General features: G+C 34.4%; 7 protein-coding genes, 1 long non-coding RNA gene, 1 other non-coding gene and 1 pseudogene across 16 annotated transcripts; 6 read left to right on the top strand and 4 right to left on the bottom strand.

Annotated features, from left to right (window-relative positions):
- Nucleotides 1-13,320: 13,320 nt before the first annotated feature.
- On the bottom strand, nucleotides 13,321-20,859 carry LOC109184551 (DNA topoisomerase 1). Of its 6 annotated transcripts, none has more exons than XM_019334567.1 (15): nucleotides 20,644-20,859; nucleotides 19,840-19,909; nucleotides 19,611-19,703; nucleotides 18,909-19,076; nucleotides 18,058-18,567; nucleotides 17,515-17,978; nucleotides 15,627-17,357; nucleotides 15,135-15,249; nucleotides 14,954-15,043; nucleotides 14,695-14,760; nucleotides 14,516-14,611; nucleotides 14,242-14,355; nucleotides 14,003-14,068; nucleotides 13,829-13,924; nucleotides 13,321-13,688 (listed from the first exon to the last, which is right to left on the bottom strand). In XM_019334567.1, the coding sequence occupies exons 4-15, from the start codon at nucleotides 18,966-18,968 to the stop codon at nucleotides 13,548-13,550; spliced, it is 3,549 nt and encodes a 1,182-aa protein (XP_019190112.1). In that variant the 5' UTR covers nucleotides 18,969-19,076; nucleotides 19,611-19,703; nucleotides 19,840-19,909; nucleotides 20,644-20,859; the 3' UTR covers nucleotides 13,321-13,547. The 6 variants fall into 6 exon arrangements, with proteins under 6 accessions (XP_019190112.1, XP_019190114.1, XP_019190113.1 ...); XM_019334569.1 differs by having other exon boundaries at nucleotides 18,058-18,561; XM_019334570.1 differs by having other exon boundaries at nucleotides 13,657-13,738; nucleotides 13,772-13,924.
- Nucleotides 20,860-24,017: 3,158 nt separating this feature from the next.
- TRNAL-UAA lies at nucleotides 24,018-24,100 on the top strand. Its single transcript has one exon. It is a non-coding gene; the product is annotated as a tRNA-Leu (tRNA).
- Nucleotides 24,101-42,672: 18,572 nt separating this feature from the next.
- On the top strand, nucleotides 42,673-45,562 carry LOC109184542 (F-box/kelch-repeat protein At5g42350-like). Of its 2 annotated transcripts, none has more exons than XM_019334556.1 (2): nucleotides 42,673-42,930; nucleotides 43,512-45,562. In XM_019334556.1, exon 2 carries the CDS (start codon nucleotides 43,568-43,570, stop codon nucleotides 45,293-45,295), a length of 1,728 nt encoding a protein of 575 aa, XP_019190101.1. In that variant the 5' UTR covers nucleotides 42,673-42,930; nucleotides 43,512-43,567; the 3' UTR covers nucleotides 45,296-45,562. The 2 variants fall into 2 exon arrangements, with proteins under 2 accessions (XP_019190101.1, XP_019190102.1); XM_019334557.1 differs by having other exon boundaries at nucleotides 42,673-42,981; nucleotides 43,530-45,562.
- Nucleotides 45,563-46,211: 649 nt separating this feature from the next.
- LOC109184541 (U-box domain-containing protein 44-like) lies at nucleotides 46,212-50,417 on the bottom strand. The gene is made up of 5 exons (XM_019334555.1): nucleotides 50,197-50,417; nucleotides 49,963-50,071; nucleotides 48,698-49,264; nucleotides 48,306-48,615; nucleotides 46,212-48,033 (listed from the first exon to the last, which is right to left on the bottom strand). The coding sequence occupies exons 3-5, from the start codon at nucleotides 49,250-49,252 to the stop codon at nucleotides 46,451-46,453; spliced, it is 2,448 nt and encodes an 815-aa protein (XP_019190100.1). The 5' UTR covers nucleotides 49,253-49,264; nucleotides 49,963-50,071; nucleotides 50,197-50,417; the 3' UTR covers nucleotides 46,212-46,450.
- A 2,296-nt stretch (nucleotides 50,418-52,713) lies between these two features.
- LOC109184563 (HMG1/2-like protein) lies at nucleotides 52,714-54,308 on the bottom strand. The gene is made up of 8 exons (XM_019334585.1): nucleotides 54,183-54,308; nucleotides 53,976-54,030; nucleotides 53,804-53,881; nucleotides 53,646-53,703; nucleotides 53,500-53,544; nucleotides 53,329-53,409; nucleotides 53,153-53,227; nucleotides 52,714-53,051 (listed from the first exon to the last, which is right to left on the bottom strand). Exons 2-8 carry the CDS (start codon nucleotides 54,020-54,022, stop codon nucleotides 53,031-53,033), a joined length of 405 nt encoding a protein of 134 aa, XP_019190130.1. The 5' UTR covers nucleotides 54,023-54,030; nucleotides 54,183-54,308; the 3' UTR covers nucleotides 52,714-53,030.
- Nucleotides 54,309-68,260: 13,952 nt separating this feature from the next.
- On the bottom strand, nucleotides 68,261-80,791 carry LOC109184545. The gene is made up of 3 exons (XR_002054808.1): nucleotides 80,704-80,791; nucleotides 74,781-74,784; nucleotides 68,261-68,271 (listed from the first exon to the last, which is right to left on the bottom strand). It is a non-coding gene; the product is annotated as an uncharacterized LOC109184545 (long non-coding RNA).
- On the top strand, nucleotides 76,791-81,665 carry LOC109184544 (bromodomain-containing protein 9-like). The gene is made up of 9 exons (XM_019334560.1): nucleotides 76,791-77,286; nucleotides 78,065-78,101; nucleotides 78,264-78,342; nucleotides 78,441-78,486; nucleotides 78,567-78,665; nucleotides 79,775-79,843; nucleotides 79,921-80,263; nucleotides 80,345-80,496; nucleotides 80,761-81,665. Exons 1-9 carry the CDS (start codon nucleotides 76,876-76,878, stop codon nucleotides 81,295-81,297), a joined length of 1,773 nt encoding a protein of 590 aa, XP_019190105.1. The 5' UTR covers nucleotides 76,791-76,875; the 3' UTR covers nucleotides 81,298-81,665.
- Nucleotides 81,666-86,807: 5,142 nt separating this feature from the next.
- Nucleotides 86,808-88,843, top strand: LOC109184558 (glycosyltransferase family 92 protein Os08g0121900). The gene has a single exon (XM_019334579.1). The coding sequence runs from the start codon at nucleotides 86,920-86,922 to the stop codon at nucleotides 88,636-88,638; it is 1,719 nt and encodes a 572-aa protein (XP_019190124.1). The 5' UTR covers nucleotides 86,808-86,919; the 3' UTR covers nucleotides 88,639-88,843.
- Nucleotides 88,844-110,472: 21,629 nt separating this feature from the next.
- On the top strand, nucleotides 110,473-114,256 carry LOC109184410. 2 transcript variants are annotated; one of them, XM_019334409.1, is made up of 6 exons: nucleotides 110,473-110,636; nucleotides 110,710-110,815; nucleotides 112,744-113,003; nucleotides 113,092-113,205; nucleotides 113,497-113,601; nucleotides 113,902-114,256. In XM_019334409.1, exons 3-6 carry the CDS (start codon nucleotides 112,913-112,915, stop codon nucleotides 114,153-114,155), a joined length of 564 nt encoding a protein of 187 aa, XP_019189954.1. In that variant the 5' UTR covers nucleotides 110,473-110,636; nucleotides 110,710-110,815; nucleotides 112,744-112,912; the 3' UTR covers nucleotides 114,156-114,256. The 2 variants fall into 2 exon arrangements, with proteins under 2 accessions (XP_019189954.1, XP_019189953.1); XM_019334408.1 differs by having other exon boundaries at nucleotides 110,473-110,815.
- Nucleotides 114,257-117,401: 3,145 nt separating this feature from the next.
- On the top strand, nucleotides 117,402-118,840 carry LOC109184516 (annotated as a pseudogene).
- Nucleotides 118,841-125,084: the final 6,244 nt, after the last annotated feature.

Genomic DNA, 125,084 nt, shown 5'->3' with positions numbered 1-125,084 from the left:
TTTGTTGACTGTGATTTTTGAGGATATATATGTAATTTCATGGTCCACCGTCGGTTTTTTAAGGTTCTGGTTGCATTTCCAGACCGCACTGTTACATTTGAATCCACTGTCAAAAGCAATCTACCAAATTCGGTTGTCTTTCTTCATCCTCCCTTTGGATTCAATGTAGTTGAGTTCGTACCAGAGCGAAGAAGACGGCGTGTTTCCGAACCAGTGCAACATCATCCTGGAGGCCTCAACGTGCTCCGACGAGAGCTAAAGGTTCTTCTGGTGATCGTCGATCACGGTCAACAAACGGTCAAATAGATAGAGGACCAAATCATGTCAAAATTGCAAAGTTAAGAACTTAATTGGTTGAAATTGAAAGTCGAGAACCATTTTATAAATTTAACTATAGTCGAGGGACCATTTTAGGTATTTACTCTAGATATACTGATTGATTACTCTTTTGCCCATCCTATATTTTTGTCCTCACGAATTGAACCAAATCCTGAACAGAACAAAAAAAATAATAATAATAAAAAATTCAAATTGACCACTGAACGTAACATGAAAATGTAATTAGGTCATTGAATGAAAAAAAGTGTAATTAGGTCACTGAACACTCTAAAAATGTACAATTAGGCTACTGAACACTCCAAATATATGCAATTTCACCGGATATCAGGTTACCATTAATTTTAGCAGGTTACTTGCTTACGTGACAACTGAGTTGACATTTTTAATAATTTTTAATAATAAATTTTTAAAAAATAAAATAAAATAAAACGACGGGGCGGTCGCAGGCCACCTCGTCGTTTTTTTTTTTAAATTTATTAAAAATTATTTAAAAATTATTAAAAATGCTAACTCAGCTGCCACGTAAGCAGGTAATCTGCTAAAATTGATGGTAACTTGTTATCAAGTGAAATTGCATGCATTTGGAGTGTTCAGTGGCCTAGTTATACTTTTTTTTTTTTAGTGACCTAATTACATTTTTTATTTACGTTCAGTTGCCAATTTGAACCTTATTCCAAAAAAAAAAAATGCAATTTATATTTGTTTATAATTTTCTATAAAAGAGTACAACATAGCATCATTTTTTAAAATATAATGTATATAAATGTCGACTTTATACAATTAAAAGTTTAAACATTTCTAAAAAAAACATTAAGTTAAGATATTATAGTAACAAACGAAAACCTAAATTAAAATAATTGGATCGTTTTCAATGTTAGATAATGTAAGTGTACAAATGATACACAATAATAATAATAATAATAATAATAATAATAATAATTATTATTATTATTATTATTATTATTATTATTATTATTATTATTATTAATGTGGAGAGTAATTTTGTCGTTTGAATACTTATTATATTTTCATGGTAATAAAAGAGGATTTTGAAAGTATTATCAATACATAAGTCTACTATAAAATTTTAAAAGGTACAATTGAAAAAATCACAAGTCTACTTCATAGCAAACCTTAAGTAGGTTTATAAGTTTACTTCATAAAATTCTACAAGACTTGTAGTTCTATTACCCCCCCCCCCCCCCCCCCCCCCCCCAAAAAAAAAAAAAGAAAAAAAAAAGAGTATTTTGAGTGGTTAATAACATCATTTTTTTAATGTCATTTAAACATATTTGTTGACGGAGAATAAAAAAATAGTCATATCACAATAATGTTATGACCAACAAGGATGTTTTGAAAAAAACTAAATGACTAAAAATAAAATGACACATAAATCTAAAACCCAAAAAATGAAAAATGACTTAACACTTAGAATTGAATAGACCAAAAGGTCCTTGTATTTAATGTCATTTAAATAATTTTTTTTGACGAAATACCAAAAATGAACATGCCACAATAATACTAGGACTAAAATAAGACGTTTTGGAAAAAAATAACTAAAAATATACTGACACCTATAAATTTAGGACCAAAAATGAAAACCCTAACAATAAATATTCTATAAATTAATAACAACAATTTATACACCATACCCTTCCAACAAAATCCAGTTCAATTCTTTATCATAATCATTGTGTTTGATTGGTGAAATATATAAAATGCAAAAACACTACACTCTACATATTGCGTTGAGAATCTTAACATTTCTGGCTTAGATCCAGTTCAATTCTTTACCATAATCTTTGCCCCTTTTTTTCCTCAAAATTCTTAATTAATTCATGATCTCACTAATTAATGATTGCCGTTGAATACTTAACACGTGAAACACGTTGCTTTCTTATTAGTTTAATCCAATCCGCCCACTTTGTTGGGAAACTCGGTACCTGCTTACTCATCGGAGAATTTCTTCAGTTTTTTGAAAAATTTGAGAATAGAAAATAAAAAATTATAGAATTTTTAAAAATTATTTTCTAAATAAAAAACAGAACTAGACTATCACCTATTTGGTTATATAAATTACTATAACTACATTTTCACAATTATCTACTAACATATTTATTCATTAGTATATTGCATTCATTATTATCTTCGTTTACTTATTACCATTTTCTATATTTCTACTCGCATTTACTTATTTAAAATAACTTATTTACTTGCGCTTAACGTTAGATATTATTGACATTATCAAAATTAAAAGTTAAAACTTGAACTCTATACCAAGTTTTAGATTTTGATTGAATTCAATAGATTATTGATTCGGATATTTTTAGTTATATTAAATCGTAATAAAAGTTTGACCTGAATATCAAATATTACAATTTTACATACATAAGACTTAAAAGTAAAAATCACATTTATTTCATTTAAACCAAACATATCCAAAAAATATTTTAAGTATCACATATTTGTTTTTACACTTATAATAATAATAATAACAACCATTAAAGAAAATTGTGAGAGAATTTTAAATTTTCATAATCCCATCTTTATCATTATTATTATTATTACTCATCATCCCACCTATATTTGACCAAAATACCAACTAAATGACTAAATCAACTAATCAAGTAACAATATTACCTACTTAGTTAATGATATATATGATGCAACCTGGTCCAAATTGAATATGAAGACCAATTTTAATATTTCAAAAATAGTTGAAAGATCATCTATCTCTAGTATTAATTTTTTTTTTTTTTTTTAAACCTTCTTGCCCTCTTCAATCTTCCAAAACCAATAAAAAAAAAAACAATATTTCTTTTTTTTTTCTTTTTGTTCCTTATAAAAATAAAATTTACAAATTCCATTCGCTTCATTTTTGTCAGTTTATTTAGTTATTATTTAATAACATATCCATCTTGGAAATGGCAAAAGGTTGATAGCATATATGCTTAAAGCTTTAACAAAAACATGTACGTGTATCCGGGTCCCCCCTCCATTTTATTGTTTTAAAAAAGATAAGGGTTAAATAGACTCTCGATCCAATTATATACAAAAGTGTAATTAGACTTTAGACTCTTAAACTTGTTAAATTTATACAAATAACCTATTTGATCTATAATAGCATGTTACTCCTAAGTCACTTGCCACATAAAATGACACTTAGATTAATAATTTTTTAAAATTAAATTTTTATAAAATTAAAATATTCATTTAAAAAAAAAAAAAAACCATGACAGCCAAGTTGCCAGCAGTCCACTTCTTGTCCATGGCAGCTTATGAAGAACCTTGGCAGGCTTCTCCGTCCAATCTTTGGACGAAGAAGCTTGCCATGGCAGCCAAGCTGTTTGGCAGTCGTCCATGGCAGCTGCCATGGACGAAGAAGCTTGACAGAGGAGCTTATTGGGGAAGCGTTGCGTCGAAAAGTTTTTTTTTTTAATTAATTTTTAAAAAAATTAATTTTTAAATAAAATTCTATGTAAGATGCCATGTGAGCAAATTAAAGTTAAGAGGTTACCTTTTGATAACCTTTTAAATAGGTTAATTGTAATGAATTTAACAATTTTAAAGATCTAATTGAATGTTTTTTTTAGTTCGAAGGTCTAATTGACCTTTATCCCTTTAAATTTTTATTTAAAAAAAAAAACTTTAACAAAAACATCTACGAAATTCTAAGAATATATATATATATATATATATATATATATATATATATATATATATATATATATATACTAGTTTGTTTTTACGCATATTGCGCGATTAGGATAATGCCAAATGTTTATTATTATTATTATTATTATTATTATTATTATTATTATTATTATTATTATTATTATTATTATTATTATTATTATTATTAGGTCATGTGACATGCTAATCTAAACTGTTATTCTTTTCAAATATATTTTTACCAACGGTTGATATAATTTTCTGGTCAAATCCGCTAATATAGTCCGCTAACTGCTCATTGTCAAACAAGGACATTGCGAGGTAGTTTTCCATTTCAATTTGTTGTGTGATTTGAATACTCTCTTTGTCAACAAAGCTCTCAAGTAGTTAATATGATTGTCTTAATTATAGTTTTTAAATTTTTTCATGATATTAATAAAATACTTGGTAAATAAATATATAGCATTATTTTGTATTATAACTTTGATATTTAATAAAAAAAATACTGCACAAAAAAAAATACACAATGTAGTGAATATAATCAATTAATGAATTTGAATGTAAATAATATTTTTTTTACATTGGAGAAAAAATAAAGACAATATAACTAATGAAATTATTATTTTTAATTAATTTATTGATAATGAATAAATTTTTTTGAATAAAGATATTGTAAGGACAATGTAGTAAATATAATCAATTGATGAATTTGAATGTAAAGAATTTTTATATTGGAGAAAAATAAAGAAAATATAACTGATGAAATTATTTCTCTTATTTAATTTATTGATAATGAATAATTTTTTTGAATAAAAATATTGTAGACACATAATTCTAAATTAAAGAAATGCATATGTATTATTTTTTTGTTGTAGCTACTAAATTATTATTTAATTTAATAAAATTAAAATAGAGTACTAATTATGCCAACTTTGATTGACATGAGGTTCGAACCTAAGGCCTTTTTTTATTGAAATCAATGAGTAAGTTAACGGTTAACTAACAGAAATTAACAGAAAATATAATATTTAATGTAAAAGTTAACAGAAAATTATAAAATTAAGGATAAATTAGTAAATCTCAAAGAAAAATTAAAATCTAATCAATATGAGTCATTCATTTGATTAAAAAAAATCAATCTGAGCCATTCATTTGATTAACAAATTTGACCGCCATTTTTTCTACCCATTATAAGCCTAACTCTCTTGGGCTCTTATTAGTATATATATATATATATATATTATGGTTGCAAAAATCTCGCCTAGGCACCGAGTAATTGGCGCCTAGGCGCTAGGCGCCCCTAGACCGTGGCAATTTCCCCCCTAGGCTCCCGCAGTCCCGCCTAGGAGACTGGCCGCCTAGGCGTCCGCCTAGCGCCTAACTCGGCCGATTACGCCAAGTTAACTCGTCAATTTTTGTCGAGTTAGCCGAGTTAACCCGGCCGACTCGACCTTGCTAATTTTTTTCATTTATATGACACACACACACACACACACACACACACATATATATATATGTGTGTGTGTGTGTGTGTGTGTGTGTGTGATATGACATATATGCACGTGCATTGTTTTTCATTATTTCAGTTAGCCGTCTAGGCGACCGCCTAGGCCGCTTAGGCCCCGCCTAGACCGTCTAGGCGCTTGGCGCTACTCTACCGTCCGCCTAGCGCCTATTGCAACCATGGTATATATATATATATATATATATATATATATATATATATATATATATATATTCATACGTAGTTATCTTAATGCGTGCCGTAATAAAACAAGACATTGTATAGTACTAAGTATAACATAAAAAATAAAAAGTGGCTTGGAATAAGCATCTCAAGCACACAAAGATAATATGATAAAGACTAGGCATGAAACTATTCAATTCATGTTCATTGCTCCCAAAAAAAAATTCAACGATAATGGCCCATTTGAATTGGAATGGGCAATCAATATTATTAGTTTTTTTTTTTTTTTTAATGTCGATCTATCTAGACACAAATTTATTGAGACACCGAGTTTTTACATAAAATCAAAATAAAGAAAATTAATATATTAAAATTTGATTAAAAACTTCACTTTATATGTGTGTGTGTATACACACACAACCCTGATCTTGTAAGGTGTTCATAGAAAATGAGACATAGTTAATATGAATGTTGGAGAATGCTTATAAGACTTCTTTGAAGGATAGGGAGAGTGGGAGACTATGCGTTTAGAGTCGTAGCGGTAAAGCTGAAATGATGATAGTAAAAATAGTTCACTATACTGATCCAACTAAATTCTTACACTCCAGAAATCTAGACATTTAACTTCACATAACTTCAATTCTCTATTTTTCTTTTTCATGACCACAAAATGTGAAATTCCCTCATCCCCAGGACCCCTACCCCAGGCGAGATATGATAGTGAAATGGTAAATCACACTGACTCAGCAATCCATTAAATGAGTTATTTTCCTAGCTTTTTCCATTCTCTATGTCTATTTTTTATTTAAAAAAATATGTTTACTAACATCCATCTTTCAAATTCTTTATTTATTTTCTCTAATTTTCTATTACTTTGTTAAAAAAAAAAAAAAAAAAAAAAACTCCATTAGTAGAGGTGTTATTTGACAGGTGATAACACTCAATTGAGTGCAGGGGTAGTTATTATTATTATTATTGTTTGTTTGATTTAAGAGTATATAGTGGGTCGGTGTTAGAGCACCTAGGAACAAGCATGTATTTAAGTGTACTAAGATGTTTAATTTAAGTCTGGTATTCATATGTTATTTTAAAATACAATTAGTTAGTCGGAAAATTATATTAAATTAGTAAATTAGGAAAGAAATTTTGACTTCTCAACATTATACACCTACTTTGTAACTAACAACCCACCATCTTGCATTTCCACTGCTTTTCTAGGTAACTTTCTTATGTTAAGCCAATAGATTATTAAAGCATTATTTGCTTTAGTGGTTCGGACATGGAGATATTTTATCACTTTAGCACCATACCACTATTCGTGTTGGACTATGATCGATGTTGAATGATATTGATGTAATTATGTCTTGTCACACACAAAAAAAATAAATAAATAAATAAATAAATAAATAAAATATATATATATATATATATATATATATATATATATATATATATATATATATATATATATATATATATATATATATATATATATATATATATATATATATATATATAATGCACCAAAAAACACACCATTAGGTACGCATCATTAGGTATGTATAAATGCACCACACAGTGTTTGGAAACACACAATTATGTCTGGGGATGGTATGGTGCATTTTTTTGGGGTGTGGTGCATTACATTGGTGTGCGTTTTCTAACACTATTGGTGCGTTTTTACATACCTGAGGAAACTATCTGAGTGAAACTGGAAGATGACCGAGAAGCCTAAGCAAGTGTTTGACTTGAAAACGTTTTTGGTAAAATTATCTTTCAACCCCAAACTTTTCCTAAATAACATTTCTAGCCATGGTCCATGCATGATACATGGTGGACCACAAAGCATCCAAAATGTGTCTGATGCATTTTCCTTACCTTGCCCTATTTACACAATTGCCATCCACCAATCATAGGGTATCATCCTAAGGTTTTGAGCCTCTATATAATACTCACATATCAGAACTTTGCCTCTTGATTCCATTCTTAGCTTCTCATTCATCTGCAACAAGAGAAGAACTCAATAAGCTATTTTCCTTCCTTCATTAATCAGCTTCCTTCCTTTTCTTCCTTAGCTTTGTCTCTGATGAGGTCTTGTAGTAAATAGAGTTTGGTTTGTTTAAGTTGTTTAGGCGGTGAAGAAGGAGGTGTCTAGCTTGAGAAGAAGGTGGAATCCAAGCTAAAGGGAGAAAGCTTCAAAGGTATAACCCCATAGATTCACAGCTTGTTTTTGGCTCTGTGAAGCCTCTGTGATATAGTTAGAAATGAGTAGGAATGCTAGAATATTGTGCGTTTGAGCTATTGGACACCTTGTTGATGTTGGGTGATGTGTTTTTGATGTTTGGGAGGTGGTTTATTGTCTGGTTTGGCCTTGCAGATGAAGAAGGAGCCACTGGTGCACCTCTCAGTGTGCACCAGTGGGAGTCACAGGCCTAGCCAACGGCCCACGAGGGGAGCCGTGGCTAGATGGCCCTAGGGCACGGGTGTAGCCTAGGATTTGCCTTTAGGGCTTTGCTTATAGATTTCTTGATATTCCTGTGGTTCCGGATGCTCCTGAATCGTTATATGATTTATGTTGAGTCGTGGTTTGTTTAGGAATCGTGTTAGAATATATTTGGTATGATTCTTGATTTAATTTCGTTAATTGAATCCGTGGTGTTGTCGTTATGTGTTTGAATGTGTCTGGACATGGTTTTGGGTTCTACGAGTGATCCTGGGACCGAAAAGTTGCCTATGTACCAGTGGGGGGTAGGTGGGGGGATGACCGGCCACCACCTACCCGCTGCCCGGGAGCACTGTTCCAGCGGGCAGCCGGCGGGCGGTGGTCTGCCCGCCGGCCACCCGCTGGAATAGTAGGTGGCTGGCGGGTGGTCTTCCACCCGCCACCTACCCGCTGAAAAGTGACAATGGGTCGTGATGTTTTTCCCCGTTATGACTCGGTACCTTGGGGCCGTTATGACGCACGTTTGGGCTTGGAGTTCGTTGAATTTGGATTAAAAATGAGCATGTTATGATAGAAATTGTGATGGAATTGTTTACAATAATATGCAAATGTGATGTATCAGACTTACTGCTGTGATTAAGTGTTGTTAGAAAAACATGACTAAAGTGTGTATTATGTTTCATGGAAGTTGTAGTCTGGTTATAATGGTGGAAATGTACAGAGTATGTTGTTTAGCAATTCAAAGCATGATTGTGTGTTCTTTGAGAGTTCACAGTGATATATAGAATTGGAGCATGTGTTCAGTAAATTACATTCCAAGCATTTCATGTTTTAATAGTGCATATGGCCAACGTGAGCCTCGTATTATTTTCTAAAACTCATGAGCATGTGAAATGTCATTTCCTTGTTGCATTGAGAACGTGTTGAGAAGTGACTTGCATATAAGTACATAAGTAGAAGAATTGCATTATATATATATATATATATATATATATATATATATATATATATATATATATATATATATATATATATATTATAAGTGAGGTTTTGGAGGACCCATTGGGACTATGTTCTTTCGGATGATGATGACCGGACATTGAGATCCGATGTTTTGTAACGCGGTGTATTCCCACGAGGTTGGAAACTGTCCGCCAGGCTTGGAATCCTAGTCAGGGGGTATGCACGCTGAAAGTTCGATACCTGATTCCACAGAGTTGAGAATAGAATCAAGAGAGTGGTTCGGTGGATGAGATTGAGCATAAGTCGGCTAGAGGTCATACCCGGATAAGTTCGTTCACGCTATGGTGAAGTTCCTACCTCATCCATTTGTTAAGAAAGCGAGTCATTGCGACTCTAAGAAAGCGAGTCATTGCAACTCTAAGAAAGAAAGAGCAAGCGAGTCCTTGTGGCTCTAAGAAACCTCCACAGAAAAGTATTCTATTTACAGACGAGAGTATATGTATATGTATTCTATAGCTCCTTATTGCATTGGATAATGTTTGCACAAGTTTGCATATCGAGGAGGATTGCATTAGATTACATACTGATATTTGATTGCACAAGTTTGCACGATATGCTTACAATAGACTATATGTTGGATACTTGATTGCACTTCATTACATGTTGAGAATTTGATACCATGAGATGGTTTGTTAAGTTTATGTGTTGGCATTAGATTGTTATTGAGTTGTTATATAGAATTGAGATTGCTATGTTAAGTATTCAATAGTACGAGCATGATGATAGTTTTGATTTCGTTGAAGTATGCCTATTTGATCATTTAGGTTGTAAGCATATAGAAAGGTTTATGGTTTATATTAAAGTTTTGTCTAAGTGATTGAGATTGCTTAATTTGGGAATGTGAATCAAATGTTTTTCCAAAGTATATATTGTAGTACTTTCCAGGGTTGAGTATGGTTATACTTAGCTTCGTGCTAACAGATGTTTTCTACTTGTCTACTTGTTGTTTTGCAAAACCCCTTTTCAGGTGGGCCCAGCGTTTAAGAGTTGTTCGAGTTAGACTAGTGTAGTTGATCTAGTAGTCTAAACTCTGTTTATTCTATGATGTTTTGGATTATGGTTGTAGACTCTTTCCTTTTTGTTTGGTGATAGACACCGGGGTACTTTTCCCCCACGTTAACTTAATGTAGAAGTTTTCAAATTTGTTAGTTCCTTTAGCCTGTGCAGTCATCGTGCGTGTGACTGTGGCGGTGACATCCCTTTTGTCTAATGTTTAGTATTTAATGTGATGGATTAGTTATGATATTTGAGCTTTGTACTTAATTAAAAAGGATTAGAAAATTGGGGTGTATGCTCACTCGTGTGTTGAATGATGACAGCCCTCATTTTCGGCTTCATCGTTCCAGTCCTTCCTATTCCTTTTTGCGTGTTTTTGGGTGTCTTTGTTATCCTCTCTTGCGTCCTTATAATCGCAATAAGTTGTAGTTTCGGTCCACTCCCTGTGTATTTCTTGGTTATTCGTCCTCGTTTCGTGGCTATCGTTGTTTGGATCTGTCACTGCCACTGCCAACACGCACACTACAACACCCCATGAGCGTGTTCCGGCTGAGACCAGTGAATTACCGGATGTCGTGGTTGTCTCACAAGCTTCTAGTTCTCGCACAGTGTCTAACTCCGTTCCAGTTGATATGGCGGTGGTCGGGCAGCCTGCTCGCTCCTCGGCGTCGTGCGCCCAAACCGGTTCTTCCTCGGTCGCATGTGATCGCCACTCGCAGTATGGGGCCAACTGAGCATGTGGCATTGCTATTTGCTGCGGATGTGCCTGAACCGACGTGCTATTCTCAGGCGGTGCAATATCCTAAGCAGGGTTGTAAAAATCCCGCCTAGGCACCGAGTAATCGGCACCTAGGCGCTAGGCGCCCCTTGGCCGTGGCGATTTTCCCCCTAGGCGCCCGCCTAGGAAACCGGCCGCCTAGCGCCTAACTCGACCGATTACACCGAGTTAACTCGTCAATTTCTGTCGAGTTAGCCGAGTTAACCCAGCCGACTTGACCTTGCTAACTTTTTTCATTTATATATATATATATATATATATATATATATATATATATATATATATATATATATATATATATATATATAATATGACATATATGCACCTATACACGTGCACTGTTTCTCTTTTTTTTTTAGTTAGCCGCCTAGCCCGCTTAGGCCCCGCCTAGGCCGTCTAGGCGCTAGGCGCTACTCTACCGCCCGACTAGCGCCTAGCGCCTATTGCAACCATGATCCTAAGTGGCGTGAGGCCATGGATTTGGAGTTCAATGCCTTACTCTAGAATAACACTTGGCGTTTGGTTCCTTGCACTCCGGGTATGAATGTTGTAGGTTGCAAATGGGTCTTCAGGACAAAGCGCAAGGCGAATGGTTCGATAGAGAGGCATAAGGCTCAGTTGGTTCCTAAAGGGTTTAACCAGGTTGCTGGACAGGATTTTTTTGTGACTTTTAGTCCGGTGGTTAAACCGACTACGATTCGACTTCTTTTGTCCTTGGCTGTTTCTTGTGGTTGGACTATCCGGCAGTTTGATGTTCACAACGCTTTTCTAAATGGTAATCTTGCTGAGACGATTTACATGAAGCAGCCACCGAGTTATGAGGACAAGTTATTAAAATGGCGCACTTGTGGGGGAAGGCTTCCTGTGTGGTTATACGGTTGATGCACCTTAAGCATTAAAATGTCGCACCTTAAGTACACAAACCAGACACCTTAATCACATAAACAAAGCACCTTAAGAACACAAACCACTCATCTTAAGCACACAAACCACGCACCTTAAGTACACAACAAAGCACCTTAAGAACATAAATCACGCACCTAAGGTTTTAAAATGACACACTACCTTAAGTTTTGCACAACTGACGCACCTTTCAAGTTTCAACCAGGGTTGGATTTTGAGCTACACAGGGCCTCAAATTTTAGGGGGCTCAATATTTAATTTTTACCTATCTAGTTAAGACATTAAAACAAAGTGAAATAACAATTAATCTTAAAAGACTATGTAGAAATGGTAGAAATGCGTTTCTATGGTGTTTCATCTTGTTGGGTTCAAACCCTATCTGCTCAACTTTAGTGCACATCTTCCCTTTTTTATCCTTTTGCTTATTTATTTATTATATTCTTTGCATACAACATTATTATTATTATTATTATTATTACCATTATTTTTATTTTTTTATATTATTGTTGTTATAATTGTAATTTATTCTATAATATGTCTTTTGTCTTTCTCTTTCAGCAAAAAATTTTGATATTGGTTTTAAAGATTGCGCTTTTGGTACGGCTTCATTTATTTATAAGAACAGAGCCACAAAAATCTAAAAATCGGCCTTGGTTTCAACAATTACTCACATTAGCACACAACTCACGCACCTTAAGCACAAACCCCACGTACCTTAAACACAAAAGTAACGTACCTTAAACACAAAAGTACAAAATGCGCACCTTAAGCACAAAATTCACGTACCTTAAATTTGGCCTAGATGCAAAAATTATCAAATTGTCACCGTGTTTTTTTTTTAAAAAATTTTGGTAACCCTGGACGTTGAATTAAGCAAAATCAGTGACTCAAATTTAACCACAGAACTGCACCTGGGCGCACCAACCGTATTTGAACCTAATTCCACACACACACCACAAAACGCAACACAACACACACAACACACACACACACACACAAAACGCAACACACACCCAAAAAATGCACCATACATCCCCCACCTAATTATGCATGTCCGAACACTATGTGGTGCGTTTATGCATACCTAATGGAGTGTTTTTTGATACATTGTTGCATTTTTTTGTTGTGCATTTCCTAACACTATTGGTGCATGTTTGCATAACTAATGGTGCTTCTGCACTGACCGCACATTAAAGCCTAGCCGCACTAGAACTAGGTCCTATATATATACCTAATTACCTGAAGCATTCTATTTAATGGCATCCTTTCCTTACTGTTTTTGTGTTGTTTGTAAATACACAATTTTGGACTGTTTTAAGAAGATGTCAGTTAATTTTTAAGAGGTTAACTCTTCTTCTTTCTTTTTTTTTTTTTTTTTTTTTTTTTTTTTTTTTAAATATCATGTAATTTAAATTAGCAGAAAATTTACATGTCAGCATGTATGCATGGATTGAAATTCTAGGTGACAAGTAAAGAAACTTGGAGAATATGTATGCTGTATTGATTTCCTTGGAAAAATTATAGGTTTCTATAAAAAATGAGTAACCTGCTACTTACATTTATAATGGATTTTACCACTACAAACATCCTCTTCATGATCTGAAATAATCTCCTCTTTGCAACTATTGCTGTGAAAGAAAGGCAGCCCTAAAGAATGTCCTCTATGTTGCAGGAAATAGCATTGTACCTGAGATCGTGAGCCTAAATTACCTAACAGCTGCAACCTTTTCCTGTTGTTCTTCGCCCTTTATTTGGCGCTTGCGTTGCCTGGATCTTGCGTTCTTAGTTTCCTTGCTCGATAAAAGCTTCAACGCTATTTCCAGTGTTACGTCTTTTGGCTTCAAGTCCTGTACTTGACATTTTATACAATAATTCTAAATGTAATTCTAAATGCCAATGTAATTCTATGAAAAGCAAGAACCAATTTTTAAATGAACCATGAGGCACACATACAAGTAAACAGTGAAGAATGTGCATAAACGTGTACCTTTGGTGTGGGAGCAGTTGTGTTCCCGTGTCTTATCGTAAATCGATCCTTTTCAAGTTTTAGTACGACCTCGAGCCCATCAGCTGGATGGTTTCCCTATACATATCCGGTTTTCATGAATTCAAAGAACATTTAGATAGAAATTTAACAATTGAAAGGCTGTTGAATAATCACCAAAGTTACAGGGTACTGCAACGACTCTGAGGAATCTTCCAAGGTTACTGAGCTCACATCCTTTCCCTAAAAGAAATCGAATATTGCAAATTCAGTGATACTGAGGGTTCTACATAAACAATACGGAGTATCCTATATGCAATTATAACAGCGTGAGAAGGGCAGTTGGATTGAATGTCTCCTATGTAACTATGTTGGATAGAAATGACTCAGTTTCTACGACTGTGAACCTATTATACCTCATCAGCTTCGACAACCTTTCCTTTGGTCTTGGGTCGCCCACACTTCCTCACATTCTTACTTAACAAAAGCTTCAAAGCTTTTTCCAGAGTTACATCTTTGGGATTCAAGTTCTGATGCCACATTTACATTAAAGAATTAGTATGTATCCAAACTGACGTAGTATAGAAACCAAGGCTGAGAATATATAGCATTAATAAGCAAACAAAATGCATCAGTGAATAGCAAGGAACATCAACATATATGGTACACAGAATTTGACTTAGCATATACCTTCGGTACCGGAGCAATTGTGCGCCTATGTCTGATAGTAAACCCAAACTTTGCAATTTTTATTAGAACATCTTGGCCATCATCTGGATGTTTTCCCTATATATATATCCCATTTTAAAAAATCTAGTGAACATTCAGAAATTAATCAAGAAAAAAGTGAAAGGTTGTTGAACACACACCAAAGTCACAGGGTAGCGCAGCAACTCCAGGGCATCATCCAAGGTTACTGAGCTCACATCCTTTACCTGAGCCAAAGTGTATTGCAAAGTCAATGATACTACAAAAGAGTTATAATTGAACATTTCAGATATATGCATATGACTCATGTATCAACATATTATGATGCTAATAAATAATAGTGAATCAAGAATATTGCGGTATCCCATTGTAAGTGCCAATAGTTAGAGTTGTAAGTTGCTAATGCGTTAGCTCACATACTTGGGATAGTGATGCTCGCTTGGGGATGTGACCAGAACTATCTTCTCCGAGCTGAACATAGTATCCATATGGACCATTCTTAAGGAGAACCTATATGAGTGTGAATAAATATATAAGAAACAAGACTGAGCATAAAATGGAAGTAATAAGTAAATTAATCCATACTGCTGAGAAGAAAAACCTTTTCATTTGAAGATGGATGGACACCCAGCAAAGTTGGCTCATCCATATTATTCGTATTGTCTTCTGATGCAGTGTCTTCATCCTGCTCACCATACAATGTCTTTGCAATGTACCTGAAATAAGCTTACAGGTCATTCACCAACCAAAAACAATAACAGTTCAGTAGCAAATTGCTTACATTAAAAACTAGTACTCCGTAAAACTTTAGTGCAATCGCATTTGAGCAGAAAGAGAAGAATCCACAGTGGGATTTAATTCTTCTAGTTCTAGTTATTCTCATACAAGTGAAAGTAGCCTTTCCAACCCAAAAAGAGGCCAACAACAAGGGGCCAACATTAACATAGCATTCATTTAATGAAAGATAAAAGAGAATGGAAAATGCATGGAATTATGTATTACAACTTTACAAGTAAAAATGTGAGCCTAGGCAGACAAATAATATCTATAAGCACTGGCTGAAAAACATATGAAAACATTAGCTGATACTCACTTGCACTTTGGGTGTTGATCACATCCTATAAAATAGCCTGCACCAAATCTGCTGACTTTAAATATTAAAGTTCCTTCCTGACATCTAGGGCATGTCCTAGATCCGTGTGGAAGAGATGCAAACAAAAAGTCACCATATGTTTTCTCCAACATCTTCTCCACCTGATGGATGTGAACATTTTTTACATGTTCACAATATTTATTAAATCTTGACCAATAATCTTTTAACAGGCCTTTCCATTCAGTCAATCCAGCAGACACATTATCGAGTTCAGTCTCCATATCGGCTGTGAAACTATAATCTGCCACTTCAGAAAAATAATGTGAAAGAAATGCTGACACCATACGGCCTCGAAATTCAGGATGTAGTACCCTGCTTTTTACTGTCACGTAATTTCTATCCATTAACACTTTGATTGTGGATGCATAGGTAGAAGGTCTTCCAATACCAAGTTCCTCCATCTTCTTAACCAAGCTCCCCTCAGAGTAGCGTGGTGGAGGCTGAGTATGATGTTGCTTTAGCTCAGTTTTACCTAGAAACACTGGATCCTTTGAGTTCAAATTACTAAGAACCTCAAACATTTCAGTACGGTAATCCTCCCCATTCTCATCCTTCTGTATTGAATTAGTTTCTTGGTCCTCATAAACAGCCTCATAACCTTGAAACTCAACCTTTGAGCATGCAGAACGGAAAATAATAGATTGATCTGATTTCCCAATATCGAGTTGTATCTGATCTATGACAGCAGGTTCCATTTGGCATGCCAATGCACGTGACCATATGAGTGTGTATAACTTCAAGGAATCATCATCTATTACCCCAAGAAGCATCGAAGGAAGCCTACAAATATCAGTGGGTCTAATAGCTTCATGGGCCTCTTGAGCATTCTTCACCTTCCTAAAGTATGTACGAGGACTCATAGATGCAAAATTCTGTCCATATCGTTCCCTAACAAAGGATTGAATGCCTTTTGCAGCTTCATCTGAAATATGTAATCCATCAGTTCTTATATAAGTTATTAACCCTGTTGCCTTCCCATCAGACAACTGGACACCTTCATACAACTTCTGTGCTAGCCTCATTGTATAAGTTGATGTGAAACCCAGTCTGTTAGCAGCATCTTGCTGGAGTGTTGATGTTATATGTGGAGGAGGCGGGTTTTTCTGCCTTTTGGATCTCTTAGAACTAAGAACTTCAAACACGGATGAATTGATCTTCTGTTCAATGCCCTTTGCCTCTGTGTTGGAACGTATTGAAAGCTGATTTAGCTTTTGAGAATCAAAATGTGTCAAATGTGATGAGAAATAGACATTGTTAGCTGAACTTGAATTGTCCCTTTTACTGAATTCAACTTGAACTGTCCAGTATTCCTGGGGCACAAATTTGTCAATTTCCATTTCCCTATCACATATTAGAGCAATAGCAGCAGATTGCACCCGACCAGCTGATTGGCAGCCAGGAAGTTTCCTCCATAGCAATGGAGAGATGTTGAATCCAAGCAAGTAATCAAGGGCACGTCGTGCAAGATAAGCATTTACTAAATTCCCATCAATCTCTCTTGGAGCCTGGAGGGCATTTTTTATGGATGATTCAGTTATTTCATTGAAAACAACCCTAGCCACTGTAATATCATCATGTAAAGCATCCTGTTGCTGCAACATCTCTATAATGTGCCAAGCAATAGCTTCTCCCTCACGGTCAGGATCTGAAGCAAGAACAATATTCTTGGAGCTGAGAAAACAGGGGGGGAATATATGAGATAAAGAATAAAGCATTAGTTATAAACACAACTAAGATAAGGTCATTATATGATGCTGGAGAAATAAAAGTGTGATAAAGAGGAACTTTAGAAGCAGAATAAGTACTTAACGCTTAATACATATCATACCCACTTAATGCAACTTTGATAGCAGTAAGGTGGGTCCATGCAGCTGGAGGAACTTCCCACACCATACTGAAGTCATCATCGGGTCGCACAGACCCTGACCTGGCAGCCAAGTCCCTGATATGGCCATAACTAGGCAGGACTTCAAACATGTCCCCAAGATATCCTTGAATAATTTTTGCTTTAGTGACAGACTCAACCACTAAAACGGATTTATTGGTGGGTGGATATAATTTTGGCAATGTTTTTTGAACCTGAGGCTTGGTTTTGCTGCCCATGTTTAAACTTTGGTTTTGTTGCAAGTTACTAGATGAAAAATCCATTGCCTTGTCTGATCCTTCAAGAACATTGGCATCCTTATTTGACTTTCCCTTTCTGCGATTGTTTTTCTTGGACTGGATGGATTGTTGCTTTGCCAAGACATTACCATCAGACACTTCTGTAGATGAATTGACGGTAGAACTAATCTGGAAAACTGTAAAGTAAGTCATTGTATTTCATTAACACAATCAAGATTTGTATACTCCTTAATGAGATGTTACTAACCTCTGAAGTGGCAGGAGATTGTCTCTTTTTTGTAGTCCGCGTCCTCTGTTGTGGAACCTCCTCATTACCATCAGCAGATTCACCATTATTCTTTTTGCTTCTCAATTTTCGCTTCACTTTCCCTTTAGTTATGGATGATTCCTTATCACTAGCAGGCAAACTTGATATTTCTAGATTCACATCCTTATTGTTAACCTCATGAGGACTATGGCCATTAACCCTGTATGATACTGCCACTTTAGGGGAATGAGAAAAGGACCGGGAACCTAATCTACCCAATGAAACAGAATTGATGGAAGCTTCATTACTGGGTAAAACCATTCTAAGGTTTGGCAGGGCAGTGAAAAACAATTTTTGGTCAGACTTTATGGCAAAAGCTCTTCGCGGGATTGCCCTGGACACCAAACATATCCTTGCTTGCCGATGCAGTGTCTCCATTTTCCTGATACTTCCAAACGCTGGACATTGTAAATGAGCTGCGGAATAATTCTGAAATGCCTTGTTCTGCAACTTAAAGCAAAACAAATATTGACTGCAGTGTTGAAGCAAAATAAATACAAACACAGAACACATGGTTATCAACATTCCAATGGATCTAAACATTACAAACAAGTTACATATTCATATTTACAAGGTAAACGAAATAACGTATTTCCATTCTCAAGTTGAAACAATCATTTCTAATCCAAACTTATCAGTTCTAATGGATTACAAACAAGTTAAATATTCATATTTACAAACTAAACGAGATAACGTATCTCCATTCTCAAGTCAAAACAATCATTTCTAATCCAAACTTATCAGTTCTCCAATTCAGCTCATTCCATTTTCTCAAATTTGAATTCACTTACCATAATAATGGAGAGGCAGCTACTAGTGGCGTTGGTGAATAGTTGTTGAACTAGCGCCATTTGAGAGTTACAGCTTTTACTCTCAATACTTTTCAATGAAAAGAGTCCATCGCCGGACTCAACATAGTCCCATGTGAGCTCAGAGCTTCTCCGGCACTATAAATGAAGCTGTGAAAATCCGGAAACAAATTCAAATTAAAAATGAAAAACAAATGGTATTTCAGTTAGGGGTGAGCAAGGAGAAAGCAGTGTGGCTGTGAGTAGTACTGTCAAAGCGGGCCGGCCCACCAGGCCCGCGGGCTAGGGTTCATGCAAAGCATGAAGCACATATGCAATTATAAATGTATAGTACGTTACTGTATTTACTTCTGAGTTCTATGGACTTTGATGCTTCTTTTATTTGTGAACTGTATATGTTGAACATCTCACTGTGTTTTGTTTTATGGAAAGTAGTTCTCAGTCCAAAGTTAATATATGGAATGTAGTTCTCAGTCTAAAGTTAATAATGACTTAATATGGTTTTACACATTACTATATCATATAATGACTTAATATAGTCTATATGTACAACTATACAGGCAAAGATAATAGCTTATCAGCAAAAGAGCGAAGTAAACAAGTTAATAATCAATTAATTGTTTCAGTTATAGATTCTTTTAATTATTACCATTAACTTAAGAGGTGATAGTAGTTGGCTCTTACCTTGCAACTAGAGACCTTAAATCCATCATCAGCTAATGTAATGCCAATATGTTTGAAAAAGCAAACAATTGAGGCAATCAGCTCTGCTTCAGCCTATAATATAACACAAGAAAAATAGTTAAAGTTATACATTAAACAAAAATAACACATGTTGGCCTGCTGTATCAATTTCAGGTGTTATCACTTTTTTTTCGTAAAGATTATATGAAACAATTTAGCATCAAATTACCCTTTCTTTATTACGAGTTCTTCCAGTGAAGCAGTAAGTTCAGGTCTCAATGCAACTCTAACTGTTTCCTCTATAACCAACCGAAACAAATTCAAATTAAAAAAGGAAAACAAATGGTATTTCAGTTAGAGGTGAGCAAACAGTCACTCGGTTACATAACCAACCGAAAAACCGAAGGGAATTTTTAACACCTACCAAAGTAAATGCTATAACAGCCCGAAAACCAACCGTTGGTTTCGGCCGGTTATGTTGGTTACCGAAAGATTAACAAATTATTCTACAATTAATAACTAAAAATTCTAATGTGCAATTAGGGGTGAGCAAACGGTCAGTCGATTGACGGTTGGTTTCATTAGGTTATGTGGGTTACAGAAAAAAATAATAATAATAATAATAAATAATTCCAAAACAAATAATTAAAATTCTAATTTGCACTCCTACTGCGTAATTCCAAATCCAAAAGAAATAAGTAGACAAAATGTTTTAAACCCAGTGTCCAGTATAGATTAATATGTTTTGAATTGAATGATGATAGAACCATTGTCCAGTACCCAGGATTAGAAACAATGTAGAGCTGTCATGAATTTAAACTTACAGTGATGATAGTTTTAAGATTAATTATGTTTTAACAATGCTAAAAATACATGAAATGGAGTAAAATGAGTAGTAGCAAGCTAGGAGCAGTCAGCAGAAGCAGAAATAGTAGTAAAGTCAAAAAATGAAACTAAAGACAAATATAATTAAACTAAACATGAACGGAGAGAATCAGAGACTTCATTGCTAAAGACAAATAATTAAACTAACCAAATATGTTAAACATTTAACTTGATTCCTTGAAGACGAGTGGACTGGACGAAGAAACGGAGGAGTTGGCGAGTTGCGGTGGCTGAGTGGGTAGTGAGGTCTGAGGATGTGAGGAGAGAGGGCGTGAGGCGGTAGAGGCGAGGGAGAAAGCAGTGTAGCGTGAGTGAGAGGCGAGAGATGAGGACTGAGGAGTGGGCTATTGTCGGAGACGGAGAGACGGGACGGAGAAGCGGAGAAGGCTAGGGCTATTCTGTATTGAGTTTTATTGGGCTCAATTTTAATTTGTTATGGGCTATTCGCAGACTAGCAGCAGCACTATTATTTTGGGCTATATATATATATATATATATATATATATATATATATATATATATATATATATATATATATATATATATAGGATTTGGATCCAATGAAACTCAATCGTTATATCGTGCACCAGGATGCATAATGCATTGTGCGTCTCGTCCTCCTAAAACGACGTCGTTTTGTTAAGTTGTGTGGGGAGTTGACGCGACAAAGTTTATATGTATTCTGTTATACAATTTTGTATATTCTAGTATACAATTATGTATATTTTATTATATAACTATGTACATTTGAAACATGAGATTTTTTTAAGAGTTAAGAGTTTCTGTGTATTGTGTTAAGAGTTTATACGTATTATGTTAAGAGTTTATGTGTATGTTAGATGTTTGATTATGTGTATTATCCTTTCAAAAAAGTGTATGTGCATTTGAAACATGAGATTTTTTTAAGAGTTAAGAGTTTCTGTGTATTATGTTAAGAGTTTATACGTATTATGTTAAGAGTTTATGTGTATGTTAGATGTTTGATTATGTGTATTATCCTTTCAAAAAAGTGTATGTGTATTCTGTTATACAATTATGTACATTCTATTATACAATTATGTACATTCAAAACATGAGATTTTTTTTCTTTTTAAGAAGTTAACAGCGGACATTTGGCGTGTGCAAAAGTATGAATGTATTATTTTCTTGAATGTGGTACTCTTTTTGGAATGTGCGTCTGGTCTTGATGATTTGTGCAACTGTGTTTGGGTGTACTATGTCCGTAATGGGGATTGGGGGTTTTAAGTAATTGCAGTGAGCGCGCGGATGGTCAGGGTAGTCGAAAATATTTAACAAAATAATTCCATATGTGCCTCATTTTTTATCTTCTTTATTTTATTTTTTCCTATATATACAAATTCGTGTGCATTAGTGAATGAGTTCACAATTTAAGCACAAACAAAACTAACACGAGTACACACCTTTAAACTCATCACAATACATATGCACACACACAATAACACATGTATGCACAAACAAACTCAAAGACAATAACAAGAGACAACGACTTGACACAAATAACGACATGTACACTAACAAATCAATGTTGCACACAATGCCCGATTCAGTGCACACTACAACCAAGATACTTGGATTAAATGTGCATATTAAAATAGAAGCGTACACACAATCTAGAATGCACAAAGAACTACAATGTAGTAAACACATACTGCATCCCTAAACCCCCACTCAAAACTTACTAATTAAAAAATTACTATTAATAGAAACTTACCATAAATAGAATTTTTTATAATTAGCAAGTTTTAAGCGGTAAAAACGAGGTGTTACACTATACAAGAGTGCACACTGATGAAATATAAAGTGCACACGTATGAAATTGGAAGCATACAATCCTATTAAAAAAAATACAATCATACTAAAAAAAATACCTCTTAAAATTGTGCATAACATTCACAAATAATAATACCATAAAATGCACACAAAATTTACTAATTCACCATTATATATGTTAATAAATAGTACAACAAATCTTAAAAAATTAGGACCAACCATGGACCAAAGACCTATATTAATCTTTAATTTTCATGTGGGGAGGAATTCTTATGTGATCATTATATACACACACAACATACACTCTAGCCATTTAAATGATATTTTCTCTTTCTCGAGGAAAAAAAAAACTTTGAATGTAGTGAAGGTGCAATATGTATAATAAAATTAAGAATAATACTACAATATTCTTATTTTTTTACTCTATTTTTTACCCTATACTTAAGTGATACGCTTTGTTCATCTAAAAAGCACCGGTCACAATTTTTATTTTATTCATCTTTTTTATTGTTTCTGTCTACTATATTATATTAATAAAAGTCAATAAAGTTAGGTCTATAATATGAACTAAAAAAATGTCCATCAAATTATTTGATGAAATGACTAATTTAGATTATTTTGATTTTAGTTTTTTTAAAAAAATTCTACTTTACCCTCTATTATATTATTTTCTTCCCTTAAATACCCATGTGTTCTGCTAACTATTTATTATTTTTAATTTACTCATTGATTTCTATAAAAAATGTCTTAGGTCCGAATCCCATTCCAATCAGAGTTATCAAAATTGTTGAACATGTACTATGAATATGTTAGAGTGTATTAAAAATACAATATAAAACTTAAGATAAACTTTTGTCAAATAATTAGCCCAAATAGATACATACCATTCAAAGTTGAACATCAAAAATTACAAATAAGTAACCTTGAAACTTATTTTCTTGCATTTTTCTTATTAAAAAAAATTTAGTTAAGGTTTTTTTTTTTTGTTTAATTAATTTTCTTTTGATTATTTGAAAAAAGACACAATATTTCAATTATGTTTTTTCGTTATTGGGAATGATTTAGGTCATTATGGTATTATTTTTTTTGTTTATATTTTTATAATGGTACAATTGTACATTACTTTATAAACATTGTATTATTATTTTTTATTGGACAAAATTATTCTTATATCATTGTCAGACTTACACGATCTAACTACAAAGTTGTTGATTAGAAATATAACTGCACCTGGACTTTAAACGGTATGACCATTGTCCAAACAATTGACAAAGTTGACACCCACTGCTTCCAATTGAACAAGTTTACACATCATTTCCAGAATGTTATCAATGCATGGAAATATCTAAAGAAATTTGTAAGTTAATTTTTTTTACTATATCATTATAACAATATCTATTGTAACCATATATTTTGAATTATTTATCATCATCCTCTATTGCAAACAATTGTAGTAATTGTCATTGGCAAACTCCCAAAACAATTTGTCTCAACAACTAATGGAAATAAATAAATAAATAAATAAATAAATAAAACAATGACTTTATTGTTGTGGATGAAAAGTAAGTATCCACTCTATTACTCTTAATAAATTACTAGTTTTGCAGGTTAAGTTTATTTTAACGACTCTAAAAAAAATTGGTTAATGCAGCATTGAACTCTACGACCCATTTAGTTGGTAGAAACAATTTTTTAAGTATAGAAAATTGTAAACACAATTATAAAACAATTGCTGGTTTGCCCGAGAAGTTAAGGGGGAAGACTTAAGATCTTCTGCACATAAGTGCGCATGGGTTCAAACCCCATAGCCAGCAAGAGATTGATCATAATTGTCATTACATTAAAATATAAATAAATATTTGTAATAACGTTAGTTTAAATACATATTATTTTTTGTTTGAATTTCTCTAAGTCTTCTTAATTCTCTTTCGGGTAGCATTGTCATTGTCTTCATCTTCAGTACTCATTAAAATAAATGTTTGCAACTGTGTAATAATGTTAGTCTAAATAAATACTACTTTTGGTTTGAATTTCTCTAAGTATTCTTAATTCTCTTTTGGGTAACATTGTCAGTGTCTTCATCTTCAGTACTAGTACTCTTCTTTTTTTTATTGGTAGTGTGTCATGTGCAATTGGGTTACTGGTACTAGCATATAGGGCAACGTCATGCAATGAAATTATGGTGTAGGAAGTTTTAGATTTGTCTTGCTGTGTATGTGAGCATTGTCAATTCTTTGGACAATGGTCCTACCGTTTAGAGACCATGTGTAGTGTATTTCTGATCAACAACTTTGTAGTTAGGTCGCACAGGTCTGACAATGATATGATGTAAGAACAATTTTGTCTGTTAAAAAAAATAATAGTACAATATTTGTAAAGTAATGTACAATTATGCCATTATAGAAATACATACAAAAAAAATATATTAATACAATAATGACTTGAATCGTTCCAATAATGCAAAAGCATAATTGAAATATTAAGTCTTGTTCTAAATAATCAAAAGAATATTAATTAAAAAAAAACTTAACATAAATTTTTTATTTAAAAAATACAAGAAAATGATTTTCAATGTTCTGAATGATATGTACTTAGTCGGGCTAATTATTTGACCAAAATTTATGTTAAATTATATATTGTATTTTTAAAAAACAAAATACATTTTGACATATTCGTAGTACATGTTTAACAATTATGCCAACTCTGATTAGGATGAGGTTCGAACCTAAGCACGTTCTTATAAAAATTAATGAGTAAGTTAAGAATAATAAATAGTTAACGGAATATCCCATTACTAAAGTTTATAGTAACGGAATGCAATGTTATTTAATGAAAGAAAATAATATAATAGAGAGTAAAGAAGGAAAATAAGGCAAAAATAGTGAAATCAAAATAATATGAACCATTCATTTCAACAAACAATTACACCAAAATTTTTTTGTTTCTATTAAAGGCATAATTTTATTGGATGTTATTAGATTTGTAGATGTACAAATAAATTAGTAGTTACAACTAAAAATAATATATATATATATATATATATATATATATATATATATATATATATATATATATATATATATATATATGCATTTCTTTAATTTAGAATTAAATGTCTATAATTTCTTTATTCAAAATAAATAAATAAATAAATTATTCATTATCAAATATATATATATATATATATATATATATATATATATATATATATATATAATTTCATTAGTTATATTGTCTATAATGCAAAGATTCATTACCTTCAAATTAATTATTTAATTATATTCATTACATTGTCATTATCTTCTTTTTACACGTTCATGTAATTAAATATCAAAGTTATATTACAAAATAATGTAATGTCATATTAACTACTTAGGGAAGACTTGTGGACAATAAATATGGTATTCAAATAATCCAAGAAATTGAAGTGGAAAACTATCACGTAATATCTCTGGACTACAACACAATTATTCACTTTAAAGGTAAATCGTATTTTTTATTAAAATGATTTAAAATGTATAAAATTTTACTGCCTTATATAATCTTATTCTTTCAATAAACTATAAATTTTTTACCAAGGACCTTGTGGTCTAATGGTATTTGGTTGCTCCCTTAAGTGGAAAGTGATAGGTTTGAGCTTTAGTGGAGGTGATTAGTAGTTTCGGTATCCAACTTAAATGAATGTATGTTTTTATGCTCATAATAATATGTAAATGGCAATTAGATCATTATATCACGTAGCTACATTTAAAACTCATTATTAAAAATATCAATGTAGGACAATAAAACATTGTGGCACACTTGACGCATGAAAAAATGTCGAGACTACAACAATGGTACGATTGATCTTGCAAAACCAAAAAATGAAGAAAATTTGAAAATAGCCATCGTTGCAACATTCATTGATCATGTATGTAAAATAATTATTGTGTATCCTTTAAATATATTAGAACTAATATAAATTTACAATTCTTTTATTTTTTAGACTCAGCCTACTTGAATTAAAGATAAAATCAACATCAACCTTGACAACAAAATCACATGGTATATAAAATGTCGTAGTCACTGTTTAAAAAAAGTTTATGCAGAAAGTGACAAACTGTTTAATTGCATGCATTGTGGTGAAAAGACAGTAGTGGGTACTCCAAGATTAGTATCAATTCAATAAAACACACACACACACACACACACACACACACACACACACACAATTCAAGTACTAGACTCATTCATACTAATTCTAAAAACATGAACTTCAAAATGAACATGTGCAAAATGGATATGAAAATTGTTGATGAAACTGGACACACTGCGGCATCAGTATTCAGACTACTTGCATAGTCATTGTTGTTATTATCAAGTAAACAAGTTATGGAACTAGGGTGTGTTTGGAAACCTGGTTCCGGGTTTCCAGTGTTTGGATGTGCCTGGAAAATCAAGTCAACGGAAATCATTTTTCATTGACTTTGGAAAATATGCTTGTTTTGGAGGAAAATGACTTCTCGTTTTTTTTTTTTTTTTTTTTTTGGGAAGTCATTTTCTAACTTTTACACCAACATCACACCAAAATCACACCAGCACCACCCTCGCCACCGCCACCACACCACCACCACCACTACCACCATAAACACCATACCACCACCACCACCACCGTCATACCACCACCAGTTGTTGTTATTATTATTATTATTATTATTATTATTATTATTATTATTATTATTATTATTATTATTATTATATAACACCACTACCACTACACCACCACCACCACATTACCACCACCACCACCACCACCACTATACCACCACCACCATACCGCCACTACTATACCACTTATTATTATTATTGTTATTGTTTTGAATTACAAGACTTTGGTGAGTTATTTTGATATATTATTAGTTGTTTTTTATTATATTTAAAACTGTTATTATATTATTATTATATATTATTAAACATGTTGTAATATTCTAAAAAATAATTAAAATGTTTAATTATACAATTTTACTCATTTTTCATAAAATGAACCAAACACACTAATGACAGTTTTCCAGAATGCAACCAAACATTGGAAATGTACTACTAATGACCCATTTTCTAAAAAACATCTTTCAGAAGTCATTTTACTGCTTTCCAAACGGACACTCGAACAAGAGGTACTACTAATGAACCTTCTAGAATTATAATAAATATTAATATTTTATTCAATACTTTCACATGAGAATCTAAGACACACATCTCACAACACATGAAACATGTAGGGGGGAAAATTATCACTTACAAATATCAACAAGCGCTTATAAGATCAAGAGTTCATAGTATAACTAATATCTCAATCATATACATAACAAGGCAAATTCACAGTTTCCTACACCATAGTCTCATTGCATGTCGTTGTCCTCTATACTACAACCAGTAAAAAAGAAGAAGACAAGTACCGAAGATTAAGACAATGACAATGCTAACAAAAAAAAAAAAAAAAAAATTACGAAGTCTTAGAGAAATTCAAACCAAAAGTAGTATTTATTTAGACTATCGTTTTTAGACTAGCGTTTTTACAAAGTTGTGAACATTTATTTTAATGATAATTATAATTAATATCTTCTATATTATATCGCATTTATATACTTTGAATTACCAATTTAAATAAACAAATTCTAACATTCAATTACCTATATATGAACATCTCATATATAATCTTGCATTGATAAACTTTGAAGTATTTATTTAAAATATTGAATATTATGCCATTAGGGAAATACGCATGAAAAACTAATTTTTATAAATAAAATCACAACCATGATGAAAATTCTACCCTTAAATTTAGAGTTAATTCCAGCAATGGTCCTTCGACTATTGTGATTTTCTAAATTTGGTCATTGACTTTTAATTTGGACGAAATAAGCCATTGACTATCAGATTTATTTCACCATTGTTCCTTCCGTGAAATTGGGTTAAACAACGTTAAATTTAGGGGTAAAAGTGTACTTTCTGTGACTAGTCTCTTCTTCCCCTTCCTGTTTGACAGGTTCAGATTATGAGAGGAAAGAGCAGTAAACCAAAGGAGAATAATAGCATACTTGAAAGATGTCTGAGCTCCAATGCAAGATGTCCGTGGGACAGTCTTCATGGAAGGATATGGAGCAAATGCACATATCATGACAGAGGATGGATCGATTATTCCAGCTCATTATAGTCTTCTAGTCAGTTAGCTAAATTGAAATTCTCCATATCTTCCGTCATTATTTAACTAATTTTATACGTCGTCTTTATCATCGTGGCTTTCCTTGCGTGTACTACTAATTAGATCCACGATGAGTCTATACCGCACTCTTTTTGCCAATTGGGTTAGCTAATAGATTTTGCTTTTTACAACAGTCCTAACTTTTGGCATTTCTTCTTTATCATTTGTTCACAGAGTGTTGTTTCACCAGTATTGGGGAATGTACAATCAGAGCATCAATGACTATTTTGCAAGAGGATTCTCCATGTTCTTCTCCTCCCCGCCGGCAAATCAGAATCATAATCACTACTATTATAATGAAGAAGCTATGGATTATGATCAAACCATCTACTCTTCTTCTTCTTGGATTGTACCCTTTCTCTGGGAATGCCTTTCACTCGTCTCACTTCTGCTAATGAGAGGCTGCCCTCTAAATCACGCCGCTCTTTATCTTCTTCATCCCACAAGTCCGCATGTGCCGCCGCGGCCGACCCTCTCGTCACTCACCGCTGTGCTAACTGTGACACCACTTCAACCCCGCTCTTGATAAATGGCCTCAGAAGCCCTAAGGTACATTTACCTTTTCTTTTTTTCTTTTTTTTGTCGCAAAAGTACGAAATGAAAAAAAAAAATATAGAATCAAACTTAAAGATCCTAGGCATGCCATATGATGATGTCTTCATCTTCATTCGTTTCCTTTATTCCTCCAGGTACGCTAGAACTATTGATTTCAAATGAAACTTTTTTTTAGTGAGATAATTGTAAATATTAAAGTCAGAATGTGGAATGGGATGAAGTTTTTCCTAAGAGAATTTGGGATGAGGTTTCCTAAGGGAATTTGGGATGAGGTTTTCTAAGGGAACTTGGGATGAAGTTTGAATAAGACAAATGCATTAAATGCTTGGGGCATAGATTTGTAAAGGGGAAAAGGATGGGCATAGGTTTTATTCAAGGGAAAAGCCAGAGATGAGGTTTTGGGGCATAGGTTTTGCTTGGGGAAATTATCAGGAGAAGTTTTCTTGAATTGCAAGTTCCTAGGCATTTAATATAATATTAAATGTTTAATAATTCTCTAGACTTTTTGGTTGCTATAAATATGCAACATCCTTCATTCATTTGGATCATCCTATCCGAAAATTTCCAGTAGCAGAGCAAATTCAGTAGAGAGAAAATTGAGAGTTATATTTGTAATTCCTATTGTATTATCCTTTTGCCAATACAGAAAAAATTCTTCATCAATTTGCCTTGCTCTGTGTATGATTTATTTTAAATCTTACACTAGAATTTATTCTCAATATTTCCAGTTCAAGTTGCTATTGTAAATTTGGTGTTGTGAACCCGTTTCGATCCTAAGAAGTGGTATCAGAGCCTCAGGTTGGTTCATAGATATATCTTTTTGTATTGTTTATGTTAGAATAAATACTGGTAAATTCTCAAGGCCAGTATTATTCTATTATACAATACTATTTAGATATATTGTTAAGGATTTGAATCAAGAACACCACTTACAATGGCCGCCAAGTACGAGATTGAAAAGTTCAAAGGAAACAATTTCTCTTTGTGGAAAATGAGAATGAAAGCAGTTCTCAGGAAAGATAACTGCGTAGCAACAATTGAAGAAAGACCGGCCGATTTCACTGACGATGCGAAGTGGACAGAAATGGATAGCAACGCTATTGCCAATCTGCACTTAGCACTTGCTGATGAAGTTTTGCCAAGTGTGGCGGAAAAAGGTATGGCAAAAGAGGTATGGGATACTCTCGTAAATTTGTATGAGGCCAAATCACTGCACAACAAGATCATCTTGAAGAGGAAATTATACACTCTCAGGATGATGGAGACATCCTCAGTAACTGAGCACATCAACACTCTCAACACTCTATTTTCACAACTCTCGGCGTTGAGTTATAAAATAGAAGTGAATGAACGTGCTGAAATCTTACTCCAAAGTCTACCGGATTCATACGATCAACTCATCATCAATTTGGTCAACAACAAGGAGGTACTTGTCTTCGATGATATTGCAGCTGCGGTTCTTGAAGAAGAAAGTCGGCGCAAAAACAAAGAAGACAAAGTTGGAATTTCACAACAATATCAGGCGTTGACAGTGACGAGAGGAAGATCAACGGTGCCTGGCTCCAGTGGGAGTCACAACCAAGGTAGATCAAAGTCAAGGGGTAAGAAGAATGTCAAGTGTTTTCACTATGGCAAAAAAGGGCACTACAAGAATGAGTGTTGGCAACTCAAGAAGGATGAGACCAAAGGCAAAAATCACGAGACATCAAATGCTCAGGGATGTGTTGTGAATACATCGGATGAATGCGAAGTTTTATTTGGTGAAGCAGCAACGATTATTGAAGGCAGGAAAAGTCTAGCTGAAGTCTGGCTAATGGACTCGGGAGCAACATGACATATGACCTCACGGAAAAAATGGTTTCATGAATATGAACCTGTATCTAGAGGATCTGTGTTCATGGGAGATAACTATGCCTTAGAGATTGCTGGTATTGGTACTATTAAACTAAAAATGTTTGATGGTACGATTCGCACTATCCAAGAGGTACGACACGTGAAGGGCCTGAAGAAAAATCTATTGTCTCTAGGACAATTAGATAGCCGTGAATGTAAAATTCACATTCAGGATGGGATCATCAAAGTAATCGATGGCGCGCTTGTTGTGATGAAAGCTGAGAAGATAGCAGCCAATCTATACATGCTTAAAGGAGAAACACAACTACAAGGAGAAGCAGCCGTTGCAGCAGACAATCTTATAGAGGAATCAACGATGATGTGGCATCAGAAACTTGGCCACATGTCGGAACGAGGTCTAAAGATTCTTGCTGATCAACATCTTCTTTCGAGGCTAAAAAAGGTATCATTACCCGTTTGTGAGCATTGTGTTACAAGTAAGCAGCATAGATTGAAGTTCGAGAGCTCTAAAGCAAGGAGCAAGACTATCTTGGAGCTGATTCACTCCGATGTTTGGCAAGCACCAGTTATATCCCTGGGAGGTGCAAAATATTTTGTATCCTTCATCGACGACTACTCTAAGAGATGTTGGGTGTATCCAATCAAGCGGAATACGGATGTATTTGAAGTTTTGAGGACTGCAAATTTGGCAAATTCATTTTGGGCTGAAGTAGTCAAGACCACCTGTTATGTGATCAATCGGTCACCATCAACCGCAATTGATCTGAAAACGCCAATGGAAATGTGGACGGGTAAGCCATCTAGTTATTCTCACTTACATACTTTTGGGAGTCCGGCATATGTGATATACAACGCCCAAGAAACATCAAAACTTGATCCAAAATCAAGAAAATGTGTTTTCTTGGAGTATGCTGATGGAGTGAAAGGGTATCGCCTGTGGGATCCCACTGCCCACAAGGTTATCATCAGCAGGGATGTTCTATTTGTAGAAGGGAAGGTACAAGAAAGTGAAAGCACTGGGAAGGAGAAACCAGTGACAGCTACAGTACAAGTTGAGGGAAGGAAGGAAGAAGAAATTCCAGTTTCCCCTGAGGCAACAATAGAGCATGATGAACAAGAGCAAGCTGAGTCTTCAACTTTAGAAGTTCGACGATCAACTCGGGAGAGGAAGCAACCAGCTTGACACTCAGATTATTCTATGGAGGGAAATGTTGCATACTGCCTACTAATAGAAGATGGTGAGCCTTTAACTTACCAGGAGGCTATGAAAGGTACAGATGCATCTCTGTGGATGACAGCAATGCAAGAAGAAATCGAAGCTCTCCATAAGAATAAAACATGGGAACTTGTCTCGTTACCACGAGGAAGGAAGGCTATTGGAAACAAATGGGTCTATAAGATCAAACGAGATAGCAACAATCAAGTGGAACGATATCGTGCTCGATTAGTTGTGAAAGGATTTACTCAGAAAGAAGGAGTCGACTTCAACGAGATATTTTCTCCTGTTGTACGACTTACAACAATTCGGGCAGTCCTAGCGATGTGTGCTGTGTTTGACTTGTATCTTGAGCAGTTGGATGTGAAAATTGTGTTTCTACATGGAGAACTTGAAGAAGAAATTTTTATGCTCCAACCAGAAGGTTTTGAAGGAAAAGGAAAAGGGAACTTGGTTTGCAGGTTGACCAAATCTCTATACGGTCTCAAACAGGCGCCGAGATGTTGGTATAAGATATTTGATTCATTCATTCTGAGCCTTGGATACAACAGCTTTAATTCCGATCCTTGTGCATATTGCAAGAGATTTGATGATAATCAGTTTATCATCTTGCTATTGTATGTTGACGACATGTTGGTAGTAGGCCCCAACAATGATCGTATCACGGAGATGAAGGTTCAACTGGCTAGGGAATTTGAAATGAAGGACTTGGGACTAGCAAACAAGATTCTAGCGATGCAAATTCACCGAGACAGAAATAATAGGAAGATTTGGCTTTCTCAGCAGAATTATCTGAAGAAAATCTTGTGGCGCTTCAACATGCAAGATTGTAAGTCAATTTCTACCCCTCTTTCTATTAATTTCAAGTTATCCTCAAGTATGAGTCCTAGCAACGAAGCAGAGAGGATGGAGATGTCCCGAGTACCGTATGCATCAGCAGTGGGCAGTTTAATGTTTGCTATGATCTGCACTAGACCAGACATTGCACAGGCAGTGGGAGCGGTCAGTCGATACATGGCGAATCCTGGTAGAGAGCATTGGAGTGTTGTGAAGAGGATCCTTAGATATATCAAGGGTACCTCAGATATTGCATTGTGTTATGGAGGATCAGACTTTTTCATTAAAGGCTATGTTGATTCAGATTATGCAGGTAATCTTGATTGTAGTAAATCCACCACGGGTTATGTGTTTACTCTTGCTAGCGGAGTAGTAAGCTGGGTCTCAAAGTTGCAATCGGTTGTGGCAACTTCAACGACAGAAGCAGAATACATAGCGGCTACTCAAGCTAGTAAGGAGGCAATATGGTTGCAAATGCTATTGGAGGAGCTCCGGCACAAATTAGAGAAAATGACTCTATTTTGTGACAGTCAGAGCGCTTTGTACCTGACAAAGAATCTAGCATTTCATTCCAAGACGAAACACATACGAGTTCAATATCACTTTGTTCGTGAGAAGGTGGAAGAAGGAAGTGAGGATATGCAAAAAATCCATACTAAAGATAACCTGGCAGATATGTTAACAAAGCCTGTTACCAACGATAAATTCGTATGGTGTAGATCTTCAATTGGCTTAACAGGAATGCAAGCAGCAGGGAATTGGCAAAAATGATTAAGACCCACATTATGACTTTAAGTGGGAGATTTGTAAATATTAAAGTCAGAATGTGGAATGAGAAGAAGTTTTTCCTAAGGGAATTTGGGATGAGGTTTCCTAAGGGAACTTGTGATGAAGTTTGAATAAGACAAATGCATTAAATGCTTGGGGCATATGTTTGTAAATGGGAAAAGTATGGGCATAGGTTTTATTCAAGGGAAAAGCTAGAGATGAGGTTTTGGGGCATAGGTAGACCTGGCAATTCGTGTATATGGGTCCGTTAACGGGTCGACACGATAACGACACGAACACGATAAGGCTAAACACGAACACGACACGTTATGGTTAACGGGTTCAAAATTTTAACACGAACACGATTTGTTAACGGGTTAAACGGGTTGACACGATAGACACGTTTTGTTAACAGGTTTCAAGTCGTGTCGACACGATATGACACAAAACACGTTTAAACCCGCTATTTCTATTAATATATTTAAAAAACTAAAATTTAAAGTTAAGTTCTATAAAAAAGAAATAAGACCTACAGTTCTATTAAAGAAATTTTAAAATATTCAATTCATAACATTCATAAAATGATAAAATAACATCCAAAACTCATAATTAAAGGAGTCCATACTAGTTTTTAGAATAAAATTGAACACAATAAAAATTCAAATTTCAAATTGTTGAACATCAATAATTGGTGTGTAGGATCTTAGCCTAATGTAGTAAATCCATCATTAGTCATGTTCATAATATCTTTTGTAATCTCATTCATGACAATGGTTCTTAGTGGTTTATAAACAAGTTGGGTAAACGGGTTCGTGTTAACGGGTTAACACGATAATATTAACGGGTTCTTAATAGGTTTAACGGGTTGACCCGTTAAGACACGAAACATAACGGGTCCTTAACGTGTCAACCCGTTAACGACCTGTGACATGTTAAGGCTAAACACTAGCCCGTTATTTTCGTGTCCGGTTTCGTGTCGTGTTAACGGGTCGTGTCGATAATTGCCAGGTCTAAGCATAGGTTTTGCTTGGGGAAATTATCAGGAGAAGTTTTCTTGAATTGCAAGTTCCTAGGCATTTAATATAATATTAAATGTTTAAGAATTCTCTAGACTTTTTGGTTGCTATAAATATGCAACATCCTTCATTCATTTGGATCATCCCATCCGAAAATGTCCAGTAGCATAGCAAATTCAGTAGAGAGAAAATTGAGAGTTATATTTGTAATTCCTATTGTATTATCCTTTTGCCAATACAGAAAAAATTCTTCTTCAATTTGCCTTGCTCTGTGTATGATTTATTTTAAATCTTACACTAGAATTTATTCTCAATATTTCCAGTTCAAGTTGCTATTATAAATTTGGTATTGTGAACCCGTTTCGATCCTAACAATAATCATATATTGCTAGGAAATGGGCGCCTTAAATTCAATTACCTTGTGTTTCAGAGGAAAATTGAAGAGAAAAAGGTTTATTTTCTCTGGATGTAGAACCAGATTTCTTGGTGGATGTGTGCAGTGTAAGGGAATGTGGCAGCGTCTTGAACTTCATTCCCGGATGTGCAATGAATCCGATGTTTGCAGCGTTGGATCCCATGTTTAACATGAAATGACCCTTTTAGCCTTTCACTAATGTTTATCTAACTGCTGGTTAACGAAAGCACCAATGGTAAAATAAATCTTATAATCAATGACTTATTTCGTCCAAATTAAAAAATGAGAACTAAATTTGAAAAATCACAATAATCAGAGGACATTGCAAAAATTAATTCTAAAATTTATGTATTGTTTTCGTAAAATTAATGTGGCACCTACCAAACCAAACATAAAAATAAGACAATTAATGATTGCCACGACACTTCCCACCTTCACTGCCGCACATTATGGAGTATCATAAGTCCACTACGTGGACCGGATGGACCTCTCTAGCTACTCTCTACAACTACTACAAACATTATTCTTAATTATTAAAAAAAAAAAGGACTAGTTTCATTTGCCAAAAACTACTACACAATATATATTTGACTAATGTTTTAATTAAGCAGTTTTCTGATATCCCACAATGTACCTACTTGATAAGTTTGTATTACTTTTCATTTGTTTGACAATCATCAGTTAGTGATTAGTGTTAGTGGATTATATTAGCGAATTTGATCAGTAAATTTGATCAGCAAATTATATCAACAGTCGGTAAAAAGATATTTACAAAAATTAGTTGTTTAGATTAACATGTAAAATGACATAAGGGTATACATATATTTAATAATAACAATAACAACAACAACAACAACAACAACAACAACAACAACAATAATAATAATAATAATAATAATAATAATAATAATAATAATAATAATAATAATAATAATAATAATTGTTTTTAAAAAATAAAAAAATAAAATTAAGCCAATCATATTAACTACTTGGGGGATTTATTGACAAAAAGAGTATTCAAATCACACAACGAATTGAAGTGAGAAACTACATCGCAGTGTCCTTGTTTAGCAATCAGCAATTAGCTCTTCAATAGTATATATTTAATATTTTATGCCCTAATTTTTATTTGTTCTCCCTTATGTCCCGTATTTGATTTCAACCATACCTATACAATTATTTTATTGACAATTATAATCAAACTTGATTATATTATATTGCATTTGTAAACTTAGAATTACCTAGCTATTTAAATACGCAAATTCAATATTCAATTATCTATGCATGAACAATTCTAATATAATTTTGCCTTGATATACTTTAAAGTACTTATTTAAAAAAAAAAAAAACATTGAGCATTATTCCAATCGCGCAATGTGCGTAAAAAACTAGTTGTCATATATAAGATTTGTATACAAGACCACAACAATGGCTACACAATTGTGGTATGATTAATGTCATTATAGATCTACTCTATCAGGTTTAGCTTATTAATTCAGTAGATACTATTTAGGGTAAGAGATATCCTTCATTTAGATTAGATTGGTTTCCTCAAACATTTTCAAAGAGGGACAAATTACTATGTAAATTGGCTGACTACAAATAATGAAGAGTTTTATACAATGAAGTCTTCATTTTTCATTCTCCTTTTTGAGCATTTAGTAACTTCTAGTTACTAACATTGTTAGTATTATTAGATAGAACTAGATTCATATAAACCCTGTTTGGTAAAATAGTTAGCTTATAGGTTAATTTTAATTTATTTGACCACTATTAGTTGTTAGACTTGGTTTAAAAATCAATATAAGTGTTTAGTTCATTAGCTTTTTGTACTTTAAAATGTTAAAATTCAAAAAAACTACTTAAACCAACTTTTTCAATTAGCTTTTTGAGAACAGAAATTTTACCAAACAACTATCAGCTAACAACTAATTTACCAAACACTTTTCTACAATCAGCTAATGTTAACAACTAGTTATACCATCTAATTAACCCAATCAGCTAACAGCTAAATGTCATAATTAAATTAAGCTAAATTGATCACTAAAATAAGTAAATTAAACCATTAAATGATAATAATGACTAATTCCAAAATGACCCATCAAACAATGTTTTTAAAATTATAGAAATATTGATTTTATTAGATATTCAAACTTTACTGCTTAGTCACATTCTGAAATTTGGTACTCAACTAACACTCCATTTTAGTAGTACATATATCGTTGGACCCAAAAATAATAATAATAATAATAATAATAATAATAATAATAATAATAATAATAATAATAATAATAATAATAATAATAATAATAATAATAATAATTCTCCTAGGAAAATAGTGACACTACACCTTTTTTTTTTAAAAAAAAAAAAACATTTATTTATAACGTGTAATGTTAGGTAAGACACTAGATTTAGTTGTGGATTATAAGGTGGAAAATATGATTATATAATATGTCACTTCATAAACCTCCCCTATATATATATATATATATATATATATATATATATACATGTTGCTGACGATGTCTCATCCATCGTTGTCATACCTATAAAAGAAATTTGGGACAATTTAAAATGAAATCAATTTACCTGTTTTTGTTCTCGTTAGAAAATTAACTAAAAATGACATGTTAAAGTAATCATTTTGAGACAATATTTTGACTGGTGTGCATTTTCAATTTCAGTTAGGTCAAAGTGAATTTGAGTTCTCATAAGTAAGAGGTTTATTTTAATATGTTATACATTCAGAATGGATAATGATAGAATGAGAATTTGATTCTTAATATGTACCCATTGAGTTAGGGAAAATGGAGCTTTGAAAGGCTTTCAAGTAGCATTTGTTCCACGATAGAAAAATGTGTCGGTTTGCATGAATATAGATATGATTTAACTTTTTAAAAATTTTGAATTATGTAGCATAAAGACTATATCTCACGTGCAAGGAAAGAAAGTGTAAATCAAAATACAACAATTAGAGTTGCACTTGAGCATGCAGAATGTGTGTATTTTAAATATTTATTGAAAGATTCATACTCTCTTTTTAATTCACCACATGATAAAAGCTAAAATACTTATATGACCTTTTAATTTTGATTTTTGGTAGTACGCACCAGAGATAGCAAAGTCGTCAAAACAATTTCTTTTATCTTTTTCTCTCTATTTATAGATGTGTAATGATGCTACACTCTCGTCTTATATTTTGAGCATTATTTTAACTAGTTATAAATCATATTATTGCAATGTACCTAATAATTCGCGAGAAATAAGAATATACTTTTGAAAATAATATAAAATTACAACCCTAGCTCTTTAAATATCATTCCAAGAAGTCAATTGAAGTACACCAACAAAAGCATGCACCAAATCAGATTTGGTTTCTAAAAATTAATGTTTCGAAACTCTCATTTGTATGCTTTAAAGGAAAAATTTTGGTACACAAAATTCATAAAATTGTACTATATTAGGTTATTCTCAATCTTGAAACTTTAACCATTGACCCAATTGTGTATTGAGCCGACAAATATAAATTTTGTTTATAAAGCTTCGAGTTCCAAAAAATGTTTTACAATACTCACTTTATATCATATATCCGTATTTGTATCATAAGAATAGAATTAGGATTAAATGATGACAAATCTTCCTATAAAAAATTTGAATTGATCATATACGTTCCTTCGGGATGATATGATAATAACTAAATTTGAAAATTTAAAAAAAAAATAAAAATACAATAACATTTTTGTAAATATTATGAACTTTATTGTGGATTAAAATAAGTTTGAAAGTGCATCCGCGAATAAATAAGAGCGTACTCAAGTTTGTTTGTACCAGACCCCTATGAACCTTCCCGAACATAACCAGGCCCTAGTAACAAGACTAGACGTTGATTGGGGAACCACTTAATACACTACGAAATTTTATCTCATTCACATTCAATTCAAAGTTCGTAAACGAATCAAAATTTGTTAATGCTTTAAAAAAAAAAAAAAAACAATACAAATATCTATAAATCGATGATACGATAACTTCAAATATAAGCATGAAGCATCAATAAGTCTATAATGCACGCATTTAAAATTTCTATAATAAAATATTTCAATTAATCAAGTTTTAAAATTAAAACCTTTCGATTACTAATAACCAATTAATTAAACTTTTCAACTCGATGAATTAATTTAATATTATTCAACATTTACACTTTTTTTATTTGATAGTAACTTGAAGATTACAACTAAACTTTTCTACATAAAAATAACTTTTTTTTTCTCCGGTGAGATGAATAAAAGATGAAAAAGGGAACCCTACAAAGGCTCCCCTATAATGATGATTTCCCATTATCAAGAAAACAGAAAAAAAGTCCAAAAAAGTAAAAGAAAAAAGCTCACACACACACTCCAAAAACTACAACAACAAACGACAGGCACATAGAAACAATGTGTGGGTGTGTGCAAGGTTGAATTAATTATTTATTCTAGAGAATATGGTATGCTAAACTATTATAATAATTAAGTTTTCGTACTATTAAAAGTTATAATTATGTATTTTAACTTGTTAAATTGATACACTTTAATCCATTAATCAGTAATTTACTGATGTAAATCGGTCAAATATGATGTGAAGTCCTAATAAGTAATAAGCACTGATGTATACACTTTTTTTTTTTTTTAAATAAATCATGTAGTGTGTGTAGTAAAAAAAAACCAAGGGGCCGTTTACTAACTGAAAATTTCTGGGAATTTCCGAAAACTGGAAAACAGAAAATAGAAAACATGTTTACTAACACTGTTTTTATTTTCAAAACTGAAAATAATTTCTGAAAAACTGAAACACACTTAAAAACTGTTTTCAAAATAGAAAACAGAATCATCTATCATCTATTTAGTTATATGTCACTATAACCACATTACTATGATTACATTCATTATCATCTTATTTTACTTATCACTATTTTATATCTTTTCTACTTACTTTAGTTATTTAAACATAATTTATTTGCTTACACTTTAAAGTTAGACATTATTTACATTATCAGAATTAAGAATTAAACTCTATATAATGTTTTAGATTTTGATTGAACTCAATATATTATTAGTTCGAATATTTTTAATTATGTTACATCATAATACTAGTTCAGTCTAGATATCGGATATTGAAATTTCACATATATTAGAATTCAGAAAACAGAGAACAGTTTTATGTTAGTAAACAAGTTTTCTAAATTGAAAACAGAGAATGAAAACTGAAAAATTAGAAAATGAAAACAGAAAACAGTTTTCTGTTAGTAAACGGACCCCAAACTTTCTAATTTATATATTGGAGTCAAATGTTAAGACGAAAATAAAGATGAAGGGCCAATCCAATCTCAATCATTGTTCTGTAGATTATGATCCACACAAATTGTATAGATCATATTTTGTATACTGTAAAATAATGTACATTCAGTACAAAAATAATATACTTTTAATATATTAAAATTATACATTGTATTCAGGGGATACACATTATTTGTGTATTGAGTGTATATTATAGTATACAAATAATATACATTTAGTATATTAAAAATGTACTTTTTGTTATGATCCATATAGTTCAGAGAATAATTTACTATCCAATCTAGTACATGTCTAGATTCGAAGGAATCTCCTTCATCTCCAAACATGGACTAGAGAACAAAGAGGTGATGGCTACCTCCAACGATTTTTATTTTTATTTTTAATAAAAAAAATTGTATCCTCTAGTTTTGGAGATGAGGAAGACATCCATGGTTGCCTTATTTTTTAAAAATAATGATTCATCTCCAAATTTAGAAACAAGACAAAGAAAGAGGGAGAATAATGCAATTTTTATTTTTTGTATTTTATTTTTAAATAAGCACATGGCAATTGTAGACAGTTAGCAAACACAACGGTCGTAACGATCGTGACAAGACGAAAGAAATTATGGTCAATAACGTTAGATTTTACTTTAATATAACAATTAAAAAAGCCATGTAAATAAAAAAAATATTACGTAATTATAATTTTACTAACAACTTATTAGTTATCGGCAAATAGATAATTTTACTAAGTTTAAGTACTTGATTAAAAGTTTTTAAAGTTTGAGGACTGAAATGACTTTTTATCAATAGTTGGTGGACTTGTTAGATTATTTTTTTATTTTTTTTTAATCACCTCTTTATTGCATCTATTGCATGTTTATGTATTGGATAATATCCTTGCCTGCTGGAAAAGTTTGGAAACAATGATCCGGGACTTAGTCTTTACGTTCAACTGAGTTATCATGATTTACATCTTCCGAAATGCTGATTTGCATTCCCCAGATGCTTTGTCGGACCAGGGTGTAGGGGCCCTTGGATTAAGATTCAACCTTTTGAGAATAATGTATTGAATAATATTGTGATAAAGTACAAATAAGCCACTGAACTATTTGGGAAACAGCAATTAAGCATCGAACTCAAATAATCCCCAAATAAGCCATTGAACTCGGAAAAAAAAAGAGCAAATAAACCATTGAACTTAGAAAAAAAGAGCAATTAACATTTTTAACAGGTTAACTTTAGGTTTTTGTTGATTAGATTGACAAATGTTTATTTTATTTACGTTTCTTTTATTATAATCCACTTACATAGTAATATATTTTAAAATAATTATAATAAAAAAAATAGTTTTGCCTTGTCGAGATTTGATTTATTTATTTATTATTATTTTTACATTGAATCTTCTGCTTAAAAGATAATAATAAATAAATAAATTAGATGTAGACAAGACAAAACTATTTTGATTATAATTACTTTAAAATATATTACTATGTAGGTGGATTATAATTAAAAAAAACGTAAATAAAATAAATATTTGGCAATTCAGTCAACAAAAACCTGAAGTTAACCTGTTAAAAATGTTAATTGCTCTTTTTTTCCGAGTTCAATGACTTATTTGAGGGTTATTTGAGTTCGGTAGCTTAATTGCTATTTCTCAAATAGTTCAGTGACTTATTTGTACTTTATCCCAATAATATTTAGTACAATTATGTATGTTATATGTAATTATATTGTGTATTATTGGTATTAGTATTTACAATATAATATATAAAAAATAACATATATAATTATACTCGATACAATTGGTAGAATAAAAAATCTATACAATTATAGATATTTTTAATTTCGATATTGAACAAAAAGGCTTTTCTTTTTCGCATCTAACGGAGAGGGGACGCCTCAAATGGAATTATCATGCCAAATGAGGAACTTTGCATTGCCTTAAAACCGAAAAATAAAAATTAGAAATTTTTTTAACCCACAAAAAATGCAAGTTTTTTGTTTTAAAAAAATCTATAAAAAAAAAAAAATTACTGCATTATTTTTAATTTTAGAATAATTTATTAATGTTGTTAAATAAATTGTATCCAATAAATGAGATGGTCTACTTGTTGCTTTACTAAATTCAATCATTCACTTCCAATTTCCAACCAACATAAATCAATAGAGAAAAAAACAAATTCTTTTTACCTATATGCCGATAGTGATGCGTGAGTGGTGTCACATTCTTTTCTGCTTCACATTTGGATCTCTGGGTCGCCTCTCAGATGGTTACTCTCTTCATTGTTTCATAGCCCAGAGCTTAAAGCTGCTCAATTTTTCTGCAGATATGTATATGGGAATGAGATCTTGAAGGTTATTCTTCTCTACTTAGCACTGAATCTTGATTTGGGATCAAGTTTTTCTTGCTGGAGCAGTGGGTTTGTCCTCCTTCCTCCTCTTTCTCTAACACATTTGTGGAATTTCAATCTGGGTATGTGATATTTCTTGTCTTTTGCCTGTGAACTATCTTTCTTGTTCCCATTTTTTTGGGGTTTTCTTTAGCTAAAGCTTGCAGTTTTGTTGGGGGGGTCAGGTTATGTAAAGTTGGAAATCAACAGATATTTGAAGCTTTGGGTATGTGAGGTTTTGGTCAGTCTGTAGATTGTAAAAGGAGAGCAGTAAAATGACAAGAATATGCATAATTTTTTTTTTGTGAATTTGTAATTTTTGCTTGATCTTTTCCTAAAAATCTGTTCTTGGTTTAAGCCCTTTTCATATTTGATGGTTTCCAGCAAGAGGATGAGTTTGATAGTCTAATTTGATTTGGCAATGATGCAAAGAAGACAAAATCAAGTGCCCCAGATTCATATAATTGTCTGGAGTTATTATATAATGTGTTGTATCCATGTAAATAAGTTATGGACACTGTTCTAGTGAGAGTTGATGATGTTTGAGTAGAGATTAAGGGTCTACCAGTTTTGGGATTATCTGTGTTTAATCATAAACAGGATTGCTAATAATGGTTGTTGTTCAATGCAGGAAAATTGAATGTTTTGTTTGCTTTCTTTGATCTTTTGATGACTTTTTCCGTGATGTCTGAAAGACTAACTGGAGAAGAATCTCTTGAACGGGATTTTGGGTCGTTGAGTGTGTCGAAACGTCTGGTGAGAAGTGTTAGCCAGAAGTTGAAAAAGAAGAACCCTAGAGTTGAGGGAGAGGAGGGCAATGCTAGGGGCGTTTCCCTAAGTTGCCTTATAAGTCTTTATGGAAGAGGCGGGGGTTGTAAAGTGGGCGCTGACACGGGTGATGATCTCGGGAGTCAGCAAGGAAGAAGGCGTTCGAGTTCGAGCGATGAAGGCAAAGGGTATGTGCCGGTATGTGGAAACGAGGAAGCCTCGGTGGATTGTTTCTCGTATGGGATGCGGGAGAAGCTCTGGAGGAGGAGTAACCGAAAGGGTATACAGGTCGAAGAAGCGGTGCAAAATAGGAGCCCCGTGAATGTTTTTCTCCCCGACGACATTCTCGAAATGTGCTTGGTGAGGCTCCCGCTTGTCGGCCTGATGAACGCTCGGCTCGTGTGCAAGAAATGGAAAAACTTGGCATCAACGCCCCGGTTTTGGAAGATGAGACGAGAAGGTATGTTTCAGAGCCCGTGGTTGTTTCTGTTTGGTGTCGTGAAAAACGGCTATTGCTCTGCTGAAATACACGCACTGGATGTCTCGTTCAACAAATGGCACAAAATAGACTCCGAAATACTCAGAGGAAGGTTTCTATTCTCGGTTGCCAGTGTTCGAGACGATGTATACATCGTCGGGGGTTGTTCGAGCTTGACCAACTTTGGAAAGGTCGATAAGAGCTCTTACAAGACCCATAAAAGCGTTCTGGTGTTTAGCCCGTTAACTCGATCGTGGCGTAAAGCAGCCTCCTTGAAACATGCAAGATCCTCACCTGTGCTCGGGATCCTCGAGGTCACTTCCGATTGCCTAATTATCAAAAACCAACATCCTCGATCAGAAAGACGGTTCTCCAGGTCAAGGGTCGGTGGAATATCCGATGTCTATGAAGATCCTCACAGGCTTTCGGTTAGACGACAATTTGGACACTCTCTTGATGAGAAGCCATACAAGTTTATCAGACAAAAAAGTGAACGCTTTAATAAAGATCATAGATGGTTCATACTGATTGCTGTAGGTGGTCTCGGATGCTGGGACGAGCCTCTAGATTCGGGGGAAATTTATGATTCTTTGTCAAATAAATGGACAGAAATCCCGAGGCTTCCTGTTGAGTTCGGGGTTGCCTGTTCCGGTGTTGTCTGTAAAGGGCTGTTTTACGTTTACTCTGAAACCGATAAGCTTGCAGCATTCGACATCGAAAGAGGCTACTGGATTGGAATCAGGACCGCTCCATCCCCTCCCCGAGTTCACGAGTACCATCCGAAGCTCATTTCCTGCAATGGTCGGCTTTTCATGCTCTCGGTCTCGTGGTGCGAGGGAGATGGGCAAATAGGCCGGAGAAACAAAGCCGTTAGGAAGCTATGGGAGCTCGATCTCGTGTATCTTACCTGGACGGAAGTGTGCATTCATCCCGACGCCCCCATGGATTGGAATGCCACATTTGCCTCCGATAAAAATCTGATCTTTGGAGTCGAGATGTTCAAGATATTCGGGCAGGTCCTCGACTTCTCCACTGTGTGCCGCGTTTCTGACACGGACACGAACTGGAAACACGTCTCGAGGAATCAGGTGGCTCACGAGCTCGATCCAACTTCGTGCGCTACAAAATCTATGGCGGTTCTGCATTTGTGATGAAGGGGGGTTCATCATTTCACCAACAAACACACACACACACACATATATATATATGGTTTTCTCTTCAGAAATCTCGAACCAAGAACCCGCCATGGCTTCTGTAAGATCCTCTCCTGATTTAATTCTTCTTCTCTTCTTAGTTTGTACCCAGCCATGTTTGTGTTAACTTATTTGCATTTACATTCTTTGATGATGATGATGTATGATCCTCCTGTATTTGTTTGTCTCCATGGAAGGAATAATTTACACAGTTTTTTGGTTTCACATCCTCTTCTACATACCTATTTCTATTGAACTTGCCCACAAAAATCTCTCACCCTGAGACCCTGCCCCTTGGCTCGACAGGATTTATGGTGGTGGTAAATCACGGTGACTCAGCTACCGATTAAGTAGAAAGACCAATGCCTGGTGTCCACGAGGGGTCCACCACATCGGGTGTGACTCTAACACTACAACTACCAAAGCTCGATCCCGCGTCTTTGTCCATAATTTGCCCACCACATAGCTATTTTTATTAAACGTGCCCACAAAAGGCAAAATCTCTCGCCCTGACGCCCTTACACTTCGGTCTGATAGAATTTGTGGTGGTGATAAATTACGGTGATTAAATGGAAGGACCAATGCCTGACGCCCACAAGAAGGCGTCAGGCGCCAGTGCGCCACCACATTGAGTGTGACTCCCACACTGCAATTATCAATGTTTGATCCTGTGTCCTTGTCCACAATCTGCCCACCGCATAGCTATTTCTATTGAACTTGCAACAATTTTCAATATTCCATTATAGATCTTTGCTAATTCTTTTGTCTAATTAACATCTCTAAAGAGAATCTTGCATCAAATAAGAACTCTACTACAAACAAGAATCCATATTCTGGGGATGCTCATGCTACAAGCAAAATACTCTAAGAAATTAGCAATAATAAATCAAAATTTTTATTTTTTATTTTTTCAAACAAAAAAATTACAGTACATTCCAATTTCTATAGCTAGCTAGTACAATAATCCTGCTGAGTAAAATTGCTACCAAAATACCAAATGAATAAGACATTGCAGAGAAACTGCCACTAATCTACATAGAATAAAATGGGAAGCAATTTATATACAGAATCTTAACCAATTCATATGCATCTAAGAGCCATAGCAGTGGATATCTAATGTGGAATGCTTAGAAAAACACCAGAAAAGTTCGGGATTTTGTCGATGTGCTTCAGGGCGCGCTCAGCTATCTGTCGAGTCCTGTAATCACCGTGCTGGAAAGCGTCCACCAGCGCTGTGGAAGCATTAGGGTCGCCCGAAACTCGAAAGGCTAGCTCGTCCTTGCGCAGAAGCCTCTCGACTACCCAAACTGCTCTCCTCTTCAGATTCTCGGTACGCTTCTCGAGTAGCACGTCGAGTATTGGGTTCAACCCTTCTGCTTCGCATAATACCTCGACCCCCTTTTCGATGTCAACCTCGTCGTCTAACAGGGAGGACAGAGCTGCAAGCGCTGCCTCGACCACTTTCTCGTTGTTGTGGTCGAGGAGGGAGACTAGCTTCTCCACGGCCTGCCCTTCGACTAGGCAAAAGCTTTCTTTTAGCGAACATGTCCCGTGATGGACCCGGCAGAGTCCCGTTACCACGGGCGGGCGGGTTAAACACGGGAAGATGGAAGCGCAAATACCCGCCTTTGGCAACTCGGGTAGCTTCGATAACTTCTTGGATTCTTGGGATAGATTCTCCAAGGCCGAGGCGGATACCATTTGCACGTTGTCGAGCCCGTTCGTCTGTAGAAGATCGATGAAAAGTGCAGCAACGTTGTACTCCCGACAAAGTTCAAGAACGTCGGGTTCACTCGACAAAACGAAAGTGAACCTTGCAAGAACCTTCACTAGTCCTTCCAAATACGGGGTTACAAACCGGCTCCCTCTCGTATCTCCCTGTCGGATCCCAACTATTCTCAACGTGACTAATTGGAAGAGCTTCTCATCGAGCATCAGCTTCGTTATCCCCGTGTCTCTTTCCGGGAGATCGGCTAAAAACCCAACGGCTGCCGCCTGTTCCTCGGATATACCCCCGAGACTCTCCGATATGACCTTGATTAGGCTACTAAGCGGGGCGGATGAGCTGCGTAAGCAGCTCGCTAGTTCCTGACCGATGTACGGAGAAAGATTCCTAAGAAGTTTAATGGAAGCGAGCCTAAGATCGTTCTGTGGAGCCTCGACGAACTGAACCAAACTGACAGTAGCACCTGAGTTTTTAACCCCGGAAACGACACTGAACACTGTGGTCGGAGAGCTCGTGAGCCCGACGAGAACCTGAAGAAGCTTGCACGCTATTGTAGGCCCGGTGTTGCTAATAAGATGCAGGAAATTATGAATCACGTCTTCCGATACCAACGTCTGATGCTCGGGACCAACAGGCACGGAATCAAAATCCTTACCCGAGTTTACGATATTTGCCAAAATCGTTGCAGAGACTTCCTTTAACCGCATGGGAAGTGCATTCGAACCAACACTAAAGAGATCCTTGACGAGTGGGGGAAGTATGCCTGCCCCGATCAAGATCTTGGCACTAACCTCATAAGACGAGATTTGGTTCAGAGCTTTCAGACCCGCCTCCCTACCCTCCCGATTACCGTACTTTATGATATCAATCAGGGAAGAACCGGCATTCCTAGCTACTAAGACTTTCACATCGTTGTTAAGGACCAGCTCCCCGAGAAATGCAGCCATTGAAAGCTTGGTTTCAGACGAGCCTGAGATTAAAGAAAAAAAATTAAGCACGGATGAACGGTTAAACCAGAAGGCTAATGTTAAGAGTCTCACATTGATAAAATAAGAGAGAACATATAGGTTTATAAGGCCATGGGTTAGACTAGCTAATTGGTTGGAATGTTGGATTCAATCTTTTAGTGTGGATTGGCCTATGTGCATTATAGCCCAATTGAGTGATCCTAGCCAAACTCATCTTTGTTTATAAGAGCTAAGAAATACAAGAAATGAACTTGTGGAAGGGTATTTGAAGCACCTTCATGTAGTACAGTTAAAAGAGGCTGTAATCTACCGATTTCCGCCATTTGCCTTACGTTTCTTTCGCACTTTTCCAGATTCTCCAGCGTTTTCTCTGCATTCTCAACAGTTGCAAGATTTTCCGATTTGCTGCTTGCCAATCCAACGAGGATGAGAATTGCTCCATTAATCGAACCCATCTTTTCGCACAATGTCTGGGATTTGGATAGCTCAAAGAGTAAAGACACGGCTTCCTCTCTATCTTTGTATTGTTCGTGTGACAAGAATTTTACTATTGTCCGAACAGTATCACCCTCGGCCAATATTTCCTGAAAACTAAAAGAAAAAATGTAAATGGCACGAACAATAAGCATCTTAAACCACGAGTAATTAGCAAACAATAGACGAGACCTTATTATCATCATCATCCTCGACCATAACCCGAAGAGTTTCCAAAGCCTTGCACCGAACCCTCCGACTGCTGCTCCTTAACATGTCAATAACCATCGGTATCAGCTCAGCATTACGAACTACGTGTCTATTCGACCGGCTTTTCTGGCAATAATGCACGAGAAAATGCAATGCTCGAAGAATATCGGTCTCTGAGCTTCCCGGGGATAGCGACCTACGAGCCATATCGAGCTGAGCAGCTTCGTTCCGGGCATTCCATTCCTCGATGGTGTTCCTCAAAGCCATGCTCGGGTTAAGCTCTGCGCTTCTTAGCTCTCTTTGTGTCAAGGGACAAACGGGGTTTCTTCCGTTTTCTTTACATTCCTTGAACCATTTCTCAATCGCCTCTCTCTCGAAAGTCTGTCCATTTTCGAGGCTTACAGGATCACGCATTACTTGCTTTGTTAGCGGGCATATGAACGCATCATATATAGGCTCTATATGCAGTCTATCGAAATGGTAGCTCTCTTCTGATGTACTACCAATGTCGTGATTCTCATCCCAGCATTCGGCCATCTAAACCTCTGCCTGTCAAAACACACAAAGCCTTACCTTCAGCCATTGTCGATTTGTCGTCCACATTATATCAATTTCTTAGCAGGTAGAGATGCTAAAGTGGAATGCATTCAGTAAATGGTGTAACAACTAACAAACATTGCCAAATACCAAACAATTTTGGCTCAAAAATTGCATTTCTTGCCCACAAAAGGTAAAATCCCCTCACCCCCAAACCCCTACATCCTGGCTCGACAGGATAGTGGGAGAGAAAATCACAGTGACTCAGCGGCCCATTAGGTGGAAGGGCCGATGTCTGGTGGGCCCACACCGCATTGGGTGTAACCCCACATTGCGGTTGTCGGGGCTCGATCCTGTGTGCCCACAATCTACCCCGGGAACCAATTGAGCTGCCCGTGCGGGCTACAAACTTACATTTCTATGTAGCTCAAGAAAGTCCCAAGTTTTCCTTGTAAGATTATGATCTGGCTTAACTTCTATGAAGATACCAAACTCTGGGTTGTCACCACCTGATACTAATTACAAAAAGCTCTGACAAATATCAAGAACTACTGTCCAAACCTAAACTGACCTCTACAACACACCCCACATAAAAGACTCAACAATTCAAGAAGCAAAAAAGAACAAAAACTTCCATATTGAACTTAACAATATCTTTTTCATCCAATAATTGATCAAGAAATCAGAGCGAGAAAATAACTGGGAATTACCTAGTGGGCAATTCTTGAAACTCAGAGGCTAACTGGGTAGCTGAAAGCTTAAACCCTGCATCAAGATCCAGTTTTTGTGAACTGGGCAGCTTTCATTCTTCCATGACACCTTTAGAGAGGGGGACAAAACGGGAAGAAAGAAGAAGAAGGAATAAGGTCCAAGTTTGTTGATCAGTGAATAAAACAAGCGAAAAACAACAAACAAAAATTTTAAAAAATCCTATTTATGCTTACACATAATGAAGTTGATTAAGTGTAATTTACTCCCAAATCGCTGAAATTAATTAGTCCCAAATTTATTGTGAAAAAGATTGTTGGTTGACTGAAAGTCTGAAACCCCACACAACTGGCTGTCGCTCAGCTGTGTTGACGGGCGCGAGCGGAGGGAGAGAAACGGCGATGAATCAAGCTGTCATTTAACGTAAGCCACCTTTTACATTTTGACTGTTGAGTAATTACAAGCATTGAATTATTAGGAGTAATTATTTGGGTGAATTAAGGAAGAATGCGATGGGTGATCTTTCGTGGCGATTAAGGTCTGTACGTGTACTGATTATTGGTTTGGTCGGCACCGCATTCACGGGAATGGGCGAATTGCACTCTCCCTAAGACTCACTTCATCACCTTCCACCATTTGTTTCACCTTAAAAAATGTTATATATCATTAATTAATTTCTACCTTTTTTGCCCTTTCCCCGGCCCGGTAGGGTAGTGAGGTGAAGCCGGATAGTTATGTTGTGCATCCGCAATGGTGCATACGTATGAAAAAACGACGTCGTTTTATTAAAAACGTGCATCCCACTTAAAAAAAATATATATTTCAGGTTCGATTCCCCTCAACAGCATTATGTTGTTCATTCATTCTGGAATTTTAGTTCATTGATTCTGGAATTATAGTTCATCGATTCTGGAATTATAGTTCATCGATTCTGGAATTTTAGTTCATATGTTGTTGCTGGGAATCGAAACTGATTTTTTTTTTTTAAGTGAGACGCGCGTTTTTAATAAAACGACATCGTTTTTGCATCCGTATGCACCATGCATAGTGCATACAGATGCACAGCATAATTTTCTGGTGAAGCCCCGACATCTTGACTTGATAGGATGATGGAGGAATAAATTATGTTGCGGCTGACAAGTCTCGATCTTACGTTTTAACTCACAATTTACCACTTTATCAATTGAATTGTTAATTTATGTCTTTTCTCAATGGTCTGTTTAGAAAGTAGGAAAATGACTCGTGGAAAGTATTTTTCGGACATTTTTCGAAAAATATTTTCCTTTCCAGTGTTTGGTTGCATTCTGAAAAATATAGGAATGGATGGAAACTGAGGAATCGAAGGCAACGATGGCAGCGAAGGCAACCATGTATTGAGTGTTGGTGGAAAATGACTTGCGCCAAAATTTGGCGTAATTCATTTTCCGCAAAAATGCCTTGTGTTTTTCGTTGATCGGAAAACATTTTCCAGAAGTCATTTTCCTGGCCAAACAGACCCTAAAAGTAATATTATTTTAGTCATGGTAAAATAGTTAATCTATCAATTAATTTTGACTTATTTAACCACTATTAGCTGTTTGAATTGATTAAACAATCCATATGAGTATTTGATTAATTGGTTTTTTTTATAACAACTTAAATCAATTAAATTAACAATCAGCTCCCACATAGAATCAAAATTTTATTTAATTTCACTCTACCATAATCTATCTAATCATTTGCGTACACTCAATACTATAATCATTAACTATGGTCGTTATCAAACATCGTCTGTCCACTATAACCACCAACTACCCTTGCTCACATTCAATCTATTTATATGCATTAACCCATAAAGGGTTGGATGAGCACCATTCAAGCAATGAACCAATATGTATCTTTCCCCAAAAAAATAATAATAATAAATAAAAAAAATGAAGCAATATGTATATCGTCAGCTCAGGGTGTGGGATCCCTTGAAATTGGAGATATGTATATTGAGCATATTAAATTCAAAAATATGACTTAATTTTTTATATTTTATTTTATTTTATTTATAAACTTATTTTATAAGTGCTTCGATTATACTTGACCTGGCCTAATGAAACAAATCCCATTAAACTTGGCCTACTAAAAGTAATTCAATGAGTAGAAAAAAATGATAAAATCGTGGGAACCTCGAAACTGTAAGGTGAAGATTATTAATCTTGATAATTTGACTTATTAGTCTATTGAACTTTTAACTGGGAGTAATATAGACCTTGACACAACAAAGCTACATAGCAGCGAACATAAGTGGAGAAAGGTAGCGTAACAACTTGTCTTCTCATTTACATATTGTGTATGTAAAGCAAAGCAGGAAAAAAGGGTGATTTTCAACCATTTCATGTACAAAAGTGTATAATTTAATGAAGAAAAAACTTTAAAGAATGATGCTATACACCCTTTCTACCTTTCCACTCTTGAGCTATTTGATTGAACAATAGATTGAGAAAAAATTCAGAAAGGAAAAAAAAAAAAAGGATTTTCATTCATTAAATATCATTTCTCCATTTCCCAATGGTATTTTACACCAAGAAAACATATCAGACTTGAAAATGATTTCATGTTTTCTAAATTGAAAAAGAGCATGAGTTTCAATTTCCAATTGAAAAGAAAATTTTGGATAGTAAAAAAAGTTCAATGAGCACAGCCAAATATGAAACCATGCAAAATATGCATACAATTAGCTACACAGACACCTCGCACTTACAAATATTGAGAACACGAGCAAGTAGAGCTAAGAAGATGAGACGGGCAAATGTAACACATTCATAATACAAAATATAAACAATCCAACGATGGGAGGAACAAGCTTCCAACCCATCGTACCAAGTAGAAGATGAACAGCGTGCACTACAGAAGCTATAAGCTGTTACCAAGTTAAATCCGATTCTAATAAGGAGCTACATACAAGTCACTAAACGAACGGACAAAATAAAGGGCAACATATCCTTAAACAAACAACAATCCTAAATATAATACTAGCCAGGTCAACTGCTAAAACATCAAGAACAGCTCCATAAGCACACTATCATCCTACCAGAAGTGTTCACTCGTCATCATCCTCCTCCTGCAGTACAGGATTGAGTAATCATGAATCAATAATCACAAAATATTGATTGCATACAGTATATAGTGTACTTAAAAACTCGTAATGAAACGTTGACAAACCTCTCCACTGCCGTCTTCCTCATCATCATTCACCTCAGACTTGGACTTGTCAGACTCTTCCTCATCACCTCCCTCCTATTCGTCAATCACCAGAAAGATTCAAAACTTCAAACTTAAAACATACTAAAGAAACAAGATAACTATACTAATTGCATAACGTATGAAAACTTATTAACCATTTTCTTGTCGTAAGCTTCCATCTGTCTGTTGTAGTCCTCCTTGCGCTGCTCTGCCTTAGCTATGTAGGGCGCTTTCTCCTAAATTCCAAATATTTTCATTAAAAATGCTCCACGACACATTAAAATGATGAACCCAACTGCAAATATACCAAATAGCAAACAATCTACCTTTTCAGACATGGATTTCCACTTATCTCCAGCAGCTTTTCCAACCTATTTTTCAAACATTATTACTACTCCACTAGAAATTTGCATCACAATTATTTGTATGGCAAACAAAAAAACACAACAAACAAAACAGAGAAATCACTCACAGCAGCAACTGATTTGTTCTTAGGATGCTTTTCCTTGTAATCTTTCCTGAACTGTTCCCTGTACTCCAAAAAAAAAGGTGGCAACATACTAAAATTTTCATACAAAAGACATAATTTCGGCAACAACATAAGACAAGAGAATCTAAAAAATCTCAGACATGAAAACGAAGAAAGCACTGGCAGGTCTTTTAGGCTTATTGGGATCCTTCACATTCTTCCCCTTCTTCACTGCAAGCCTATTTCAAACCCAAAGACAAAAAACTTTTTCAATTAAAACAACAACGAAAACGGTGGATGAAAAAAAGTCAAATACTTAAGCGAAACCCATACTTGTTGTCCGTTTTTCTTGAGTCGGCCTTCGATTTTCCTCCTTTCATGATGAATTCTGAGAATCCCCAACAAAAAAATATAAAATAAAATCCCAAAAAAATCAGAAAATTGGATCTGAAATAACGGTGCAAATCGAAGAAAATAGCGGAAATTGATTCCAACTACGATGAAATAGCACAAAAATTAGGTTCAATCGAAGAAACTTACTGTTGCAGAGAGAAAGCTAGGGTTAGGGTTGAGAGGCAGGAAAGAGAGATGAGAAAGAGCGAGTGAAGATATTTTGGGAAGAATATACGGACTTAAGTCCTATCATACACTGTGGAAAGTATCACTGGATCATCCTTAGTCCTCACGTTCATTTGATTATATTAATTATGAAAAATGACAATTTTAATTTATTAGTTATATTTAAATTATAAACTTAATTCATGTATTATTACTTTATAAACTTTTTTTTCTTTAATTAGGTTAAAAGTAGCAGGTTCTTTCTATTGCTTATAAAATTTTATTAACATAATATTAATAATTTATTTTAAAATTTTAAATTATTAAATAACATATTAATTTTTTTGAAAATTATATGGTGCTTCATTAAAAGTAGGCTGAAATAATATCTGGTGGGAGAAGATCCCAATACATAGTTGCAGATTGCTGATAAGTCGTAGTTGCTAAAGCATGAGCTAGATGGTTCTCTAATTTAGGAATAAAATGAAACGAACAAGACTGAAACGAAGATGTAATAAGCCTGCAAGTGTCAATGGCATAGCCTAAATATGTGCGCAACACAACGGTTGGTGTAGTAAGATAGCGATGTAGTGTCAGGCAGTCCGTATATACCTCGACATTCTGTTCTCCCTGATCCTTCAACCATGATAGAGCTTCTTTACATGCGAGCGCCTCAGCCATAAGTGGCGAGGAGCATCCTTGTAGTGGTCCGCTGTATGCCGAGACATAGCCCCCGTTTGCGTTTAGTAAGACTGCCCCTAGAGCAGCTTGTCCCGTCTCTTGCATGTAACCCCCATCCACACGACACAATCTCCTTGGCGGTCCCGGCGGCGTTTCGGCAGTGAGCAGGTCCGCACCATGCAGTTCGGCATTTCCTTGTGGCAGGGTCGGCACAGCTGGCAGCGTGGTGGCTCAGGCCGTGGGCAGTGGGTGCGCCCGTGTCCACGCCAGCTTGGCAGCAGCGGCGGTCTTGAGCACCACCTCCGGGCGTGGTAATGTTGCCTCCCAAACCGCCCTGTTCCTTGCTCTCCAAACATTGTAAAGTATTGCTACTGCATATAATATCCCATCAGAGTCTAGAACATTTAGGAGTTCATCAAACCAAACATAAAAAATATTCGTGATTATATTGGGGATTGTGAGGTTAGATTTATCCCAAATGTTCCTTGCAAAATCACACAACACTAAGGCATGCATTGTGTCTTCTTGAGATATTCCACACATGGCACATCGTGGATCCACATCCACCCTCTTTATAAGCAAGTTTGTAGTAGTAGGCAATATATCAGTAATGGCTCTCCATAGAAACATTCTCCATTTTGGGGGGATTTTGAGCTTCCATAGGGGTAACCATTTTGTAAACGCTCCATTACTCTCTTGATAGTTTCCCATTATTTGTTTGTACCCACTTTTAACAGAATACTCTCCTCTTGGATCCCCATGCCAGTACCAGGTATCATCATAATCCGGGGAGATGGGTATTTTCATAATTTCCGTCACATCACTGGGTTGAAATAAGTCAGTTAAGATCGAGGGATCCCAAACACCAGTTTGCTGATCAATCAAACCTGCCACTTGGCTCCTTGCAATTGTATTGGCATTTCTGTTTGTATCATTGGGTCATGGTCATTCTGTAGCCCGGGGTGGGTCCATATAAATGTAGACTCCCCATTACCAATTCTACGCCTCACCCCACCACAAACAATACTCTTTGATGCCATGATGCTCCGCCAGCAGAAACTGGGATTATTCCCCACTTGTGCATCAAAGAAAGATCCTTTCGGAAAATACCGGGCCTTATACACACGTGCCACCAGAGAGTCAGGCTTAGTCAACATTCGTCACGCCTGCTTTCCTAGCATTGCTAGATTAAATGCACGCAAATCTTTAAATCCCAGCCCACCATATTTCTTTGGGATACATAATTTATCTTGATTCGGAGAAATCTGAGAAGCAAAAATGATAAGCAGAATGTTTCTTAGAATTGAAAATATTGAAATTTAAATTTAATATATTAGTTTATTATATTTTTTCTTTTATGGTATGTAAATTACAATTTTTGATATCTCATTGAGTTTATATTTTAATGGGTAATATATACTCCGTACAATTTAGTTATTACTATATTAAAATAACTATTTTTAAAAACTCATTATGTAAGTGAAAAATAATTTTTTAAAAGTATTTACCCCCAAAATTTAATAATAAATATTCAGTGTCGTTCCCCATCTCAAAATTTTGCTCCATCAATAACATACAAGCTTATTAGTAAAGAAATAATAATAATAATAATAATAATAATAATAATAATAATAATAATAAAAAAATACATTTCATAATAAAAATAAAAACAATTTAGAAGAACCTTTCTCTAATATAATTGCAGCTCGCAAAATAAATTTAAAATCCAAGCTGTAAAATTACGGTATATTCAATTCTAAATAATCACTTGTTATTATTATTATTTCTCATAATCCTCATCAATCGATAAGTATTTAGCAAAAATTTTGTAGTAAGAGTAACGTAAATATGAAGATTCATGAAAGAAATTTGGAATAATTTTACAAAACGACTAATATATCATTTAATAATTTGAAAATTCAAAATAAATTTTTAATATTAACAAAATTTATAAGTAATATATTGAAACTGCCACTCTCAAAATAATTAAATGGAAAGAATTGCATATGATAATAATTCATGAACTGAGTATACAATTTTTTTTTTTTTTTTTGAATGCTACTAGCTCTATTAGATTGTAGTATCTGTTCATATACTTTCTCAACCTACTAAAACACAAAGAGCCAATAACGCCACCACTGAGACTCGAACTCACAACCTTCCAAATGGAAGTCCAACCCGGATACCATTAGACCACATAGTCCTAGTAACTAAGTATACAATTTAAGCATAACTAATGCACTAAAATTGTCATTTTGCATAATAATTATACAAATAAAGATAAATGTATAAAATATAATGATTGTTCTTTTTTCTTTATAACCCAAATTTTTCAATTTAATTGATGAGCATATCTTGACCCTATGAACCAAGCTCATGCTCATGAGGAATCAAATCGAATCAATCTAAATTTAAGATGCAAACCAAACTGTACATTTCTATAAACAAGAAACCCAAGTCAAATTCAAAATCATAATGTTCGTGTCAAGAATTAAACATCCACCATGTTACTGAAAGTACATTTAAGTGAAGTTTCTCGTTCGTTTTTAATTATTTGTTCATTTAAATGTAATGCAAATTCAATTGAAATGAATTGCATAATTGTTTAAATTAAATTGAGAAATTCATTTAAATGTTAAATTAAAAAATAAAAAGAAAAATCATTTGAAAGACTGTTGCATTCGTAGGGTTTGACTCTTTAAAAGAAAAAAACTTTGGCTAAGATGATATGTAGTGACAGAGACGGGGCCAAAAGGGGCAGCTGCCCCCCTCACCCCACCCCTACCCCTACCCCTACCCTATATATAGCCTTTGTATATATATATGTGTGTGGGGGGGGGGGGGGGAGGGGGGTACATTATGAGTATAAGTATTACAAAACAGATTATATAATCAAAAGCTTTGGTAGATAAGGTGGTAGGAAACGCGTTTGAATTTAGAAATGGCTTGGGTTTAAGTCCTTGTATTAACACATTCATGATATTTTTTACATCTTTGCTTCAACACAATTAAATTTTGGCATCCATACATATATATAACTTTTTTTTAATATTAATAATGGGATATTTTTGTTTTTTATATTAATAATAATGAGATGTATATATCACTTTCTTTATATTAATATAATGGAATGTATATATAACTTTCTTTATATCAATAATGAGATGTGTAATTTATAATGTGTTTTATATTCGAATTGTTTTATCAAATTAATTATGTTTCATATTTTGTTATAAATATTTTTATAAAATTTTAATATGTTTTATTTTCGCTATATCCAACAATATTTAATGTTATACTTAAGTGTTTAATTTTTTTTAATTTTCTCTTTTCTTTTAATTTTTTGCCCCCAACGAAAAAAAAAAATTCCTGGATTCGCTACTGGATCCATCCCTACTTCTTTGCCCCCCCTCAACATAATTTCTGGCTTCGTCCCTGTGACACTGTGTAGTGATCTCTCTCATGTGGGAGGTCATGAGATCGAGCCTTAGTAAATGTGTTGTTTACTCTTTCTGCTTCATTAGGTTGCGAAAATATATTTAAACGTAATAGAGTCGATAACATTTAGAAAAAGAAAAAAACAGACTTTATTTAAGGGCATATTTGGTTCATTGAAAATGTTTCCCTTGAATTTGAAGAAAACTCATTTGTTTGGTTCATAAAGAACATTTTCCTCAAAATGAGGAAAACATTTTCCATGGGCCCCCTTCGTATTTTGTTTCCATAGAAGACAAGTAGAACAATTATATCCTTACTAACTTTTCTTAATTACCATCATTATTATTATTATTATTGTTGTTGTTGTTGTTGTTGTTATTATTATTATGTAGGGGTATAATTGTCTTTATACTCATTATTCTTTACAAATCCAAACTCAACCAAACAATGAAATCGATATTCTCAGTAATTTTATTTCCACCAACCAAACAATGTAATTAATCTTCCCATTAATTTCTTTTTCATAAAATTTCAATTACATTTCTCCTCAAATATTTGCGAACCAAACAAGACCTAAACCTTTTAAGATTGAGTACCCAGTTAACATAAAATATTAAAATCCCAACTAATATGGGTTGGGTTCGAGTAAGTTTTCTCCTCAAATATTTGCGAACCAAACAAGACCTAAACCTTTTAAGATTGAGTACCCAGTTAACATAAAATATTAAAATCCCAACTAATATGGGTTGGGTTCGAGTAAGTAGCCACATGATGGGAATATCACTCGTCCACTTTTACCTAATAAACCACAAGCAAAATCTACATTGATACGATATTGTTTGGCAAATTATATCGTACACCGCGGTGCATAATCAATTATGCACCGCACATCAAAATGACATCGTTTTATTTAATGAAAAGAAACAGAATCAGTTTTGCATCGTTCCGTACCGTTCTGCAAAAAATAAGTATGTTCTTCAGTTTCATTTTGTATACAATGCAGTTTCACTTCAAAACAATTCCAGTTTCATTTCGATATAACTACAGTTTCATTCAATATTTATACACTCAAATATGTGAAAATGTTATTTAATTTTATTTTATATACACTATAGTTTCATTAAAATACAACTACACGATCATTTCGATATAATTACAACTTTATTGTACAATATATACTAAATTATGTGAAATGTTATTTAGTTTCATTTTATATATACTGCAGTTTCATTTCACCACAACTACAGTATCATTTTGATATAACTGCAGTTTCATTTGATAATATAAAAATAATACATGAGATAGTGTCGGTTTAGATACACTGTAGTATCACTCCGTTAACAATAACAGCGCGCTGTTTCTTTACTTAAAGAAACGACGCTGTTTTGATGCGCAGTGCATAATCGATTATGCACCGCGGTCCACGATATAGCGACTGATATTGTTTGTTTTGGGTAACACTACTCTCACTTATACAAAACTAATATTTGTTAAACTTATAAATAATAATGTTCATTACTTAATTTTGTGAAATTATATGAAATAGATGTCATTCACCTTACAATGTGCAATGATATTATCCTCTTTGCGCCTCACCTGCATAAACATACCATTGAAGTATTGTCTATATATGTATCTGTGTGAGAGAGAGAGAGAGAGAAGTATTGTCTATACTGATAACTTAGTATATTTTTCTTTCATTTGCCATGCGGGATTTAGGAAACGTTATGCTGTGAGGATGTGTCCACCTTGCAAGTTGACATGGTTTTATACCATAATTTCTATATTGTAGATTCATAATTTTTATATTGTACATTCATAATTTTTATACTGTAGATTCATAAAATTTACACTTTAGATTCATAATTTCTAAATCGTAGATTCATAATTTAAGTACAGTAGATTCATAATTTCCGTACTGCAGATTCATAATATCTGTACTGTAGATTCATAATTTCTGTACTGTAAATTCATAATTTCTAAACTGTATAGTTATCAAATTATGAACATATAGTTCTCTGATTTGTGAAACCAGAGTTCAACAATTAGAATCTAAAGTATAAATTTTATGAATCTACAGTATAGAAATTATGAATCTACAGTATAAAAATTATGAATGTACAATATAAAAATTATGGATATGGAACCGTGCCCACAACATAATTTGCCGGATTTAGGTTTGCCATCCCTAAGAAGGGATATTAAGGCCCAAGGCAAAATTCATCTTGATGTTATTGTTAGGGTAAACATCCATCAATTTCGGTCGATTTTCGATTAATAATCGAAATAATTAGAACTTTAACCGAATTTTCATAACTGATCAAATTGACTGACTAATCTTCATAACCGATATAATCAAAATCGATGATTTTTGGTCGGTATCGATCGGTTAAATATAAATGATTTTTTTTTAGTAAAATAGTTAAATTTATTTTTATTTATTTGACTAATGTTAAAAGATTAAATTATTAAAAGAAAAAAAAACAATATCTTAGTATTTATAATAAATTAAAATAAATGTTCGGAAGTACAATAGTAGTTTAGTGAGATATAAATAAATTATATTTATACATTGTATGGTTAACAAATGTCGTGCAATTCAACGAGTGATAAAAATTAATGTGATAAATTATGACTTGCAAAATGTAAATGGGACGAAGTTAAATTATTATTATTATTATTATTATTATTATTATTATTATTATTATTATTATTAGTATTATTATTATTGTGTATGGGACCGTACACACAAATGGTTAGGCTTACCAACCCTTATTCCTTGTGTAATACTTTTTCAAATACTTAACCCAAATATACTCAAATGAGCATGCATGCATGTACATGTACAACATAATGACAATAGTCACTTTAGCTTACCTTAATTCGAGAAGGCTCATAATTTATTCCTTTCGAGTTTTCATATAATTAAAATAGGGAAAAGTGTCAAATTGGCCCCTTAAGTCAATTGGATAGTAAAATTGAGTCCCTAAAAATAAAAATTATTTTAAAAAATATATTTATCAAATTTTTGAAGAAATAATCTACTGAATAGGTCAATTTGGACTTAATTGAACAATTTTACAGGTTTAGGGGATCTAAATGTAATTTTTTTTTTTTTTTTTTTTTTTTTTTTTTTACTTTGGAGACTCAATTGCACTATTCACTTGACTTAGGGGGGTCAATTTGACACTTTTCCCATTAAAATATTGTCTCATTATACTATTTATTTTATCTATGTTATTGGTGTTGGTTGACCCGGATCAATTTATACCATCAAATGCAGTTATTGGTTTGAGGGAGTCAAAATGACAATATAATTCTAATATGACTCACATGTATTCATTTGAACTCGCAATTTGCATGAGTTGAGTTTTGGGGGTGATAGCTAGTGATGCATCAAGGTGAGTTTTCACAATTGAACCCATAGCGATGTTAGGTTGAGTTTTAGGAAAAGAGTGTCAAATACACTTTTTAAGTCGAATGAATCATGCAATTAAATTTTATAATTGAAAGAAACTCCATCAACCTCATTTAAATTGATCTTTAAAAAAAAAAAAAAAAAGTATACATGAATCCAAATATTATCTATTCAGTAGATTATTGTTGATTTGTCATTGACTATAATTACAAGTGAACTTTTTTTTTCAAAAGTGGTAGCGATTTAGTATAACATATTAGATGAATTATATATACAGATTAAAAAAAAAAATTAACGTGAAGACAAATGAGCATTGGTATAAAGGTGGTGATACTAATAGTACATTTTTTTCATAATTCGGTTAGAGTTAGAAGGAGAAGGAATCAAATTGCTAAGCTAAATGGTAAAAAATGATGAGGGGCAGTTTGTGGAGGGCGCGGATGAAATTGGAAATGTCACGCTTAATTATTTTGAGTCATTGTTTACGTCGCAGCAAGGTGAAATGCATTCTGTTATTGATTGTGTTAGATTTTGTATACTTTCTCAATCCACTGAGACACAAAGAACCAATAACGCCTCCACTGAGATTCGAACTCACAACCTTCCAAATGAAAGTCTAACCCGGATACTATTAGACCAAATAGTCTTGGTGGGCCTGATGGATTTTAGTATTATTTTGATTTTAGTATTTTTTTTATTGATTTTCCTTATTTACCCTCTATTATATTATTTTCTGAGTTAATTTCAACAATGGTCCTCTGACTATTGCGATTTTTCAAAACTGGTCCTCGACTTTTAATTTGGACAAAAAGACACTTGACTTTCAAATTTGTTCCAACAATGGTCCATCCGTCAAACATTAGTTAAAGTGACGGTAAGTAGAGGGGTAATGTAGTCATTTCCTTAATTTCTTTCTTCTTACTCTCTACACCGTACCCACTCCATACCTCTTCGTTTTCTGCCCTTTTGTGGTCATATAATGTATTCATTCACTAACTAAACTAAGCAGTACAAGCCGTTTGTAAGTTTCAAAAATTCTATGTCAATCAGGTAATAAATTTTAGGGAATGTGCTATGATGGTGCTTGAACTAGAGAGTAGAGAGTACTAATGTTAAAGCACTCCACCGAAGAGCTCAAGCATATATGCACATGGTTGATTTTTATCTGGCCGAGTTTGATATCAAGAAAGCTCTTGAAATTGATCCTGACAACAGGTATTGTATAATTGTTTCCCACTCTTACTACTCTGTTAGCCATGATATGAATTTGATTATTTTTCCCGTTTGGTAAAGGGAGGTGAAACTTGAATATAAGGTTCTCAAAGAAAAGGTAAAAGAATACAATAAGAAGGATGCCAAATTTTACGGAAACTGTTATAAATATTATTGATTATTGATTTATGGCCATTATCTCCCTCAAACCCATGATCTTCCCCATTTATGATATTATTATATTGTAACTGTTATCCTTGTGATATATATATGTTTGTTTCAATGCTTAATGAGAATGGGGGATTTGATTCTGGAGTTGATTCATTCTTGATCTTTCTGCTCTTTCCCTTTCATAGATACCATCAAACTATAACACGTTATCGGCACTTTGCTCTACATCCTCGGTGAACCAAAAGTTCTTCGGACGTGAATTCCAAAATAGTGGTTCTTTGCTTTGTCTTGGACCTTCGATGCCATTGTTGATAATGGTAATCCATCGATATTGACAGACCTGATGCGGTGGAGATCGCTAACCGGATATTGTCACTCGGATAGCGCATTAAGTTCCGCATCAGACGACTTTTTCCCGGCGGATAACGCATCAGCAAAAATCCTCGGATAGCGCATTAAGTTCCGCATCATCGCGATCTTCGTCGACAGGTCTGTCCGACTCCAGAATTCAACAATTCCCGGCGGCAAATCATCGCGATCTTCGTCGACAGCGCAGTCCACGGTGATCCAGCATCCGCCATCATAGTGAACGGAGCCGAATGATCCGTATGAGTCTCTGTTTTCACCGGAAAGGATCGAATCGGAGTACCAGGGCCTGTAGTGTTCTCGCAAGCGTCCAGAAAACGTAGGGCCTGTCGTGGTTTTTTGAGATCGCCAATGGAATTGTTCGAGAGGGTCTTGCAGAGATTCCATATGTTTGCTTGATCTGTTGCGCTGTGCGGGAGAAAACTTGAAAGAGGCATCTCGCTCACCTTCCTGCACGCGGAAAGTATCCATAGCTTCCGGCGAAGAGTAGTGGCGAGAGAGATAAAGGATGGAGCCCTACTTGCTTCTATTTCGTCCCCTATCAATCATCACTACAATAGCTGTAGAAGATTTTTAATGAGACACAGGAAGCCAAACGAGCCAGTTCAACCCTCTATAGGAGTTGCCGTCGGTTGTTTTCTTTGCGTTAATGGATGGCGTGTTCGCTGCCGACTTGTCTCTAGGACCAAAGCTATATCACATGGAGATTGCTCTAGGTCGAACTGGCCTGGAAAGATCTGCAATTTCTGGATGGATCGAACTGCATCAAGATCCATTTCTATGTCAAGTTTTCTTCTGTCGAGGAAGCCATAAAGACTCGATATGCTGCATGTGTACAATCTTCAATTCAGTGGCCTGTAAATGGAGGTCGCCTCTTGCTTGCAGATCTTAATTTGTTGATCCACAGGAAGTAATCTCACGTTTAGAGGGCTCTTCCAAGCCAACCACTCCTGTAGCGAGTGCCAGCCCAGCGAAATCAAGTCAAAGGTTGGAAATTCATGCTAGAGTTCCCGACCATACTCTAGCGAGGTTTGTCTTTGATCCTACTTGATTAAAACTGCTACATCATCTATGCCTACTTGCTTGATTATGCACTTCATGTTATTGCCTGGAATTATGTCAATAAACTATTATTATTAATAGGCAATACAATCATATTGCATAATGTTGTTATACCATGTCAAATTATAAACTGAAATATGGTAAATGGCATAGATTACTTGAATTTAGGTACGTGAATGATTATCCTTTTAGATAATTTTGATTATGCTTACTTTTTAAGATAATGTTATATGCATATCCATCCAGTTGATGCCTAGTTTTTTTGAGAGCTTAATTGAAATATATAATGTTGTGACACATTTTTTTGATGATGTGATCACCGCATACATTGTGCAGTGAATGCACTGATTATTACATGACAATAATTTTTGTGCCAGAATTTGCTCTCTTATGCAATATGACTATATGTATATCAGAAAAGAAAATGTGGCATAATAATTATTTGCTATAGGCCATATATATTAAGATTTATAAATCTTAATGGGAGCTTTGCCCATATGGAAAATTAAAGTCATTGATTTATATACTTATTATACGATAGTCCTTGTAGGATTGTCATGATCAACAAGTGGTTACAACATGAATTTTAAACATAGCATTGCCCAGAAGGCGAATTCATAGCGCTAGTTATATGATAATAGCACTATGACAAGTTATATGACTAATGTCAAATTGATTTAATTCTGATTTGGAAGTCGATGATTATTTGTCCAAATTCATGCATATTGATGGTACTAGTTTTTATCATAAAATTATATGGCATGAGTCTTGAATCTTAAATATCTCAAATTTGAGTATCTGAACAAAATAATAGTGCATTTTTTAAATATAATTTTACCCAGAAGGTAAATCAAGAGCACTAATTTTATCTGTCACCCGTTACCTTGCCCCAAGCCCTTGATTATAGAAATTTGATCTAAAAAGGATTTATAGACCCTAAGTCAATCCCGAAAGGATATTTGGTGTACGCGGGTCTCATTGTCATCTATGATGGTCGTATTGTACTCCAGTAGTAGTACATGACAAAATTATGCTAAGTGTTCGGTCATTGGGCTATTTTTTAATAAGGTCTGGAAGACCCTGAATGTGGATTGATCTTTAAAGTGACTAATGACTTATGAATGAAGTTTGCAACTTCTATTTCTAATGCTATATGCTACTCTCCGAAAGTCAAAATTGACTCGCATCATGTTGGTTTGCCTGAAGCAAACAACTTGTGAATATTTTTTTTACACACGGTAATCACTGCCTGAAAATTTGGACCGGCGCAGTTTGAAAATTAAATTCGTGAAAAATACTTCTTGAACTCCTTTTGGCATGAAATTTTTCTGGAGAACCTAGACTCGTGGTATTTGATGTCTGTAAAAAGATTTTGTTAAAAATATGCTTTGGTGATTCCAGAAAAAAAATTAAAGTTTTAGCACTGTGCTGTCAATTATTTTTCTGCCTAGAGCAATGTTGGGAAATTTTTTAGAAAAAATACTTCTAGACCTTGGATTGACATGAAAATTTTCGTGTATGTTTTAGACTTGTTGAACTACATCTCTGTAAAATTTTGTGTCAAAATGTGTTACCATTTTTCCCAGAAAATTCAGCAATCCAGGTCAAAATTCTAAAAATTTTCTGCCATTTTCAGCTTGTATATCTTGTTGTTTTGTGATATTTTCATACTTGTATGAAACTATGAGATAAAATGAGAGCTTGCTTGGAAAAGTACTGTTTTTGACTCCCCAAAATAGGAATGAATGGGCCTGGCAGCAAACATGTGCTCATCATTCTTCGGCGAACGGTACTTCTCTCATTTTTATAATTTATGAATTAATAAGAATATCTCTTGTCATGTCATGCCTTTTGTGTACCAAATATGATGTGCATGACTAAATTGAGTTTTTGGTGTTCAAGACATATGGGACAATTATATCACATATTGCATGTGCTTCTCTTTAATTGACAACATTTAGCATATAATCTCTTGATTATGTTCACATAAGAGATTTTGTTATTTCTCTTGTTGGCAATTTATGATTTGCTATATTCCATAGCTATTGAAATTCATCACACAACTTATAAGTGAGGCAATAGCATGAATTCTCAGTATTGTTAGGTTGCACCTGTCGTTGCTAAACCTTAGCCTGCATGTGATAACAATTAAAGGCTATGACATGTTTACAGTGCTAGTTTCTGCTATAGAAACTCTTTGACATGAGATTTGGGCATATGTATTTAAGTTTATAGACCTCATTTTTCTATATTTATTTGCCCAGAAGGTAGATTAAGGACTTTAACTCTCTAAGGATGAACCTTGACGATAAATTCTTGACCAAAAATGGTCCACCTATCCCATCAATCCCTGAAGAATTGCTATGACGTTACTATGAGTCAAGTTCTTTTTACCCAAGTCTAACTCAATGCATATCACAAATCAATCCCTCAAGGATTGCTATACCCCATTTTTCACCTAGTACGTGGTTTCAGAAGTAACATTTCCCTATCTGCGTTATTTTATTTCCGCAGTCTATTTTATATCACCACCACAACGTACCTCTAAAATGGCTATCAAACAAACCTCCGCCTATTGATTAAATACCGAAAGCCCATGATAGGGGATCAATACATATAATTGGGTACGTTGACTGCATTCCTAATGAAGATTGTTTCTCGGCATTAGGGGGAGATAATATACTACTCCGTAGCTTTTTGGAATGCCAAGAAATTTCATAAGAATAAAAACATCTTCATTATTTAAATCCATGTACTAGTTAGATTGAACTGGAAGTTCAAAAGATAATCTATTTGCGATTTTAGTAAATAATCTGCCAAATACATCTATTGATCATAATGATCATAAAAGAAGTGACTAGGTCCTATATCCTTGGACCAAACATATCTATCGATACTCCTTGACACTAGAAGTGTTGGAGATCTATCGGTGAAAGAGATATGGATCATAATACTAGATCTAGTAAAGAAATATTGTCACTCTTGAAATAGCTTGAATAATTATGTCCTGCAGACGTTCGTCCAGATGACGAAAAACCCTGGTAAGACTTATAGGTGCACCAAACAAACGTAATACTAGGGATGCAGAACGACCAGATCAAAATATCTTTGGGAAATGTTTAGAATCTGGTTGTTTTAGAAATTGTCATTACTTTTACAAATATGGGAGACATTTATATAAAGGTTATAGTTGTCGACAACACAATTGCCATTACAAATTGCTCGTTATATGATAATCTGGATCCAGAGTTAGACACCGGAAGTGTCATGACTATTTAACATATAAAGGAGCAATTAAGGCATAGCTCGACTCGCTAAAATGAATAAATTCTCTTTATAACAATACACCATTTGAGCGTTAGCCCTGAAGGTTACAAATGGGTGTGTGCATGAAAGAGAAATGAGAATAATGAGGTGATGAAGCGAGTTTGTAGCCTATGGGTTCACGCAGAGACCCTTAATTGATTTTCATCAAATATACTCTCCCACAGTAAATGGCATTAAGTTCCGCTACATAATACAATTGGCAGAATACTAAATTTAGATATGCAGTTAAATTTATCTTGAGAAATCCCTGATGGATTCATAATTCTCGAAATGAGGATTTATTTAAGTATTATTATGTGTCATTATTTACTCTTTAAAGGGTTGCGAATGGAGTTAATATCCTCATTGAAGGAATAATATGTACCATTGTGTGCTCGATAAAGGGTTGATAATGAACTTATTTATTATTTATTATCTCAGTCAAGATTGATGGTGTAAACATCAATGAAATATATAAAGAGTTTGATAATGTCAGTTCAATGTTTAAAGACTGAGACTTTTGAAATAAAAAGCTTGTGAAAGCTATAAGTATTATCTCGACTTGAAGATCGAGTTTTTCTTTGAAGATTTTTTTATATACACCAGTCAGCCTACATCTAAAATTGCTTTTTCACATGTCTATATGCATATAAGTGTCATGTTCTTATCAAACTAAAGGTTGCCTAATAATCTCTTGAAGCAGATAAGGAACCTTTTTGGACTTGAAGTCCCTTACTTCATTATCGTTGGAGCACCATTATAGAACCAGAAGTTCCATAATCGCAACATATTTGCGATGAAATTGCTAGCAAAATCTAGTGCTCCCCCTACAAATGAAGTACTTGAATAATGATTAACATATCCTCCGGTATCTTCGAGATACAAAGACATGACATTTATGTAACAAACCATGATACGGTTTTAATAGGCTACTTGGATACTGGCTGTTTTGTTTGATCCCCGCAATGCCAAGTCCAAAACTGGTTATACAATGAATTTTCCTAAATGTTCAAAATGAGGAAAATAACACTTGTGTTGCACAAATGTTATATGAGCTCTAGAAGAGCCATAAGATTATTGTACACTACTCCAGTGACAATCCAGAAGATTTGTCCAATTCATCTCTTCAAATTTTGAAATATATGTAGAACTTGAAGATTGTTATCTTCAGTGGGAGACGGGAAGTACATTTACTTGAATCAATCCGGACGATTGAACGAAAAATCCTGAAGATTAAGTCATAAAAGACTAACAGTTGTGCACTACTTTTTACACAACGAGAAGTACATTTACTTGAATCAATCCGGAAGATTGAACGTAAAATCCTGAAGATTAAGTCATAAAAGAATAACCGTTGCGCACTATTTGTAACACATAAATACATAAATATTATGTGTACTCTTTTCCTCACTAGTTTTCTCCCATTGGGTTTTCTAGTGTGGTTTTTAACGAGGCATGAGTATGATATAGTAATGACAATGGGGAAAAGTTACAAAATAATTGCTTAAATGGACAAACCCCAAAATCCTGAAGATTATGCGATTTGCGCCCTGAAGGCTTATGGTTGTACTCTTTTTCCCTCAACTAAGTTTTTCCCACAGGGTTTTCTTAAGTTAAGGTTTTTAATGAGGCGACCAAATACAATATATGTTTTTACATATATCATGTACTCTTTTCTTCAACTAGGTTTTTCCCACGTGGTTTTCCTAGCGAAGTTTTTAATGAGGCATGGATACATTTTTCTTGTCTAGGTTTTTCCCACAGGGTTTTCCTAGCAAGTTTGTATGAAAGCAAGATTGTAGACGAATAATGTCCAAGGGGGAGTGTTATAAATATTATTGATTATTGATTTATGGCCATTATCTCCCTCAAACCCATGATCTTCCCCATTTATGATATTATTATATTGTAACTGTTATCCTTGTGATATATATATGTTTGTTTCAATGCTTAATGAGAATGGGGGATTTGATTCTGGAGTTGATTCATTCTTGATCTTTCTGCTCTTTCCCTTTCATAGATACCATCAAACTATAACAGAAACATGTTTACCAAGTTGAACAAGCTGGAACCATTCAGTTCAAATGTAAGTATTATGTCCTTGGCTTATGTGGGTTTACCTCTGTTAAGTAAATTTGCTAAGATTCTTAGGTTGAATTGATGACCCAGAACTCCAGCATGAAGGAAGAGTGTGTATAATTTCCTTCTTGCTTTTTTTCCCAATCCTTCTTGCAGTTGTATGAGTCACATATTCATGCCTTTTAATTAGATCTGGTTGCGGAGAGACATAGAACTCCGCCGCCTCCGCCACCGCCGCCGCCTTCCTTTTCCGGCTGGGCAAAGCTTCTGGAATTTGGGTCTGAGCAAATTGGAATTTGGAACTCAGGTGGTTCACGTCCTCCTGCCGCACCGGCTTCAGGAAGAACTCCTCCACCCCTTCCTCCAAACACCGGTCGATCATGGCCGGAACATCCTCGGACGACATGGAACAAGAAGGGAAAGAGGAAACAAAGGAAGATGATGGGACATGGGTGAAAGTGCCCCTGGCAAGAGGAAGAAGAAAGCAATTAAGGAAATGACTACACTACCCCTCTACTTAACGTTACTTTAACTGATATTTGACGGAAGGACCATTATTGAAATAAATCTGAAAGTCAAGTGTCCTTTTTTTTGTCTAAATTAAAAGTCAAGGACTAATTTTGGAAAATCGCAATAGTCGGAAGACCATTACTGGAATTAACTCATTATTTTCTTCCCTTAAATAACTTAAATTCCGTTAGTATAAACTTTAGTAAGGCAATATTCCGTTAACTATTTATTATTTTTAACTTACTCATTAATTTCTATAAGAAAGGTCTTATGTTCGAACCTCATCCCAATTAAAGTTGACATAATTTTTAAATATATACTACGAATATATTAAAATGTATTAATATATATATATATATATATATATATATATATATATATATATATATATATATATATATATATATAAAATATAATATAAAATTTAACATAAACTTTGGTCAAATAATTAGTCCGACTAAATGCATAACATTCAAAGTTAAGAATCAAATATTATAAATCAAGAACTTTAAAAATCATTTGATTTTTATGCATTTAAAAAAAAAAACAAATTTTGGTTAAGTTTTATTTTTCGTTTAATTAATCTTCTTTTGATTATTTAAATCAGAACAAAACTTAATATTTCAATTATACTTTTGCATTATTAGTATGATTTAGGTCGTTATGGTATTAATATTTTTTGTATGTATTTTTATAATGGTACAATTGTACATTACTTTACAAATATTATACTATTATTTTTTTATCGAAAAAAAAATTGTCTTACATCATTGTCAGACCTGCGCGACCTAACTACAAAGTTGTTGATCATAAATACAATTACACCTGGACTCTAAAACGGTAGGACCATTTTCCAAAGAATTGACAATTTTGACATCCCACTGACTCCAATTGAACAAGTTTCCACATCAGAGATTTTATCAATGCATGAGAACTTCTAAAGAAATTGAACAAGTTTCCACATCAGAGATTTTATCAATGCATGAGAACTTCTAAAGAAATTTGTAATATATCATTATAACAATATTTATAATATTGCATTGATATACTTATTTAAAAATAAAGTAAAAGTTCAAAGGAAAACAACTATTGGGAATAGAACACACGACCACTAGCATAACAATACAACCCTATTTCCTAATCAACCAACTTGACAAGCTTCAACACTTATTTACCTCATGCAAATAATATATTATTATTACTATTTTTATTATTATTATTTAAAAAAATAAAACAAAACAAAAAAGCCAGCTGGCCTGCCGTTAACGTTTCAAACCATTTGACAAAACTTAGACCAAATTTGACCATGACCATGGAGGTGGAGTCTGAAGATCATGATGATCTAGAGAAGGTGAAGGATTGTCTGAAAGAATGCGTAAAAGAAACCAAGCGTGTTCGAGAAGTTTTCGAAGGTTACGTGGCAAAGGACAGGGAAACTGAGAAGGAGATTCTTGACACAGTGGAGGAATGCTTGAAAGAGACGGATCGCATGTCTCTGGCGTTAAATGAATTTCTTTGTAAGTTTTAGAATAACTTTAGTTTTATTGTCAACTCCATTAATTAATTGTGTGTGTTCTAATTGTAGATCGACGAGAAATCAGAGCGGTTGTGGAAAGAATCGTGGCAGAAATAAAAGCGGAAAGAGTCGCGACTGCTACGGAAAGTACTGAGACCGGTTTCGATGCTGAGGCCGGATCTGGAGCTACTGAGGAATCTGCTGAGGCAGCGGATGCTACTAAGCCTGGAGTTACTGAGGTATCTGCTGATGCCAATACCGGTGAAAACCCCCAATGGACCTGCGACAATTTCAAGGAGTTTTTGAAGAGATTTGTATTGAGCATATAACCATTAATGTGCAATCCAACTATCAGCTTAGGCTTTAAATTGAGATGGAGCACATGTTTCAATTTGGTATCAGAGCCAGACCAAAGGTTGTGGGTTCGAATCTTAGCGCCACCCATAAGTGACTACGGTCAACGTGTTGCTTGGAACCCACCGCACACGTGTGGGGGCGTGTTGAGCATATAGCCATTAATGTGCAATCCAATTATTAGCTTAAAATTTTAGTTGAGATGGAACACATACTTCAATTTGGTATCAGAGTCAGACCAAAGGTTATGGGTTCAAATCTCTACGTATCTCTACGTCACCCCATAAGCGACTACGGTCCACGTGTTGCGGGGGGGGGGGGGGGGGGGGGGGTGTGTTGAGCATATAACCATTAATGTGCAACCAACTACTAGCTTAAGCTTTTAGTTGAGATGGAGCACATGTTTTAATTTGGTATCAGAGCCAGACCAAAGGTCATGGGTTCGAATCTTAATCTGTTTCTTTATGCAATAAAAAGTATTTCTAGTTTGCATGGTCCAATCATTGATTCCAAAATTTATACAATAAAATAAATGGGTAGGTCGCTAGTATAGTTTCCTATCCACGATTCTGCTATTTACTGGAATAAAAAAATATAGGATGAAGCTATATATAATAAGTAAGATTTTCAATGCTTTGTTTATCTACAACTACAAAGTAATAAACATTCAAATTGGATTAGATTCATATCAGTGCAATAGATCCTTTAATCAGTCATTCATTGAATGATAGCGACTACGGTCCACGTGTTGAGCATATAACTATTAATGTGCAATCCAACTATCGGTTTTTAGTTGAGATGGAACACATGTTTCAATTATTTGTTTGATTTATTTTTTTTAAATGTTGTCTTGTTTGGATTGTGTTTTTGTTTTTTTTCTGAATTGTTGAATTGTTGAATTGTCTTTGGAATTGTTATCTGCATTGAATGAAATTTTGTTGAAATATTTAGTTGTAGCCATGACTTCCCATGCAGTAGCAGTTGGTCTATTGCAGGTGGAGGTTGGCCTCTGATTAATCTGATTTTGGATTTGTGGACTCTGTGTCTTAGTTGGATAAAATGAAGAAAGAATTGATGGGAATATGCTGAAATGTCTGAGAGTAGAGTTTTGCTGCTGTCTTGGGGTAAAATGAAACTTCTGAAGTAGAGTTTTGCTACTGTCATGGGGTAGATCCTACCATGGGAGATGAAACTTCATGTTAATTGCTCCTGAAATGGAATATTGCTTGAACCAACTAGATGATGAAACAACTTCTGAGATCTTGATGGTGCTGGAATCAGGGAATTAAAGGCTGCAGCTCTGTGGAGCTGAACTGCAGGTGGAAACAGAGATGAGAAGGCCTTTGGTCTGCAGCAGAATGTGATGTTCAGTTCTACAGATGTGTAGAAGAAAAAGAGAGCTGAAATGGAATGCATGTTGGTTGGTTGGTTACTTGCAGCGGCATTTGCTACAATTTTGAAAGGCTGCTGATAATCTGTGAATGCTTGGAGAAGTTGAATGAGATCTGCAGGGTTGAAACTGGTTGTTCTGGAAATAAAATGCAAATGAAATATTTAATGATGGTAATAAAATGCAAATGAAATTGGTTGTCCCGTGCGTTATTTAATCATCTCTCTTTATAATTGGTCAAATTATTTAATTTTGGTAAATTAGGGAATAATTAATGATGGTAATAGAAATCCTAGAAGAATATAGAATTAAAGAATATTTAATTATTGTTATATTATTATTGTGACTCACGAAATACAATACAAGAATATTTAATTATGGTTATATTGTTATTGTTTGCCTCACGGCCATTATATACTAACAAAACTTGAAAAGAGCTAATAATAATAATAATAATAATAATAATAATAATAATAATAATAATAATAATAATAATAATATAAGTGGTAAAAATAATATCTTAAAATAATTAAGTGTTAATAATAATAGTAAGAATATTAACGTAAGAATTATAACATAGAATAAATCGTAATAATTAATAACTATAGTTTAGGATTAAATTTGGAATTTTCAGGAAAGATATGCGACCTCTGGTCAAATTAACTCTTAAATAATTATATATCGATTTAAATATTCTTAACATATTACAACAATTTCATTCTGTGCATCGCACGGGTGAAAATACTAGTTGATTTTAATACCAATTTAAATGTCATCCATTAAAGGCTGTTAACCCGTCAACCCTATATAAAGAGAGGTAGGGCATGAGTCTTTTTAGAAGAACAAGAAATCAAAGGAATTCAACTACGTTTTAGCTCCCAAAAACTCTGCTCAACTTCTGAGCTACAGCAAAACTCTACTTCAGAATTCAACTTTGAATGCTATGTATTTAATCGGTATTTGACAAAAGTTTATATTAAATTTTATATTATATTTTTTTAGTACATTTTAACATATTCATAATATATGATTAACAATTATGCTAACTCTAATTGAGATGAGGTTCGAACCTAAGACATTTCTTATATAAATTAATGAGTATGTTAAGAATAATAAATAGTTAACGAAATATTTCGTTACTAAAGTTTATACTAACGGGATTTAGGGTTATTTAGGGAAAGAAATAATATAATAGAGGGTAAATAAAGAAAAGGAATAAGGTTCAAATTGGCCACCGAACGTAACCTGAAAATGCAATTAGGCCACTGAACGAAAAAAAAAGTGCAATTAGGCCATTGAACACTAAAAAAATGTGCAATTAGGCCACTGAACTCTCCAAACGTATGCAATTTTACCGGATAGCAGGTTACCATCAATTTTAGCAGGTTACCTACTTACGTGGCAGCTTAGTTGGCATTTTTAATAATTTTTAAATAATTTTTAATAATTAATTTTAATAATAAATTTTATAAAAAATTGGAAAAAATTAAATAAAAAATAAAATAAAGTCATTTTTATTTTTTAAAAATTTTTTTAATAAAAAGTTATTATTAAAATTTATTAAAAATTAATTAAAATTTATTAAAAATGCCAACTCAGCTGCCACGTAAGCAAATAACCTGCTAAAATTGAGGGTAACCTGCTATCAGGCGAAATTGCACATTTTTGAAGTGTTCAGTGGCCTAATTGCACTTTTTTTTTCGTTCAGTGACCTAATTGCACTTTCAGGTTACGTTCAGTGGCTAATTTGAACCTTATTCCTAAAGAAAATTATTAAAAATTACTAAAATCAAAATAATATTAACCATTCATTTTAAGAAACAACTACTACCGACATTTTTTTGTTCCAGACTTCCAGTTAAGGGCCTAACATTATTGGCTCTTATTAGATTTGTAGATTGTAGATGTAGATATAATCTTTATCTTTATATCTTTATCTTTATATCTTTATATATATATATATATATATAATAAAGCGGAATCTAGCCACAAAATTTTCCCTCCGTGTGAATGCATTTTGATAGAAACAAGATTAGCAAATATGAATGCATTAATTGTGTGGGTAGATATATTTATACAAGTTTTTTTTTTTTTTTTTTTTTTTTGAAGTTATTAGGTGTATTTATATTTTATAAATTATATTTTATTATTATAACTCTACCTATATCTCTATATATATTAAAGCATAATGAAGTATGGAAAAAAGTTTATTGTCTCAATAGTATTAAAGTATAATGAAGTATGGAAAAAAGTTTATTGTCTCAATAGTATTAAAAAAAAAAATTACTGTGTTCAAATTTATTGATAAAGTTTTATATTTAATATAAATTGTGTAGATATTTATTTAAACCTCAATTATAATTAATTTGACCAACATATATAAAAAGAAGAAATTAGATATAAAATAAATATAGTTCTTACATAAATAATCTTTTCCAAATGAATAAGTTTTTTGTGGAAATTTTTGACAAATATCGTCTGTTATTTTATTTACAAGTTTTATTTAAATATGTTAATTATATAAATAAAGTAGCTATTTCAAATTCAAATTCATTTAAAAAAAATTCAAATTTAAACAATAATACAAGTAACAATAAACTTTAAAATCAACATAATAATAACATAATTAAACTTTTAAAAATATTAGTATAGTTATACTTACATTTTTAATCAAACTAATTCTAAGCTCAAGAACTCAAGTACGCTTTCTGTTTCCACAACTATTACTTTCTTTACTAATTCACAGAATGCCAACAATTTAATTGATAAATTTATTAAATTAATAATAGTTCGTGCATCACACGGGACAATTAGTCCTTCACTTAATCACACATTTCAGAGCATAAATACTTGTTATTGTTTCGATTTATGGCGTAAAATTGGTTTGATATGTCATATTTTTGTGATGCGAATTGGAGCGGCGTACCTATAACCTATAGTTCACATTAAATACGGGGTTTTAATATATACTACGTATTATATAATATAATTTTTGTAAAAATTATTTACTATACACCAATAAAAAACAGGGGAGAAAAAATAAAAAGGAAAAAAAAAAAGAAAAAGAAAAAGCGAAGCTGCTGGGAGAGGGAGAGAGAGAGAGAGAGGGGGAGAGAGATTTTTTGACAGAAGAGAGAGAAAATTCGGGCCAAACGGAGAAGAGGAGAAAGAAATGGGTAAGGCCACAACAGCAGCAGCAACAGTGTCTGTAGCATCAGACAAAATGAAGCGGAAGAAGAAGAAAGGGCGGCCATCTCTGTCGGATCTCCGGGGCCGAGACAGCAATCAATCGCCGGGTTCGAATCCGACCACGCGCCGATCGACGCGGCGTAACCCTAATTTGGACTCCCCGGCCTCCCCTCCGCCGGAGTTTGACGAGGACGACGACGAGAGGAAGGAGAAGAAAGTGAAGCTCGTTGGGCGGTTGCCCCAGTCCAGCGCCAACCAGCTCCAGCATTTCGAGAATTCCCCCGGGAATTCGGACTCGGGTTCCGACCCGGACGACGAGAATCTCGAGGCGTCCGTTAAGAAACGCAAGGTCGACGCCGAAGATTGCAGATCTGAACTCGCCGTCTCTGATCAGGTTCCCCAATTTTCTGGCTTATTTTTTTTTTTATTTTTATTTTTTATTGGAGGGAGTGGGGGAAAATGGGAGAAATGATTTCAGAATGTTCCTAATAATCCGAATCTGGGGGGACTTAATCAATGTATTTCTATTTTAGGAAAAATTGAAGAACATGGTTTTATATATTTTTTCTCTTGTAGAAAAATGATTTTTGGGATTTTCTGTGCCTCAAAGTGATTAATTTTTTCTAGAAAATTTGGCGCGTAACCCTTTGACTTTCATGATCTCAATTCTCAAGTCCATGTGTTTTGACTCAACCATAAATTTTCTGTCATATAATCCGGAGTAATAATTTTTTTTTTTGTTGGTATTTATTTCTTTCAAATATGGATATACTTAAAAAGAACATTTTTTTCGTATAAACGAATCTTCTACGGAGTATTAAACTGTATTCTTGATAATTTCTTGTTTATGGAATTCCCCTTTTGAAAATTATTGCTGTGCTTAAAGTGCTATTTATAAAAATATACATATCACGTTTCGCAAAGTCCCAGATTTAACTTTTCTTTGATTATTTTCAGTTGCTAATTTTTTTGTGTTGTACTTGCTCTGCTCTTTTGTGCTTTGTTTTACTCCCTTATCCATTATTGAGCGACTCCTTTGACTGAATCTTGATAATTTCTTGTTTATGGAATTCCACTTTTGAAAATTATTGTTGTGCTTAAACTGCTCTTTCACTGTATTTAAGCTGAGTAATTATTGTTCAAACAACATAAAATTTGTATTAATTTTGCAGGGAGAAAAGACTTTGAAAGCGACGGACACTCAACATGGTTCTAATCTAACCTTTCACTCTCTGGAAATCTTGATTTTATATAAACAAATACACACATGTATATACACGATATATATATTCTTCAGAAATTCCCAGTAATTTGGTATGTTTTTCTTTCTTTTCTGTTAAATGTAATTGTAATTATTAATTTTGTGGACAGGGTCACCATTGGCCTCTGGCCCCACAACACCTTTGCCAGACAAAAAGTTGTTGGTCTTCATTCTTGACAGACTTCAAAAGTGTGTATTTTTTCTTTTAGCTCCTTGGATATTCTTTGAGCTCTTACTGTTTTCAGATTATTAGGCTTATGCCAGTTTCCTTTTTATAACAAATGCAGGAAGGACACTTATGGTGTATTCTCTGAACCTGTGGATCCAAATGAGGTGCTTTGCTACTAACACTTTCTTTTTTCCTGCTGATTCTTGTTCCTTGAAAGCCAATTGTTCAAACGGTTTCTTTGCAGCTACCTGATTATCATGAGATTATAGAGCATCCAATGGATTTTGGGACTGTGAGAAAGAAGCTTGATGGACGGCTTTATTCAACCCTTGAGGAATTAGAGGTTAGTTATAGATTTTGAAGCTGAGAACTGTATTACTGTAATGCTTTTTACTGTTCTTGTAAGTTATAGTTCTAATGAAGCCATATGGTTTTATGTGAGCCATCAAGTGATAATGATGTATGTGTTTTTAATTTTGATTGTCTGAGAAGTATGGATGCAATGTTGCAGTGGTGCACATATCTTCATTCCAACCCTACATGATATGAGAGTCTAGAGCATTCTTTTAATTCAGTTAATTAAGCCTTTACGCCTTTTATAAAACATAAATAGAGGTATATTATTTTTTGGCTGACAGTTCTAGTGATTAATAGCCAACGCCCCTTTTGCAATTGGATGCCCTTTTCAAGACTTTCAACCTGAGAATGTTAGTTTTGGGTGTGGTGTTTGGAAATTTTCCAAATGGTTGTATGGTTTACACTGAACATCATAATTCTGGGAAATACTGCTAGAATTTTATGCTGTTGTATACATGTATGTTTTATTTACAAGAATAAAGGTAAGTAATCTGCTAGAGGCTTGATTTATCCAATCCATTCTCATGGTGTTTCTTCATGAAAAATAAATCTATTATTCCATATTTTGATGTTCTTGTAGTGTATCAAACTTTTTAGCATTGCAAATATATCAAAGTGATTTTTAAAAAAGTTTGTTCTGCTAGGTGTGTTGAGGGTATCATTGTTCTTGACTAGCAGTATCTCAATATTACCTTATGAATATCTCATTATTACCTGCAATGTCTCTGTGGTTGCTGTCTTCCTGTTCTAGTTTTGTACGTTTGCAATTTCTCCACAAAGGAGTTTTTTGTCCTCAATCTACAGTAGTGTGTCTTAAGGATCTAGCTCGTCTTATTTACACAAGAAAAATAAAAAAAATAAAAAAAGAAGAAGAGGGTTTTTAGCTCTTTGAATCCTATGTCAGTTAACCTCTAGTGGCTTGGCTGTATGCATGGATCTCCCCGATTCTTTGTATTATCTTATCATTCTTTTTAATTTATTTTGTTCCATTTCTGCTATATTTATTTAGTGCATTATTTATTGGGGATTGGTAACATTTTGGCACACCGCACATGACTGGTTTTAAAATTGACTGCAACGTATTGTTTAATGCAGGCTGATGTATACTTGATATGTTCAAATGCAATGCAGTATAATGCACCGGATACTGTTTACTACCGGCAGGTGTGCCTTATTCTTTGTATGCCGTGCCTCATTGCTTATCTTGAATCTGCTTGATCTTGAAAATTTGACTATTTCAGGCACGGTCTATTCAAGATCTGGCAAAAAGGGACTTTGAAAATTTGAGGCATGAGGGTGAGGATGGTGAACCACAACCTAAGGTTGTTCGTAGAGGCAGGCCCCCAAGTAGTAAAAATATGAAAAAGGGTATCGAGACATCTCCTGTTGATTGTGTTTGTCCCGAGATTTCCTCCGGGGCAACTCTTGCCAGTGGGGAGGATAAAGCTATTGGATCTAATTCTTACAATCTAAGAAAGGCACAGCCACTTTATAGGTTTCGGTCTAATGATGTATCTTTGTATCGATCACGCAATGGCGAGAGTTACTCTGAGCGGTCCAACGATTGGAATGACGAGTTCCCAGGTTTCGACATGTACATTATGTGCATTATGTCTATTTCATCTTTTATTGTGAAAAATGAGCGAGCATATTTTACTTTTTCAGCTTCCATTTTGAGAGCTGACATGAAGTACGGAAGCAAACACTTTGCACTTGAGGACAATAGGCGTGATACGTACAAGCAATTCCATTCATCTTCTGGAAATGAACCATCATTATTTGACAACAGAAATGGAAACCTGAAGTGGTTAATGGCTGTATGTATCTCTCTCTCGATAATATCTCTCCTCTACTAATGTTGGCAGGATTGGTCTCTGTAGAGTCAAATCCCGTTTCCAGATAATTTGAAAAATGTTATAACAAACCTGAGAACTTGGCATCATAACTCCCGACAGAGTTGCCACTTGTTTGTCTGGCAAATATTTCCATTTTTTTAAAAAAAAATTTTTAACTGTGATTTAAACGCTGCATTTGATCTATTGCCTGACTGAACCTTGGCGTACTGTTCAACTACTATGCAGGTAGGGCTTCAGTTGGAGCAACACGCTTATGCAAGGAGCCTAGCGAGGTTTGCGGCAAATCTTGGACCCGTTGCCTGGAAGGTAGCGTCAAAGAAATTGCAGCACGTTCTTCCTCCGGGAGTTCAATTTGGTCCAGGGTGGGTGGGAGAAGGTGGAGCTCAGCCACAGCCATCATGCCTTTCACCCGAGACGCACAACTCACCAAATAGATTGGCACCAACTGATCACCATTCTAGTAGACCTTTAACCCCGCCTTTTCCTAGTTCAAACTCTGCCACCGCAAGCACATCCTCTGAAGCAATGGTCGAAGCTGTCAGGAAATTGAACAGCCTGAACGAGATGTCAGACCAGCGCGGTGGTGGGTACAACACCCCTCAGGCCTTACAAAAATCCATATTTCACCCAAACCGGAATGGTATGAATGGCATGTTTGGATACGACCTGAACGTCCGAGTTCAGCCCCCCGGTCCAGCCTCGCCGAGTTCTAGCATCCAAATCGGTTCACCAAAGCAGCCAGACTTAGCTTTACAACTCTAGACTTAGGCCCTCCTATAACTAATCGCAAAGGTTCGAGGTGTTGTGCAATCGGACGCTAATGAAGGAACGGTAAGATAGCTCAGCAGCAGTGTAACAGAAAGGGAGAAAATTTGTACAGATTGTGTATTCAATTTTTTTGGGTTGAAACTCAGGGGGATGTCTTCTGCACCCAACCTTTGAATCCCGCAGTTTAGATCAAAAAAGAAAAAAAGAAAAAAAAAATGAGAAGAGAATAGAGAAATGGTGAATTTCTTTTTAGAATATCAATCAAATCATACATTGAAAAATTGTATTGTATTATGTCAGTAACTACTACTCAGTGCTTAATTTGGATTCCAAAATTCCTCCCTATTTACTTGCAACTTTCAACTTGTCTTTACCCTAAAGCACTTACCATTTCACTTGTGTTATATATGTATGTATGTTTGTTTTGGAATTAGTAGGAAAAGGGAACATCGAGAAAAAGAAACTAGCTACCCAGCACACCATCGGTCTGCATGGATAGTTCAGTTAGACTTACCCTCTGTCTGTACGGATAGTTCAGTTAGACTCAAGATCGAGCCCTAATATTCGCTGTATAAAAGTTCCACTCTTTTGTAGGGGTCGCTCATTGTAGGTACCAGGTGAGAGTCACCAAATGAACCGTTTAATCAATGTAATTTATCATTTCACAAGGATTTAGAAACTAGTCACCAAATGGACCGTTGAATAAATTATCATTCCACAAAGATTCAGGATTGAACCTAATAGTCGTACTGTGACAGTTTCATCATATTATAAGGGTGGTACCGAACATTGGTCCTCTTACCTAATTAGTTCAACCCGTAATTTATCCTTCCTTCCACAATCTGATAGACTGAAGTGTGAATGCCGTTAGATCAAGAAATTTCGCCCTTGTAAACAAAGTATCCATACCCCACGATCTTAAGCAAAGGACCCCTATACATTTTAGTTGTAGCTAGCCAACCAATTCACGACAAGTATTCTAATAAACACATGCTAAGACCTTCTATCTCACACAATCTACAAACCCTTTAAGCACATCCCAAAATTCAGCTTCAACCGCACTAAAAGGGAATTAAGGATCGAATTTACTAAAATTTTTTAGTTTTTTTACATTTCACTTTACTCATGAAAAAACTTAAAAAGTTTTCGAAAATGGCGGCGGCTGCATGGAATGTGTCGTTACCATAGGGCTGCAGTTGGCGATGAAGACCATATACAACAGATATGATACAGACGTGCTTCTTTGACTTTGACCGGATAAACCATTCATACTTTCATTACTAATCATTGCTTTAATAATATATAATTTAATAATTCCTCTAAATTCTTTATTTAATATTGTATTTTATAACAACATCTTCTTAGTCGAACCTGTTCAAAAAAATTTTTAAATGTGCTTTACTTTCTTTTTTCTCTACGTAATTTGCGGACTATTAGTATGAGTGGAGTTTATCAAAGTATACACCCTTAAATAAAATGGGTACGAGCTGAGTTTCATTGATCACTCAAAAAAATTATATTTTATGAAACTATTCATTTATAATTTTAATATGGACTTACGGAGTAACTCATAATCTCTTATTGAAGTCCTTAGAATGATTAATTTTTCCCAAAAGGTTAAATCCTCAACCCTAAGGGCCCCCACACCCCGACCCGACAGAGTATTTGGGAGGATGTAAATCATGGTAACTCAATTGAACCACAGAGGCTAGACCTTTGTTTATTGCGCACAAGGGGCTCCCTCACTTTGAAAGGTTGCTCCCACACTGCCGCTGGTGAGACTCGATTCCTGGTCATTCTTCCCAAACTTCACTCCTATGACGAATTGAAATTAAATGATTAATTAGTCTTGTGTAAAGTTATACAATTTTGATCGAGTTAGTCAAACAGTTGATTTGGTAACACATTTTTAAATTTTACTCCTTATAAAAATTGCTTATTGATTTTCTCAAATTAAAGGTCATAAAGTCACAAAATTGCCTTCACTTATAACAAATTTTCAAGTAATATCAATGATTTTTTTTTTTTTTCATAAATCAAAGTGTTGTGGACAAACCTAAATTTTTGTGTTGAGAAATCATATATTCATATCTAAATAAATTAAAAAGAGTGGCACTTTATGTATGCTCAAATATAGTTCAAACGTGCACGCCATCACATGCCGCGTGGCACAACCTCAGTGGACACTCCACTGGCAATAGAATCTCTTACCAAACCCAAACACGTAATTCCGAAAGGAATTTCTAACTAATTTTTAGCGTATAAATTTCGATAATAATTCTAAATTTTAGTCTATATTTCCTTCTTTATATATGAGACATGCAACCCCGCTTGACTTAATAATCACAAAATTTCAACTATAAAAAATATCTAATGACCTTTTTCGTTTGAGTCAATCAGAACAACCTAACTTGATTTATTTTCTTGTGATCTTTAAATTAGTTAACTTGAACTTTAAAGCGAACCTTACTCAAAACGCATTTTTGGATAGCAATTGTAATTTTCTCGTAAATTAAACAATTTTAAAAGAGCAGCAAAAAGTTACAAGTTTAATTTTTATCAACACCCATTTGTGCAATTTGGAGGCTATTGCACCAAAAATTTATATAGAAAATTAGAAATCAAATAAGGGTTGAAATACCATATAATTTGGATGGTATGATTGAACCAACAAGAAAGGATATAGAAATCATATAATTGAAGAAAAAAATATTCAAGTTCAAAGTCATATGAGAACATAGAATCTCCATTATACAACAAGCAACGATACATAAGGATCACCCAAAATGTTTTTTTTTTTTTTTAATATTATTGACTTTATTTAAAGAGTCAATATTGCCTCCATCGAAACCTCAAACCCACAACTTCCCATATAAAGGAGCAACTTGGTGCCATTGGCCCATAATTTTTTTTTTCTTTTAACATATAATTATATTATAATATTTATTATTTCCTGACATATCAAATATTACACAATTTATTCATAATAAATTGATTATATTAATTCACTTGTGACAAAATATTTGATGCATCGTTATAGTATAAGAACATACCCATTTGTTTGGGATCTTTTGTGGGTTTTTATTAGGAAAAAAATATAACCAAGGGGAGAGAAAAGCCAAATTAGAAGAAAAAAAAAAATAGTTATTAACAGCTTTTAACAAGCTTGTTGGACACACATGTTTGACAAACCTAGCCGACTCTTCAATATTGTTTTAAATCTAAAAAATTATGTCAAAAAATCAAACTTACAAAACAATCTCTCTCATTTCTCATTCACTTCATAAAAACTATAACAAAAGTCCAAAAAAATAAAAAAATCAATGGGAATGCTCTAAGTTATGCACCACTGAAGCATCCAAACACATTGACAAGGATTTTTTTTAAAAAAAAAGAATATAATAAATCTTTAATTGTAAGAAACATAATTATTTAATTTATATGCAAAAGAAAACAAAAATAGTCAAGTCTAATTTTTATTTTAATGAGGTGACATATTATTGTTCTCTGCTGACATATAGCACTTGTATATATTTGGACCATGTATTAAATATTTTTTATAATTAAATATGCATTTTCATAAAAAAAGTTCATACACGGAGTAATAGTTAAATAGAAAAAGACGTATAATACATTAATACTGCCACATCAAGCATTCAAAGACAATTTTGATAATGGAATGTAACAAAACTCTGTAGTCATATATATATATATATATATATATATATATATATATATATATAATAATAATAATAATAATAATAATAATAATAATAAGGAGTATTAAACAATCATACAATAATGTTATGCATAAAAAAGTGGTAATTTAAAATCATAAAATAATGCATATTTTTTAGATAGTAAGTGAGGGGTAACTCAAAGCGAGCTAATGCCCGTTCTCAGCTCTTAACGAGCGACACAATAAATCGATTTTGTCATCCTTAACAACTCGCTTAATTTTTAATGGGAGATCAATACACTCAAACCAAGCACATCTTTTCTTCGGAGTATCTTTTGCGAGCCCATCCGCCACCTTATTAGTTTCCCTTGGAGCGTAAGTAACACTGATAGTGCAATCCTGATTTATCCAAGCAATACACTGATCTCAGCAGGGTGGTTCCCTTGTTAATCCAATTAACACCTTACAAGGCTTTTGATTGGAGGGAATTTAAATTCCATTCCCACTTAATTCCCATCTCACTCCAAAGGCCACTAAATTCCTTGGTTTGGTTGGAATGAGTTGCAATTCCGTGGATTTGCAATTCCCTCATTTTCATGGAATTAAAATTCCATGCCCCATTGGGATTTTAATTCCATAGATTTGAAGAATAAAAAAAGATAATGATGATACAAAATTACAACTCTCATTTTTAAACCTAAAATTGATGTCTGACAACGACAATGTGCATTTTGGACTTTATACTACTTATTCCTTTTCAATTTTCATGTATACCAAACATTGAAATTGAAATTTTCAGTAATTTTATTCTTGTAAACCAAACACTGAAATTTAAATTCTCACTTTATTCACAGTTATTCATCTCCAATGGAATTGCAATTCCTTTCCCACGTAAATTCCTCCATCCAACCAAACACCCCGTTAAGAGAGTTTCTCTGAACCCAAATTTTGGGTTGCCCTTTCAATCAAGCCCACGGGAGATTAGCGCAATAGTTACGTTGTGCAACCGAATGCACAATGCGCATGGTGCATACGATGCAAAATGACGTCGTTTTGACTAAAAATGCGCGTCCCACTTAAAAAAAAAAATTTCAGGTTCGATTCTCGGCAATAACATTATTGTGGATATATAGTTATGAATTTCTGGATATATAGTTATCAATTTGTGGATATATAGTTATGAATTTGTGGATATATAGTTATGAATTTATGGATATTTAGTTCATTCATTGTAGATATTTACTTCATTCATTCACTGTGGATATATAGTTATGAATTTCTGGATACATAGTTATGAATTTATGGATATTTAGTTCATTCATTGTAGATATTTAGTTCATTCATTGTAGATATTTACTTCATTCATTCACTGTGGATATTTATTTCATTCATTGTGAATTTTTACTTCATTCATTCACTGTGGATATATAGTTATGAATTTATGGATATATAAAAATGCTATTGCCGGAAATCGAACCTGATTTCTTCTTTAAGTGGGACGCGCATTTTTTAACCAAAACGACGTCGTTTTGCATCGAATGCATGGTGCATTCGGTTGCACAGCATAATTTGCAAGATTAGCGAGGATTGCTATAACCTCACCTTAAATATAAAATAATGTATATTTAACCACTTACATAATTTATACTTTTTATTTTTTTAAAATACGGCCTTTTTATAAATATTTATAGAAATAAATTAAAATTTATGTTTTCTTCAAAAAAAAAAAAAAAAAAAAAAAAAGAAGAAGATGTTGTTGCCAAATAAGACTCTACTTTTGAAAAGATATGGATCCCAAAATCATCGCATTTTATAGTAATTTATACAATGCAACAATACCCGACCCGACCACATAATCCTTTATCGGTTTATATTCTTCCCTGTTTTTAACGCAGCATCTCTGTTTCATTCTTCCATTAACGCCTCCCGGATTCTCAATGGCCAGAAAGGGTCGTGGGAATTCCGCGTACGTCGTCGTTTCGCTTCTCATCTTCTTCGGCTTGCTCTACAACCGTTGCATCTATCACGCCGCCGTTTCTCACTACGCCGTTCACTTTTCCGGCGTCGCTCAGCCCCGAACCACCAAAAGCGCCGCCGACTTTACGGCCAATAAACTCATCACTGAGAATTTCAGACTGGGAGCCGCCCCTGGTCGTCGAGTGGTCCCCACCGCGCCGTCGATTCCGGCGGTCTCCGTCGCGGTTCCGGACTATGAGGTATTTGTGGTCGCCTCGCCGGAATATTCTCCGCTGTCTTGGGATGAAGATGACCCCTACGTCTGCCTCTTCGAGCAGGGAGAAACCTCGCCGGCGATCCCCGTCGGAGTGTTGCCGTTCCCTGATCGGTCACTGTTCAAGTGCGAGTATCCAGGGAACGCTCGCCGGAGAAAGGTGACGAAGCAGCCGATTTTGACTCTCTCGTCTTCTCTGATCAATTTCACTTCTTCCCCGAAAAATTCACAACCGCCTCTACTCCAGTGGAATTTTCTGGCATACGACTCTATCACGACCGAGAACGACGTCGTTTTGTTCGTGAAAGGCGTCAATAACCGTCAAGGTATCAACCGGAACCCATCAGAATTCCGTTGCGTTTTCTTCCTCGGAGATGAAACAATCAAAACGAACGTCACCAGCTCAATACAAGAGGTCTTTCGCTGTAAGTTACCGGAATTCCCCGCCGGGAAACAGCTCATCAAAGTCTCCCTAGAAATTGTGGGACCCAATCCGGTCATCGTCCCGACTGTCACGTTTTACAACCCACCACTCCACCTAGCCGAACCGGGAAACCGGGCCGGGAAGTCCAAGCTCTGCGCCGCCACCATGGTCTATAACGTCGCGAAAAACTTAAAAGAATGGGTTATGTACCATTCCAGAATTGGAGTCGAAAGATTCATACTTTACGACAATAACAGCGACGACGAATTGCCACAAACAGTGAAAAACCTGGTACACCAACAACAACAAGAAGGTATCGATATAACAACCTATTTTTGGCCGTGGCCGAAAACTCAAGAATCTGGGTTTTCACACAGCACGGTATACGCTAATAGCTCGTGTTCATGGATGATCTTCACCGACGTGGACGAGTTTCTGTACTCGAAATCGTGGGACGATTTTAAAGAGCCGTCGCGATCGCTGTTACGCTCTGTGTTACCGGAAACCGGCGACGTGGCGCAACTCAGCGTTCCTTGTCTCGAGTTTGGGCCGTCGAACCGGACTTCCCATCCGCCGGCGGGCGTAACGCAGGGGTATAATTGCCGGCGACGGAGGGACAACCGGCACAAATCGATTGTTTTATTGGACGCCGTGGATTCTTCATTGGCTAACGTGATTCATCATTTCGAGTTGAAGCCGGGGTTCAAGACGGCGAAGGTGAAGCTCGAGGATATGGCGGTGAACCATTATAAGTATCAGGCGTGGCCGGAGTTTAAGGCGAAGTTCCGGCGGCGGGTTTCGGCGTACGTCATTGATTGGACCCGACAGGAGAATCCGAATTCGAATGACCGGACTCCCGGTCTAGGGTACAGGCCGGTCGAGCCGGAGGGATGGCCGATGAGATTCTGTGAAGTGTACGACGAGGGGTTGAAATTGCTGACGCGGAGATGGTTCGGCGTGGAATCTCCGGCGGGTCTCCGATTGGCTTGGCAGAGTAGATGATGCCATGATGGTCCAACCTTAAAACCCTATTTAATTAATTAATTTTTTTAAAGATTCTTTTTCTTTTTGGGGTATTTTAATTTACATAATTTTGCTTTAAGGTTGTTGTTTTGTGGATTTTTATTGTAGATATACTGATTATATATTCTTTTTTGTTATTTTAATCCCATAATTGAATGGGAGATGATAGATAACATTCTTCTGTAGTTCTGTCTAATCCATTTGTTACTTGTTAGGGGTCAAATACTCAAATTCCTTCCTAATCACAAAAAAAATAAAAAAGAGTTTTGTGATTATCTTTCTCTAATTTGAAATTTTTATTTTATTAGTAGATATATAATATAATTTTGGTGTGAGTGTATTTTTTTTGGTCAAAATATAATTAAATAAGATAATAAAATAATATATGAGGCTATAGTATCACTTCTAACAGATAATAAGCTAATGCGTTACATCACTTCTAATGCGTTATTTTCAATGTCAATTCTTACCGATGTATTATATTTTACAAAATACAATATGTTCTAGCTATGTAAGCCAAAGAGTCATTCTCTCTACCACTTCTAACTGACAATGGCCTTGTTTGGTAAAAAATTGACCTATAGGCCAATTTTAGCTTATTTGACCACTATTAATTGTTTGATTTAGTTAAAATATCAATATAAATGTTTGCAACTCTAATAAAAGGCTAAAATTTAAAAAGCTACTCCTAGCAACTTTTTCAATTAGCTTTTTGAGAAAAGAAATTATACCAAACAGCTATCGGCTAACAGCTAATTTACCAAACACTTTTCTACAATCAGCTAATGTTATCAACTATTTATACCCTCTAATTAACATAATCAGCAAACAGCTATCAGCTAACAGCCATTTTACCAAACAGAGCCAATAACTTTTGTTCTAATATATTATATTTTATGAAATACAATGTGTTCTAGCCGAGTAAGTCAATAAGTCATTCTTGGAAGTATTTTTCCTAACATATAGAAACTGTATTTTATGAAATATTTAGGAATGCATAACTTAAATAAGTTGTTTATCATATCTCAATATGTATTACCCTTCTAGACTAGATACTGAATAAATGAATAAACATTTATAAATTTTTGTAATAAATATTACAAAATAATTGTAAGTTTAATTTGGTAAAATAATAAAAGTATTTATTACAGTAATACAGTATATGCATATATATAAAAAGAACATAATTAAAAAATTTATAGCTAATTGGAAAGATTCTAAATCTATAATAACTTCTAGATATGTAAAAAAACATTTTCCTATTATGCATGACTGATTTGGATTTTAATTACCGAGTATTAATAACTTAAAAAAATTAACCAACATGGTTGGCGTGATGGTTTAACACCTCGTCCTTAAGCATGAGGTTGGGGGTTTGGACGGAACCATTTGACCAGTTCCCTACCACTTAGTGTGCTGACCATTGGGATGGAAGATTAGTTTTCTGGCTATCGACGGGAGGGATACATTTGAGCAACCAAAAAAAAAAACTTACAAAAATTAATTATATATATATATATATATATATATATATATATATATATATATATATATATATATATATATATATATATAGAGAGAGAGAGAGAGAGAGAGAAAATTTGGACCAAATGAGAACTAGTAGTCTCGTGAGAACTAAGAATGCACGAATCGATCTCATCCGTCCATTTGAGATAATCAAGCATTGAAAATTAAAGAAAAAAATAGTGATATTTTTATAATTACGACGGTACATTTACAAATAACTTACAGTTGCACTCACGATCTCACGTGCATGTACTGTTAGTTATTCACTGATGCACTGTCAAGTGTTTCCAAATGCACTATATAGTAAATACATAAATGCTACCATATTTTTTCAACATTCGATCATCCTAGATGAATAAATGATATTAGTTTACACGTTCTCACATGACTACAAATTCTCATGGGAGCCCAACCGTCAAGTAAATCAATAAGTCATTCTCAAAAGTATTTTCCCAACAAATACATATTGTATTTTATGAAATATTTAGGAATGCATAACTTAAATAAGTTGTTTATTATATCTCAATGTGTATTACCCTTCCAGATACTGAATAACTGAATAAACATTTCTCTATTTTTGTAATAAATATTACCTAATTTGGTAAATTGGTAAAATAATAGAAGTATTTATTACAGTATATGCACATATATAAAAAGAACATAATTAAAAAATTTATAACTAATTGGAAAGATTCTAAATCTATAATAACTTTCCATATATGAAAAAAAAAACTTTTTCCTATTATGCATGACTGATTTGAATTTTAATTACCAAGTCTTAATAACTTTAAAAAATTAATTTTATATATAGAGAGAATTAGAATCAAATGAGAACTAGTAGTCTCGTGAGAATGTACGAACTGATCTTATAGTCCATATTCAAACATGAAATAACTAATTAAATATCCTCACGGGATTTATTCACACATCCATTGATTTTCTTTCTCCCAAATGGTTTTCCCAATCCTCAATCTTAAGGGCCCCCACACCTCGCTTGATAGAACATGTGAGAGGATGTAAATCACTTTAACTCAGTGGCTTAGCAGATAGGGCACAGTATAATTCTCATACTGTCGTTGTCAAGTTTCGAACATTGATTTATTCTCCCAAATACTACCTACTGAATTAGTGAGTTAAGCCCGTACAAGCAGCCATTCAATTTGTATGTAGTACAACCGGTGAGTAAAAGAAAGTGACAAAACACATTGTATACTATTGGAAATTATTGGTCCACATTGATATACAAGTAGTTATTTTAATTACAGGCATAATTTTGAGTAAAACCCACTAACATTTTATAGATCGAATCAAAGTAAAATCAAACTCTTTATTTAGAAGAGATAAATTTTTATATTTATAGCTCAAAAATATTTATAGAAAATAGAGGGCAGTTGCAATAATCGAATTAATGGCTTTCTAGTAACAAAATACTATACTACCAAGTTACCAAATATTATTTGACTAAATTTTCACATATAAGTTAGTCAAGTTAATATCAGCACACCATTTTTGTTATATATAGAGTACTATGTACTGTGTTTTTGACCAGTTAGGCAATTAAGTTCATTGAATTGGTTTAAGAATCAGTGTAAGACTGCTTCTTTCAAAGTCTAAATCTACCTATAATAGTATACTAGAAGAGTGGTCAAAACCCATATATAAGTTTGAAAAAAAAAATAAAAAAATTTAGAGGTATTTCACCACTTCTATCTAGATGTATTTCAATCAGCCAACAAATTAACGCTCAAATATTCATGTCTTTTTTGGTCTTAAATCGAAAATGTAAATTAAATCAAAAGTCTAAATACATGTGACACTGGGACATACCCCCGAATACATATTTGAAATATAAAATCAAGAAATTCAAGACTTGGATGTACCTCAACTAGCTAATAAGCCAATAGTCTCGAAGTTTATCAAGTTGATTTTCGGCCAAATTTAATAATTTAATAAAATAATAAATTTTCATGAAAAAAAAAAAAAAAAGAAGACGACCAATTTCATTCTGGAAAGTGCTAGTTGAGAATATTGTGGAATCAAGCAATTGTGTGTACTATGTAGGTGCTTTGCCATTTTTATTCTTTGATTGCTTCATAAGTTGTCTCCCTAACTTGCAGCCTTGACGACCCTTTATCCAGTCTCACCTTGAGGACACAATTTTTTTTTTTTTAAATAAGGGTGTGTTTGGAAACCCGGAAAATGACTTCCAGAAGTCATTTTCCGGGGTTTTGGTGTTTGGTTACATTGGAAAATGACTGGTCAAAGGAAAATGGGGTGGAAGTCAATGGAAAAGGAAGGCAATTTTATGGAAAATGACTTCCCCTTTTTTTTGGGGGAAGTCATTTTCCAACTTTTACACCAACATCATCAACACCATACCACCACCACCACCACCACCAACATACCACCGTCGCCGCCATCTCTACCATACCACCGCCACCACCACCACCATACCACCGTTGTCACACCACCACCATCACACCACCGCCGCCGCCACCACTACCACCATACCACCGCGACCACCGTCGCCACCACTACCGTCGCCGCCACTACCACCATACCACCGCAACCACCGTCGCCACCACTACCGTCGCCGCCACTACCACCATACCACCGCAACCACCGTCGCCATACCATCGCACCCACCGCCGCCGCCACCACCACCATACCACCGCAACCACCGTCGCCGCCACCACTACCGTCATACCACCGCCGCCGCCACCACCACCATACCACCGCCGCCACCACCACACCACCGCCACCGCCACCGCCACCACCGCCACCACCATTACCATACCACCGCAACCACCGCCGCCGCCACCACCACCATACCACCGCAACCACCGTCGCCGCCACCACTACCATCATACCACCGCCGCCGCCACCACCACCATACCACCGCCACCACTACCACACCACCGCCGCCACCGCCACCACCACCATACCACCGCCACCACCACCACACCACCGCCGCCACCGCCACCACCACCACTATACCACCGCAACCACCACCACCACTACCACCACCATACCACCGCAACCACCGTCGCCGCCACCACTACCACCATACCACCGCCGCCGCCGCCACCACCATACCACCGTCGCCGCCACCACCACCACCACCACACCATCGTCATACTACCACCACCATCACACCACCACCAATTATTATTATTATTATTATTATTATTATTATTATTATTATTATTATTATTATTATTATTATTATTATATAACGAATAACACCACCACCACTACACCACCACCACCACCATAATATTTTTGATATATTATTAGTTTTTTTTTTTTGTTGAAAAACTTAGCTATTTTTTATTATATTTAAAATTAATATTATATTATTATACATGTTGTAATATTCTAAATAAAATAATTAAAATGTTTAATTATACAATTCTACTCATTTTCCAGAAAATGAACCAAACACACAAAAACAGTTTTCCAGAATGCAACCAAACACCGGAAAGGAAAATGTTTTCCGGAAAATGACTCATTTTCCAGAAAACATTTTCCAGAAGTCATTTTCCTGGTTTCCAAACGGACCCTAAATTCAGAAAGAGAGAGAGAGAGAGAGAGAGAGAGAGAGAGAGAGAGAGAGAGAATGGTATTGTGAAGGTTGGCTTGATTATGACATATATCCACAGACAATAGACAACATATGCATGATCATCCTAACCTTAAGATATACTAAGAATTTGGTATGATGACAAGAGGTTCCAACTTATTAACAATTGTTTATGGATACATTTAAACTTTAATTTTCAAGTAATTGGGGTCAATTAGGTATGTTTGATTTGTCTATAACATTGCTTTGGACATAAGCACTTTCACTAAATGTCTTTAACAAAACAAACAAATTAAAAGTACATGCACATACATTTAAAATCTTGACAACCATGTATAACAGCGTGGTATAGTAGTATTATCAAAACTAAAAATAAAGAGAATAAAATTGATAGATAACACCATATACATAAAATATTCGTTTCTTGTCCAAAATAAATATATACCATTGTATAGTAGAATTCTTTTATGTTCATTTATATATAGATGAATAATAATGTGGTTTTAACTTATAGTATCATACTATCATGTATTCCAAAAAAAAATTGTCAAATACCTTGTGGTTTTATGACATTACGGTTGCTTTACATAATTTATTGAGCAGATATTATAGATAGGTTATAGTGTACTAAAAAATGTACTCAAGAAAATCAATTGTTATGCCATGGACACGTGTCCACCTTGCAAGGTGGATCCGGGTCCAAAACGGCGTCGTTTTGCTTCAAAATGATGCCGTCTAAATTTTTTTTTAAAAAAAAATTGTTTCCTTCATTGCCATTAACTTGTCGTTTGTCTTCATTCGTTCCTCTATATTCATAATTTTGAACTCTATTTTCACAAAACAAAATATCATCGGCTGAGGAACGGTGCCACTAACGGCACCATTATTCCAGACGTGCGTTTTGGTCAATGTGGATCCGGGTCCACAACATAATTTGCCCAAAAAACTTAGGGGGCGTTTGGTTCGGGTTATCTAAGATAACAAGGGTTATTTTTAGCTAGTTATATAACATTCCTGTGTTTGGTTGAAGTTATCTAACATTCCCTTGGAATAAGATTCAGCCTCCACATAAGCATTTTCCTTATTTTGAAGGGAATGTGATTCCCTTGGTTTCCTTAAGTTATGTAACATTCCCTTGCTTTTTTACATACTCTACCCTTCACCCTTCACTCTTCACCCTTCACTCGTTACATAAAAAACAACCCTTTAACCAAACAGCTTTATATTACATATCTCAGTTTTAACCAAACACATGATTCTAACATTCCCATTAATCTAACATTCCCTAAGGTAATTTGACATTTCGTGAACCAAACGACCCCTTATAGTATCATGGGACTTGGGCAATGGCCCATATTAGAAGTTTGGTTGGGTTCATAGAGGCAAATTATGTTGTGGAATCGTGTCCACCTTGCAAGGTGGACACGGTTACAAAACGGCATCGTTTTGGTGTAAAATGACGCCGTGTCAATTAAAAAAAATTGATTTCTTTCGCTGTTAATGATATTTGTCTATGTTCATAATTACTGAACTCTATGTTCATAATTATCGAACTCTATGTTCATAATTTTTGAACTCTATATTCACAATTACAGAACTCTATGTTCATAATTTTTGAACTCTAGAAGTCTATGTTCATAATTACTGAACTCTATGTTCATAATTATATAACTCTATGTTCATAACTTTTGAACTCCATATTCACAATTATTGAACTCTATATTCACAATTACAGAACTCTATGTTCATAATTACAAAACTCTATATTCATAATTCTTGAACTCTATATTTACAACTGCATAATTCTATATTCACAGTTACGTAACAATATATTCACAATTTTTTATGTCGCTGGATTCTTTTGACAAATTTTTTAAAAAAAAAAAAAAACTGGTTGGTGGAAGGAAAATAGTGTCACCAACGGCACCGTTACTCCCAGATTACAGAGGGGCGTCGTATTGGATCCGTATCCACCTTACAATGTGAATATAACCATATGGGTCCATTTTTTTTTTTTTTGAAATTACCATATGGGTCCATGGCATAGCAACGCGTTCAAAGAGGGAGCATGGACTGATAGGCATATTTAAGTTTTGGGCTTTGGGGAAGAAGATAAGGCCACTTTGAAGATGTATCGCAAATTATGCCGTGCAACCGAATGCACCTAGTAAGGTGCATACGGTTGCAAAACGGCGCCGTTTTACTAAAAAAACGACACGGCGCGCACAAAATCAAAAAAAAAAAATTGGATGGCCGTTAGCGGCGTTATTCATATCATATTTGGTAGTTTTGCGATTTTTTGGTAGTTTGGCGTTTTGATTGCAGTATACGTAAAATCGCAATCGCAATAGCGATCGCAGTCGTTTTCCTGATTTATTGTATGGATCTCATGATGGATGATGCAGTAGACCAGAGAGACGAGGCATTAGATCAGAGAGATGAAGCAGGCGATGAATTGCATACGGTTCCAGGTTATTTTGCAGTTTGATTTTTATGGATTTGTGGTCGTTTGCGATTTTTGCAATGTGATATATTGTGTAGGTGTTTATATTTAGTGTGATGTTTATTGTGTATGTGATGTTTATGTGATTCTAGTCTGAGATCATTCGTAACTCTTGGTGTTTATGTGTTTATGGTTTTCTGAATGAACGAAATATATATCCATAATCTTTGAACTATAAAACCAGAAGTTGTGAGCTATATATCCAGAATTATAGTAGTATATATCAAGGATTTTGTGAATGGATACTCTGTTCTGGATTGTATATCCATAATTATTGAACTTTTATGTCCAGAAATTGTGAGCTTTATATCCAGAATTCTATCACTATACATCCAGAATTATAATACTATACATCCACAAATTTCTAAACTGATACTCTGTTCTGGCTTTTAACACTATGCAGTCAGTGAAGATGTTGTTGTTGATTCACCAAGTTCAGATCCAATAGAGTTAGACATTGATGGTTCTTCTTCTAATCCAGGTCTATATGTAGTTTTATATGATCATAATTCACAGTGTTCAGCATTGTTATATGTTCATTCTTTTTCCATGGAAAATGTTATTCCTTTTGTAGAGCATGGCTGGATTTATTCGGCATTCCCCGCACCCCCTCTACATAGGAATTATATTTTCAATGGAACGTGTATTATTTAGTATACTTGAGGTTATATATTGCATTTGCAGTTGATGAAGATTTGGTTGGTGTTGTTGTAAGTAACGGGGTTGAAGCGTATGAGTTGTATAACAATTATGCATATAGAGTTGGTTTTAGTGTGAGGAAGGGTAATCAACGGTGCAAGGTATATAGCAAAACAGTCCAAATGAAGATGTTTATGTGTTCTAAAGCTGGTTTTAAGGTTAAGGCAAATGCTGGTGTTAGGGCATATTCAAAAATTGGCACAAGGTCAGGGTGTGGTGCATGTGTTCAGTTTGACGTCGGTGAGGATGGGTTGTGGACGGTTACAAAACATGTAAAAGTGCACAATCACGAGTTATGTGCTGTAGACAAGAGTCATCTTCTGCGTTCACATAGAAATGTGGGTGATAATCAACTGTTATATTTAAAAGATTTGAAGAAGAGTGGTGTTGCAATGGCAGATGGTATTAGGTTCTTGAAACATCAAGCAGGGGGGTCTCCATTAGTTGGCTTCACTAATCGAGATGCTTATAATTCAATTGCTTCTGATACATCAAAGCGTTTGGATGGAACCGATTCGAACTCATTAATTGAAATATTTAGGAAGAGGCAGTCGACTGAGTCTGATTTTTTCTTTGATTTTGAAGTTGATTGTGATTCAAGACTATGCAGTTTTTTTTGGAGGGATGGTCGGATGAGACAAGACTATGAGTTGTTTGGGGATTTATTAGTGCACGATACAACTTATCGCACTAATAAATATGATATGATTTGTGGCCCTTTTGTAGGGATGAACCACCATTGCATGAATGTAATGTTTGGATGTGGTTTTCTGATGAATGAGAGGATAGAATCATTTGTGTGGCTGTTTAGAGCATTTTTAAGGTCTATGAATGGGAAATGTCCACAGACTATCATGACAGATCAATGTGCATCCATGGCTGCTACTATTTGTCAGGTGTTTCCAACATCACGTCACCGTCTTTGCATATGGCATATTGGCGAGAATTCGAAGAAGCATATCAAGGCGTTAAGGAATAACAAGGATTTCTTAGATATGTTTAACTGTGTGTTGAAATACACAGAGACTGAAGCTGAGTTTGAATTTTATTGGACAAGGTATGTCCACTACTTTTTTTTTTTCCTTTTTCGATTCCAGTAATTGAATTATGGATGTTTAGTATTAGAATTATGGTCATATAGTATTAGAATTATGAATATATAGTATTAGAATTATGTGAACATGTTGTAGTATAGAATGGAACTTCTTGATTGTTCCTGAGTTACATGCATTTAATTTATGGATTTATAGTTTTGGAATTGTGAATATACAGTGTTAGAATTATGGACATATAGTATTAGTTGTCTGAACATGTATTAGTGAAGCAGTGAGCTTCCTGTTTGTCTCTAAATTATATGCATGCAATTTATGGATTTATAGTATTGGAATTGTGGATATATAATATTACAATTATGGATATATAGTATTAGTTGTCTGAACATGTAGTAGTGAAGCAGTGAGCTTTCTGTTTGTATTATATGCATTCAATTTGTGGTTTTATTATATTGGAACTGTGGATATATAGCATTAGAGTTCTGAACATATGTCTTATCATTTCAGGTTGGTGACTGACTACAAGTACCACAAGAATAGTTGGATACAAAAGCTGTATGACTGTAGGGAGAAGTGGTGTCCAGCATTCAATAAGGACTATTTTTCAGGGGGCATTTTATCATCGCAAAGGAGTGAAACTACTAACCATTCGATTTCAAGAAGGCTGTCCAAGACTGCAGGTCTATGTGATTTTTATTCATCGTTTGTTAGTGTAACTTCTGAATGGAGGAGCAAAGAGAATGGTGAAGACTTTCGTTGTACTCAAGGGGTACCCAACATGATGATGGAGCACGTGAAACTTCTGTTACACGCTAGAGAGGTATATACGATTGAGATATATTTTTTGTTTGAGGAACAATTCATGAAAGGCAATGCTTGTCATCAAGAAATGGTGTTGAATGAAGGTTGTCAGTTCAAGTATCACGTATGGCGTCCAGATATAGATATTATAAGGCATGAAGTCAGTTTTAAGTTGTCAACCTTAGACATTTCGTGTAGTTGCAAGTTGATTTCGGAGTTAGGAATTTTATGCTGCCATTGTTTACGCATTCTTCATATACACTGTGTTTCAAGTATTCCTAACAAATATATCATGAAAAGGTGGACTAAAAAGGTTGCTGATGGTAGGGATGTGAATACTGGTTCAATGTTTTGTAGAGCTGGTGTCCCTCCTTCAATTTGGGTTGTGGAGATTTGCAGAAAGTTTCAAAGACTGATTTCATCTAGTCAAGATAACAGTGTAACTAGGCAGTTCTGTGATGAAGCAGTTGAGGAAGCAAAGAAAAAGGTTGAAGCTGAGATTGGCTATGTGCATATTGAAGAGTGCGGTGTTTCATCTTCAAGTGGTGTCATTCAAAATCCTTCAAACCGGAGATCAAAAGGTGAGCGTAACGTAAGGAGGAGTAGTGTTATTGAAAAGAAGTACAGTGCTGCAAGGGGGAGGAGGAGTGCTGCAAATAAAGTTGCTTCGAGTACAAAGGGTGCTGTTCAGTCGTTGGTTTTGGAAAGTCTATCTGAGATTGCCGGGGATGGGTACCTTGTACATCCAAGTTCTGGGAGTTCGGAGTTTTGTCAGTATAGTAATGATGTAGATGATAATGCAGTTGTAGATTGAGAGTGGGGTTAATACCAGTTGGTAGCTAGCTGTTTTGAGGATATCAATTTACAAGTTGTTTGATCTGTGTATTCAAAATTTTAGTACTTGTTGATTTGCAGGTTTGAAGCTATATATCCATAATATTAAAGCTACATATCCATAATACTAAAGCTATATATCCATAATATTAGAGCTATACATACATATTCTGAGAACTATATGACCACAAAATATTGGAATTGTGTGTCAAATTAGTAAAAGTGTTCATAATGTTATATCATTATATCCACAATATTAAAGCTATATATCAATATGTAAACTGGTGAACTTGATGTTTACACTTATGTAAAATGTAAGTTCACAGTTGAACGAATATTCATAACTTTATATCAATATGTCCACAATCTTAAACCTATATGTCCATAATTCTGAGAACTATATGACCACAAAATATTGGAATTGTGTGTCAAATTAGTAAAAGTGTTCATAATGTTATATCATTATATCCACAATATTAAAGCTATATATCAATATGTAAACTGGTGAACTTGATCACTTATGTAAAATGTAAGTTCACAGTTGAACGAATATTCATAACTTTATATCAATATGTCCACAATCTTAAACCTATATGTCCATAATTCTTGAAATATGAATATATGAATATTTGAACGGTATGTTTATACTTATGTAAGATGTTCATAATTTTATATCCATACATCCACAATCTTAAACCTACATGTCCATAATATGAGAACTATATATTCAGTGAATTTCATAGATCGAATTTCAAAAATTGTGATAGAGTTGTTACAAAACGACCATAAGAACAGAAAATATTAAAATATTCATCCACAAAAACATTCATTGATCTTTCCAGTTTTACTTCTTCTTGTCTTCAATCTTTGCAGCTTTCATGACCTCGCCTTTGACGCTGTTCAGCTTTGACGTGATGATACAAGCAGCATACTTTGCCCTCAACTCAAAAATGAAGCTAGCCTGTAAAATAAGAAAAATAAATAACTAGTTCATTGTAATTTTTTCATCACTTTTTGATGTAGTTGGAATGTAATATATTTATGTTACTCTTACATTCGTGCGCATATGTTTCTTGAACCCAGGATCCCAGTTCTCGAGAGCTCCACCCATGTAAGTCTCCATATGCCGCATTACAAATATGCCACAGTCGGTGACATTCTCTGCATTTTTCCAGTGCATGGCAAGGAACTCTACTGGCATGCTGTTCAGTTTGTGAGTCAAGGTGGATTGTCCTGCTGCCAGGTACGCCTTGAATGCTTCAATCTGGTAAAAAATTAGCTCAATGTTCATAATGTTTTAAATTCAATATATAGGTGACAATAAGGAGATTTTTTAATATAATATAAGCTACCAGTTTGTATGGACAGTCCCCATATTTATCAAGCTCTGAAACACCAGCAGGCAATTCCTTGTTGTCTATCACCTGAACCTTGGATTCCTTAACATTTATGCACACAACAAAGTAGTGTGCATGGCGATGCACTGGGAAAAATATCTAATTCCAAAATAAAAGGTTATTATTTGAAACAACTACATACCCAGGTACTGTTAACTGCATGGGTATACATTCATATTTGACAGAGTACTATATATCCATAATTATAAAACTATATATCCACAATCTTAAAACTATATATCCACAAAATTCAGAAATTTATAAAGATCCTAATAAGCCGAGTATATTCCAAGCTTCAAGCATATAAATCCACAAATTAATAACTATACATCCAAAAACTACATTACCATATATCCAGAATTCTTAAAAGTCTGTTCACAGAGTAATACATTCATATATTAACAGAGTACTACATATCCATAATCACATAACTATATATCCACAATTTTAAGACTATATATCCACAAATTCAGAACTTTATAAAGGATCTTATTAAACTTTGTATATTCCAAGCTTCATGCATATATATCAATAATAAAATCTTAAATTATTAAATTAAGTGTGTGCAATAGATCTTACAAGGTCTGCATCACTGATTTCCAGGTTTCCAAAACTTGATATTTCATAATTCAATCTATCATTGAAATTTTTCATCATTTTCTCAGCTGGGAGACTTTTCATCCAATCATCAGATGGATCAAGCTGCAGCTGTTTTTGAATACACAAAAATGCAAAAAATGAGTATTCAAAAGGCTTAGAGTACTAGATTTTAAAAAATGCGCATCTGCATGTCAAAAATAACTCTTACATGTGGCAGTGTGGTGAAAAATACGCGTTTTGGTATCCCAACAGCACGTTCTGTGTTCTTCAAAGTTAGCCACAAAGACCAAATATTCAAGAAGTCTATATCCAACTCGCCATTGCTCAAAGTTGAGAAGTGACGCCTTGTTAGGTAGTAGTCACCATAGCTGAACAGCAACTCACTACAGCACCAAAATAACAATAATAATAATAACACCAATAGTTATAATAATATGAACTATCTAAGTAATTTAAAGGTTATTATAAATATATGTGTTCAAACATACTCTTCTGGGTGTTCGGTAGACACACTCAAGAATGCATAGTTTGAAATGATTTTTTCCCGTGGAGTTGCAGTGCGTATAAAACCTGCATTCTGTGTCCAGTATGGTGACCTCAAACAAAGAGGTTTGTTCCTGAATCGTCGCTGGGGTCTCATCCTAACAGTCACGTCCTCAACATCAGACTCACTTTCTTGCATGGCACTGTTGTTTATATATCCACAGTATTAGAACTTTATATCCATAATATTAAACATATATGTACATAATCATAGAACTATATATTCACAGATTTAAAATGTTCATAATTTTATATCTATATATCCACAATTTTAAAGCTATATGTCCACAGTTGTAAAAATGTTCATAAGTTTATATTCATAATTTTAGCACTATAAATTCATAACGTTAAAGCCAAATGCAAATAACAAACTGTAAATTTACCAATCAAAGTCATCAACATCAGCATCAGTAGCAGCGGCATGACGAACATATCTCTGAAATGGGACCCTAACAAGTGGAGGAGTTACTTGTGCTCCCAAGGTCGTTGACAGTCCTGCATCCTCTCCAATTTGTTGAACCAAAGCATCCAATGGTAGGTCCTCTTCAACTACTTGCTCTGTGTGTTGCTCACATGGCTGCGGTTGCGATTCATTGCAGTGTATTCCCAAATCAAATGATGGAGCTTCAAATTCCATGGTTCTTGTTGTCTTCTGAAATGCTTCCACCAATGAATCCACTGCAGCGGTGAAGGTTTCACTCCCAAAGAATATGTCATCCAACTGAGATTCAGTTGGAATGGAAGTTGATTCAATTGCGCTTGCAGCACCTAGCATGTTTGATATCCCTGAGAACGCTTTCTTCATGACTTCAATAGGTGCGCCCTGCTTTCCAATTTCAGACATAGCTTCACCAAACTCCAGGACATCTGATGCTAGCTTTTGGAGCACACGGGTCACCCGATCAACACTTGAGAGTGGCTCACTTGTAGTTGGTGTCGGTGTTGCAGTAGCAGGAGTAGAAGAAGTAGTAGCAGCAGCAGTAAATGCAGGTTGTGGTAGTGAGGTTGTAGCAGTAGCAGTGCTTGCAGGTTGTTGCAGTGAGGTGGTAGCATCAGTCCTTGGCTTCTTAACTCTAGGGATAACCCTTCCTTTTCCAAACCCACCAGCCCTTTTTTCAGCCTTGACTCTCTTTCTTACAAGCGTGGTTGTCCAAGCAAGTATGCTAGGGTATGTCCTGTTGATCTTCATTCCTTTGAATTCTACTCGATCAAAGTAGAACAGCTACAAATTACAGAAGATTATGTTAAAGATGAATTTAGAACAATTTATCCATGTATTCTTAATTGCATGGTCACAGTGTAATGCATAACTATATGTCCATAATCACATAACTATATATCCATAACTTTAAAACTATATATCCACAAAATTCAGAAATAAAAAATGATATTAATAAAATGAGTATATTCCAAGTTTCATGCATATATGTCCATAAACCCATAAATATACATCCAAAAACACATTAATATATATCCAGAATTATTAGCAGTATGTCCACAGAGTAATACATACATATATTCACAGAGTACTACACATCCATAATCACATAACTATATATCCACAATTTTAAAATTATATATCCACAAATTAAACTGCATAAAGGACCTCATTAAACTGAGTGTATTCCAAGTGTCATGCATATATATCCATAAACCCATAACTATACATCCAAAAACACATTAATATATATCCAGAATTATTAACAGTATGTCCACAGAGTAATACATTCATATATTCACATAGTACTATATATCCATAATCACATAACTATATATCCACAATTTTAAAACTATATATCCACAAATTAAACTACATAAAGGATCTTATTAAACTGAGTATATTCCAAGTTTCATGCATATATATCCATAATAAATTGTTAGTTATACACCTACAACTACATAAAATTCATGCAACTAGATTAAAGACAATAAGAACTGACCAATATCAATGTCATTGGCCCCCAAAAGCTTCTCTTTCTATCTTCATTGTAACTATCTATCGAGTCAATGAGAGATTGGTATGTGTAGGCGCACCAATTGTACTCTTTAATCATATCAACATCAATCAATGAGTTTAAGATCCTGTACTTGGAGTAGCGTGTTGTGTTTCCTCGAAGCATGGAGGAAACGGCAAAGACTACGAAATCCATCTTGAACTCATCACCATGATCAGCTCTCCTAACAATCTCATCTGGCATCTGTGTAGTTATTGGCGAGCCTGCTGTAATACCCCACCTCCTTCTCCATGAAGTCAGCAGCAGTTTGTATTCACAGGTTGAGGTGTCTTCCATCTTTGTCCCCTCATTGACCTTCAGAGGCCCTCGCGGGATTCCCAACGTGTATTCGACATCTTCCTCTTCAATGTGGAGACTATCATCCTCTAATACAAAATCACACCTGCAAACATTAAAGTTGTCCAGCAGGTATTGCACTAACTTTGATTCATTGGTGCAGAGTTGGAGATGAAGAAGTCCACCAAATCCAGTTTCTACGACAGCTTGTTTCTGTCGTGGTGAGAGCCTCTGGACAAGATCAAACATCAGCTTTGGCCCCATCCTCGTATTGAAGTAATCTCTCCTGTGTTCTCTAGTTCGTCGGCGCCGTCTCGTTGAAGTCTCTGCAACAGTTGTTTCCTTAGCAGGGCGTGAGCGCTGAGCTGCTTGTGAATTTAGGGCTGCTGGTGGTTGTTCACTAGTTGGATTAGAGCTCTGAGCTGCTTGTGAATCTAGAATTGCTGCTGTCCGGTACTCTGTTCTTCTTCGTTTTGTTTCTCTAAGATCCTCAGCCAGTGTAGGTTCACGAGCCATTTCTGTAAATAAGAATTATTAAACTATACATCCATAATATCACAACTATTTGTCCACAAACATTTCAGAAACACACTAATTGAAGACAGGAATGATATTTTCATACATGCATAAGTATTAAACTATAAAACCACAATTATAAAGCTATATGTCCACAATATCACAACTATTTGTCCACAAACATTTCAGAAAACACACTAATTGAAGACAGGAATGATATTTTCATACATGCATAAGTATTAAACTATAAAACCACAATTATAAAGCTATATATCCACAATATCACAACTATTTGTCCACAAACATTTCAGAAAACACACTAATTGAAGACAGGAATGATATTTTCATACATGCATAAGTATTAAACTATAAAACCACAATTATAAAGCTATATATCCACAATATCACAACTATTTGTCCACAAAAATTTCAGAAAACACACTAATTGAAGACAGGAATGATATTTTCATACATGCATAAGTATTAAACTATAAAACCACAATTATAAAGCTATATATCCACAATATCACAACTATTTGTCCACAAACATTTCAGAAAACACACTAATTGAAGACAGGAATGATATTTTCATACATGCATAAGTATTAAACTATAAAACCACAATTATAAAGTTATATATCCACAATATCACAATTATTTGTCCACAAACATTTCAGAAACACACTAATTGAAGACATGAATGATATTTTCGAACATGCATAAGTATTAAACTATAAAACCACAAGTATAAAGCTATATATCCACAATATCACAACTATTTGTCCACAAACATTTCAGAAACACAATAATTGAAGAGAGGAATGATATTTTCAGACATGCATAACTATTAAACTATAAAACCACAAGTATAAAGCTATATATCCACAATATCACAACTATTTGTCCACAAACATTTCAGAAAACACCAAAAAACAATCAAACAAACAGAAAAAAAACAGAGTATTGATCTGTTTGAGAAAAATGCAAAATCGTGTTGCAAAACCCTAGTCAAAAATAACAAGAATATACAGCGAATATGAATGTTAACAGTCAAAAAACACAAAAATACATTATACCTGATGGAGAATGCGATGATAACGGGCGACAATGCTAGAATGAAAATGGCGAAAATGGCGACAATGGTGAACAAAACACGCTCCGGCGACAATGAGATGAAGACGGCGAAAATCGCGACTCCGAGTAGACAGAGAGAGAGATGAAGACTGCTACAGTGCGAAGGAAATGTGTAGCTTGTTGGAGACGAAACGTTGGAAATGGCGGAAAAAGGAGTGTAGTGGCGTTTTATGGCAATAATAATAATTTTTTTTTTTAAATATCGGGATGAGTGAAACGGTGCCACTAACGGCACCGTTACTTCCCTGGCACTATACGGTGCCGTTTTCAACCGTGTGTACCAAGAACGGTACACACGGTTGCACGGCATAACAATTGAAGATGTATGCATCCAAACATGCAGAAGAATAAGAAAGAAAATAAGAGGAAGAGAGAGAATGGTTATATTAATTAATTAATGTGAAGGTTGGCTTGATTAGGACATCCATAGACATACCATGCTTGGTGATCCTTACCTCATGGCACTTTGAAGTTGATATGTTCATAACATTTTTCCCAAAATGTTGAATCTTTAAGTTTAAGGGCTCCCCACACTTCGGCCCGACAGAGCATTTAGGAAAATATAAATCATGGTAACTCAGTTGAACAGATAAGCTATATCTTTGCTTACTACACACATGGAGTCTCCCTCCTACTTACTACACACATGGAGTCTCCCTCCATTTGAGATGTTACTCTCACACTGTCGCTGGTGAGACTCAATTTCTGGTTATTCTTCTCAAATTTCATCCTTGTGACCAACTGAGCTGCCCATGCGAGCTTGATATATTCATAACATATTCCGACAATACACAGACAAGTGAAAATACTGTATCAGGTGAGAAGTGTAGACCAATATTAATCATCGATCTTTGTGCATTTAGAAATAATATGGTTGCCATCTTATTTTATTTTATTTTTAGATGATGAAGAAAATTTGCATTCAGGATAATAGTCAACAAACTACAAAAAAAAAAAAAAAAAAAAAAAAAAGATAAATAGCACTAGGAATACCTTCAAAGGTGTAATAATTTTGATAAAGAGCAAATACCAATTTCGATCCCACGAGTATTAGTAAAATCACGGTTTTGGTCTACATGTTTAATTACTACTAATTTTTATCCACGACTATTATTTTAGTACCAGAATTCATCACGTCGGTCACTCCCTATTTAAGATATTCCGAAATCTAAAACTTTTAAGGACAATTTCATCCTTTTCAACTTAGAATTCCAATTTGAGCATAAATAGAGGGATTTAAGCCCTAAGAGTGATCCAAATTCGCAATTCTCCTCATCATTCTACCTTAATTCTAGGAAGAGAACTGTGAATTGGAAATTTGGAATAGATCTTAGGGCTTAAATCTCTTTATGCATGCTTAAATTGAAATCTTAATTTGAAAAGGACAAAAGTACCCTTAATAATTTCATATTTCAGCATGTCTTAGACGAAGGGGTGACTGCGTGATGAATTTTGACACTAAAATAATAGCCGTAGATGAAAATTGGTAGAAATTAAATATGTGGACCAAAATTGTCATTTTGCTAATACTCGTGATACCAAAATTAGTATTTGCTTTTTTGATAAATTTCACTCTTTTGTAATAGGTAAGCTACACTAGGAAGACTCTCGAGAATGGACACATAATTTTTAAATTACATAGAAGATGTAAAGGGAAACCTTAACTAATGAGTATTGTTAAGAATCAAACTTGTAATTTTCATGTACAAGAATCATATCCAATTATGCATAATATGTCTTTGCCCATTGCCTGATGAGTTTGCTCCTCTTCGTGCTCTGCCATGCATATTGCATAATGGCCCTGTTTGGTAAATGACGTTAGCTGATAGTTGTTACCTGTTAGATGATTGGGTTAATTACAGTGTATAACTAGTTGATAACATTAGCTGATTGTAGAAAGGTGTTTGGTAAATTAGATGTTAGCTGATAGTTATTTGGTATAATTTCTTTTTTCAAAAAGCTAATTGAAATAGTTACTTTGAGTAGCTTTTAAATTTGAGCATTTTGGAGTACAAAAAGTTAAATAATCAAACACTTATATTGATTTTTAAACCAAGTCAAATAACTAATAGTGGTCAAATAAATCAAAATTAGCCCGTAGACTAACTATTTTACCAAACATGGCCAATATGTTTAAAATCGAACCCAACTGAATGGGTCGTTATAGGTGCATGTGCACCGCGGTCAAAACGACATCGTTTCTTTAAGTAAAGAAATTACGCGTCGTTAGTTTTAACGGAGTGCATATTTTTTTGTATGTTAATTACCAACTGACACTATAGTATATCTAAACTGATACTGACTCACATATTATTTTTATATTATCAAATAAAACTTTAGTTATATCAAAATGATACTGTAGTTGTGGTGAAATGAAACTGCAGTGTATATAAAATGAATCTGAATAACATTTCACATATTTGAGTGTATATTATACAATGAAGCTGTAATTATATCAAAATGATCATGTAGTTGTGTTTTAATAAAACTATAGTGTATATAAAATGAAATTAAATAACATTTTCACATATTTGAGTCTATAAATATCGAATGAAACTGTAGTTATATCGAAATGAAACTGTAGTTGTGTTGAACCGAAACTGCAGTGTATACAAAATGAAACTGAATAACAAAGTTATTTTTTGCGGAAGAGTGCGGAACGGCGGAAAACAAATGTCGTTTCTTTTCATTAAACAAAAGAGTTTTTTCCAGTTTTGGTCCCTTGACTTTACTTGTGCTGACAAATGTGATTCATGACTTTTATTTCAGACAAAATTAGTGCCTAACTTCAATTTCTTTTCCACATTTAGTCCCATCCGACCAAGAATCCGGCCAACCCACCTGAAGTTTACACATCTCTTGTTTTTTAAGGGTAAATTAGTCTTTTCTTGCCATGTAAAATAATAAAAACTAAGAGATATTTAATTGCTTCATTATTGTCTTTGCTCGGCGGCGGCCTCTGAGCTTTGAACTTTTTGCAGAACGTCGTGTGGCTGTTCAGAGCCTCTTCACTGCCAATATGCCGCTCCGACCTCGCGCACAACCCGCATATCCACCGCCCTTGGTTTCGCTCTCGGACAACATCACTTCTCCGTGCACTCTTCCGTCAGTCCGCAGCACTCGCATTTCGTGAACAACATCACTTCGTTCATCTTCGCCGCCGTCGCTGTCGCCGCCGTTCCATTTCCCTGCGCTGTCACCTCCTTCCTCATCATCATCGTCTTCGCAGCCATTATACGTCCGGCGGAGCAGGAGGACAGTGCCCAAGTTACTCAACTGGTGAGGAAGGCGGAACAATAACTAGAACTAGAAGTAGATGGAACAAGGCGGCTATTTGCGGAAGATGCAAACAAATTGGTGAAGTTGAAAAGGAGTTACACGCTTGAGATGAACTCGTTTTAGATTTAAAATTCTGACTGCTCCATGAAATAAAACATTTTCATTTCTGTAAATAGACTACAGTAACAAAAATTATTTTTAATGTAATTACTACAAGTATTCGCCGCCATCGCTGTCGCCGCCGCTCCGTTTCCCTGCGCTGCCGCCTCCTTCCTCATCATCATCATCTTCGCAGCCATTCTCGGTGAATTCCACGAATCACAGGATTCTGATTTTGTGTTTGATTTTTGAATACTTTGTGCTGTTATGCAGAGCGTAAATTTCGGAAGAGCAGTTTGGATTTGGAATTCACCGAGAATGGTTGCGAAGACGATGATGATGAGGAAGGAGGTGACAGCGCAGGGAAACGGAGCGACGGCGACAACGACGACGGTGAAGATGAACGAAGTGATGTTGTTCGCGAAATGCGAGTGTTGCGGACTGACGGAAGAGTGCGCGGAGAAGTGATGTTGTCCGAGAGCGGAACCAAGGGCGGTGGATATGTGGGTTGTGCGCGAGGTAGAAGCGGCATATTGGCAATGAAGAGGCTCTGAACAGCCACACAACGTTCTGCAAAAAGTTCAAAGCTCAGAGGCCGCCGCCGAGCAAAGACAACAATGAAGCAATTAAATATCTCTTAGTTTTTATTATTTTACATGGCAAGAAAAGACTAATTTACCCTTAGAAAAACAAGAGATGTGTAAATTTCCGGTGGGTTGGCTGGATTCTTGGTCGGATGGGACTAAATGTGGAAAAGAAATTGAAGTTGGGCACTAATTTTGTCTGAAATAAAAGTCATGAATCACATTTGTCGGTACAAGTAAAGTCAAGGGACCAAAAGTGGAAAAAACTTTTAAACAAAATAACATCATTTTGATGCGCGGTGCATAATCGGTTGTGCTCCGCAGTGCACGATATAATTTGCCCAACTGAATGCCGGTTGTTTTTATTTTTAAATAATAATAAAAAAACTCCTAATTCCTAAAATCTCTCGATTTCCGATCTCCGCCCCCCGCATCTCTCCCCTGCGATTTTCGCTCTCCGTCCCGGCGACAACGCCGAGTAGAGCTTTGAACTCCGCCTCCCCTGCTTCCGGTCTCCGCCTCCTTGTAGACGAAGGTAGGTGTTTGAGTGTTTCTGCTTCCGGTCTCCGCCTCTTCTATTGTTTCTAATACGGAGTATGAAATATCAGTCTTGAAGGCTGGAAATCGAAGATTTGAAATTCAGAGCCAAGTTACTTCCCCAACATTGTTCTCCAGTCTTCAAAAAACGTATTCGAGATCGAGAAGCCATTAAAGGTACTCTTCCCCAACATTGATTGTACTCTTGCTTCGTACTTTCTTTTCAACACTTGTTATTCTTTCTATATTTGCAAGGCTGGAAGTCCTCACCTAAATATGACTGAATTTTCGCTCAATTAGTACCCTAATGATCTAGTAATAAGTAATAAGGTGGCCTGAAAATTCTTTTGGATTGTGATCTGTGGTCTTTTGGCATTTTCAAATAGAATTTTCTTCTGCCAAACTCCCATATTTTGCATAGTGGAGTCGTTGCTCAGATTGCCCCTGTTGAATTTTATTAGTTACTGACCATAGGGTGGTAACCTGCTTGTGTATTTTTTCATTTTTTCGTTGATGAATTTCCTTTCTAATATTTTCATTTTACTTCTTAAAAATCATGTAGGGAACTGATAAGATGATTAAGGGAATATCTTTATTATTAGAATTGATTTATTATCTTTACTTTTAGAATTGATTTATTTCCTATAGAGATAGCAAATAATTAGGCTAAGGAGCTTTAATGATTCTCCTTTCCTTTTTATGTTTTAGTTAGTCTTCCTTTCCTTTTTATGTTTTACTAGTCTTTGTAACCCTCTAATATAAAGGGTTTTTTCATTCTAATAAAATAACAAGCAAGAATGAAGTAAAGTTAAAATCAAGAGGTGGGAAAACTCTCAAAACGTTCCTATTATCTTTGTTCCTTAAATTTATCTCTCAACATAGATATCCCCAATAACCCTAATCGCCCTGTGACACGTGCTTTTGCCCGAGAACATAACAGGAACTCTTCGTTTTGTAGTCTAAAGTTGAAAAGAGAATTAGACAACTAGGAAATGTAAAGTTCATGCAATTGTAAATACTACATATTGTTGGATCAGATATTGTACATGTTGAGAATATTATTTATTCACTTCTGTCTTAATGTTGAGATGTACATGCTAGTCTTGAAGAGAAAAATTTACAATTACTGAAGGAGAAAGACATTCTGTTTCAGCAAATTGTAATATAAAATCTCAATCTTAATGGCTTATGCAGTTTAAATACCTTTCTTTTTTGCCTGTTTTTTTTTTCATTCATAATCTGCAAATTTACTTAGTTAGAGATGGTTTACTTCATAGAGATGTTTATAATTCCTTTCTTGTAATTGAAACTCCATTCTAGAGAAAAAGGAGAAAAAAAATACATATGGTAGTACCATAAAGACAACAATTATTTGTTTGGCTGAAGCCTTTCAGCCACTATAAAGTTAAACAAGCACACATCAATGCTGGGAAGAGAGAGAATATATGAATCAGGAACAATAAGAGCACAGAAAGGAGATCTGCACTATTGCACCGTAAAGGGACAAATAAATTAGGCACCTAAATATCTGATGATTTCGACATTGTAGAATTTGTAAAGAAATTATGTGTCATTTTTACAGATTTACCCACATGTTGAACAAAACCAGAAACAGATTCACCATAAACTATAAACTTATAAAGTGAAGTGTAATAGTGTTGTAGTTGACAGATCAGATGTAGAAATCATGAAAATAGAGAATCAAACTAAGAATTCATTATTAACAAAAAAATTATCCATAATCTAACATTAGCAGGGACGAGTATATGCTGATTTGGGAGCATATTAGTAGAATACAGAAGTTGACTCGATAGTTCACGTACACTACTGCTGCCACTCCCAAATCCCAAACTGATACTGCTCATAAGCAAGATTACTGGGTTCTTGATTTGAGAAGTTGAGCCCAGAGTTAAAAGCACTTGTACTGTTACTCCCCATCTCAAACTGATGATAATAAGCATGATTACTGGGTTCTTGATCTTGGTGTACCATATTACAAAAAGTATTATCGACTCCAGTAGTGTAGTTAAAAGCACTTGTACTGATACCTCCCATCTCCATCTGATCATACTGATGATGATATCTTCTTCCATAACAATGACCAGGATTGGGTTCTTGATTTGGCTGCATATTAGAAAAGTGGGTTACCGGCCAAAATGCAAATCTCACTGCATCCTCGGCGAGGCTCCAGAATATAGTTGAATGAACTCTCCATCGCCATTGGCTCTGCTGAAATCGAAAGTCTGAACTTTGAAGGTGGAGCAGACGGAGATCATGGCCGCGGGTGATGAAACTCAAGAAAGAGTTGCATCTTCTTCATCTCCGAGTTGGAAGGAACGGATTCTCGTCCCCACTATACTCGCAGGTATACTACTCAACATTGTATTCTAGCACAAAAGTTCTTCAAATTTTCTGATTTTATATGATTTTCCCCCTGTTTTGTTCCCTTTTAGGGATTTCTGGCGGAGGAGCTGGATTGGTATCAAAGCATCGAAAAGTTCATGGCCTTGCTAATATTTCCGCCACTTATGCAACCAATTTCGCCATCGTTACTGGCTGTTATTGTGGTAATTTGTTTTTCATTGTTTGTGTATTGGAATATTTACGTAATTGCATTTTTTTAAATCATGATGATTCTAATTTCCAAAAAAGAGGGCTGGAAAAAGGAGCAGTTAAAGGATTATATAGCTGGGTATTATATTTTATATTATACTCTTAAAAAGGAATGATTTTTTTTATATGAAATGCTGACTGCTGATCAGTATATGATCTATCCTTTCCAAGAGATATTTTGGTAGACAAATGACAATTGGGATGCTATTGAGATCAATGCTTGTGGTGACATTGATGTTTTCCAGGTGCTCGAGAGTTTGTAAGAGTAAGTAGAACTGGAAAACCTGATGACTTGTTGAATTCGGTAATTGGAGGTTTTGGTAGTGGTGCTCTTTTGGGAAGGCTTCAAGGTAAAACTTCATGCCTCTATTTGTACATAAAAACATCACCATGGTACAAATGCAATTCGTTAGTTCATACATCTGAAAAAGATTTGTTTTGGTAGTCTCTTTGCAACTGTTGTGTAAATTCTCCCCGGAAGCTAAATTTCTGATGATCTGCCAATTCTTTCTTACTGCTGTTGTATAACTTGGTCAGTTTTAGGAACGATTACTATCACCATAAGTTGGACCGTTGTGTGTTAGATCATCTATGTGTTTTGTGCTCATTTAGGACGGTTGTTGAAGTGCTCTGTTTGAATGCTATTCCAGGTGGCCAACTTGGTGCTATTCGTTATTCTGTCGCCTTTGCTGTTGTGGGAACGTCAGTTGATTTTGCCACTCTCAAATTGAAACCTGTCCTGAGAAGATACTATAACTCGGGCGTTGGCAGCAAGGACAGCTGGTTGAAGTTGCCAGAATGGTCACCTATAAAAGTGCTCGACGAGGAAGCCCTTGCTGCAAAACATGCCCGGGAACAAGAAATCTATAGAAGAGTTCATAATTTGAACAAAGAAGAATCTTAAGACCAACACATTTTTGTTATGGTTTGCTTACCTGCTTCGTATTCAGTGGAAACATGCATTTGTAAATGAGCAAGCATTGCAATAATGAGACGCATTAGACTCGGTTCTTGCCTGGACAAATACTACCATAAAAATTCACTCACTATAGGTGCATATATATAAATGGTAACTAAATCTATATATTTGTTTAGAAAATAATTTTAAAAATAGTTTAATGCAAGTGTATTGACAAACCGCATTGAAATTGAAAATGTCCTCCACAAACTTGAGAAGATAATTTGCATCAATAATTTAATAGCTAAGCTTTTTGGAGGCTTGAACAACAAACAAAATTAAAAGAAGAAAAGAGCAATGGTAATAGAATTGAAGATGGAGCTGAGGTAGATATAATTTTATCTATCTAAAGGAGAACTCAGTGATGAAGTAAAACATTATATATAATATTGATTTTGTAATGTGGCCCGCCCAAATTAAACAGGAGAGTTATGACGTGCATCCGTATGCACCATGCATGGTGCATACGGATGCAAAAACGACGTCGTTTTGGCGTCTAACTTAAAAAAAAAAAAATCAGAATTGCCACATTCATAATTTCATAACTACATTTTCAGAATTGCATAACTACACATCCAGAATTGCATAACTACACATCCATAATTGCATAACTATAATTCCAGAATTGCAAAACTACACATCCATAACTTCATAACTACACATCCAGAATCGCATAACTACACTTTCAGAATTGCATAACTACACTTCCAGAATTTCATAACTAAAAAATCCAAAATGAATGAACTAAAAATGAATAACATAATGTTGTTGCTGGGAATCGAAACTGATTTTTTTTTTTTTTTTTTAAGTAGGGCACGCGTTTTATGCAAAACGACGTCGTTTTTGCATCCGTATGCACCATGCAGGGTGCATACGGATGGACATCATAATTTGCCAATTAAACATGCAAACACTTTACATGAATTTTTCTACTTTCCCACAATTCCACTCTTCTATATATTGTGTTCTTGATTTCTTGATAATTAATACACTATTACTACCAGTGTTGTAAAACTCGACCTAGGCGGCGCCTAAGCGCTGCCATGCCGAGCTGTTTTTGAATGTAGTCGGTCATTCCTCGGCTGGCCGCCTAGGCAGCCAACTCGGCCAAAATCGAAAAAAATCGGCCAACTCGGCTGAGTCATCCGATTTTGACTGATTTTGTTCGATTTTGACTGATTTCGTCTGATGTCGTCTTTTATTAATTATAAACATTGGGCATTAACTTATTCGCGCCATGCGTGTGTAAAACTAGTAATTTAATAAGAGTAAAATAAAGTACTAATTATGTCAACTTTGATTGGGATGTGGTTTGAACCTAAGACCTTTTTTTTTATTGAAATCAATGAGTAAGTTAACGGTGAACTAACAGAAATTAACGAAGAAGATAATATTTAACGACGAATAATCATATAAATAATGATAAATTAGAAAATCTCAAGAAAAAATTAAAATTTGATCAATTTGAGCTATTTATTTGATTAAAAAAAATAGGAAATCTCAAGAAAAAATTAAAATATGATCAATCTAAGTCATTCATTTGATTAAAAAAATTTACTGTCATTTTTTCGATCCCCTAACCCTTTTTTGACTCTTATTAGTATATATTAGTATACTAGTTTTGTTACGCGCTTTGCGCAAATAAAATAATGTCCAATGATTATTTTTAAATAAGCATTTCAAAGCATATCAATCCAATATTATATCGGAGATGTTCATGCATAGATAAATAAATATTAAATTTATTTATTTAAATCGGTAATTTAAAGTATAAAAAAGCAAGATATATATATGAGAGATTGATTATATTGTCACTAAAATAAATGTTTGTAACTCTGTAATAACGCTAGTCTAAATACTTAGTCTAAAAACGATAGTCTAAATAAATATGACTTTTTGTATAAATTTATCTTTTTTTTTTTTTTTTTTGTACAAATTTATCTAATTTTTCTTAATTCTCTTTTGGGTAGCATTGTCTTTTGACTCTTATTAGAATTGTAGATGTAGATATAGTATATAGTAGATAGATAGGTAGATATTACTGTAGTATAGTATATACTAGTAATTGTCCCGTGCGATGCACGAGCTATTATTAATTTAACAAATTTACCAATTAAATTTTTGACATCATCTGAATTAGCAAAGAAATGGTTGTGGAAACAGAAAAACGTACTTGAGTTCTTGATCTCAAAATTAGTTTGATTAAAAATGTAAGCAATTGACTTAACAAATTTATCAATAGTCAAATTAATTATAATTGAGGTTTAAATGAATATGCCCTGTGCGATGCACGAACAAAAATTTATAAGTATCGTTGTAACGTTATGATACAAAGCTGAATTAGTTTCATTAAAAAATGTAAGTATAGCTATACAATGTAATATTTAAATGTTAAGATAACAAATGCATTCATATTGCTAATCTGATTTGCAATAATGACCTTACAAAGTTAAACGGACAAAGAAAGACCCGGACCACCTTGTGGTTTACAAAAAAAAAAAAAATAATGATCTTACAAATCTATTAATATGCATTCACACTTAGGCTGGGGGGGGGGGGGGGGGGGGGGGGGGGGGGGGGGGGGGGGGGAATTTTTTTACACTAAATAATATAACATAATAAAGATAAAAGTTTTAATATAACAAATGTTGGCCAATATATAATTACATTTTTTTTAATTTTTGGGCTAAATCTATCCCATTGCTGCAGCTCATTTTTCCAATGTCCATTCATAGTTTTGGAGGGAAACAAAGATTCTGCTTTATATATATAAAGATGTTTAAAATCGAACCCAAAAAACAAAACCTAATTCCTAAAATCTCTCAATTTCCGGTCTCCGCCCCCCGCCTCTCTCCCCTGCGAATTTCGGTCTCCGTCCCGGCGACAACGGCGAGTAGAGCTTTGAACTCCGCCTCCTTGTTCTCCAGTCTTCAAAAAACGTATTCGAGAACGAGAAGCCATTGAAGGTACTCTTCCCCAACATTGATTCTACTCTTTCTTGCTACTTCCTTTTCTACACTCGTTATTCTTTCTATATTTGCAAGGCTGGAAGTCCCTCACCTAAATATGAATTTGAATTTTCGCTCAATTAGTACCCTAATGTTCTAGTAATAAGTAATAAGGTGGCTTGAAAATTCTTTTGGATTGTGATTTGTGGTCTTTTGGCATTTTCAAGTAATCAGTTCATTGTAGATTGTAGATTCTATGGAGAAAGTAGAAGAAGCACTAGAAAAGGGTTCTGAAAACTCAGAAACAGGGATGGTTCTAGAAGATGATCCGGAGTACCAGGTGATTGTAGATTGTAATGCATTGTCAGTTGATATTGAGAATGAAATTATTATAATTCATAATTTCATACGTGATAAGTACCGCTTAAAATTCCCAGAGTTGGAGTCTCTTGTTCACCACCCAATTGATTATGCCCGGGTGGTTAAGAAAATTGGGAATGAGATGGACCTCACCCTTGTTGATCTGGAAGGATTTTTGCCTTCAGCTATTATTATGGTTGTTTCAGTTACAGCATCAACTACAAATGGCAAGCCACTGCCTGAAGATGTCTTGCAAAAGACAATTGAAGCTTGTGATCGTGCGTTTGCTCTTGATTCAGCAAAGAAGAAAGTCGTAGATTTTGTTGAGAGTCGAATGGGGTATATTGCTCCAAACCTCTCAGCTATTGTAGGAAGTGGTGTTGCTGCAAAACTTATGGGGACTGCTGGTGGTCTTTCCTCATTGGCAAAGATGCCTGCTTGTAATGTGCAGCTTCTTGGTGCTAAAAAGAAGAACCTTGCTGGGTTCTCTACAGCAACATCCCAATTTCGCATTGGATTCCTTGAGCAGACAGAAGTATTTGAGAGCACACCTCCTCCTTTAAGGATGCGTGCCTGTCGACTGTTAGCTGCGAAAGCTACCCTTGCTGCACGTGTTGATTCAACAAGGGGAGACCCAACGGGGAAAACTGGGCGATCTCTCCTAGAAGAGGTTCGTAAGAAGATAGAGAAATGGCAAGAGCCACCTCCTGCCAAACAGCCTAGACCACTTCCTGTTCCAGATTCTGAACCTAAAAAAAAGAGGGGTGGACGTAGACTGAGGAAGATGAAAGAAAGGTACGTACTTATGATTTCTTCCAACTTATAGGGTAAATAAACCTGCATTTTCTTGACTTGTGTGTGATGCAATCTAATAATAGATAGTTGTATCTAACATAGCTAACTTGTTCATAAACTTTCACTAGGTATGCCATTACAGACATGCGGAAGCTGGCTAACAGAATGCAGTTTGGAGTACCTGAAGAGAGCTCATATGGTTGTTTCTCAGGGGATTGAACGGTCGAACCCACAAGCATATGTAAATCAACTTGGGTCAGGAACCCAGAGCACATACTTTTCAGAAACCGGGACATTTTCCAAGATCAAGAGAACATAACGGTACTTACAGAAGAAACAATTTGAACAAGGCAGTCAGAATATAATGAATCGTCTTCGTGTTTATTCTTCTTGATTGCACAAGTAGTTTAGCAGCTAACAATTTTCTTATCCATCATATCATAGTAGAGACAAATTCTTTCTTTCTGTTTAGTAAACACAATTTCCTTCTTGGGCCCTGGAAATATTCCAATACTATTACTGCTGTCACCATTGCCACCTTCTTGCTCTTCTTTCCCCATTGCCATTTCCTTCTCTCCCTTGCCTGCCATATCTCTGTGTGTGTGTGTGTGTGTGAGCAAAACTAAATGAAGTTGTGTTTGATGTGTCTCATCTTGCAAGGGCTGATTTTTATAGCAATGGACAATGGAAACAGTACAGACCCCACTGCCCCCCCCCCCCCCCCCCCCCCCCCCCCCCCCCCCCCCCTTTTTTTTTGTTGTTGTTGTTGTTGTTATTGCTAAAGTTGGAATAGAATCAGGTAGCCTAGAAGGGTAGGTTTGGGCCTTATTGAGTTATTGTTAGGGGTAGGAAATTAGGAATAGGCCAGGGAGTCTTGTATGTGCAACAAGGCCCTTAGAATAGTTGGCCCAATAAGACACGTCTGAAACTCCAGTCGTTATATTATAGACCGCGGTGCATGTGCACCGCGGTCAAAACGACACCGTTTCTTTAAGTAAAGAAACGGTCCGCCGTTAGAGTTAACGGAGTCCGCTTATTTGATGTATTAAACACCAACTAACACTACAGTATATCCAAACCGACACTACAGTTATATCAAAATGATACTGTAGTTATAGTGAAATGAAACTGCAGTGTATATAAACTGAAACTGAATAACATTTCACATATTTGAGTGTATATTGTACAATGAAGCTGTAATTATATCAAAATGATCATGTAGTTGTGTTTTAATGAAACTATAGTGTATATAAAATAAAATTAAATAACATTTTCACATATTTGTGTCTATAAATATCGAATGAAACTATAGTTATATCGAAATGAAACTCTAGTTGTGTTCAACTGAAACTGCAGTGTATACAAAATGACACTGAATAACAGAGTTACTTTTTGCAAAAGAGTGCGAAACGGCGGAAACAAACACTGTTAATTTTCATTTAAAAAAAAAGACGCGCGGTGCATAATCGATTATGCACCGCGGTGCATAATATAATTTGCCCTGAAACTCAATCATTATTGTGCGGACCATGGTACACATAATTGTGTGGATCATATTATCAAATAATGTACTTTTAGTATATTAAAAATGTACATTGAATTTAGGAAAAATATATTATTTGAGTACTAAAAGTACATTATTTTGTATAATGTACATTCAGTAGATAAATAATATATTTTTAATATATTAAAAATGTATTTTTATATGGCCCATATAGCACTATGTGGACCATGATCCACGCAATAATTTGTCTATGAAACTAAGTTAGATTAATCTGGTCTTGAAGATGACTTAATAATAATAAAAGTTTGATTTCTTTTAAAGATGTGGGGATGATGAGAGATTATGATATGAGAAAATCAATTATATTTTCGACTTTTACATACTTTAATGAGTAATTTATATAAAATATGATATAAATGGATCTATAATTTATTATCTTTAAATAAAATAAATAAGAGACAATGAATTGCCTATGATGAAACAAGCACTAAAACTTCTAGAGAGAATACATGATTGATTATCCTAATTGCCTGCTCATTCCTTAGCTAGCTTGTGGTTGGTTAGCTGCCATTCCTAACATCTTTTACTAAGCTCTAGCTGTAGCCTATAGGGTATGAGTTTCAATTTGAATTTGCATTATATTTTGCTTTGCTAATATAACCTAGCTTTAGGTAGGGGTTTTAGATTCTAATAACTTGCATTACATCAATCTTTTTAGGGAATAACCCGGAGGTATGGTTGATTGAGACTCATGTATCCTTAACCAAATGTCAAGGGTTTGATCATTGGTTTTGGGTATGGAGTAGCCTTAAATCTTCAGGCCAGTTATCCCACTCAAAAGTGGTGTCTACAATTCAGCGAGGGTATTATTCACTGTGTTCGACGGTGGAAACCCTAAGTAGACCAACAAAAAATGATTTGAGGAAATTGCAATTTCCTCCAACCAAACAATGGAATTTCGGTTGTTGTGGAATTGCAAAGAAATTGAATTGCAATTCATGTGTATCAAACACCCCATTAACCCTTTTTCATCATGCACCAGTTTCTCAACAAGAACACTATTATTGATGCAACATTCCATTACAAAATTTAATTCAAGAGTAGACGTTGCTCCTAACTTAAGTACCGCTCCACAGCTTTTTTTGTAAAATTGATGTGAGGCCTTATCTGTATCAATCTAAATTGTTGCGTTTTCTTTTTTACTAGATTTAACCATGCATAATATGTCTACTTGTACCAGTACTTTCGACACTAGTTTAGTTTAATAGTATATGACACAACACAATTAACATACATATATAGTTATAATCAAATTAAGACTTCTTTGCCTTGGATGACTGTGTGAAAGGAACATGATTCTTGTACTAAAAGATCAGTCAATTCTTGTTAACATTTAATTTCTTGATTAAGCATGTTGTACATAATTTTTTTAATATGATTTACACATCTTTTTTATGATTTACCCTCACATAATATTTATATGAGTTTCTCTCCTCACCTAAAAGATTTCTTAACCTTATTAACTAACTTTGAAATATCATTTTTTTTTGTCATATTATTTTTACCACCAAAGTTTGACCAAAATATATGTACCCCTAAATTTCAACACATTAGGAGCACCACACTAGGAAATGATTCACTCGCATCATCATTCTGATCCATCTGTATATTATAGGGATTGATTTGCAAATTTGTGCACATGTCAATACGTATACATGAGTTCATTCTTGATTTAATCCTCGATTATTATCTCATTATTAAATTTGATGATAATTCTTGATTTCTAGTTCACTCCATTCTCACTATATTTTGCTAATTTTAATAACGGTTTTGGATTTAGTTTTTATTATAGTTATTTTATTTTATTTTTGTGAAATCAAATAGTTATCATTTAGTGGACAACTGAATCATAAAAGTTAATGTTTGTTAATCACCAATTTTGTTTTAGCGATCAAATTTAGATACGTTTGTCAACATTCAAATCTTCACTTCGTTTGGTTGGAGGGATTTTAAATTCCCTTCTCACTTAATTCCCACCTAATTCCAAAGGCCATTAAATTCCGTAGTTTGGTTGGAGGGAATTGCAATTTCATGGAATTGCAATTCCCCCATTTTCATGGAATTAAAATCCCATGTCCCCCCCTGGTATTTTAATTCCTGGGAAAGAATGACAGTGATGAATCAAAATTGCCCCTTCTTTTTTTAACCTAAAATTAATGTCTAACAACAATAATGGACATTTTTGACTTTATATTACTTATTCCCTTTCAATTCCCATGTATACCAAACATTGAAATTGAAATTCCCAGTAATTCTATTCCTATCAACCAAACACTGGAATTTAAATTCCCACTTTATTCCCAGTAATTCAACTCCCATGAAATTACAATTCCTTTCCCACATAATTCCCCCCTCCAACCAAACGCCCTGTAATTGATGATAATTTATAAGATGAATCATAATTGATAACACGAGGCTAAATATGAAACTAACTTCGAAAGTTAAAGAATAAAATATGATCAAATTGCTCGATTCAAGACTAAATTTTAAAATGTTAATATACTTGATAATTAAATTAATAATGAACTCGTATGTGTATTTATCAAAAGTCTGGATTGAGTTTATTCAGGAGGCAATTTATATCCTACACCACGGCGCGCATTGCACTATGCGCCCAAATGCAAAACGACGTCGTTTTATTTTTTTATTTTTTTATTTTTTGAAATTTCCCGCCCCAGTGAATGGCAGTAGTTTTTTCTTTAAAAAAAATTCGCTGTTCAAGAATGTATATAATGTTATACTAGAATACACATAATTGTATACATGAATGTACATAATTATATAACAAAATATACATACTCTTTTTAAAAGATAATACACATAATCTAACATAATACATAATAAACATAAACTTTTAACATAATACACATCAACTATTAACATAATGCACACAAATTTTCTGATTCGGATGTACATAATTGTATAAAAAGAATGTACATAATTGTATAAAAAATGTACATAACTGTATGAACCAATACACATAACTGTATAAACAAATACACATAACTGTGTGAACAAATACACATAATCCCAGCAACTTCCTACCGCGCCTCCCAAAACAACCCAAAACGACGTCGTTTTGGGAGGCGCTCGGCGCAGAGTGCTATGTACGCCGTGGTGTAGGGTATAACGATTGTATTCAGGACAACCCTCACATTAATGACGGTGGTATATACACATGATCACATAATTTCATATTTCATGTTTAAGCGATTCAATTTATTTTCACATGATAATATTAACGTTGAAAATAAATTAACACATAATATATTCACCTAAAACAAAGTGTGTGAGTGAATTGGTATTTTATGAAATATTATGAGTGTGGGGAGATTGGTATCTTTTACCATGCTTTATTTATTTTTTTTCTTTATCTTTATTATTTGTAATTTTATTCCACTTCTTTGTTTGGGTGTAAACCACGAGGTGGTCCAGATCTTTCTATGTCCGTTTAACGGTTCAAGTCTACCCGATTAATCCTCGTTCGTTCCGAGAAGCACGGAAGCTGACCCACAAATCAAGTACGATTTGTGAGCACTTAATATTTTCCATACATGACTTATTATAATGTGTTATAAGATATACTAATTTCAGTAAATACAAAACATATTAATCACAACATAGTACAAAATCATTATTGTAAAGTTTTATTAAATGTTTTATTTTGTGGATACATATAACATAACATAAGCAAACATAACTAAAAAGAGAAACTAGCAATCTAGAATGGTTTCTTGTGGTCATTTGTTGGTTATGGTTATAAAACAAAGTTTATCCAGTGCACATCCTTAGGCAGTACACTGGTCCCTCGTCACTCAAAAAAAGAAAAGAAGAAGAGAAACTATGCTCTGTTTGGTAGAGCTTATTTAGGAGCTTATAGCTTATTTTAAGTTACTATAAGCTATAAGCTCTGTTTGATACTGTTCCCAAAATAAGCTAGCTCCTAGCTTAAAATAAGAGCTTATTTTGTAACGCTACCTTATGAGATATTAGGTAGCGTTTCAAAATAAGCTCCTAGCTTCCTAACTTTTTTTTTTTCATCTTTATCCTTATTATTTTAAAGAAATGACATAATTTACCCTTTTCCAATTAAAATCTTTTCTCTTCTCCTTTATCCGCAACTTTACCGCAATTATTATTATTATTATTATTATTATTATTATTATTATTATTATTATTATTATTATTATTATTATTATTATTATTATTAGATTTGCAACAATATTGCTACTTCATTAAGAGATGTTAGATCATGATTATGCTAATAGTTTTATTTCAAAATGTTTTTTTTTAAAGACAAAATGTTAAATTTTAATATGTAAACAAACTAATTTAAATTTTATGAAGATGTCCTTTTTAGTCTTTTTATATTTATCAGCTTATCAAAAAGCTAATTTTACCAAACACTTTCAATCATAACAGCTAGCTTAACAACTCTTCAGTTTTTAGCTCCGAGCTTGTAGCTTTTCAGCTTTCAGCTCCTAGCTTATAGCTTTTCAGCTAGGTTTGGAATGATTTTTATTTAACTCTACGATATGATATTCTGCTCATGCTGCACCCAAACCCAACAACCTATCCCAACCATTCACAAATTAAAATATGTCAAGGAATCTTCGAAAGGGGTAGCTGAGTGGTAGAATATGCATGATTCTCATATTTAAGGTTATGAGTTTGATTCTTCGAACACAGTTCCGGTTGAGCTTGTCGGATAGATTTTTTTTTTCTTTTTTTCTTTTTTCTTTTTAATGTGGTTTAATTACTTGTGTGATTTGGCTAGCTAGTATGAAGTTAGAAGTTCAATTTGAAATCATTTGTATGTAACAACACTTTTGAGTGAGTTTTCGTTGAATGAAATTCAATGAAAACTTGATTAGATTAGTCTCGTTACTGGGATGCAGATATCGATGCCGCTGAAAAGTAGAAAAAAAAAAAAAAAAAAAAAAAAAGTCAATGAAGCCCCTTGGTTCAAATGTTAACCAGAGGCATCTTGAACATCAATTCAATTCGAAGCTAAGCAATCACGTGATTTGTTCGGTGCAAGGGAATTTTATTGGATTAAGATATATATAATATAAAATAAATATATCCACAATAGATTTTCAAAAAAAAATATATATATATATCCACAATAGTACATGTTTTTAAGTATCATTTTGTGAAATAAAAAATCCTTTCCATATTGTAAAAAAAAAAAATTCTCATTTGTGA

This window comes from Ipomoea nil, unplaced genomic scaffold (assembly GCF_001879475.1).
Source record: "Ipomoea nil cultivar Tokyo-kokei standard unplaced genomic scaffold, Asagao_1.1 scaffold1262, whole genome shotgun sequence".
Taxonomy (NCBI): Eukaryota; Viridiplantae; Streptophyta; class Magnoliopsida; order Solanales; family Convolvulaceae; genus Ipomoea; species Ipomoea nil.
Note: the sequence above shows the minus strand (reverse complement) of the source record. Positions and strands in the feature narration are given on the sequence as shown.

What these genes read in the sequence shown, in the direction of transcription:
- LOC109184558 (XM_019334579.1), top strand. Translation starts at nt 86,920, where the DNA reads ATGGCCAGAAAGGGTCGTGGGAATTCCGCGTACGTCGTCGTTTCGCTT.
- LOC109184410 (XM_019334409.1), top strand. Translation starts at nt 112,913, where the DNA reads ATGGCCGCGGGTGATGAAACTCAAGAAAGAGTTGCATCTTCTTCATCT. An exon ending in CGTCCCCACTATACTCGCAG is followed by an intron (nt 113,004 to 113,091) that starts GTATACTACTCA and finishes GTTCCCTTTTAG; the next exon opens with GGATTTCTGGCGGAGGAGCT. An exon ending in CGTTACTGGCTGTTATTGTG is followed by an intron (nt 113,206 to 113,496) that starts GTAATTTGTTTT and finishes GATGTTTTCCAG; the next exon opens with GTGCTCGAGAGTTTGTAAGA.
- LOC109184563 (XM_019334585.1), bottom strand. Translation starts at nt 54,022, where the DNA reads ATGAAAGGAGGAAAATCGAAGGCCGACTCAAGAAAAACGGACAACAA. An exon ending in AGTGCTTTCTTCGTTTTCAT is followed by an intron (nt 53,704 to 53,803) that starts GTCTGAGATTTT and finishes TTTGGAGTACAG; the next exon opens with GGAACAGTTCAGGAAAGATT. An exon ending in AAGCTTACGACAAGAAAATG is followed by an intron (nt 53,228 to 53,328) that starts GTTAATAAGTTT and finishes ATTGACGAATAG; the next exon opens with GAGGGAGGTGATGAGGAAGA.
- LOC109184542 (XM_019334556.1), top strand. Translation starts at nt 43,568, where the DNA reads ATGACTTTTTCCGTGATGTCTGAAAGACTAACTGGAGAAGAATCTCTT.
- LOC109184551 (XM_019334567.1), bottom strand. Translation starts at nt 18,968, where the DNA reads ATGGCGCTAGTTCAACAACTATTCACCAACGCCACTAGTAGCTGCCTC. An exon ending in CAATTGCTCCGGTACCGAAG is followed by an intron (nt 14,356 to 14,515) that starts GTATATGCTAAG and finishes ATGTGGCATCAG; the next exon opens with AACTTGAATCCCAAAGATGT. An exon ending in CAACTGCTCCCACACCAAAG is followed by an intron (nt 13,689 to 13,828) that starts GTACACGTTTAT and finishes TGTCAAGTACAG; the next exon opens with GACTTGAAGCCAAAAGACGT.
- LOC109184541 (XM_019334555.1), bottom strand. Translation starts at nt 49,252, where the DNA reads ATGGCCGAATGCTGGGATGAGAATCACGACATTGGTAGTACATCAGAA. An exon ending in AGGATGATGATGATAATAAG is followed by an intron (nt 48,616 to 48,697) that starts GTCTCGTCTATT and finishes TTTAGTTTTCAG; the next exon opens with GAAATATTGGCCGAGGGTGA. An exon ending in TTTAACTGTACTACATGAAG is followed by an intron (nt 48,034 to 48,305) that starts GTGCTTCAAATA and finishes CTTTAATCTCAG; the next exon opens with GCTCGTCTGAAACCAAGCTT.
- LOC109184544 (XM_019334560.1), top strand. Translation starts at nt 76,876, where the DNA reads ATGGGTAAGGCCACAACAGCAGCAGCAACAGTGTCTGTAGCATCAGAC. An exon ending in AGCGACGGACACTCAACATG is followed by an intron (nt 78,102 to 78,263) that starts GTTCTAATCTAA and finishes TTTTGTGGACAG; the next exon opens with GGTCACCATTGGCCTCTGGC. An exon ending in TTGGAATGACGAGTTCCCAG is followed by an intron (nt 80,264 to 80,344) that starts GTTTCGACATGT and finishes TTACTTTTTCAG; the next exon opens with CTTCCATTTTGAGAGCTGAC.